General features: G+C 37.7%; 5 protein-coding genes and 1 pseudogene across 9 annotated transcripts; 2 read left to right on the top strand and 4 right to left on the bottom strand.

Moving 5' to 3' along the window:
• Window positions 1-34,845: 34,845 nt before the first annotated feature.
• Window positions 34,846-45,912, bottom strand: LOC149844875 (SNARE-associated protein-like protein). Its single transcript, XM_089997376.1, has 3 exons — window positions 45,587-45,912; window positions 41,728-41,892; window positions 34,846-35,185 (listed from the first exon to the last, which is right to left on the bottom strand). Exons 1-3 carry the CDS (start codon window positions 45,831-45,833, stop codon window positions 35,130-35,132), a joined length of 468 nt encoding a protein of 155 aa, XP_089853502.1. The 5' UTR covers window positions 45,834-45,912; the 3' UTR covers window positions 34,846-35,129.
• Window positions 45,913-47,311: 1,399 nt separating this feature from the next.
• LOC149844874 (subtilisin-like protease SBT2.2) lies at window positions 47,312-63,618 on the bottom strand (annotated as a pseudogene). The gene is made up of 12 exons (XR_016430414.1): window positions 63,357-63,618; window positions 62,471-62,624; window positions 60,899-61,250; window positions 55,715-55,752; window positions 55,201-55,296; window positions 55,045-55,117; window positions 50,236-50,518; window positions 49,976-50,054; window positions 49,729-49,906; window positions 49,164-49,428; window positions 48,798-49,079; window positions 47,312-47,841 (listed from the first exon to the last, which is right to left on the bottom strand). The product of XR_016430414.1 is annotated as a subtilisin-like protease SBT2.2 (transcript).
• Window positions 63,619-65,535: 1,917 nt separating this feature from the next.
• LOC149844873 (Pentatricopeptide repeat (PPR) superfamily protein) lies at window positions 65,536-68,858 on the bottom strand. 2 transcript variants are annotated; one of them, XM_089997374.1, is made up of 2 exons: window positions 68,422-68,858; window positions 65,536-67,854 (listed from the first exon to the last, which is right to left on the bottom strand). In XM_089997374.1, exon 2 carries the CDS (start codon window positions 67,540-67,542, stop codon window positions 65,872-65,874), a length of 1,671 nt encoding a protein of 556 aa, XP_089853500.1. In that variant the 5' UTR covers window positions 67,543-67,854; window positions 68,422-68,858; the 3' UTR covers window positions 65,536-65,871. The 2 variants fall into 2 exon arrangements, with proteins under 2 accessions (XP_089853500.1, XP_089853501.1); XM_089997375.1 differs by lacking the exon at window positions 68,422-68,858 and having other exon boundaries at window positions 66,184-66,295; window positions 66,391-68,267.
• An 8,385-nt stretch (window positions 68,859-77,243) lies between these two features.
• Window positions 77,244-125,240, bottom strand: LOC149844872 (uncharacterized). Of its 2 annotated transcripts, none has more exons than XM_089995333.1 (17): window positions 125,082-125,240; window positions 124,509-124,644; window positions 124,246-124,431; window positions 117,585-117,770; window positions 116,518-116,935; window positions 116,213-116,331; window positions 85,808-85,885; window positions 85,528-85,671; window positions 85,291-85,335; window positions 84,637-84,803; window positions 83,374-83,452; window positions 83,169-83,254; window positions 81,338-81,467; window positions 81,056-81,188; window positions 78,688-78,851; window positions 78,391-78,586; window positions 77,244-77,863 (listed from the first exon to the last, which is right to left on the bottom strand). In XM_089995333.1, the coding sequence occupies exons 2-17, from the start codon at window positions 124,626-124,628 to the stop codon at window positions 77,658-77,660; spliced, it is 2,457 nt and encodes an 818-aa protein (XP_089851459.1). In that variant the 5' UTR covers window positions 124,629-124,644; window positions 125,082-125,240; the 3' UTR covers window positions 77,244-77,657. The 2 variants fall into 2 exon arrangements, with proteins under 2 accessions (XP_089851459.1, XP_089851460.1); XM_089995334.1 differs by having other exon boundaries at window positions 77,508-77,863; window positions 78,688-78,815; window positions 125,082-125,203.
• Window positions 125,241-129,142: 3,902 nt separating this feature from the next.
• On the top strand, window positions 129,143-131,182 carry LOC149844871 (membrane-associated protein VIPP1, chloroplastic-like). 2 transcript variants are annotated; one of them, XM_089997372.1, is made up of 5 exons: window positions 129,143-129,304; window positions 129,397-129,479; window positions 129,873-129,937; window positions 130,036-130,110; window positions 130,945-131,182. In XM_089997372.1, exons 2-5 carry the CDS (start codon window positions 129,419-129,421, stop codon window positions 130,969-130,971), a joined length of 228 nt encoding a protein of 75 aa, XP_089853498.1. In that variant the 5' UTR covers window positions 129,143-129,304; window positions 129,397-129,418; the 3' UTR covers window positions 130,972-131,182. The 2 variants fall into 2 exon arrangements, with proteins under 2 accessions (XP_089853498.1, XP_089853499.1); XM_089997373.1 differs by having other exon boundaries at window positions 130,507-131,182.
• Window positions 131,183-139,758: 8,576 nt separating this feature from the next.
• Window positions 139,759-141,518, top strand: LOC149844870 (protein NEN1-like). Its single transcript, XM_089997370.1, has one exon. The coding sequence runs from the start codon at window positions 139,902-139,904 to the stop codon at window positions 141,279-141,281; it is 1,380 nt and encodes a 459-aa protein (XP_089853496.1). The 5' UTR covers window positions 139,759-139,901; the 3' UTR covers window positions 141,282-141,518.
• Window positions 141,519-144,179: the final 2,661 nt, after the last annotated feature.

Genomic DNA, 144,179 nt, shown 5'->3' with positions numbered 1-144,179 from the left:
ATCTCCCCTTCTTCCCTCAGCGAACCTGTCGGTGACCCACCACCTATTCCTCCGGCTCTGGCAACTTGACCGAAGTCCACCAACGACCACGCCGGTGAGCTCGTCTCCTGTATCCTCGCACCTCCCCCTTGTCCCTCTTTCCAACCTGTTGGCAGGGGACCCGCCCCCTGCCGCTGGTATTTTCTGGCAGGAGGGCGGAGCCCCCCTACCCTTGTTTAAGCAGCAGCGGCAGGGGGATCCACCCCCCCTGCCGTTGTGTCTGATCGGCCGGTAGGAGGCGGAGCCCCCCTGTCGCTGGTATTTTTCGGCAGGGGGGCAGAGCCCCCCTGCCCTTGTTTAAGCAACAACGGTAGGGGGATCCACCCCCCTGTCATTGTGTTTGCTCGACTAGCATGGGGCAGAGCCCCCCTACCGCTAGAATTTTCCGGCAGGGGGGTGGAGCCCCCTGCCCTTGTTTAAGCAACAACAGTAGGGGGATCCGCCCCCCCTGCCGTTGTGTTTGCTCGGTCGGCAGGGGGCCCCGCACCCCTGCCGCTGGTACTTTTTGGTAGGGGGATCTGCCCCCTGCCCTTGTTTAAGCAACAACGGTAGGGGGATCCGCCCCCCTGCCATTGTGTTTGCTCGGTCGGCATGGGGGCCCTCACCCCTGCCGTTGGTACTTTTCGGCAAGGGGCTCTGCCCCCTGCCCTTGTTTAAGCAATAGCGTCAGGGGGATCCCCCCCCCCTGTTGTTGTGTTTGCTCCGCCGACAAGGACCCCCGCTCCCATGCCACTGGTACTTTCCGACAGGGGGCTCCGTCTATTTTCTTTTGCTTCTCCCTATGTCTTTGTCTTTGACCGGTAAGAGTAATGTGCATTGCAGGTGCGTAACAGAGCAAAATGTGCGATGCTTAATGCTAAGCATCGTATGCGACTTAAAATGGTATGCGAAAAGAAACAAGCAAAATGCAAATCGGGTAAATATCCATGGTGAGTAAGTAATGCAAGCACATCACAGGTTATTTAATTTCTTGGATGCAACATTTTTCTGTTCATACACTCACTTAGTTGTGGATATCTAGGACTGCTTTGATGGAGTTTGGAGATCATGCTGAACATGATTTTAATGTATGAAAATAGAAGTATTCTTATTTTTGGAGGTCGGATTTCATACTAGTCATGGTAGTAGTTTGCGGGATATTGGAGTGTGTTTGCTGCAGGTACATATTTGACATTATTTTGATATGAATGATTTGAATGTATTGCAATGTTTGATGTGACTGTATCCATGCTTGTATGAAGTTATTTTCAATTTGATTATGCTTTTTATGTGAAATTGTATCATGAAAATATGTTTCAAATGAATGTATCGTGTTATGAATGAGTTTGCACATGAAAATGGATGATAAGTTATCAATGCTTCAAACATGCTTCAAATGAATAGTTTTGCACATAAAAATATTAAGTTATCAATGCATGCATCATAGTTCTTGTGATTGAATAACATCGTATATATATATATATATATATATATATATATATATATATATATATATATATATATATATAAAATGTGTGTGTGTGTGTGATATATATCAAATCATTACATCCACCATGAATGCATGATAAATTAGATATTTTCTTCATCATAGCATTCTTATTATTCTCTTTTAACTAGTTAGGATAATATCCGTAACATCATAGGACAAAATGGCTGTAAACCATGAATGAATGTACCGTAGGATAGTTGACAATGAGGTATCGCTTGAATATATGGATGGTGTTGACAATTTTTTTGAATTTGCAATCACAAGTGTCAGTACAGTGGATCTCACAGGTCAGATCAAGTGCCCCTGCATGATGTTTAAGAACAATCAATTTGTAAAACCTCATGGCATTAGACATCACCTATACAGGAAGGGTTTTATAAGTGATTATCAGAATTGAACGCTTCATGGTGAAGGATTTTAGAATAATTTTGACACACGAGTGGATGTGGTGCACAATAATTCATATGTGGATTTGATATTTTATGTCACATGACCAAAACTGGGTTCTTCTATGAGTCCAAATGATGTACCAACTGGGGTAGAGGAAGAAGCAGCAAACGTTGCAAGTAGTAGATTTTATGATTTACTTAGAGATGCCGATGAGCCACTTTGGAATGGTTGCGAGAGTCACACTATCTTGTTTGCAGTTCTTCAACTAATGAATTTGAAGTCCGAGTATAATTTAATCCAATCATGTTTTGATCGTCTGTGCTCTATTGTGAAGAGTATGTTGCCCAAAGATGAGAAATTGCCACAAAATTTTGTATCATGCGAAGGTTATGGTCAACACTTTAGGTATGGGGTATCAAAAGATAGATGTTTATCCAAATCACTGTATGTTGTATTTCAAAGATCAAGAAAATAGCAGATCATGTCCGTCATGTGGGCATCCTCAGTTCAAGCCAAAGACAAGGGGCAATAGTAGCACGAGATAAAAAAAAGTGTCATACAAGTCGCTCTGCTACTTCCCTCTCACCCCTAAATTACAATGATTATATATGTCTCTGAGGCCAGCTACACACATAAGATGTCATGCAAATAAAGTTCGACATGATGAAGATAAGATCACGCTTCCTGTTGGTGCGGAAGCTTGCAAGCAATTTGATCGTACTCATCAGACCTTCTCAATGGAAGTGAGAAATGTTAAGCTCAGTTTATGTATAGATCGATTTAATCCATTTGGGGGTAGATCAACCTCATACTCGTGGTGGTCAGTATTTGTCACCCCATACAACCTTCCTCTAAGCTTGTGTATGAAGCGTCAAAATCTTTTCTTGTCTCTATTGATCTCTGACCCAACGTCTCTGAGCCAAAATCTTGATGTATATTTAAGGTCATTGATTGATGAACTGAAAATACTGTGGAATAACGGTGTTCTTACGTACGATGATCATAAAAAACAAAACTTCAATATGAAAGTTGTTGTTTTATAGACAATTAGTGACTTCCCTGCATATGGTATGTTATCTGGTTAGAGCACACATGGGAGGTTGGCATGTCCGTACTGCATGGAGGATACAAAATCTTTTAGATTGACGCATGGAAGGAAGTCGTATTGGTTTGATTGTTACCGTCGATTTCTACCCAGCGACCATTCCTTTCGACGATAAAGGAATGTGTTCAAAGCAGGCATAACAGAAATAGAAAGTCCACCTACACGGTTGTCTGGTATAGAGATTTTAAGATGATTGTGATACTTTCCATATGGATTAACAGATGCCCGTAGTGCGAGGCCCTTCCTTGGATTTAGGAAAGATCACAATTAGACAAAGAAATCTATATTTTAGGAACTACCATATTGGCCGACCTTATTGATACAACATAATTTGAATGTGATGCATATGGAGAAAAATGTGTTTGATAATGTGTTCAATACGGTAATGAATGTCAAAAGGAAAACGAAGGATAATCTGAAGGCCCATATGGATTTAAAAATAATATGTAAAAGACCAGAATTGAAACTCAAAGTGTATAATGGCAAAGTACTGAAACCAAAGGCAAGGTACGTACTTGAACCAGATCAAGTAAAGCAGGTATGCCAGTGGTTGAGACTGTTGAGATTTCCAGATGGATATGTCTCTAACATTGCTTGGGCTGTGAAGATAGATGAGAAAAAATTATATGGGTTGAAGAGCCATGATTGCCATGTTATCATGCAATGATTGATTCCCCTAGCATTGCATGATGTGTTAAACAAACCTATATGGGGAGTATTATCCGAGTTGAGTTGATTTTTTAAAATATTGTGTGCATCGGAAGTTATAGTAATTGATATAAATAATCTAGAGGATTCTGTCGTCACTACTATTTGTCAGCTAGAGAAGATATTTTCTCCAGTATTTTTCAACGTTATGGAACATGTGATCATACACTTGCCATAAAAACTTAGGGTTGATGGTCCTGTACAATATCGATGGATGTATCTATTTGAAAGGTAATCTTTTTTTATATTTTTCTCTCTAATGCTATTGAAAATTTATTGTATTACGAAATGTATATTGTTGACAGATGCATGTTTGACCTAAAAAAAAAAGGTTTGGAATAAAGTAAGAGTGGAAGGTTCAATTTGTGAGGCGTACACTTTAGAAGAAATTTCAAATTTCTTATCCATGTACTTTGAGCCTCACATTCCAACACGTTACACTTTCTCACCTCGTAATGATGATGGAGAACAAGTTATTGTGGCTGACAAACTATCGATATTTAAATCACTTGAAAATGCCTTTGGCAGTTGCCAATCAAGACTCTTGAAAGATCAAGAGCAAGACACAACACAAATCTATATATTTTTTAATTGCTTTGAAATCAACTCCTACATCAAGTAAGTATACATAATTTGTTACACTAAGTTCTCTACGTACATGGTTCGGTAATATAATTATTTGTTAAGTGCAGACGATTTGATCTGGAGTTGCGAAGAGAACTTCCCCATCTCACTGATTCAGAATTACAAAAAGAACGTGAAAATAAGTTTGTGGCATGGTTGAAAGAGTTGGTAAGGATGATGACATGCATTCTTTCCATGTAAACAACAATATGTTACTTAATTGGTCGTGTTTACAATCATTGTTTGTGCTTGTAGGTTCACCATGGTGATGTTAATGACCAAGGAATATGTGATTTACAAAATGGTTTGACCAAAGTTGTGCAATGTTAAAACGGATACATCGTAAATGGTTATCAATTCCATACAAAAGACTACGGTGTAAACAAGTCAACGAAGAATAGTGATGTGTGTGTCAAGAGTAGCAGTTACGATGAAAATGAACTTGACTACTACGGTGTTATTGAAGAAATAATAAAGTTGATTTACTTAGGCTTAAATAACAGGGTAACTTTATTCAAGTGTCATTGGTTTGATCCTACAACAACAAGAGTCGACAAAGCTTCAGGCATTGTGGAGGTGAATCATAAATCAAGGTTTAGAATATATGAATCATTCATATTAGCATCGCAAGCTCAACAAGTTTACTATACTTCATATCTAAATATAAGGAAGTCAGATAAAAATAAATGGTGGGTGGTTTGCAAGGTGAAGTCTAAACTATACCCCGAGTATGATCAATTATAGAAAGACAAGATTGTTGAAGAGGATGATTACTATCAATCAGATGATATGTATAACTTTTCTTATGGTCACGATGTCACACATGGTCTGCATTTCACATCTCCATTATCCGATGACACACGTATGAAAGAATGTGATCCAAATGATATACTAAGTGGATGAGCGCCCAATAAAGAATACGACAAAGAGGATGAGAAAGAAGAAGAAGAATATGAAAGTCAAAAAAGTGATGAGGAAGCATACTCGAGCTAGTAAAATACATCTTGTAATACATACCATATCACTTTCTCATATGCTCTTATTTTTGTAGTTCGGAGACCATGCTTGTAATGGTAGTAGTTAGCAGGATATTTGAGTGTGTTTGCTACAGGTATATGTTTGACATTGATGTGATATAAATGATTTGAATGTATTGTCATGTTTGATGTGACTGTATCCATACTTGCATGAAGTTATTTTTTATTTTATTATGTATCCATAGAATTTTATATCATGTAACTGATCCAAATAACATTTTTATTTGTTAGAATATGGTTTGTGGAGGTAACAGTGGTCGAGGACCAAATGGAGGTTGTGAGACATCATTAGGTAGATGTCTTTGTGTTATATTTAAATATAGGCATTCATTATATTTTTGCTTATATGTTGATATAAAAATTGTTACTTGTTAATCGTCTTTATAGGATCTCAGCTCAGTGATAGCCAGTCTCAGCCTTCGTCTTCACGTAATGCTTCGATATGTATATGATTTAAATAATTATATACTTGATTAGTTTAAATATGCATTGTGTGAATTTCTAACTCATTGATCTGTAGGTGATGTTTCGCCTACACATGACCCACCTACACCAGCTACTCATACACATCATGAGACAACTCCAGATGCAGGGTCTTCTCAGTCTGACACACGACAACTCATTCAAATAGTGTATATCGATAGTCGACCGTAAGTATTTCATTGTCACTTGTCCAATACTTATCTTATAAATAGTGTATATCGACAGTCGATTGTTAATGTGTATCAATTCATGTGCTTCGAGCCACAAGAAGTAATACGAGAAATTAGGAAGTCACTACTTCAACATCTTCTAAGATCGGTCACTCAATGAAAAGAGTACCCGAAGGAGGTGTTGGACAAATTATTGTCCTCGTTCATGGTATGCAATCGTATATTATAACTAATGTGTTTCATATTTAATTTTTTGTTATAGTCATGTGTGTTAACTTTCTTAAAGTATTTGTAGGCTTCACATCACTTCACGACTGCGAACAAGGAGAAGGACGCGAGGGTAGTATGACAGAAGGTGACTGTCAATCGATTTGCTGACATGCTATACAATATGAAGACTGCAACAATAAAAGCAGGTGGTCGGATAGATGATCCACTGCAGTGGAAGGGTCATGGCCCTTCTACTATCATGAGAGATTATTAGGAGAAAATGTGCAATAAGTGGGTGAGTAATGAATTTCAAAACCGCTCAGCAAAGGCTGCACAAAACTGAGCGAAGATGTCTGATGCCCATCTACACACAGGTGGATCTAGGACTTTTGAGAGCCACCAGAAGAAAATGGTAACTCATTAATATATATTGTCAAATTTATAAGTATTTCTGCATACTTTTTAATTGATTTTTTATCCTTTAACCTTGCAGAAAAATGAAGCATTGTGCCTTACAAAGATGTGTTTGTTGAAACACATAAACATAAGAGCATGAGAGAGTTTGTACTAGAGAAGGCGAGAGTGACATCGGTATGTATTTATTGTATTAATAAACATTGTATTATATAAGTTACTATGAATTACATTATCATAAATATTGTAATTCTTAATTATTAATTCATATTGTAATCATTACTTTGTAGAAGTCATACGAGTAGCAGATGGTATAGCGATATGGCGATGACTCCACTCAGCATCCACCTTTTGATCATGCAGTATGGGTGATTGCAACCGGTGAACCCAAAAAGGGTCGTGTGTTTGGGTTTGAGAGTAACATGAACACCACACCAGTCGTTGTCTCCTGCAGCCAGAGTTCTCCCGCCAGCATCAACTCCCACCGTCCGATTGACCCTGCTATGTCTTAGGATGGTGTCTGTCAGCATCTTGAAGATAAAATGCGTGAATTTTTATATGAAGCCATTCCCAACCTTGTCCATAATGAGTTGTACAATTTTTTTCGGGATAGAAAAACTTTGTCTGCATTTAACATGAGCTCTGGTGCCCATCAGGTATAAAGATTCATGTAATTTTTTTCATGTCGTTAGATTTCAAGCTAGTATATGCATGATTGAATACATATATGCATGATTGAATCGCTATGAATTTTATTTGACACCTTTAGAACACATATATGCATAATTGAATCACTATACAATTTTTATGACACCCATATAACACATATACGCATGATTGAATCACTATGATTTTTTTTTGACAAGCTTACAACACATATAAGCATGATTTCATCACTATAAAAAATTTTGTCTGCCTTATAACACATATATGCATGATTGAATCACCTTAGAACACATACAAGATCACTATGACAACTTTAGAACACATATGGGCATGATATTAGCATATATGAAAGTTTTTTGACTGCCTTATAACACTTATATGCATGATTGAATCAATATGAAAGTTTTTTGACAACCTCAAAACACATATATGCATGATTGAATAACTATGAAAGTTTTTTTACTATATTAGAACACATATGAGCATGATTGAATCACTATGAAAGTTTTTTGACAACCTTAGAACACATATGAGCATGATATTAACATATATGAAAGTTTTTTTACTGCCTTATAACACATATATGCATGATTGAATCAATATGAAAGTTTTTTGACAACCTTAGAACACATATGCATGATTGAATCACTATGAAAGTTTTTTGATAACCTTAGAACACATATAAGCATGATTTCATCACTATGAAATTGTTTTATTGCCTTAGAACACATATATGCATGATTGAATCACTATGAAATTTTTTTACTGCCTTAGAACACATATATGCAAGATTGAATACTATGAAAGTTTTTTGACAACCTTAGAACACATATAAGCATGATTTCATCACTATGAAAGTTTTTTGACTGCCTTATAACACATATGCATGATTGTGATACATAACACATTTATTTGACATGCTTATAAGCATTATATGCATGCATGAATCACTGTGACATTTTTTTGACAACCTTAGAACACATATTTGCATGATTGAATCACTATAATTTTTTTTTGTCAGTCTTAGAACACATATTTGAATTATGTTATTGTCCTTCACTTTATTGCTAGTCTATGTGCCATTTAGCCATTTACTTTGATTGCATTAGATTAGGTGCATTGCATATAACTTATTTTATTATATTTTGTTTATCAATACTAATATTTTGGTTCTCTTGTAGGATGCTGGAGATGATCAACGTAGAGGAGCTGATGGAGGCATGGATGGAGGGGCAGATCGAGACAATGAAGAGGATGATGCTTCGAATTTTGGTGAGGATTGGATTCATGTGTTTAATTTGTTTCACGTACTTGTAACTAATTAGAACTTAGCAAAAACTGTACTGGGTTGTTAAATTTGTTTAACTTATAACTTGTATTAAATTTGTTTCACCTGCTTTGTATATGTATTTTTTATGTGTACTTTATTTTTTATACACAGGTTATATAAATTGTATAACGAGAAATTTTTATCGATATTCATATTTCAAAAAAATTATTTTTTTTTTAAAATTTGTGATGGATTAGCGACGGATATTATCCACCGTCAATTTAAATCAGTCGATGTTTTGCTATAGAATTTAATCCCTCACTAAATTGGGGATGGACATTAGCAACAAATACGTATTTGTTGTTAAATTTTAGTGATGGAATATATTCCTTCGCAAAACCAAATCAGTCCTTATTTAGCAATGGACATGATCCATCGCTAATTAGTGATAGATAAATTCAATCGCATTTTAGCTACTAGGATTATGCGATGCACGCTTTTCGTCGCTAATCCATCGCTAAACACGTTAGCGACGGATAGTGTGTGTCGCTAATCCACATTTTTCTTGTAGTGAAAATCCTTTCCTCCATTTTTTTTGTTTCATTTTTGTTATTTTGTTGTTGCAAGGTTAATTATGCTTTTTCCCTTTCTTTTTCAGTGTTTCATGTTACCGATCAGAAGGACAACAATGTCTTGAATGGAGAGGTCATCATCAGAATTAATCAGGTTATTTTTATAGTCTCCCTTGGTTTAGGAAAAATAATTTACTATGCTTTGTCGATGCATTTTTAGTTTTGTTATTACAACTCATAGTTTTCCTTTTTATTAGTTTTGGAGGGGATATCTAACGCCACAAAATTTTAACTTGAAAATATGTGATTTTTTTAATGCAATGCCTTATCTATAACATTGCTCCAACCGGACTAAGCACTAGCAATGCCATAGATAAGGCCTTTCATAAAAAAAGTGTATTTTCGACTTAAAATTTTAAGGTGTTACATACTTGGTATCAAAGCGAGGATATGTTTTTTGGTTCATGACCATCCAACACTCGAGCATTGCTAAGTATATTCCATCTTAATTGTTTGATATGTTTGTTGTGCTATTACTTTATGAAAACTTTTGTGTGCATATGAGAACCTAGAGAAAATTGTAGTGGACATTACATAATAGGCATAACTATAAGACATAGAAACTTATAATGATTTTGTTTAGATAGATGACATGGTTGACTCTAGTGCAACCCATTCGTGCAATATATAATGATTTTATACAAACAACATTGACATTTACGTATTATTTATATATATTCACAGTTTGATATGATCTGTAAATGATATGTTCTAAATGAATTTAGATATGTTCTGTAAATTCTGAGCAGTTTTGTTTTTGTATTATGAGTTCTGTAAATTCATAGTTGCATGAATTTGAATTTGGTATGATCTATGATTTATAACTGTTACACATTTGATTTTGTAATTTCACACTTCACAGTTTTTAATATCCAATCACAGTGTTGATAATATGTTCTTTATATATGTTCTATAAATATATTGAATGTTCTATAAATTTCGAGCAGTGCTCTGCATTCTAAGTTTTGATTCTAAAAAAATGAAGTTCATAATAAATTTATGCAAAAAAGTGAAATCCACAACAAATTTATGCAAAATCAAAAAGTCTGTAACAAAATACATGTGAAAATAAGAAGTTTGCAAACAAATATATGCAAAATTAGGAAGTTCACAAACAAATATATGTGAATTGAACAAGTCCAACCCGTATGCTCCCATTTTTAATAAGATTCCAGCTAGAAGCATACATGTACTGTAATGCACCTCTCCATGGGTATCTGGCAACCATGTATGTAAAGGTATGATCGGTGATTTGATAGCATAAGCAATAAGGAAGCCAAAATAAAATATTATTTCCAATGCCACGGGATACGATTGATTAGCTAATGTTTCAAAATTTAATTTTGGTTCATTGGAACCATATAAACCCATACCTAGAACTCCCATTAAGAGAAAAATGGAACCTTCTGCAGTGTACAAAATGAACTTTGTAGCTGAGTACAGACGTTTCTTTCCTCCCCACATGGATAGAAGTAGGTAAACAAGAATTAACTCTAACTCCCACATGATGAAAAAAAGTAAAAGATCTCGAGAAGAAAATAATCCTATTTGACCACTGTACATTGCTAACATCAGGAAATGGAACAATCGCGAATTTCGGGTAACTGGCCGAGCCGCTGAAGTAGCTAAAGTAGTGATAAATCCTGTCAATAAAATAGGTCCTATGGAAAGTCCGTCGATTCCGAGTCTCCAGTGAAAATCAAAAAGATTTATCCAGTTAAAATCTTCTTCCAATTGGATTAATGGATCGTCCAATTGAAAATGATAGCAGAATACGTAGGTCGTTAGAAGGAGTTCAAATAAGCAGATACAGATAGTATACCATCGAACTACCTTATTTCCTCTATGAGGGAGAAGGGCAATTAAGGAACCAGCAGATATGGGCAAAACAACAATGATTGTTAACCAATAAAAATCACTCGTAGTAAAGACAAAATATACTTAGATTTGACCAGAAAAACCCACGCTCGGATTTTCTCGAGTACGGGTTTTTGTCGATAAAGAGGAATCAAATGGATTCAAGGGGATTTTTTTGTAACGTATTAATAAGCTAGACCCATGCTACGGGTTGTCTCATGCCATAAATAAACCCGTATATATATGTTGTTATGGACTTGTTCTATTCACATATATTTTGTTTGCGGACTTTCTAATTTCACATATATTTGTTTGTGGACTTCTTGTTTTCGCATATATTTTGTTGCAGACTTCTTGATTTCACATAAATTTATTGCAGACTTTATTTTTTCACATAAATTTGTTGCAGGTTTCTTTTACTCAAAATACAGAACATTGCTCAGAATTTACAAAACATTCAACATATTTATAGAACATATCATTAAAACCGTGAATGAATATTAAAAACTATGCAGTGCAAAATTACAAAATCAAATGTAAATTCATATAGAACATTTAATATATTTAAATTAAATTATAGATCATATTAAATTTAAATCCATGCAAAATCAACTATAAAATTTACTGACTGTATTCTAATATTGAATTCATACAAATTACAGTTCTTCATTATCAATTTTGTTAAAAAATTAGGAATTAGCACTAAACCCTTGAAGCATTTACTCGATGTATATAATCATGTCAGTTACAATTCCTTATGCGTAAATTATGTACCAAACATAGACATAGTATTAGATGAGCAAAGTATGCTTGCTGACATTGTTTATCTCGACCTTTGGGGGGTTCTCTCTTGGTCAATATATAATCTCCTTTGGAGCAGATTCAGCTAGTCATACGAGGTATTAAAATACATAGCATAATAAACCCTCGAATGGTCTAAGTCTATTTTTACGTTTTCATCTTGTGAGTACCTACAAGTAGGATAATATTGAAACAAAGACCTTATATTTTCATTGTTAATTAGAATGAAAAAATACTCTATTGATATAAATCAACAAATCGTATAATGACATGTTTTATAACATTTATTGATGTATATCATATAATTAAATGCATGATTGTTCATCATATATGTATTCTTTACAAATATGTGACGTTATTGTACCTACCTGAATGTAGTTTGACCCCTTATCATTTTAGGTGATGAATATAATGTTGTTACAGAAAATGAAAAGATTTTATGGACCAGTCACGAAACCACGTTCTATTCATTTTTGTTTCCTAGATGTGTTTGATGTTTAGAGATATTGCTTGTTATGTTAAACCATTTTCAATTTAGTTTTGTTTTGAAGTTATGTTCGGAATGAATCATCTTTGAAATTCCGCCTTCTCTATTTCAAAATCTATGCGTGTGATATTAAACCCAGACCCAAAAAGACTGAGATCTATTCCTTATTGTCGTGTATTTCTTTGTAACTCGCTCAAGATTGTTAACTTAGATCTTTTGAACAATTTTCCATTATACTATCGATTTAGCTCTGAAAAGTTATCCATTACAAAAAAATTTAAATTTTTCTTAATTTTTTCAAGTTAAAAATTTTTGGGCGTTACAATAACTTAGTATGCATTGACTTCATTTATGGAGGTAGACTGTTGTATCAAACAGGTGATAGACACGCTATATATAAGAAGAAAGTGTCCACTTGTGGTTATGCTGCAAGGAGAGCAGATCCAGTGATCGGGCACAATAGCTTGTTCTATTGTTGATGACATGGGACATACTGTGTTGATTGGCTGCTGCTTCTCAAGATTTCATCTTCCCTGAGATGTCTCTTTTACCATGTATTTGCAACTCCTTTCTTATTGTTGGGCGTCATGTTATTATCATATCCAATAATAGGAAATGGGTGGCACTTTGAACTCGGCCGGAACTGGGAACTTTCGATTCTTATAGCCCATCCTGAACTTGCTCTGAAGGTTTTCATGTGTTGAAGTGAGAAAGGTTGATCCTCATTTAGCCTTGGTTCATATTTTGTTTAAGACTTTTAGAGAAAAACATTAATTTGTATTGGAAACATAAAACCTCTGGATTGGCTTCCTGTATTGTAAAAGTTCAGGCTTAGCTGGGACGTTTTTGCAAGCAAGGACAAAAAAAAAACAGAATTTTATAGTGATTTTGTCGACGTGACCTACGTCCACTGTTTGGCATTTTTCTCTCTCTTTTCGGACTTACACGACAGAGAGGAAGGGTTCTCCGAAAAAAATTACAATATACAGTACTCCCTACACACAAGAAGTTCATATCCAGATTGGACTCTTACTAATTACAAACTTGTTTTAATATAGCCTGAATGAGACTCTTCCTCTCTACAATCTTGGTCTCCTTGTGAGGCTGGTCTCCTTGAAGGAGACGACTACCAAGATGAGGACTCTCTGTTCCAATGTGTAGGGCATCCTGTGGTGAGTCCACTTTAACGTGTAGACCAACCAGGAGGGGGACTATTGCTGAATCTGAATCTGGACTCATCTTCACATGTATAGGAAGATCTCCTGTATTGGTTCATTGATTTGTTTAATCAATGGTCGGGCGATGTTCTGTGTTTTATGTTTTACACAAAATCGCTGCCCTCATAGTGATATTTTGTGTCTGTTTTTTACACAGAAAATCATTACATGAGTACGTAATTTTCTGTGTCTTGTGCAGCCTCAATGCTTTGTAGAGTACTGGACCACCTAACCACGCCTCACAAGTGAGTCCAGAGTAGCTGGTAACTGGATGGATTTTGTCCTTTACCTTGAGTGAGATCAACGTATTAACGGTGTCCTCCTTCGGGCTGGCAGGAGACATGCATGAAATGTTGTGACCATAGAGCATGTTCGAAAGCTTCAGGTTCCAGTCAGATTGGACCAGCCTTTTCACCTTATGTTCTTCCAAGTCTAAGCTAGGGTCAGCACAAAATTGATTGGGTGTTTGATTCACTGGACAAATGCCACCCAGATGCGTTTGTCCAGAACACAAGAGTTGGGCCCCTCGGGGTCGGACTCTCCTATGTGCCGTGTGGGCCCACAAGGACATGTTTTGTCCCATGCAGGGCTGCATTTAAAATGTGGGACAGCCCTGCACAGGGACTGCAATGTACATACCGGATCAGATTTAAAAGCATCCCACACAAAATGTACTGCTGAACCTCACCAGGCGATCGACATCTATGTGAGAACTCTGGGGGCCAACCTGTTCATGACCTGTTCAGTGGGTCCGAGTAAGTAGTAACAAGTGTGGCCTGCTGAGGGGCAGTTTTTTATGTGCAATGTGATGCCTAGTCGAACAAGAACCAATTAGATGTTGCCACGTAATCCATGCAAAGCAGTAAGCCACCTCTAAGCTAAAACTTTAAAACATAGTTACAAACTCTCCCCCACGATAAATTTTTTTTTTCTTGCAAAAATCTTGGTATGGTTACGAATAATAAAATGAGAAACAATAAAAGCATGTGAACATTTTATTCAAAGGTTAAAATTAAATTATAAAGTCATGAAAGCGTCAAGACAAAATTGCGATAATTTGGTGATATCAGGAAAATAGGTATTTTTGAAAATATCACGATAGAGTCTATATTTTCATTGCCTGTTAAAAACCTTTCAAACATATCGTAAGATTTTCAAGATCTGCCACAATCTTGGGCGATGTTTAGAAACCTGGACCTTTTCATTTACTGGGGCAAGATCTGCAGTTGAAGTTCAGGATCGAATCTTCCCAGCAAATATACCAAGATTCTGATTTGGGCATGCCTAATAATGGACCATGTGTATCATGATGCAAATCCGAAATGAGCATATAAAGTGTTCTCTCGCTGAACATTGGCTGGGCCAAGTAAAAACACTCTATCGACTACACATTGGCAAAACCCTTCATGTCCCCACTGCCATACTAGTTACGGGCTAAAAGCTAAGCCCCCTATGACATGCCTTAGTGTATCCCAACACCCCGGAACAGCTTTAAAAACACAGTGAAAATCGAGCTAATAGTCGCTCGTCAAGTGTGCAGGCGCAATTGCATAAGCACATGCGCATACAAATCACATAAAGAGAGCATAGAAAAAGGCAAAAAAGCAAACTTCTATTAGCAAATTAACGAGTATAAAAAGACCTCAAAATCACCTTGTATTTAAGGGTTCTTGGGCCAAAAGTCATTATATGCACTTAAAGAAAGCAAGTGAGGTAATGACATCAAGCAACAAAAGTAAAAAGCTTGGCGGTCTGGAATACACTCCTCCGCCTAAATTGGTGTCATCATCGACGACAATCGTGAGTGGTACTCCTTCACAAGTTGAAGGTGCTTCTACATGTTGGCTTCCTAAATAACTTTATTCTCAGGTATACCTTTCCACTACACCAAGTACTTCACTTCAAGATAATTGTTGTAGTGGTTGATGATGACTTCTGGCCCTCTATCTGGATACTGACTGTTGGAGGCATGCGTTGAGGGGAAAAGGGCACACTAAGATATGTTCCATTGTGGATCCTTTTCATCTTCATCTAACAGCTTCAGGTTGGATACACTACAACAAAGCAGTAGATTAGCGACGATCACATTCCGTCGCTAATCCGTCGCTAATCCGTCGCTAACATGGTTAGCGACGGATTAGCGACAACGAGGCGACAGTATGCTTACGTCGCGAATATTTCGACGCTAACCGTCGCTAATTGCGATGGAATAACGAGCGCTATATTCTGTCGCCAATCCACCGGTACTAAACGGCGACCACGACTTGGCGACGGATTTAATTCCGTCGCTAAGCCGTCGCTAGATTAATATGTATAGCGACGGAATCATCCGTCGCTAATCCGTCGCAAACACGAAAAAAAATCAAAAAATTTTATTTAAAAATTTATATTTCCTGTACAATTTCTATTTCCTGTACAATTTATATTTCCTGTAAATAAAAAACAAACCACACAAAAAAATTCATATAACAAGTATCTACAATAATTAATCATTCCACCTTAAAATTAAGAAGTTTAATTATTTACAATTCAACAATTACATTTAGGAAAAATAAAAAAAATAGAACTTCTTCAACACAGTCCTCTAATCATCGCCAAGATTTTGTGCGTCTTCTTGTTCATTGTCTTTATCTGTCCCTTCAGCTCCACTATCCTGATTATCGCTAGCAGCCTACACAAGAAAAGAACAGTCAGTATTGATAAACAAAATATAATGAAATAAATTACACACTATATGTGATTCTATCATGTGCTCATGTGTGATCTAAGGCAATAAAAAAACTCTATATGTGATTCTATCATGCTCATATGTGTGCTAAGGCAGTCAAAAAATTGAATATGTGATTATAGCATGTTCATATGTGTTCTAAGGCATCTAAAAAAACTCTATATGTGATTCTACCATGCTCAGATGTGCTTTAAGGCAGACAAAAAACTATATATGTGATTCGATCATGCTCGTATGTGTGCTAAGGCAGTAAAAAAATTGAATATGTGAATATAGCATGCTCATATGTGCTCTAAGGCAGGCAAAGCAAAAAATTTTATATGTGATTCTATCATAAATGATATATAACATGTTCATATGTGTTCTAAGACAGTTAAAAAACTCTATATGTTATTATAGCATGCTCATATGTGTGCTAAGGCAGTCAAAAAACAGAATATGTGATTATAATATACTCATATGTGTTCTTAGGCAGTCAAAAAACAGAATATGTGATTATAGCATGCTCATATGTGTTCTAATGCAGTCAAAAAAACTTTATATGTGATTCTATCATGCTCATATGTGCTCTAAGGCAGACAAAAAGTTAAATATATATGTGATTCTATCATGCTCATATGTGTGCTAAGGCAGTCAAAAAATTGAATATGTGATTATAGCATGTTCATATGTGTTCTAAGGCATATAAAAAAACTCTATATGTGATTCTACCATGCTCAGATGTGCTTTAAGACAGGCAAAAAACTATATATGTGATTCGATCATGCTCGTATGTGTGCTAAGGCAGTAAAAAAATTGAATATGTGAATATAGCATGCTCATATGTGCTCTAAGGCAGGCAAAGCAACTTTATATGTGATTCTATCATGCTCATATGTGTGCTAAGGCAGTAAAAAAATTGAATATGTGATTATAGCATGTTCATATGTGTTCTAAGGCATCTAGAAAAACTCTATATGTGATTCTACCATGCTCAGATGTGCTTTAAGACAGTTAAAAACTATATATGTGATTATACCTGAGAGGGACCTAGAATCGAAGATCCCCTATCCTGAACAGCGGCCTTGATCTCATTTCGGAGAAAGGGGGCGACGGTGTATTGGAAGTAGTTATTCAGTGATTCATTAATGATCTCGCGTACATCATCACCGGAAAGAATAGTCGGCTGCTTGGAGCTTATGTCGGCGCAAGAAGTCGGTGAGCCGTAACTGGAAGAACCAATAACTGGTGAAGTGTTCATATTACTCCCAAACCCGAACACGCGACCTTTTTTGGGTTCACCTGCTGCAGTCACCCATGCTGTAGGATCAAATGATGGATGCTGAGTAGCGTCTTCGCCATATCGCTCTACCATCTGTTGCTCATATGCCTCCTACAAAATAATGTTTAAAGTATTCATTAATAATTAATGATAACATTATGATAACTTGCATATATATTGCAATGATTATTAATAGAATTAATACATACCGTTGTCGTTCTCGCCTTCTCTGATACGAAGACTCCCGTGGTCTTCCATTTATGTGTTTCTACAAACACATCCTTATATGGTACACTGCCTCCTTTTTCTGCTTCCTGCGAAGTTAAATGACAAAAGATTTAGTACACAAGTTTGCAACAATACTTATAAAATTAATATTATATATTGATGAGTTACCATTTTCTTTAGGTGGCTCCCAAATGTCTTAGATCCACCTGTGTGTAGATGGGCTTCGGGCATCTTCGATCGATTTTGTGAAGCCTTCGCAGAGCGATTTTTAAATGCATCTCCCGCCCACTTATCGCACATTTCATCCCAGTAATCTCTCCTGATAGTAATAGGACCATGGCCCTTCCACAGTAATGGATCATCTACTACGCCAGATGCTTTTTTTGCTGCAGTCTTCATAGTGTGCAGCATGTCTGCAAATCGATTGGCAGCCACCTTCTGCCACACCTTCCTTGCATCATTTTCTTCCATCGTAGTTGCAAAGCGATTCGAAGCCTATAAATATTTTCAGAAAGTTAGTAGACATTGCTTAAATAAATTAAATATGAAACACATTAACTATGAGGAATAACTATATACCATGAATGAGGACCACAATCTGTCTAGCACCTCCTTTGGGTACTCTTTTCATTGAGCAACTGGTCCTGGTAGATGTTGAAGAAGTGAATTCCTAATCTCCCGTACTATTTCTTGTGGCTCAAACCTTGTGTTGCACATGAATTGTTACACAGTAAATATCAATATAAAATATTTAAAAGATATGCAATAATTGAAAACAAAATACTTACGGTCGATTATCGATATACACTATTCGAATGAGTCTTCTTGTGCCAGCCTGAGAAGACCCTGTTTCCTGTGTTGGCTGTTGACTTGTGCGATCAACTGGTGTAGGTAGGTCGTGTACAGGCGCAACATCATCTGTAAAAAAATACATTAGAAATTCTCAGAATGTGCATTTGAACTAATCAAGCATCTAATTAGTTATATGATATACCTATCACAGGAGCCCGTGAAGATGAAGGTTGAGCCTGGCTACTACTGGATGAGCGACCACTATAACCTCCACGAACCATATTCTAACAAATAACATATGTCATACAATACATTCAAATAATTCACATCAAGTATTACAATGCATTCAAGTCATTCACATCAAGCATTGCAATGCATTCAAATAATTCAAATCATTGACATCAAGTATTGCACTAATTCAAATCATTCGTTAATTGCATAAATTATAATACATTCAGATAATTGAAATCATTCACATCAAGTATTACAATGCATTCGAATCATTCGTATCAAGTATTACAATACATTCAAATAAAATTTTTAATCATTCACACCAAGTATTGCAATACAACTCACATCAAGTATTACAATGCATTTAAATAGAGGTTTGTAGTATAAGATTTTGCTCACTAGCTTGAGAATTCTTCCTCGTCACTAGTTTGACTTTCTTCTTCTTCTTCTTCTTCTTCTTCTTCATTGTTTGCCCATCCACTTGGTACATCATTTGGATCGCATTCCTCTATGAATGTTTCATCAGCCAATGGAGATATGACATGCATATCATGCGCAACATCGTGACCATAAGCGAAGTCACAGACATCATCTGATTGATAGTAATCACTGTCTTCAGCTAACTCATCTTCCTGTAACTGATCATACTCGGGGTATAGTTTGGATTTCACCTTGCAAACTGCCCACCATTCATTTCTATCTGACTTTTTTATACTCAGATATGAAGTATAATAAACTTGTTGAGCTTGCAAGGCTAATATGAATGGTTCATATGTTCCAAACCTGGATTTATGATTCACCTCCACAATGCCTGAAGCTTTGTCGAGTCTTGTTGCAGTTGGATCAAACCAATGACACTTGAATACCGTAACCCTGTTATTCATGCCTAAGTAAGTCAACTCCATTATTTCCTCTATAACACCGTAGTAATCATGTTCATTTTCACCGTAGCTGCTACCCTTGACACACACGCCACTATTTATCGTTGATTTGTTTATACCGTAGTCTTTTGTATAGAATCGATAACCATTTACGATATACCCGTTGTAGCATTGCACAACTTTGGTCGGACCATTTTCTAAATCACATATTCCTTGATCTTTAACATCACCATTGCGAACCTACGCACAAACATAAACAATGATTGTGATCACGATCAATTAAGTAACTTAGTGTTGTTTATAAGTACAAAATTTATGTTAGCTTCTTTACCAACTGTTTCAACCACTCCACAAACTTAGTTTCACGTTCTTTTTGTACTTCTGCATCAGTGAGATCTGAAACTTCGTTTCGCAACTCCAGATCAAATCGTCTGCAAACCACAAATACTTATATTACCGAGTCATGTATCCACATATAGAACATAAAAGGATTTATAATTGAGTTGCATATACATATACTTACTCGATGTATGGGTCGATCGCTGAGCAATTAAAAAGAATATAGATGTGTGCTGCATCTTGCTCTCGATCTGTCAATAGCCTTGATCGGCAACTACCAAATGCATGCCCAAGTGGTTGAAATATCGACAGCTTGTCAGCTACAGTTACTTGTTCTCCATCATCGTTACGGGGCGGGCATGTGTAACGTGTTGGAATATGAGGTTCAAAGTACATAGATGAGAAATTTGAAATCTCTTCTAAAGTGTACGCCTCACAAATAGAGCCTTCTACTCTTGCTTTATTACAAACCTTTTTTTTTAGGTCGAACATGCATCTGACAAGAATATATATTTCAAATTTTAAATATCTGTCATTAAAGAGACAAATATAAAAAAACATATACCTTTCAAATGGGTACATCCATCGATATTGCACAGGGCCACCAACCCTTAGTTCATATGGCAGATGTATGATCAAATGTTCCATAACATCGAAAAATGCTGGCGGAAATATCTTTTCTAACAGACAAACAGTGGTGATGACAGAGTCCTCGAGATTCTTTACATCTGATACAATGACCTCCGATGCGCACAATGTTCTGAAAAATTCGCTCAACTCAGACAATACCCCCATATAGGTTTGTCTAACATATCATGGAATGCTAGGGGTATCAATCGTTGCATAAAGATATGACAATCATGGCTCTTCAACCCATATAACTGTCCATCGTCAATCTTCACAGCCCGAGCAATATTAGAGACATATCCATCTGGAAATCTCAGTTGTCTCAACCATTGACATACATGTTTTATTTGATCAGGTCCGAGCACGTACTTCGCCTTTGGTTTCAGTACTTTGCCATTATACTCTTTGAGTTCCAATTCTGGTCTTTTACATATTAATTTTAAATCCATACGGGCCTTCGGATTATCCTTCGTTTTTCCTTTAATATTCATTATTGTATTGAACATATTATCAAACACATTTTTCTCTACATGCATCACATCCAAATTATGTCGTATCAATAGGGTCGGCCAATACGGTAGTTCCCAAAAAATAGATTTTTTCGTCCAATTATGTTCCTTCCCAAATCCACGGAAGGGTGTAGGACTGCGGGCATCTGTTAATACATCTGGAAAGTATCACAATCTTCTTAAAATCTCTATGCCAGACAATCTTGAGGATGGACCTTCCGTTTCAGTGGTGCCTGCTGTAAATGCATTCTTTTGACGTCGGAACGGATGATCGCTGGGTAGAAATCGACGATGGCAATCAAACCAGCAAGGCTTCCTTCCATGCCTCAATCTAAAAGCTTTGGAATCCTCCATGCAGTACGGACAAGCCAACCTCCCATGTGTGCTCCAACCAGATAACATACCATATGCAGGGAAGTCACTGATTGTCCATAGAACAACGACCTTCATGTTGAAATTTTATTTTTTGTGGGCATCATACGTGGTAACACCGTCATCCCACAGTACTTTTAATTCATCAATCAATGGCCTTAGATATACATCAAGATTTTGGCCAGGTGAGGTCGGACCAGGGATCAACAGAGACAAGAAAAGATTTGGACGTTTCATACACAAGCTTGGTGGAAGGTTGTATGGAGTTACAAATACTGGCCAGCATGAGTATGGAGTTGATCTACCCCCAAATGGATTAAATCCATCTGTACATAGACCGAGTCTAACATTTCGCACTTCCATTGCGAAGTTCTGATGAGTACGATCAAAGTGCTTCCAAGCTTCAGCGTCAACAGGATGCGTGATCTTGTTTTCATCGTGTCGAACTTTATTTGCATGCCATCTCATGTGTTTAGCTGTCTTTGAAGACATATACAATCGCTGCAATCTAGGAGTGATAGAAAAGTAGCGGAGCGACTTGTATGAAACTTCCTTTGATCTCGTGCTACCATTGCCTCTTGTCTTTGGCTTGAACCGAGGATGCCCATATGACGGGCATGATATGTCGTTTTCCTGCTCCTTGAAATACAACATGCAGTGATTTGGACAAGCATCAATCTTCTTGTAACCCATACCTAGAGCGTTGACCATAACTTTCGCACGATAGAAATTTTGTGGCAATTTCTCATCTTTAGGCAACATACTCTTCACAATCATGCACAAACGGTCAAAACATGATTGACTCAAATTATACTCGGACTTCAAATTCATTAGTTGAAGAACTGCAGACAAGATAGTGTGACTCTCACAACCGTTCCAAAGTGGCTCATCAGCATCTTTAAGTAAATCATAAAATCTACTAGCTGCATCGTTTGGTGATTCTTCATCTACGGCAGTTCTTACATCACTAGAACTCATAGCAGAACCCAGTTCTGTTCCTGCAGCATCAAATATCAAATTCGTATATGGATTATCGTGCACCACATTCACCCGTGCATCAAAATCGTTTCTAAATTCTTCTCCATAAAACGTCCAGTTCTGATAATCACTCACAAAACCCTTCCTGTATAGGTGATGTCTAACGCCATGAGGTTCTACAAATCGATTATTCTTACAAATCTTGCAGGGACACCTAATCCGACCTGTGGGATCTACCGTACTGACACTCGCTGTTGCAAATTCAATAAAACTATCGACACCATCCATATATTCATGCGATAACTCATTGTCCACTATCCTACGGTACATCCATTCACGGTTTGCAGTCATTCTGTCGTATGATGTTACGAATAGTATCCTAACGAATTAAGAAAAAAACAATCAGAATGCTACGATGAAGAAAATATCAAATTTATCATGCAATATACTATGTCAAACAATAACAAGAATTTTGATGCATGCATTGATAACTTAATATTTTCATGTGCAAACTATTAATGACGCAATACAATCATTTGAAGCATGCTTTTATTATAAAATTTCACATGGAAGTCAAAATCAAATTGAAAGTAACTACATGCAAGCATGGATACAATTACATCAAACATTGCAATACATCATAATCATTCATATCAAATAAATGACAAACATGTACCTGCAACAAACACACTTCAATATCTCACTAACTACTACCATGCTTAGCATGGACTCCGTACTCCAAAAATAAGAACACTTCCATATTTCTACATTAAAATCATGCTCAACATGATCTCCGAACTCCAACAAAGCAGTCCTAGATATCAACAACTAAGTGAGTGTGTGAACAATAAAGTGCTGCATTCAATAAATTAAATAATATGTGATACGTTTGCATCACTTACTCACCACGGGTATTTACCCGATTTGCATTGTTTTTGTCATTTACTTACCACAGGTGGCCGAGCACGAGTTGGTTCCGTTGAAAAATCTGCACAAAAACAAAACAAATTAAGTAACAAACTAACTAATCATGAAACAAGATGAAACACTAACTAAAAAAATTAAAACAAATTAAAACAACTCTAACTAATTGAAAGAAGAGAAAAGAAAAATAGTATATATGTTAAGCCAAATCTAACTAGAAGATGCTAATATTTCAAATAGTCTATTATATTTTAGCAGTGTGGTTCTTCATAACTACAGTGTGGTTCTTCATGTAACATAATTTTGCAGGCAACAGGACTTAATGCAAATGAAGAGATCAATGGAATTAGTCATTTAAGCAGTTACATAACTTACATTCTTTTTTCCCATAAATAGAAGTTAAAAACCAACTGGGCCGTTGTAGCTGAACAGAAAGCACTTCTAAATATATGCCCAATCTGTGGAGTTGATTTTTTGGTAATAGAAGAAAAAAAAAGACTTCCTTACATCAAAAAAGAAGAACACCAATTAGCGAAAGAGAAAACCAATAGAGCTCGGTGAGCCCAGGTGAACCTTCATGTTCCTAAATGCAACTGCTTGTTTGTTACACATCGGTTTCTCCTCATCTGGACAATGTGCTGAAGTGTGATACAATTTACACTTCCAGCATAAACTAAAGAGCAGGCCTCTAAGAAACACAATGGATCATCAAGTTGCTTGGCATACTAGATACTCCATTTATTGAAGAAAGAAGCCAAATACAAGGTGAGAGAAGCTCAACAAACGCTAGGAGTTAGTCAAATTATATGTGCAAAATCTTGTCAACTTTTGTGACTCCGGATGAGTCAAGGAGTCTGATATGGGAAGTAACATAATTCAAGGACAAATTACTCTAAGAGCATTCTGCTAGATCAAGCGAAAAAACCTCACAATTTCAAAACCAAAGGGAAATTTGTGTCTATGTTCAATGGATCGCACCTGTCAAGACAAAATGTTTTGAACAACAAAGACGCAATTTAAAAGCTCACTGCAAATCTAATGTACAACTTTTCCAAGCTAACTAAGATTATCGATTGAAATTAAGTAAAGCATGATCTGTGTTAGAATTCAGAAACCCGCTGACTCTTTACAATGGCTACCATGGGATCAGATTAAGCAATTACTATGCCACAACGTCCTCATTAATAAATAATAAGAAGAAGATACGACCAAAAGATGTTAAATTTTAAGTATTGAAAAAAAAACTTTTGAATAAAAAGACAATGGGCAACAGAAAAAAAAAACACATTTTCAACCATTTACGTGAATTTCAATACTAACGAATGACGCTTTTGATGTTAAATTTCAACAAAAAAATGAAGGAAAATAAAATGGGAAAACATTGATCCAGAGTATTCTATAGATGAATAAGATACAAAAGAGAACAAAATCCAAATTTGAAAATCAAATCAGTCCCGAAATCGTACGCAAAAAACGATCATCGGTAAAGCGCTAACAAAAGAGCGCCTAGAGCACGAATCGTAGAATTATACACAACAATGAGCGAGAAAAATCAGGAATCTGAGCTCGAAACACAAATCTCATGGACAAGTGAAAACGAAAACAGAGTCCTGAACACGCATCGCCGAATTATACACGATAACGATCTACAACAAGCATAAATCCGAGCACTAAACGCAGATTCCACCAAATCTTCCACAAAAAGCCTGAAATCTAAGCCGAAACCACGAGATCTGAGCAATCTAGATAAAAAAACATGGGAAAGCCCCGACAGCAGAGAGGGGGAGACCTGGAGCAAAGCTCGGGGGCCACTAGGTCGCCGGAACTCAGAGCGGAGGCGAAGAGGTGGCTGCAGGGAGGATCGTCGGTCGTCGGCGGCTGAGGACGCCGGTTGCGAGTCGCCGGCGAAGGGGAGACAACACCTCCCGGCAGCAGCCACAGGGAGGAACAGCAGGGAGGAGGAAGAGGTCGGCGGCGGGTCGCCGGTGCTCGGGGTCCCTGGCGCAGCCGCTAGCCAAGCAGGGAGGTCGGCAGCGAGGATCGTCGGCGAGGCGGCGGCGGCCGGACGGTGGCGAGAGCCGACGGGCGGCGGGAGGGAGAGGGCGGCGGGCGGGAGCAATACAGCGAAACAGGAAAAAGAGAAAGAGGGATGGGATTAGGGATTTACGCGACATTTAGCGACGGAAAAATTCTGTCGCTAAGCCGTCGCTAAATCAAAATACCAAAATACAAAAAACGCGACGGAATATATTCTGTCGCTACGCCGTCGCTAATTAGCGACGGATTAGCGACGACAGAGTTCCCTCTCTAAATCCATCGCTAAAATGGTATTCTTGTAATAAAAAGTAGCGACAAACAATTTAGTCGCTAATCCGTCGCTAAGTAGCGACAGATTAGTGATAAAATTTGTTTCCTCGCTAATCCGTCGCAAATTAGCGACAGATTCTATCTCTAGCTAATCTGTCGCTAATTAGCGACGGATTTTTTCCGTCGCTAATTAACAATTTTCTTGTAGTGATACATGAAAGACTAGATGCACTTGTAAATCTGCTGGCAAATCCAACTTGTACGCCAAGTTTTCAATACACTTTGTGATGGTGAAAAGGTGACCTCAAAATATAGCAGCGCGCTCGGGGAAGAGCTTCACTAACACCTTATCTCCTGTGTGAAACTCTGCTGGTCAGCATTTCTCATTCACTTATTTCTTCATGTGTTTCGCCGCCTTGTTTAGATAAACCTTCGCTAACTCTGCCTCGTTCTACCAGTTTTTGACAAACTCGTATGCATATAGTAACCTCCCATGTCCTCGCATAGCAAGAGAATGTATAGTTTGCAAATGCTATCCTATTGCAACTTCAAACGGACTGCGATCGAATGACTTACTCTTTTGGAGGTTATAGTAGAATTGAGCAACATCAAGCAAGTCGACTCAATCTCTCTGGTTGTCACTCACAAAATGCTAAAGATACTCCTTCAACATGTCATTGATTTGCTCTATCTACCCATCAGTCTGGGAAAGAAAACTGGCGTTGAAATGCAAGTTTGTCCGCATCAATCGAAATACCTCACGTTAAAACTTTCTAGTGAAGTAAACATCACGATCACTGACAATGCTCTTTGGGATTTTTCAATATTTTATCATATTTTGCACGAACAACCTGGCAGTGTCAACGACTAAGCAAGTGGCAAGGGCATGTACGAAGATAGCATACTTAAAAAAACTTGTCCACAATCATAAGAATTGAACTGCAACCTTGTGCCTTCGGCATATTGACAATGAAATCCATGGTGATGCACTCCCACTGGCGGTCTGACACATGTAATGACTTCAATAATCCTTTCAATCTCTAGTTGATGGTTTTATCTTGCCAACAGATCAAGCAAGTCTGCACATAGGCATCTACATCATCATGCATTTGCGGCCAATAATATGCATGCTCCAATAACGCCAACGTCCTCTGCTGCCATGGGTGACCAGCCCAGCGTGTGTCATGACACTCCTGTATCAAGCACCTTCGCAGAGTACCCCATTGCAGGATATACAGACGATCTCCAGTGGTGCGGAGCAAATCATCTTCAAGCCAGAATCTCTGGGTCTTTCCTCTCTTTGCCAGTGTGATAATCTGTTGAGCCATCAGATCATTCTTCAATGCTTCTCGAACTTGTTCGAGAAGATCACTCGTTGGTTGGCTATTGTTGCCTTTCCCCTCATGCAGCGCTGCGAGTTTCGCCTTCCGACTCAAGGCATCTACAACTATATTGGTCGTGTCAGGCTTATACTCAAGGACCATGTCAAATTCTGCAAAGAATTTCTACCAACGAACTTGCTTCGGACTCAGTTTCTTCTAAGTCAAGAAATAACTTTTTGTCACATTATCAGTGCACACAACGAATTGCGACCCTAAAAGGTAGTACCTCTACACGAGAAGGCAATGAATGATTGCTAACATCTCCTACTCATGCATAGTATAGTGTCGCTTGACATCCTTCAGCTTGCAACTCTCAAAGGTAATGAGATGACCTTTCTGCAATAACACCCCTCCAACTGTGAAATCAGACGAGTTAGTCTGCACTTCGAACGACTTCTGACTGTCAGGCAACTTTAGCACACGCTCCTTAGTAAATACATGCTTTAGATTCTCAAAAGTTTTATGTCAAGAATCAAACCACACCCAAAGTTTGTCGTTCTTCAGCATATCAATGAGTGGGACAATGAACAAAGAATATTCCTGAATGAATCGCCAATGATAGTTGGCAAGCCCCAAGAAAAAATGCAACTCGAGCACTTTGGTAGGCAACTCCCACTCTTGAATTGCCCTGACCTTCTGGTGATCCATCCTTAGCATGCCTCCTCCCACAATATGAACAAAAAAAATGCACTTCCTTATGGACGAATATATAATGCCCCAAATTTTTTAATTGTAGTCAATCATTTTTCAGAGTTAAAACGATAGTTTCAGAGGAATAGCAATTCGAAAAGTCCAAGTTAGCAAACCCTGGGCAGGTTACAAGCAAAATTTTTAGCAAACATATTGGGTCCCTAAATGTCTCAGATTTGGGCTTACATTTCCACACAATCATTCAAAACCATAATATTCAAATAATAATTTGGATATAAACAATTTTATATAAAAGTTCTTATATAAAATGTCAAAATGCCCTCAAGAGTGAACAACAGAGAGAATAAATTCTTGAGATCGTCGCGGCATCACACTATCGCCTGCAACAGTAGTCTACTAGTCACCTGGATCCCATAAAACAGATGATACTCATGAAATCTTAGTAGGTACAATGATGTTACACAATTGTACAAAATTAATAAAAGTATTTATCATGTTTTAAAATATATTATTGCAGACAATTGGACAAACCACAAATTTATATAAATGGGGTATCTTTTTATTTCAAATAAGCAGTGTGTGCATCATATCTTTGTTTCGATAATTACCTATCTGTGGGTATTCACAGGATGAAATCTTAAAAACAACTGAGACCATTCGGGGGTTTATTATTTTATGTAAATTGATAACCTAAATGATTAATTGAGTCTGATGCAAAAGGAACAATATAGTAACAAAGAGAAAATTCCTCAAACGTAGGAATAAATGGGGAATACATCATAACTTCTTCAGAAGTTGTGGGATCTACCACCAAGGATAATAATTGGTAGCCCTATCCTCTAACTTCGATGATTGGGGATGCTGAGTCATTGTTACTCGAGGAGCATAGTTGTTAACAACATTGTCCATCAGAGCTTGAACCACCTATCCTCTCTTAATAGAACTTGAGGTTGAATGAGGTTATCAGGTCTCCTTTTATTAAAGCAACACATTCAACATGCTTTGGTCTTTTAAACTTAATCCAGCATCTTGCCTGTGAAGGCGATCTCAGTATTTGCATGTGATTTTCTTTCTGTAATATTGTGCATTGTTTCAAAAATGGGTTTGTCATATACCTCTATTCATTTATCGATATACGAGCATCTCTCACATATCTAATAGTACTAATGTGATGAGAATCAACCCGGTTTTCAGAAAGAAAACCAACCGAGAAATCTAGAAATTCATGATTTAACGAACCTCAGGAAGATGGTATATCTGGATCATTCTCAGATGCAAAACTAAAAGACTTGACGTAAATACGACCGAAGTCTCGCGTTGGTCTATCCAAAGAGTAGACTCAATTGTGAATATTTGAATCATGAGAGTCCCATCTTTTTAAGGTTCAAACTTGGTAGGAGCAGTGTTTCAAAGAGCACTCTAATATTCAGAGGGTGTCTGATGCATACAAACGTAGGATCTTTGATGCATGAGAGCATGAGAGTCCTATTTTATTTATAGAATAGGCAGTGCATGTGGATGTCGAATATCTCGCGCATGCAGACATAAAACACTTATTTTATTTTGCGAAACATTGGAGGCATGCAGACTTAGAGTCTCATATATAACCTTTTTGAAATTGAATCAAAGCAATACACAAAATTACGAACTTTAAATAGATGCTCGCGTAATTTAAAGTAAGCAGAAGTATGCAAAATTGTATACTCTAAATAAATGTGTGCATAATTTAAATAAAGTATGAGTATCACAAAATTGCATACTCTAAGTAAATTGTACTTTATATATGTATATATTTAAACATATAACAAAGCAATGTCTGCCAACAAGCCATCATAAATAAAGTGGAAGTACGCAAAATTGGATACTTAAAATAAGTATATGCATAATTTAAATAAGCAGGAGCATGCGAAACTCTGCACTCTGAATAAATATATACATATATATATAATTATGCATATAAAGTATCGTTTGTCAAAAAGCTATCGTAAATAAAGCAGAAATATGCAAAAATGCATAATTAAAATAAAGCTAAAGTACACAAAACTGCATACTTGAAGTAAATGCCTATATATATATATATATTTGGCATAAATATAAATACATATATTAGAGGCGTTCAACCACCATCATTGCATGATTTTTTTCCTACCTCAAAAATAGTCCAAAATTTCTATGATTCTGAGCGGAGGTGCCAGCTTGCTCGTGCCTTGATATTAATGTCAAAGATACAAAATTTTGTAAATCGCACCAATTTAAAGCACTCAAAAGATTTTATTGAACTGCATAAAAAATGAGGGTTATAAATCAATCTCTGGCGAAAAGAGGCGACTATCGCATCGTCGGGGTTGAACCCAAACTTTGATAGAGCCACGTGGATCGAGCCAGGCCCACCAAGGCTAAACTCGAGTTCGCTTGGTTTTAGAGAGGACCAAGATGGATCGGTCTTTTTAACGAGACCGAGCCCAACTCGGTTTTAGACGAGCTTAACTCATCTGCCATGCAAGAGGCAACTAGTTACTGCCTTTAACCAAGTCAGGCTCATTTTGACCAAACTGAGTCAGACTTAGATCTTGGAGGAACCGAGATGGGATCAACAAAACAAAAAAGGGGAGAGGAGAATAAAGCCATGACCGAGTCGAGCTTAATTTCTTTTTAAAACAAGGATCGAGCTGAGCTCAATTTTAGCCAGGCTCAACTGTGATGCTGAAGAAAAGCAAAGAGGCAAGGGGGGTTCCAAAGCGGCCCAAGTGATGCCATGGCTGCTCTGCCATGGGCAAAGGCCCATGCCTACCTCAGGTGGCGGCAGGGTGACGAGAACCCGAGCCCAACTTGGATTAACCCCGATAAGGTACAATCGTCAGGGTGGCAAAAAATGCAGAGCAAGGGAGGGAAGGGTGTTGCCCTTCCTCGACCAGCAACAATAGCTCCAGCTACTATTATGGTGGCTACTGTGGGCAAACACACAAAAAAAAAAGAAGGAAGAGGAGGGTGACATCAGCCAGCCCCTCCGGCCGCCTACCCTGGTGGCAACCTGCAATTGTTTTTTTAGAAAAGCAAAGGAGGAAGAACTAGTAGGGAGGAGCTCACTTGGGCAGCACCGACGATGGTGGCAAATCACTGGTGGTGGTGGCGTAAGAAGGTGGGGAGAGACTAAGAGGGAGGGGTGAGGGTTGAGAGAGTGATTGGGAGGTAAAGAGAGATGGTGTGTGTGTGTGTGTGGTGGTGGTGATGGGGGGGGGGGGGCGGGTTATAACCCCCCCCCCCCCCCCCTACCCTGTGAAGTCAGTTTAGTTATATGGGTTGAGTTTGGGTTGGATCCAACCCCAACCCCAAACCCATGGTATTTTAAAAAGGGTGGGTTAAGTTAATTGGATCCAGGTTGGATTCAATTAGATCCAACCAATTTTAAGAGAGGGGGGTTGGTTATGGGATTGGATTGGGTTGGGTCCATTTAGACCCAACTCAATCCTATATACATTGTTCACATACATAATGTGTTTTAGAATTGGATTTGGATTCCAAAAATCCGCATCCATTTCGAACCTTATTTTAAGGTAGAGTGCATTGGATCAAGATTTGATTGGATCCAACTCCAATTCAATACAAAATGTGTTGTGTTCTTTGTTGTGTTGGGCTCGAATGGGCCCAATGCTTGATTGAATCACTATAAATATTTTTTGATAGCCTTAGAACACATATCTGTTTGATTTATTCTCTAAGAAATATTTTTGAGAGCCTTAGAACACATATATGCGTGATTGATTCACTATGATTTTTTTTTGACAACCTTAAAACACATATATGCATGATTGAATCATAATGACATTTTTTTGACAACCTTAGAACACATGTATGCATGATTGAATCACAAATTTTTTTTTTCAGCCTTAGAACACATATCTGCATGATTGAATCACTATGAAATTTATTTGACAGCCTTAGAAGACATATATGCATGATTGAACCACTATGAAAGTTTTTTGATAACCTTGGGTTTCATGGGGGTTGATCTTCATGGATCTTCCATTAAAATCCAGATCCAAAAGTGTTTAAAAAACTTGTATCAGTCTAATAACTTGATAATCATTCAAAAGTTCATCGATTATTAATTAACTTTTGATGAATTTCTCATAAAAATATCAAGAATAATCCCTCGTCATTTCTGGAAAAATCTAAAAATTTCACAGACTTTACAAAATAAACACGTATCCTGCTTCATGTACTGCTCATTATCCTTCAGAGTCTAGAACATAATATGAATGTGTTGAACATGATCCTCCATAGAGTTGTTGTACACCACTATATCGTTTAAGTAATATGCAGGTAGAATATCTTATTCATCAGTATAGAGAAGGTCGCAGGCGCATTCGTCAAACCAAATGGTATAACAAGGAACTTGAATGCCCCATACCGTGACACACAGGTTGTGTTGGCATCATCTCCTTCGACAATTCTAACCTGCCAATAACCTGATCACATATCCAACTTTAAGAAGAGACAAGTCTTACCCAACTTATCAAATAAGTCTACGATCAATGAAAGCATATACTTATTCTTCATATTCAATTTATTCAATGCTCGGTAGTCCACTCAAAAGCGCTTCAACCCATCATGCTTCGCCTAAAATAACACAGGCACTCCATAGGGGAAAGCATATCAGGTCATGCTGAACATGAGCATTTTTTCTCAAGTTGACATCGTGGCCATCCAATTTGCATTTTAAAAAGCTCAAAAGTCAACAAAACCATGTGGCATTCATCCAAAATGCAAATAGACGGCCACAATGTCGGCATGAGCAAAAACGCTCATGTTCAACATGACCTGATCTGCTTTCTCCACAGGGTGCTTTGAATGGTCGAATAATCCCGGCTTCCAACATGCCATCCAACTACTTCTGCAACTCTGCTAACTTGGCAGTCACCATGTGACATGGTGTTATCATGGACGGCCATACACTTGGCACTAGTTCAATCTCGTGATCTACCTCTGTCGACAGAGGTAACGTACTCGGCAATTAGGCAGGCATAACATCACTGAACTACTTCATCACTTGTGCTAAGGCCACTGAGACATCAACAATGTTCTCGTCTTTATCAATCTCGTGGATCGCCACGAGGAAGGTCTCATCCCCTCTCTTGAGACCCTTCTTTAACTGGAGCGCAAACACTAAGCGCTCGCAAAGCTTCACCACAGACAGTGTGGCAATCATGTAGGGCTACTTCTCATACTAAAAACTGACAACATTCAGATGAGGCATCAACATACCCTTGTTGCTTCGAAGGAACTCCATCCCAATGATGACCATGAAATCATTCATCAGAGCTACAGAAAATGTGGCCCTTTTAGACCAACTCAGGATTCTCATGAGTCCATCCTGAACAAACCCATAGATAGGCTTGGCTTCGGAGTTGATCACCTTCATCTGACTCTCTTTCTTTTTCCATTATAGCCTAAATCGTTTCGCCTCTTCAAAGAGAAATGAAGTTGTGCATAGCACCTGTGTCAACCAAGGTCTTGGTGAGTCTCTCATTCAGAAGGACTTCCAAGTACATCAACTCTTTACTCATAAGTGATCTGGCAACTGGTGTCACCTTTACCGTATTCATCTGCATTTATCCAATAGGCGGTTTGATGGCAGCACGCCCATCTTCACCTTAGATGGCGTTCGCAGCTCTGGGCTCGTGGTTATCTCCATTTCCTTGACCACAATTCATGTTAGGACAATTGTGTGCCCAGTGATCATCGTGGCATGTATGGCAGTAACTACGATGATAATCTTACCTTCGATGGTGATTATTCCTCTGTTGGTTGTTGTTCATGTTAGCCATGATTTTGTTAGTTATCTCCTTGATAGTTTCCATTACCAACATTATTTCTTAGATTATTCCTCTAATTGTTGTTGTTATGGTTATTCCCAAATTATCTTTTCTAAAATGTCATATTGTGTTTATCAATCTCAACAAGCTTCTCGACAACAGCAAGTGTCGCAGCAAGAGTTAGAGGGTCCTGCCAGTTGAGCTTCGTAACAACCCACCCCTTCAATCCATTCATTAAGTGAAACAATTGGTCAGTGTCACCCATGTCATCAATGTCTAACATCATAGAAGTGAATGCCTTAACATAATCATGAATTAACCATGTTTGTTTCAAGGTCAACATCTTATTGCAGGTTATTCTATCTTCATTTTTGGGCAAAGAATAGCCGTGTAGTTCTCTCTTGAGGTCCTTCCACGAATCTACTATGACAAGCCCACGTTCAATATTACCTCAGTGGCGTCTTCACCAAAGCATAACATCATCTGCAAGGTACATCGTTGCGGTGTGCAAGGTATCTACACCTTCCACTAGGGGTGGCAAAACCTGACACGACCCACCAACCCGCCTCTTAGGCGGGTTCGGGTTTGGCTTAAACTAACCCGTTTAATAAATGGGTCGACCCGCCTAACCCGTTTATTAAACGGGTCGAATTCGTGTTAGGGGTATGCCAACCCGCCAACCCGGCTGCCCGTTTAATAAACGAGTTAGGCGGGCGGGTCAACCCGTTTACCCAAACCCGACCCGCCAACCCGTTTACCCAAACCCGACCCATCCGCCAACCTGTTTACCCGACCCAACCCGTTTATTAAACGGGTCGGTGGGTCGTGTCGGGTTACCCATTTAATAAACGGATCGAGTTCATGTTTGCCACAGCCGACCCGTTTATTAAATGGGTCGGGTTCGGGTTGAGGTATGTTGACCCGAAAACCCGCCGGGTCGACCCGCCACCCCGACCCGATTTCCACCCCTACCTTCCACAATACCTCTATCTTCAAGGTATTGGCCCATCAAGTAAATCAAGTTATCGAGATCTCTTGAGTTTTGAGTACCCTTATACTTTGCAGGCTCAAGCAACTTGATACGCGGCCTATCCACATGTGTCGCAGCTCGATCAGCTGGGGCAATCCTCAACTTTCACTTCAACTGGTCATTCTTTTATCAAACAACATCCATTTCAGCAACCATGATGATGAACCTTTCTAGCAGGTCATTAAACTTAGTAACAATATTCTCCATAGAGTCTTCGAATTTGGTAGCAAGACTTTTCACATAGTCCTCAGTATTGATCTCTTAATCAAGCATCCCAAAAGCAGTATTTGTATCGTTAACCAACTTCTCCATGTTGATCACAATATCCATCAACTTGACGACATTGCGCACGAGAGCTGCCACACGGTCATCAGCCATGCACTCGTCTTTGGGAGGAACCTAACTACTCAAAGGAATAAGCTTCTTTGGCAGCATTGTCAATCCCAACGTCAACAAAGCTCTGGTACCAATTTGTCACTGGCTAAAAGTGAAGGCTCTGTGACCCTGATGTACCCCAACACCGGAATGACCTTTCAAGTGCATAACAAAAATCAAGTTAATCGTCACTTGTCAAATACACAGGCACAATAGCACAAGCACATGCATACAATCATATAAAGAGAGTTGGGAGGTAAGAGAACATAGAAGAAGGCAAGAAAACAAAGACATATATTGGCAAGATAACGAGTACAGAGGGACCCTGAAATCACCTTATACCCAGAGGTTCTTAAGCCAAAAGTCATTACATGCACTTAAAGAAAGCAAAACAGGTAACTACACGAAGCAACAAAAGTAAAAAGCTTGTGGTTTGAACCAGTAGCTATATACTAGCAATGTCAACAGGTAGGCTATGACCTGATTCTGACTAGTACTGGATTCAATAGGATCCAGGTTTGGTAACAAAATAGGAGTTACTATTAAGAACTCGTGTCAGACCCATTGGGTCTGATTAGTATTCGGAGCAGGTTATGAAATGATTATGAATTTCATACCACCCCCAGGTTCAACTGGAGTTCCTATTAAGATCCGCATTTTTCAGAAAAGAAAGAATAAAATATATTTTACAGGGTGTGGTTTTTCCTGCGGTAGGTCTGGCTGAGCCCTGGTCTGGACCTAGTACTAGCACCAGAGTCGGATCCAGGTCTGGACCCACTGAGGTCTGGTGAAGTCCGACCCTTTGGCACCTCCACTGTACAGTGGTAGAAAGTAAATACATCCCTAAGCTGCGCCGCTTTTTCTTGGAAGCAAAATTGGATTGGTATCCTGATCTATCTCAGCCAAACCGTATCCCAATCCACTTAGATATCTAATCAGTCTAACCAGTTGACTGTTCCAATCCCACTTCCTCTTGAATGGATCATCTCTCTTATTTAAACTGAAAAGAAAAGGTAAAAGAGCAGATACACCTTACAAATTTTATTTTAATGGCTAAACGAGTTACTTGCATCAACAACCATAGAAGATGAATCATCAAGAGACTTGTTCAATCATCCCTTCTAATATTAATAATAATCCTAAGTCTTCCATGATGACTCACAGAAATGACAATTTCTAATGGACAGAGTCTACTTTAAGAAAAAGGACGGACAGGGTCTAACATCACAAGGGAGGCTCTTCTGTTCTCCTTCCTATATAATCCTTTGATCTCTTCACTGTAATTCATCAAAGCAAGAGTTGAAACAATAATTCCTAGCTCAACCTGTTCACCATAGTTGCTTCCCTGACTTTCAAGATGCATTCACCTAAGCTGGTCTCTCTTGCCTTGGCTCTATTTGCCACTCTTTCATTGCAATCCACTACCAAATGCAACAGCAGACCCTCTTCTCAGCATGTGTCCAGGCTCATCAAACTGTACCACTATCAGCTTATTCAGCTTCAATCTCCAACGTGTTCTGATCTCTCTCTACACAAAAACTCCATTCACTGGATTCAGCAAGAGCGCAGCCGGAAAGCATTCAGAGCGTGTAAACGGCCTTGCTCTTTGCAGGGGCGATGTTTCAGGCGACGATTGCCGGATTTGTATGAAAGATGCTGCTATGACTATCCAGCAGCGTTGTCCAAATCAAAAGAAGGGAATTATATGGTACGACAATTGTATGTTACGCTACTCAGACTTGGAATTCTTTGGTGTCATCAACTATGATAACAAGTTCTTCATGTGCAACACACAGAACGTGAGCTACCAGGAAGTGTTCAACAAGCAATTGGGGGAACTAATGTCTGATCTGTCAAAAGGAACCTCAACCAGTCCCTCATACTTCGCTGCCAGCACCATTAAATTTGGAGAAGCATCAAAGATTTATGGGCTAGCTCAATGCAGTAGAGATCTGCCTAGCGAAGATTGTAAGAGCTGTCTTGATAGCGCAATTGCTGGCATTCCTAGCTACTGTGGTGGGAAACAAGGAGGAAGGGTTGTTACTGGAAGTTGTAATGTTAGATATGAGATCTATCCATTCTTCAAGGAATAAGGTTATTGTGGAAGCTTGGATTTTATAGAAAAAAGGGTTATAATAAAAAGTATATCAACAAAATAAAGAAAGAATTTCTTCACTAGAAGCATTTATTGATAGAAATTTTAGTCTTGTGGGATTGCTGTACTGTGTAAAGTTTATGTTAATATTGGATTCATGTGTCATCGTCATAATTCAAAATTATTTGGCCAAAAATACTTATTCTGTTTGGCAGTGCTTCCCTGTCATGCATATTACAAAGCATATCTGCTGTTTTTTCTAAATCGATTTTAATGGTGATATTGGTATCGGGAACATGGGATTGAGTCAAGTCAAGAGGAAGTGAATTTCGTGTCCCAAAATAAAGATGAACTGATGAGTAGCCCAACCACCAAAGACTTAAAGGTGGTGCAAGTGGGAATTCATCCAGGACCAAGACCAACCTGGTTTTTGCAAATTAGGATCGAGAAACATCTGCATCATTAGATGGCTGCATTGTTCATAAAATGATAAGAATCAAAGCAAATATTATTTCAAATGATTTAGCAAGACTAAGGAATCTTAGAATTTGACAGATCAGATGATATAAAGTAATTGAGAGGACAACCTTTGCACATTCTCAATGATTTCAGAGGAACAACAATGCCACAACCACAAACACTCTGGAACAAACGGCTTGATGATGTTCCTTCCCCTATTCCTCAATCTGAGGAATCAATTGTATTTCCTAGGGATCATTAGTGGCAGCAGCAAATGCAAGTAATAAATACATCGTCACATTTACAATGAACCGTTAGTTGGATCTATTTTGGTGGGATCTGAATCATTTGCAGATGACTCATTCTTCACACCTGAAAAACCATTAGGTTCCTTGGATCAGTAAACGAGATTTATCCTAAAGCAAGGTCCAATTTTTGTTTCCTTCTCCTAATGCCTGATAATTCATTATGGCCAAAGAAAATCATTAAAGGTAGCTCCATGGTAAAGACCTTAACCTTTTTATCCTTTCAACTTAAGAAGATACATTTCACCTTCAATTAACACCTTACGTTATCAGGATCTGGAAAAGATAACACTAAAGAAGCAATAGGCTACATGAAGCTTTTGAAGCAGAATTTTTCTTTACCAATTTGTTAGCTAAGAACAGAATATTGAAAGAAAGGTTAAAAAAATTCTGGGGCTTATTTGAAAACCTGATCATTTGCCAATACATGCTAACAAAATAGAATTTGCCATTTCCTAGACTACTTAAAGCAGAGTTGCAGTCGGGGAAGCGGGAGCGGGAAGCAATTTGGGAAGCGGAAGTGAGAAGCGAGGCACTTCCAAAATTTTAGAAAGCGGGAAGCGCAGGACGCCTTAGAATCGAACCAGGAATCGTCTTGGAAGTGAGAAGAAAAGCGACCTACGAAGTGAGGGAGAAGCGAAAAAAGAGAAAAAAAAAAAAGAAAAACAAGAAAGAAAAAACAAAAAAAAGAAGGGGATGTGAGCTTCCCAATTTTTTTTGGCACTTCCCTTCACGTTTTGGAAACGCCACATTTCGCACTTCCGAAGTGCGCTTCCCCAAGTCCTATGGTGCTTCCGGTAACTCTGACTTAAAGTACCATTCACTATGGGCCAGTTGGTTTCATGGGAAAGGCAGTCATTTTCATGTAAAAATGGCTGCCTTTCCCACTAGCATAAACAAACAGCAAAGCTCATACGAAATGGCTTCCCACCAGAAGTGGGCAAGACATTTTGTACGAAAAGGGTCATGTGGTGGTTTTTTCGAACTGTGTGTCCCTTTCACAGAAAGGGGATTCCCTCCCCTCTCATGTAACAAACAAGCCCTAAATGCAAGTCTCAGGCATTTAATATTTTCGTTGTAGTTCTTGGGTAACTCAGCACCACCATCTCTATATATTGTACTCATCCATTTCTTGTTTAACACCAATTCCTTTTGTTGGTGCCAACAATAAAAGAATTAAAAATTAATATAAAATAAAGTGCCAAGTCTGAGGTCAGATACGCCAGCCAAAACACAAGTTGTTTACTGTAAGTATAAAGGAGGCAAAACGAACAGATAGGTAATAAAATTATAAATGAGTCTTATGTTGTTAAATAAAAACATAAAAGCAAGGAACAGCAACTACCTAAGAAAATTGTGAATCGTGAAGCATGGATTGTTAGTGAAGCACTATGGAAATGTTTAGGAAGAGAAAGTGGAAGCAACATGAAAATGAATGTGGAAGCAGCGTGGAACGGAAAGAAGTAACATAGAAATGCTAGAGAAAAGATATACAAAGAGAAATAGTACTAAAGAAGCTTAAAGAAAAAAATAAGGGAAAAAAGAGAAAAGATATATCATTTCAACATGCTCAAGCAAAAAAATTAACTTGTTTACTAGCTCAGTATATGGACGATTAAACAAAAGCAAAGGATTAAATAAGTAAATACCACAAAATCAGAATACCTGTACAAGAGATAAAGAAAGAAAACAAGATTATTCGAATCCAGGTTTCTGTTTGACTATGGCCTATATATTTGATATACATGCACAGTAAGCTATTCCAAAGGCTCACCAGGTTGTCTGAGTGCAAAATGGGTCATGTTGTTGACCAGCTTAATACTTGTTCTGAATCCTATGTTATTTGGATACTAAAACCCAGTTAAGTCTAGCCTAGCCAATTGGATATGGAGTCAATTGATCAAATCCATCCCAATTCAGTCGGGTTTAGTCTAGGGATGTCTCCTGATCAACATTTATTTTTTGCAATAACAAGATCTCTTCCAATTCACACGGGTCTTGAGAGGGAAACTGTTTTGACTCTAAAGGCCCCTTTTACTCAGGGCAAAGAGATGGGAAAAGGCTGGGCTGGCAGGTGTTGGCCCCAACTTTTCTCACCTACTTCCCTTTTCCAAGTCATTTTTGAGTCACACCCAAAGTTACCAGACTAGGAATCGGAAGTGGGAAACAAAACGAGAAGCAAAAGAGAGAGATTTTAAAATTTATAAGAAGCGGGAAGCGAGGAATCAATTTAAAAGTGAAATAGGAATAAAAGAGGAAGTGATGTGGAATCAAAATTCAAATAAAAGGAAAAAGAATTAAAAACTAAAATAAAAATAATTATTCTTAAATTTTGTGATTTTGTAGTGTAAGAATTAAATCTCTCAAAATCTAAAAATGATGGTTGTCAATTTAAAGAAAGCACATGAGAAGTAAGCAGGAAGTGTGAAATGAAGCACATGAAAAACATGAAGCATGAGAAAAGCGTGTAGGAATCATGTAGAAAAGCAGGGAAGAAACGTGTGGGAAGCATAGGAGAAGCATGGAAGAATCGAGATTCCTATCAAGTTTTGGAAGTGAGGAGTTTCAAGCTTCCAAAGTAAGTTTTGGGGAAGAATGCCCCCCACCTATCTATGAAGCTTCCGGTAACTCTGGTCACACCTCCCCTTGTGTGAAAATCCATTCTCATCCCACCTCCATGCTGGTTACGATGAGGGCCCCATGGAATGGAAAGGGCAGTCCTTTCCCTTGCATGAAACAAATGTACCCTAAATAACCATAGTCAAGGTCTAGCCAAGTAACTCCTCAGTAACCTTTAATTTGGAACTATAAAGAACAAAAATGAGAAAGACAAAAGGGAGCTGCTGGTTGCACAGCTGGATAGGTCATATTCCCCACTATAAGCATGCTTGCCATCGTTCTTATTAATATACAAGAACAAATGGATCTCACGTGCATGAGTATTACATCAGAGATCCACCCTTGGACACAAAAGTCAAGAAGTATTTTAAACAACCAACATAAATGCAATCGAAGATGACTAACCATTTTCAAATAAAAATTTGCATCATCAATGCAAAAAGAAGGCAACAGCAATCCTCATTATAATTTCATTAAAATGATAAGAATACAATGACAGGAATGATGCTGCTGAAAGCTAGCCCTAAAGCCTTAACTCCATCCTACAGATGATTGTATAGTGATACCCTAGTTCACTTAGACCTTCATCATGTTGATGTGAGCAAGAGGGATCCCTATATTGCTTCGGGTTAAGGATCCTATGTGAGAAGAGAGAGAGAGAGAGAGAGAGAGAGAGAGAGAGTTGCAAAGGCTGCTGCTTCTGCCCATGCCATGCTGGAAATCCTGAAAGAGATAGGGAGATCCTTGCCAGAAATTTGACCCAGAAGAAAGAGCACGAGTCTGGACCTTGGAGACTTTGGACAACAGGCGAGAAAAGGGATGCAGCAATGGCGACTCAAAGGGAAAGAAGAGGGTTCAGAGGACATTAAGATCTCTGCGACAAAGGGCAGAAAATTCTAAATACCCAAAATGCTTTTTTATTGGTAAGTCTAGTCATTTCCCCTTCTTTCAAAGAAGCGTGTGAAATCATATACTTCTGAAGCCCGTTTCCTAGGAACCATGCCTCCTAGTCTATTTAAATGCTTTTGGTAGCAGTGGTCAAGACAACCACAAAAACCAAAACAATGACAAACAAAGCTAGAGCAATGAATTTTGATAAAATAAAACCTAGAAATACAAAAATATTATTTTGAGATAATTTGACATGATTCCCATGAGAAAAGGTTATCCATCATTTGATAAAATAGACAATTCTGGCCCTGGGTTCGGCCATCAATACCTTGTGAAGAGCCGACAGAAAGCAACCGGTCAATGTTATCGATGCGTCGCTGTATTGACTTTAAAATTGTATTCAGTGATGAGACCCTCTTACAAAGTCCGGAAATCTTGGCTGCGTGCTGCATAATAAATGGCACGGGAGCATCTTCTAAGAGCTGATCTAATTCTGCAAGAAATATAGGACACAATTAAAAGTGAAAAGAAAAAACGAAATTCCAGTAACCAAATCTTAATCTAAGGAATCACATACATTTCAATCTGCAGTCTACATACACCCATGTTGGCAATGACAATGATAACAATAACTATGACCATGACATCGATGTTGACAATGATTCTCATGACTACATAAGAGAATAGAGTTTATAACCCTTAAAAGACATACAACTATGAGAATGATATCAATTCACATACACGCAACCATAATATGACAATATGAAGGGACCATCATATGTTTAAAAATTCAGTAAAACAAATGAGTGTAACAAGAGATTTAGTGAGGCCAAAAGAGAAACATGACTATCGATATGAAAAGGAATGAAAAAGCAAGCAATGCTTTTTCAGAAAATAGTGAAAAACAGGCACATGAAAGAAATGGAGTAACTTTTGAAAAATAGGGGGAAATATTAAGGAACATGAGAAACTTCATAGATAATTCTTATACATTGACTAAATTTTGGTAAGATGAGATCTAAATTTGAAGGAATGGCTTTTTTTATTTTTTTCCCGATAAGGAATGCCTTTTCAAATATCTAACTTGATAATATGACAATGAAAAGGAAAATGAAGAAAAAGAAAGCAAAATTCACTTTGTCAGACAGTAAATACAGAAAAAAAAAAATAAAACAATAAACACAGCAAGAGAAATAAACAAAAATAAAGCAGCAAAAAAAGTCAAATTAGTATAAGGAATGCCTTGTTAAATATCTGATTCTACAACAGAAGGGAACTAAGAAGGAAATCACAGAGAGAAAAAGAAAAAAAATTAACCACCTGATCCTGCCTAGAAAGAAAAATAAAGAACAAAATAGAAAAAAGAAATAAATGCAGGGACAAAAAAGAAAGCAACAAACTGCAAACTTCATGAAAATTTTACACGGAACAGGAGCTCATGAAGATGAAGATGATATCTGGAAAAGGAGTACAAAATCAAACCAATATGCAGAAATCCAAGGCCAATCAGATAAGGTCATCCAACAGGCAAACCCAAACCAAAGGTGCATGGTTGAAAAGGCAACTTCCAACCAAGATAAGATAATCATGGAAAATCAAACTCTAGAAGAAGAAAATATATGACTATACTTAACCAAAAGGCCTTTTGTAAGTTAGTAACAGATAGGTGCTCTCCTGAAACACGTAACCCAATTAGCACAGCCCACCTGAGTCATTCAGCAGCATAATGCAAAGAATACCCTATCACAAAGGCTTACCAGTTAACCAACACTCCTGATTTGCTGTAAAACAGTGTCCACCCCTCAATCTAAGTTTCATAACTCATTGATTTGGAATATATTTGGAGAAAAGAGAAACAAGTACAATAATGCCCTGTTTGGAATCTCGGCGTCCATGGTAGCTAAGGAAGGAAGTATGGAATCCACAAATCCAGTGGATTTGGTACTTCCCACTTGCTTGTTTGGGAGCACCATCAAAATTCTGGCTTACCAAATCCATTTTGAAGTTGTTTGGGAGGATGTGTGGATTTCATAATTGCTTCTTCAGATATCGGTTTCCAAACAGATATGAGAATACAGTATTTGCTTTTTTTGAGGGGTTAAGACTCAGACCAATGTTGTCAGTATCGGCATGCGCCCTGAATCGTTTGGCCAACTATTCAGGTGAATCGGCCAAAACCGAATCTCAAGTGAATAGTTCTGAATCGGCTAAAAAATAATTAAAAAATATTTTGTCAATCAGAACGTGACACGTGTTAAAATCACTAAAATAATATTAAAAAAATATTTTTAAGCAACACATCAAATCGGTTGTGCCAACTATTCAGGTTATTATCGTATTGATTTTCTGCCGATACAGGCCGATAATGACAACATTGACTCAGACATAAAACAGCGTCGGGCCAGACATAAATTCACAGCCGAGAATTGCGGTTTTGAACTTTTTGTCGCTATGCTTTGCAGTGGTTTTAAGAAGGAAACGTGGGACTCGTTCTGGGGCAAAGCTGATATCTAAAAAGGACAAATTTTCTATTTGTTTTCTCCCACACCAGATTCAACGTTTCTCTGCTTTGGACGTAGTCTGGGCTGAACCAACACGTAGTCTGGGCTGAACTAAAGAGGGGTGGGTGGAATTTGCTTTTGATGAGCAGCTGCAATCTCGGTAGAAAGACAAAGAGAAGTGAAACTGATGTTGTGTATGGCTCTTCTTTCCTTCGGAAGGCTCTTTCTCATCGTATTTGCAGCTGTCACTCAAGCCTTCTCTCTTGCCAAAGCCTTGCTTCACCACCACCATCGGCTGCGGAGCACCATTCTGCAGAGGACGGTGAGAAGAGGAGCAGCAGCATACATGGGCCCTTCGCTTCCCTCCTCAGGAACCGCTCCGTCATCCGATTCCGCGGCCCCGACACCGTCAAGTTCCTTCTGGGCCTCCTCACCAACGATGTTTGCCGCTTCACCAAGCCCCCCCAGGAAAGAGCTCGCCTCTATCCCCACTCCCAACCAGCCCTTACATTCGACTCCACCCATCTACTCCTCCATCCTTACCTCCCGCGGGTGCTTCCTTTACGACTTCTTCCTCTGTCGCCCGCCTTCCCCAGAGCAGATGCTGGATCACACTGGTGCTGGCCATGGCCCAGCCACCCCTGAGATAACCATGTTTGCGGATGTTGATTCCCAATGCTAGGACGAGATCTTGGAGTTGGGTGTGTGGAAATAGGGAAGGAAGCAGGGAGTTATTGTGGGAGATGGGGATGGCGTCGGAAGAAGAGGAAAGCACTGTTGACGTGGGTGTTGTCGACTACCACCTATCCATGGTGGTAGTCAAATCGTGGAACTGGCTTTGGTTTTTTCTATGCCAGTTCCACAATTCGACTCCTTTCTCTCATCCCAAACAGAGGGTTTCGGTGTGGAGATCCCAAACAGGAAAGAGCATCCCAGTCCTAAGAAGGCCAATACTTTTTCAAAATCATTCTTAGATGAGATAGCATCATGTAATTCACCAATTTTCAGTAAGTTTCGCAACAACAAACAATTCATCTCTAAATGACACAATTCTAAATGTAGATAACCAACATTTATTCCATTATGAAAGCAGATCACCAAGATTGATCCCTTTATTGGTGCAAGTAAACCCAGTAACTTAACCTTCAATAGGCTTGAACTCGTACAATAATCAAATCACAACTACATCGGTCTTCAGTAAGCATTTTGAGACTGTTATTGAACACCACTACCATCACGACAGCCTCACTGACACCCAAAAGAGAAATCAATCAACCATTTCTAACAATTAACACAAAATCGACAACCATAAAGTTAGAAAGGCTTCATATCCCCAATTACATGTAAGCAATTCAAAGTATATTCATTGTTCCTCATAAGAAACTCTAACTATCCACGTCTCCTTCTGACTAATAATACTAGAATTAAAATTACCAAAATGTTATCATTCCTAAAACCAAATGAGGGAAAAGTGAAGCCATTCAATCAACCTAACAACAGACAAGGAAACTTTAAGAAAACTGAGCAAAGAGATTCAAAACCCTAAATTGCGGAACCAAATCGCAGAAAAACCCCCAATCGCATAAACCCGAGTAAAGGGAAATCTCAAAAGGCGAAACGAAACAGGAATGGGGTCGGACGAAAACACGCCAAAGAAAAGGAGAAGGATCGAAAGCAGAAAAATACCTCGAGTGAGCCTATCCATGCTCATAGACAGCTGGTCCTGGCTCCGCCCCACCCTCTCCGACCGATCTTCGAAAACCCTAATTAGGGCTTCCAGCATCGACGAGATCCCTCTCCCCAACACCTCGGCACTTTCTCCGACCGCCTCCGTACCCGGGATGCTTCCGGGGATGGCCGTATTTTCGGATTCCGTCCACGATTTTCCGGCATCGTCGGCGTGTAGGGTTTCTGAGGAAGGATTTGCGTCCATGGTGGGCAGAGTTTTCCATGGCAGAATCCCTTGGAATATTTGAATTTGCAAGGAAATAAAAAAATAAAAATAAAAATAAAAAAGTGAAAACACCATTATTTTTTCTATGATCAATCATCAGGGTGAAAATGGGTCGGGTCTGACAAGACCCAAATCCGAAATGATAAAAACGGCTTCAGTTTTCGGTTCTGGATATGAAAATTATTTTAGACTCGTATGGTGTGTCAGGTAAGAGTTTAGTGGGTTGGGTCTTTACCGGTTCCTGTATGAATTGAGTTAGGAAATAAATGCTCAGGTCCGTATCGGTTGGGTAGCAATTGGTTAAGATCTACACTAGTTTTGAATTTGGGTTGGGGTTAATATGTTGGCCTCCACCAACCCATGGCTCTATAACAATCAGGTAAGATCTAACCAGTTCAATCCGTCGCTTCAGATTGGAGACTTTTGAGTCCAAACTTCAAAGTGATGTTTGGACCCATAAGATTGGTTTTTAAAATAAGATCCGAAGGAGTGTCCAGATTGGATTCCGATTTTACTGTTCTGATCACTTTTTAGGTTGGACTTGTGTTTGTATTTGGATCTGATCCAATCAGTTTGCACATTTTACATGTAAAAGGTAAAAACCTTGATTTATGTATTCTTTTAACGGATCCTTTGGATCCAAATGCAATTTTATGTCTTTGGATCCAGGCCCAGACCAGATAACACTACAAAAGTCACACTTGGATTCAGATCATGCAGGACCCAGCCCATATCAGATCCGTTTGCAGCCCTAGGTTAGATAAAAATAAAATCAAATGAAGCCAAGCTGCATACAGAGCTTTGTTTGGACAAAGATGATGGCGGTCGTAACCGGGAGCGGTGATCTGTCAAATCACTTTAAGAAAGTGATTTGACATTTTCACCGTCCATTGCTTCATCCCACAAGAACCTCATGGTCCTTGTGTACATTGTCGACGGTGAGGATGCCAAATCACTTTTCTAAAAGTCATTTGGCAGATCACTTGATTTGCTCCAGTCGTGACCACAGCTAAAATTGGTTTTGCCTTTTTCTTTTCTCATCATGTTTGCACCTAAGCCATCCCCGCAGCTACACTCTGACTGAGCAAAATGCACATTCTGATCTGAATCTAAAAGTAATCGGACCGAGCAATTCACATTCTGATCTGAATCTAAAAATAATCTGATCGAACAATGAGCATTCTGATCTCATCTCAAGGTCCACATCTGGAAATAACATGTCATGCTTGGATCAGATATCCGACCGAACCCGAGGTCCACCACTAATCACAAGGGGCAGGTTCAGTCCATCATAGATCAACTTCCCTATAAAACAACACCAATAACAATAGCAAAGATGATAAAAAAGACAATGATGATCATTCAATTATTATGAAGAGAACAGTCAATTAGCTTCTTTGTTTTTTTTTTTGGATTAGATGTCAATTAGAATTATTGACAAAGAAATTGGTGTCTACAGTTACCAAAACATATGCTTGATTCTTTACAACAAAACTTACAAAGGAAAATCGCCATCAAACAAAACAACAAAAATACATGTATCAGGAAATGAGAATAAAAAAAGCTACTCAGACATCTATTTTCATGCAGCAACTTTAGAAATCACAGAAATTGGGATGTTCAACAAATGTCCACAACTTCCACAAATTGCAATTTTTCCGAAGCTTGCAGATGTGCTGTTGATGGTGGCATTCATAAACACTGCCAAATTCTGTCTCTGTCCACTTGCTATGGAAAAATGAGTTGGAATTATAGTGACTAATACTCCAAAAGGAGCAGTGCAACTGATTCTAAGTTTCATCACCCGCAATATTTGTCACCATTCTGTGAACAGCTATAGAATGATACAGTTTGGCTACTGTAATAGAAGGTAAGTTGAGGTCTGTTGCAGCAATAGTGCTAGGCCCACAAGCTTGGCTTGGGTAGTTCAGCGCAACTGGGCTGGATCCATTGATACCACAGAGAAAAGAGAAGAAATCATCATAGCCTGGAAAGACATGAACCGACATAAAAGAGGGAAGCTGGTTAATGTTATCATCCTTCAATGAACATCAAAAGAAAAAGCTCATAAAACACAGTTTGCCAAGAAATGACCACAATTAGATCTCTAACCATTGTTTGTAACAGAAGGCATTTAATGAAAACCAACATTTGGATGCATTAAATCTATTTCACCAAAATTATGAGATAAACAACACTAGCCTCCTTTATTACTTCCTGAGTCGTACAGTTGAATCAGGGAATAATCCATCTACTGGGAAATCAAATAGGAGCCACCAGGATTGGCTAGGTCTTCAAGATTTCTCATTGACTAGCAAAGAATCGCAATGTACTTGTTTAACTGATGAAAATCTGTTTAGTGGACTATGAGAAATTTCTGTGCATCAGTATAAACTTTGGTCACATAATAAACTTTTCAAAACTACAGTTGTAATTTGTAAATGAAACAAGTTAAACCCACTAATAGTAATTTTTGAGTTTTGAAAAAAGAAAAAGAGGCAAGCCCATAACCAAACTCCTCATGCACTCGAGCTTCAGTTTGCTCTGATAGCCATGGTACAGCTTGGAGAAACTGAGCTTAAGTGAAGCCAAGCCACTGAGCTTGAACATGTGACCTTTTAAAAGCAAATCCAAGAGTATATTAATACATCAACAATAATTTCCTTAGATAATTGTGCAGAAACTACACACACATAAACATATATATGTTTGTGCAAAATATATATACAATTACGCAAACCACACAAATTTCTTTAATTGGCTGGGCCAAAACCCATGCAAGCTCACGCTTAACTTGTTTAATATATAACCTCAAGATTGGTCTTCAACTTGGCTGACCGAGCTCCATAAACAATCTTTCAAGCATGCACATCTACAACTATGGACATGCCAGAAGAAAAACTATCAACAGTTTCACATTGGCAAATATGACGAGAAGCTTACTGGCATCAAAGATCAGACCAGGATCCAAAGCAGCAGTCACATTGACAAAGCCGCTGCCCATATCAAAAGGTGTAGCTGGAGACTGGCTTAAATCCGGATTGCTGTATGCACGTTGTGCCATTATTGGACCCCCTTGCTTGTCATATAGGGAGGCAGTAGTGGAGAGTGCAGAAGCGATGGCTGAAGGACTAAATCTAGGAAACTTCTGCTTGATGAGAGCAGCAAGCCCTGCAACGTGAGGTGCTGCCATGCTTGTGCCTGATATCATTGCAAACCTTTCACCTAATTTAATAAAATGATCGAATGAAGTTAAGGCAAACCACTCCAAATTAAAAATTTCTGATGGCTAAATTACATGGATGATACCTTCAAATTCTACTGAATCAGTCCCTGAAGGACTCCATGCAGCCCAGATGAAACTACCAGGGGCTATTAAGTTGGGTTTCATGAAATCTGCATCATCAAGAAACGCGTTTTCTGGGTCTGGCCCTCTTGCAGAATAGTACAAAACTTTTGGTGCTGAGTTGTTGTAAGACAGTCCCCGTGAAATTCTAGCAATGCCTCCAAAATGGACAATCGTATCTTATGATGTATTTCTCACTAATGAATCATTGTAATATTGGAGGAGAATCTGCACATAAGCAGCTGTTACCAAAGCAGACACATGAAATCCAACTAAGATGAGAAGCCAGAGAATATTAGAACATATACAGAATGAGAAAGCATAAATCCAATTTTCAGACACAGGTTAGTATGCGATTCAAAGTCCAACCACTATATGATGGGCAAAACATATCAAACAAAGAAACCATTTTTATTAAACAGAATAAGAAATCAGGCAGTATGGAAACAAACAGTTATAGAGTCACAGCCAATCCTGATAGTGCTTGTGATTTATGTGTGTGTGTGTGTGTGAGAGAGAGAGAGAGACCTTTGAATTATCTGAAGAAGGAATTATCAAGCCGGGAATCTTCATTGGCATTTGATTTATCTGAAACCTGATAATAAAAGGATCTACTAAGAAAACCACCCCTGCTGCATTGAGATTCACAGCTGTATTCAGAGCCTGTTTAATAGAGGAGAGTCCTAGCAAAAAGTGAATTGAATAACTGCAAATCAAAATGTTTCCTTGAACCAACTCCTTCAATTGACCAGGATCTTGGCATTCACCCAAATACATATTCTTTGAATCTACAGTTTCATTCACCGCACGAATTGCTGATATCAGAGAGTACATTTTGTTTTTACCCGTCCCAGCTGCAGATGAGATAGAGAAGTTAACCTTTTGATGTATGATATCAGCAAAATGGGCCCATTTATTCTCACAATTTCTTTTTGCCTATGGTGGAAATGCATCTTTGTATGATAAAAATACTGACAGAAACAGGAAAAATGCAGGTTTCATGACATTAAATGTTAACTATGCAGCTCAACTTACGTGCAAGCCCAATCCCCGGGATGGTCACATCATTGCCAAGTATAATTGAAATAGAATAAGTTCTATCATCAGCTGCAGCACCTACTGTGAAGATCCAAGGACTGAAGGAAGAAATGCTTTTGAATGAAGGTCCAGTATTTCCAGCTGCCTGGACAACAAAGATGCCATCCTTTACAGCTGAGAGAAGTGCCATATCTAGTCGATTGAAAAAAGTTGCAATCCCAGGAGGACGTCTGTTTGGAGTGATAGATAAGCTGATTATATCCACTCCATCTTGAGCTGCCTACAAACAGAAATATGTTACCATTCTGGATGGTGAATTAACACTAAGGAATATCTGTAACCCTTACATTGATAGAAAAAGTGCAATCATGTAAATCTCACTACACACATTATCTGAAATCATGGGGGCGTACATGAGTGGAGCCAAGCCCAAACCTAGGCTGCTCAAGCTTGGCTTGGTAATGAAAGTACCAGGCACTAGTTTTGCTCATGCAACTTTGTTCTAGCAAGTGTTGGCAAACATGAATCAATACAATGAAATAATAATCTACGTACATAATTTATTGTATCATGTGCTCGAACCAGCAACTAGTCATAGCAAATAATAGGTGCAATGATGCAACAGCCAGAGAATATCCATAGAACTGCTCTTGATGGCCCAGCAACTAGGGGGTTCAACGGGTCTGGTTTACCCAGATCCGACCCGGACCAAACCCTATAGGGTCCAGGTATGGTGACAAATAAGAAGACCCGATTAAGATCTGGGTCTGGACCAGAAGGTCCGATTAATACATGGACCAGGGTATATAGTTTGTGAAATTTATACCAGACCCGGGCCCGACCCAAATTCTGATTAAGACCCGCAAATTTTTTATGTAAAAATGATAAAAAAATATTATTTTACCGGGTATGGTCCGGGTCTGGTTCATGTAGTTCTTATCAGGTCTGGGTATGGTTTCTCTTATAGTAGACCCAATTAGACCCGGGTCTGGACCCGATACCATACCCAAAAATCTGGTCCAAGTCTGTTTCCACCTAGGTCTGAATCAAACCCGACCCATTGACACCCCTACCAGCAACCCACCCAACAATTTTATATTGATCACTCAAAGCCTGCTAAGACTCATAACATTCTTTAGCAGCCCAAATTTTAGAATTCGAATTCATGAAACCTTTATAACGTCCACATTTTCATGCATCAGGGGAGGTTACATGATTTTCTAAAAATGTGTATCACGTTGGGTTGCGAGTCATGACCTCTCTTATTCTTAGGCTGCCAACATTTTTCTGAGTTGTATATCATAAATATAAAATATGGATGCAATGTTTCAGAATATTTTTAAAAACAATAACACTTATGGAAAGAAAAGCTGCATGTTTGAATTTATAATTGCTTTCTCCCTCTCTTCACCATGTCACAGAGACATGCACTTCTTAATTTGTATCCTAAGTTACATGACAGGACACAAGATGGAATTATGATAAAAGATTCACCATGACAGTCAAACCCATGTCCAACCTAGTCAACAGCAATCAACCTGTATCAGGCAAGATCAAAACCAAACCAAATATTATTCTTGCCCTATTTCCTATCTATTTTATTTTAAATTTCAACAATATAAAAGGGTAATTTACATAAAGCCACCTACAGTATGCTCAAATTACATTTAACCATTTATGGTTTTGAAAATTTAAAAATAGCTGCTAACCTTTTATATGATACCCCTCACAACCATTTTCACTTCACCTCATCAACTTAACAACCATGTTACCAGTCCTAGTTAATAGATAACAATGACAAAATTACCCCTGTTTTTCTTTATAGATACTTAAGATACCTGATACATACACTGCATGTTCTCTCTCTCTCTCAACATCCTCCTATTCTTTCCAACAAATATGATTTTTGCACACGACACTATCTCTCTTCGTCTCTCTAAGATGAAAGGAAACAAAAAAAACTGGTTATTGACATTTATAAACAATGTTTGAACAAAGTAAATATAATCCAACATTGTTTTTTGTAGCCATTTTCATTTTTGTCCCTAATATCTTCCACCAGTCTTGGTGCACTATAATGACTTCCACACCAAACTTGTGATAGGGAAAGAACCTAGCAAGCTCTTATACATGCTTGACCCATGAAATAGAATCAATGCTATTAAAATTCCTAAGAGAAATAGATAAACTTTCATTGATGTTGCATATACGAATTGCAGCAGAAGTCATGAGGTTGTTTAAGAATAATAGCTTTAGATAAGGCCTGTTATATATCAATGAAATAAAAGCTGCATCATGATGCAAACTTCCATGAGAAAAAAATAGGGCAGAAGCAATAGAACTTGGTATAGCTCAAAGACTACACCTGCTAACTCTGTAGTTAAAGTCCCGCCTAGGCTACCTAAGCATAGGTCTATTTCCTAGAAGCACCTAGGTGCCTAGGTAAGTATCTTGTTGGGAGAGGGGGCACCAAGGTTGGTATTTTACATTTGCTTTTTTATAATGTTTAAAATATTACAATCATGTTTTTTATTGTATATTTTGAAATGCTTAAGTTTTTTAGTATTTTTCTAAACAGATATGATTTTTATATTTTTATTTAAAATAATTTTGTTCTTTTGTGGGTGTTTAGGTGATAGCTACACAAGGATTTGTTTAGATGGTTTTGTATGTTAGAAATCTAATTATGTTTTAATTGTCTAGCTTTGTTCATGAATCATTTTTTGACGTTGGGGTTGTTTAGCTTCATAAACTGTGTTGAATATGTATTTTCTATTATTTCTAAGAATTTATCGTAATCTTTTTTAACTTTTCTCTTTTTGGCCCCGACTAGGCCAACTAGTCCCGCCTGGGCACCGACTAGGCCTTTTAGGGGAGTGGCGCCTAGGTGCCAGCTAGCACTTTTGACTACTTAGACTACTAACTGAAGTACTATGATTGACAATCGCAAATGCATAATTGGTACAAACCTGCCAACTGTGTGAGGGCATGTGGTTTTGAACTATGTGTTTTAGTGACAATATATGCCCTATGATGTTTTAGGTGTTGTCAATGTGTGTGAACCTGTATTTTTTTATTTTCATAATCTTATGTGTGTTTCTTTTGATGACCTGGGTTTTTTTACTTCAAAAGGTAAACCTATGCCTGAGGATTTTGGAGTTTTACCTAGCTATATATAGATCACTAGATAATATCATTTTCACAAGATTCATGTATCCACTTCTCATGCACATATGGTAATGATATCTTTGTAATTATTTATTCTAGTCAGCTTTTCTAAGCTCGACATCTACCCTCTGACAACTTATTCCCTAGAAAAAAGTTTCCAGCATAAAAATTCTAGAGTCACATGAATAGCTTGATATATGTATCTTCATTCTATGAAACTGAAACAAACAATACAAGGAGACATTTAGTGTTACCTGCATAGGACTTCAAGTAGAAGAATTAACTTTGAGACATTAGCTATCAGGATTGATTCACATGTCAGCTTAGAGAAGCTTGGTTCTTCAATGGCCAATGAACTAGGATAACTTCCAATTTCATCTATGAAAGGAACCTAAACCTCTATATGTGAAAAAGGAACAAGCAAGGTCATCAATATGATTTACTTTTTTCAATAAACATGAATATGATTTACTTACCATCAAGTCCCTAGATATGCAAAATCCCTCTCACAAAGCAAATTATGAAATGCTCATGATAAACATGTAGAGAGTGGCCTACCCTCCTCTCCGGATGCCAAAGTTCCTTAAGAAATCATTCCCCCAAATTAAAATATCAAGCTTTTGAAGAACCGGTTTGGAACTTTGCATAAATAAAATATCCTTTTTTTCAATTTTTCTGGATGCCACCTATTTTTTATTGTTGGATCACCAAAATGTGATTCAATGTATGTTGGAACCTACTTTTTTCATACCTGGTTCCAGTTATAGCCAGTATACATGCACTACTTTTTTCCATTCAATACAGATTATGCCTTCTAGTCTACATGGATTTGATGATTCATTGTTTTCAAGGTGAATCGGATCTTATTATACCAACCATGACAATGCAATTCCTAATATTAATCACAGTTGTGATCGATTTTATGTCACAGACGATGTGGAAACAAATCTGACTGCAGTCGCAAAAGGTTCTGGGTTGGACGAAGAAATATCATATTTGGTAAAAGATAACTGGTTATCGTAGATGAAAGACCAACCACTGAAAAAGACTGACCATGGCAGCACATGAATTTTGAACCAACAGATTGATATAGCAACAATTATGTAACCAATTAGCCAATATGACCTAAACATTTATAAAACTATAGATGCAGGTTTAGGTTGGATGACATTACAATCAAGCAAGTTTTGGGATTATTTGTTCATGCATCAGAATTTATCATGAGCATGAAAAGCGATTAGCAAACTAAGAATACCATTATATTGCTTGAAAATCCATTTGATAATAACAGTAGGGACATCTGAAAATAATCAACATCACCTTAGCTTTATATTATTTTTACACACTACTTCCTCTCATTATATTGTTTGAAAATCCATTTGATAACAGTAAGGACATCTGAAACTAATCAACATCACCTTAGCTTTATATTATTTTTACACACTACTTCCTTCCATATTATAAGCCATGTTCTCCACCCAACTTGGAGCACCTAAAATTCAAAGGACTACATCTAGAAACTTTCAAGTGAACAGACACATTCAATTGATGAAACGAATCAACCAAACAAAGGTGGAGACACTGCCATAGTGAAAATCACATAAAAAATGGTCAGTAACAGTAAATTTTGCCACAGACCTGATCTATGGCAGCAACCACATCTGCAACAAAGCCGCCAAAGCTCTTGTAAAGAGCCTTGTACACAGCAATGCTGCAATAGAAGAATGGATATTTGTCATCCCTTGCAAAAAAATGATTAGCTAATCACAACCAAAAAGCAATGTGATTAATTACTGTGCACGAGGCGCCATGCCGCTTGCATCCCCGAAATGATGGCCTGATACAATCACAGGAATCCCATGGTTCCCAGCTGCAATGGAGGCTGTGTGACTGCACATAAAAGAGAAACAATTAGGTTCCTCTCTATAAGGAACTAAATATAGAAGAAAAAACATCTCATAATTGCAAATGGAAAGAAAAAAATAATGAATTAGTACTTAAAACTGCATAAGTAATACTTATTCCATCTTTGGACAAAACTACCAAGTTTTATTTTTATGTTTAATCATAAAGGAAACAATTACAATATAAGATTATAGATAGCATCTATAAAAAGATATATTGACATGGAGATTGACAAAAGAACAACAGATCTGCAGATGAAAATCAAATTAAAATCTTTATAAATATTCACATAAAATTACCAAAAAGGGTTTATTTTCCAGGAATTTATCTTAATCACAGTGATGCATATGGGCTTCAGAATCCAAAATTTTCATTTTCATAAAGGGAAGACAACAAAACTCACGTTCCATGACCCATCTCCATCAAAAGGTGAAGCATGATCTTGTAATGAAATGGTGGTCTTCAACAAATGCACAAATAACTCACAAACAAGTGTCTATTGGAGACACTACAAGCATGACCCTTGAAAGGGTATAAAAGGAAGAACACTTGAAAAATAAATAATACTTTATTCATGAACAAAATGCTTAAGAAGCATGGTTATTTACATTGAAGGGGTTCACCCCTATATATACAAAAAAGTGGAAGAGAGATGAGAGCTCATTTTGAGCTCTCCTAGTCCAACGTCTCTTATTATAGCTGTTGGACTACAGTCCAACAGCATTTATTATAGCTGTTGGACTACAGTCCAACAGCTATTTGCACAGTCAAGTTCCAACAGGAACTTGACTGGATCAAATATCTAGTTTCTATTGAACTAGATGCTAAAAAAGAAAATAAAGAAAAATAGAAAAAGAAAATAATAAAAGAAAATATAATAATATTAAATAATATATATATATATATATTACAGTTTACATTTTAACACTCCCCCTCAAACTTACGGTACAATGAGCGAAAGTTTGTCTAAGAGGAAGTGAAATCTGGGAGCAGCGAGAGGCTTGGTGAAGAAGTCTGCTAATTGATATTCTGATGTAACATATGGCAGATCAATGGTTCCATGTAAGTATTTCTCTCTAACATAGTGATAGTCCATCTCAATGTGTTTAGTGCGCTCATGGAATGTCCGGTTGCTTGCAATGTAGATCGCACTTTTGTTGTCACAACACATCTTTGAAGCTTGCGTTGCTTTAGCTCCCATATCCGCTAACAATCGTCTAAGCCAAACAACCTCCATAGTGGTGGTTGTCATGGCTCTGTATTCAGCTTCGGTGGAGGAAAGAGAGACTTTCTGCTGCTTCTTGCACCTCCACGAAATTAAAGCTTCACCTAGGAACACACAAAAACCAGTAGTTGAATGTCTATTATTGGGATCACCTCCCCAGTCAGCATCAGTATATGCAATTAAATTTAATGAAGATGAAGTAGACAATAAGAGTCCTCGTGAAAGAGAGGATTTTAAGTATCTAATAATGCGCAAAATTGCTCCCATATGCACGGAGGTGGGAGCATGCTGAAACTGACTGGCTATATGAACCACATGAGTTATATCTGGCTTAGTAATGGAAAGATAAGAAAGAGCTCCAACAAGCTGTCTATAAGGAGTAGGATCATCAAGAAGTTCTCCATCATCAATTTTCATTTTAACATTGACAACTTCTGGAGTGTCTACTTTCTTATCATCTGTAATTCCAGACCTGGAAACGATATCAAGAGCAAATTTAGATTGAGATATCAAATACCCCCGAGGGGAATAAGCAACTTCAATGCCTAAAAAATATCTTAATAAACCTAATTCAGTCATTTCAAAGTGAGTTTTAAGAAGAGATTTGATATTTGCAACTCCCTGTTTGTCGCCTCTGGTGATGATCATATCGTCCACATAGAGAAGAAGAATAATGATGCCTGCATCAGATTTCTTAACAAACAAAGTAGTGTCAGTTAAACAAGGTTGAAAACCAATATCAAGCATAACATGACTAAATCAGTCATAAGAGGCTTTTGGAGCATGTTTAAGACCATAAAGAGCTTTTTCTAGACGAAGAGCTTTACCCTTAGGGATACTAATACCAGGTGGGGCTTCCATGTATACTTCTTCAACGAGATTCTCATTCAGGAAAACATTTTTGACATCTAATTGAAAGATAGACCATGTTCTAATGGAGGCCAAAGCTATTAAAGTTCTAACAGTGGTCATACGTGCCACATGAGCAAATGTTTCTTCATAATCGATGTCATACTCTTGGGCATATCCTTTTGCTACTAAACGGGCCTTATATCTTTCCAGGGTCCCATCACTTTTGGTTTTGACTTTGTATACCCACCTACAGCCTATAGGTTTCTTACCTGGAGGGATATCTTGGATCGTCCAAGTATTGGTCTTTTCTAGTGCATCCAATTCTATTTTCATGGCTTCTATCCATTCTATATGATTTTTTGCTTGAGAATAGGATGATGGTTCAACATATGATTGTATTAATGTAATGGCGGCCCTATACGTGGGTGAAAAAGATTCATAAGACACAATTTTTTCTGGAGGTCTAGAGATTCTAGACGTTCTTCTAGGTGAGACTTCAGAGTATTTTTGTAATGCATATGGAAGATTTTGCTTTCTACGTCTTGAATATTGTAGACTAACATCCCTATGGATTTGCTCTTAATTATCATCATTTTCAACAACAATAGGACTTTGATCATTGTCAAGGTCACATCCAACATCACATTCATTGGATTTTGAAGTTGGATCAATTAAAAACGAGTATTCAGTGGCATCCTTGGATTTTTCAAATTCAAAGAAGCTTTCTTTTTCCAAAAAAGATACATTTCTTGACACATATAATTTGTCATTTTGAAAATCGAAACACCTGTAGCCTTTTTTATTATCAGCATATCCTAAAAAGGCACATGGGATTGCACGAGGAGAGAGTTTGTCATTTTTGTTGGTGAAAACAAAACATTTGCATCCAAAAACTCTTAATCTAAAATAATCTGGAGTTAAATTAACAAGTTTTTCTATTGGAGTTGTATTCTTTAATGAGGAAGATGGCATCCTATTAATGAGGTAGGTGGCAGTTAGGACCACTTCAGCCCAAAAACTTTTTGAAACTTGATTTGCAATTAACAATGTCCTAGTAGTTTCCATAATGTGTTGATGTTTGCGTTCGGCTAGGCCATTCTGCTGTGGAGTGTGTGGACATGATCTTTGATGTGTAATACCATGTAAATTGAGAGTCTTTAAATTCGTTGGACATAAACTCTCCCCCCTGAATAAGTGCGAAAAACGGAAATATCATTTTGAAATTTATTTTTAACCATTTTATGAAATATTTGAAAGTTAGCAAAGACATCAGATTTATATTTAAGAAAATAAATCCAAGTATGTCTAGAAAAGTCATCAACAAAAATGACATAATTGCCAAGTCTTTTGTGCCATAAATCCAATTCTAATTTCTGAATATTATAACAAAATGCATTCTTGGGTAATTCCAAAAAGTCCATGTAATAGAGTCCTCTTTCTCTATGGCCTTCCCCAATCAGCTTCCCTGACTGGCGATCTTGTACCCAACAAGCATGAGAAGAGAAGGATATATTACATCCATAATCAGATATTTGCAAGACAGATAAGAGATTCAAATTAAGTTTAGGGATATATCTAACTTCTGGGATAAAAAAAAAATTTGATTTTTGAAGATTTTCAAAACATCCTATTCCTTTTACTTCAAGAGATGTGCCATCAGCTGTAAAAACCTTTGACACACTTGAGTTATTTTTAAGACATTCAGATAGACTATTAACATTTGGGGTCATGTGAAAAGAAGCACCAGAATCTAAAAGCCAAGGAAAGTTACCTGGACCGGAGAAAGATGCAACTGCCGCTCCAGTTGAGGCTTCGGTTGAGGAGGATACCCCTTTGAGAAGAGGTTGAAGGATTTCCATCAGTTGAGCCATAGACACAGGTACAGCTTGATCTTTTGACTCAGATTTAACAGATGCAACTCTTTTTTCTTCTCTTCTTTTTAACTTTGGACATTGAGGCCTATAGTGCCCCGGTTCATGACAATGATGACAAATAACTTTTCTTTTATCAAAGTCGTCGTTTTGCCTTCCAAAATGAAGCGGCTTGTAAGTACGAGTATGATTCCCCGGTCTAGATACAGCTAAAACTGAGTCATCGTCAACTTTTGGAGTACTTTTTCTAAGTCTATTTTCTTCCATAGTGAGCTCTTCTATAGTATTAACAATAGAAGGAATTTTTCTATGATGTAATAGGGCCGATTTGGTGGATTCAAACTCCGGCCTTAGACCATTCACAAATTGATAGAAATGTTCCATATCGAGTTGCTTTTGGCGAAGCTCGATATCTTCGGCACAATGTCATTTGGTCTCAAGAAGAGCCAACTCTTCCCAAAGTTCAGACAACTCATTATAATATTCTCGAATAGTTTTATCTTTTTGAGTCATTGTCTGAACTTTGTCTTGTAAATTGCATACATGTGCAATATCTTTAAGGGAATACATGTTTTTGAGGTATTCCCAAGCCATATCGGCATGCTCAAACTTAGCTAGACTAGAGCATTTTTTAATGTCTATGTTATAGATGAGCCATGACATAATTTTTGCATGCCCTATCCTCCACTCTTTCCATTTCTTTTCATAAGTGGCTAACGCCTTACTCTTCTCTTCTTCCGTTAGAGGAACCTCTTTATCACCATCTTTCTTGGTAAGAGATAGTTTAGGTTCCAAATCGGAACCATCCACTATACCCCATAAACCTTTTCCCCAAATGTGGTGCTTCATAATCGAAGCCCACATTACATAGTTAGTATCATTTAGCTTCATAGGAATGATGGTGATCTTATCATTGTCATCCATCTTTTACAAGGGTAGGAGAGGAATAAATAGGAGGAGAGAGAGAAAAAAAAAATAAAAAGAAAAGAAAAAGAGTAGACAAGGGAATAAGAGAGGATACAAAACCAAAATTTTTTGTAGCACAAGTTCGCCTTTCTTCAAACAAATCTTCTTGAGCCAAGAACAAGGTGATGAAACACCGTTTGTAAATGTGGCACAAAAATCGAGGCAGAAGCACTTCAAGATCTAAGGATTTCGTAGCTCTGATACCATGTAATGAAATGGTGGTCTTCAACAAATGCACGAATAACTCACAAACAAGTGTCTATTGGAGACACTACAAGCATGACCCTTGAAAGGGTATAAAAGGAAGAACACTTGAAAAATAAATAATACTTTATTCATGAACAAAATGCTTAAGAAGCATGGTTATTTACATTGAAGGGGTTCACCCCTATATATACAAAAAAGTGGAAGAGAGAGGAGAGCTCATTTTGAGCTCTCCAAAAGAGACGTTGGACTGTAGTCCAACGTCTCTTATTATAGTTGTTGGACTACAGTCCAACAGCTATTTGCACAGTCAAGTTCCAACAGGAACTTGACTGGATCAAATATCTAGTTTCTATTGAACTAGATGCTAAAAAAGAAAATAAAGAAAAATAGAAAAAGAAAATAATAAAAGAAAATATAATAATATTAAATAATATATATATATATATATTACAGTTTACATTTTAACATTGAGTAGCATTAAAAATCCCCCTAGTAATAGCAGAAGCAGCAAAGTGGCGAGCTCCAATGAGTTTGCGGTTGCAAGAACCAGATGGAAAATCCTTGGTAACTTCACAAACACCTGAAAATTGTGGTGGAACTGGATATACGTTGTCATCAGCAAAACTTGGGTGTGTGGGATCAATCCCTGTATCAATAAAACCAATCACTACCCCTTCTCCTGCAACCTTTGGCCCACCTTCAACAGCCCAAGCTCCATCAGGTAGGCCTAAAAATCGAGGAGTATGTGTGGTTGCAGTTCTGACAGAGAAATCAGGAGCCATATTTGCAACTTCTTTTCTATTTGCAAGCTTCTTTGCCTACAAAACATACAAAAATGATCCAAATTAAAAGCTCAGGTAAGACAGATAATCGATGTTGAACTTGTTTATCAACAACCACAGTTGGTGGCCACTGGTAGCCACTCAATCGACTCTGTGTAAGTTTCTGAATTCAATTAGCATCCTGAAAGGACTCTGGTACTGGAGTCTGGATTCCTAGAGTACCAGCAACTGAGGAAAAAAAGGGCATCAACATCAAGCTATCAAAGAACTATTAGTAAAAGCAATCAACACCAGTAACAGGTATGAAGCAGCACTGTGGGGCCAGTCCACTCTCCTTGGGTTTACCACTGTAGGGTGGGACCAGTTAGGGCTTCATCCTGGTGGGTTCCTTGTCAAAAAAAAAAAAAAGAAAAAAAAAAGACGAACCAACACAACCAAAAGGGTGCTGCTCTTCTCAAATTATTCATGGACTTCATGTAAGCTTCTGAAGTCTATTAGCAAAACTGACATGACTCTGGTACCGGAGTCTGGACTTCTAGAGTACCAGCAACTGAACAAGAAAAAAAGACATTGATATGAAGCTATCAAATAACTACAAAGACCAACCAACACTTTGAATTGATGTGATCAAAAGAACAATAGTTAAACCTTTGAATGTAAAGTTGCACCATTACCACAATCAGAGTCTTTAGAAGAACACAAAATTTAACCTGGACAAACTATGGTTTGAATTTAAAACTCAGAAAAATCATTCCATCCATAGCTAAAAGCTGACCAAACTATGAATTTTTGCCATCACCAACCAGCACCTAAACCATTATTGAATGCAGTTGCAAGATTGCCACAATCACAGGCTTATGCATAACGCAAATTGTAACCCAGGCAAAACAGTGGTTTAAATTTAAAAATCAGAAGAATCTTCAGGAAAATGTTGAAAACCTAACCCCTCACAAAGTAAATGAAGAAAGACCCAGATTATCAAGGATATTTCAATTATCAAATAAAAACCACTTTTTACATATAAAAAAAACATGTAACACTGAAAAATGAAGGGGAAAAAATGGAAAATGAGCTATAGCTGTGTTACATAGAGAACTCAACTCTTAAGCACATAGAAGAACAATGAGGCGGAGGTCAGAATATAGAAAAAACATGAAACCTAACCACGACCACGTGCAATAACAGCATGGAGACTGCAAAAGCAACTATTAAACGGAAAGCAGAAAATCTGTCAAAGCCCTATAAACAGAGACTACCTGCTGTGGGGATACAAGAACTGCAAATCCATTTATCAAGTAATGGTAACTATAAAGCTTCTGATAACTCTCTCGTTTGAAAGTCCTCTTCAGGAGAGAATCGTGAAACCGAATTAGAGAAGGACCATAATGTGGATCAGGCCTTGAACAATTACTGATAAAGAAAGAAAGGAAACAATTCAAGTACAGCTTAAAAGAAGGATTGCAGTTTAAGCCACAGTATTATGCTAGTAATCTGTAAAAAAAGAGTATCGAACCAAAACCAAATAAATTATAGCCCTACAGGTTTGTAAACTGCCCAAACCAGTGTTCCAATTAAATACGTTTCAGAGATATAAAAAAAATGAATACAAAAGGGTTTTCAACCTTCCAATATATCCCAACCATTTGAAAACCTTATATATCCTTAGAAACAGTTACCAATTGAAACAGTAGTAAATTTATTTCCAAAATATAAGCCGAAAAACTTCCCCATAGAACAGAAAAAAATGTGGCCATCAAACGAACTAGTTGCCTATCTCTGCAAGCAGAAAGTAGTAACAGCAAAAACCTTCAAACTTAAAATGAGAAAATTATAGTCATAACTAATGGAAGATTTCAAGTAAAAATTTTATATATATGTGAAAAAATCCATACAGAAGTAACCGAGAGAGAGGGATGATGATGATGCATATGACGGAAGCATTCAAACGAAAATTCAATAAACCATATTCCAAGAAAAAACAATCTTAATAGAAGACATAAGCAACAAAACAAACAAAAACACATCAAAACAAAAAAAATGATGGTGGTGGTGAAATTTTTTCTACAAGACACTATACAAATCGTCTCATTTGCGAAACTAGAGATCCCGTCCCCAAAAACTAAAGAGTGAAAAAAGACTAACCGTCGAGTCTGTAATCTGGTTAATTTGGTTGCTTCGACATTACTAAAATCATTACTAGTACTCCTCAAACCAGACAAATAGTGAAGAGTAGACAACTTCTTTAGTGTCACAATATACACCATGGACGTCTCATTCTGACCCAGAACCACCGAACAAAACCCCAAACAGAGAGCCACCAATAAATGAACCCCCAAACCAAAACACTTCCTTCTAGTCATGCACTCCATCGATGAGCCCTCAGGAAAACCGCAAAAGGAAACCCAACAAGCTTCCACCTTTACTCTTCTATGGATCCCGACTTTTCTATTCAATTAATGTGAGAGAAGAAGGAAGGCCATTTAGTGGGTAGAGAAGAAGGGAGTTACTCTTTCCCTCCATTAGCGAGTAAGGAAGAGGGTGATGCTTTACTGTGAGGACGAGATGGAAAATTGGAGTGTTGCATCGTCTCAAAAGAAAAAAAATAACGTCTCAAAAACACTTTGAGTGTTGCATAAAGGGCATATAAGTGAACGTTGGTGTCCTTGGTCTTGAGATGGAAATCTCAGAGAGGTTAGGATAAAGGTTCACCCTGGAGGGTACGGATCCAGTGATACAGAGACAAAGTAAAACTGGTGCATATATATAGAAAGAGAGAGATCTGTATTAGGGAACAAGTTTTCCAGAATGCAAGGTACAAAACACCTGTTTTGTACCTTAGGAAGACATTCCTGCATGTGAGCAATGCACGTTTTGGCATCACGCATGCATGCAAGCATGTGAATTCATGTGCCATAGGGAATGAGGGTCTGAGAAAGAAAGTGAAAGGGTCGCAGAGTCTTTATTTTTCTAATTGTGGAGGTGGGTAGTAGTTGGATTCCCAAAGTTCTTAATCAATATTAGAGAGCGAACGAGAGAGAGCATGGAATTGGTTTTTATCTGTGTTGACTTTGTTGGAAATAAATTGGATGAACGGTTTGGAACCACGCGATATTCTTGCACATTGCTCGAGCATATATGTATGAGCAATATTTGCATCATACCAAGCATTCGGTCTCTTCCCCTTCTTTTTGTCTTCTTCACTATCATTGCACTCTCTTCCCCTCCTTTCTGATCTTTATTTCTTTACCATCATTGCACCATATATATTGCTTAATGGCCAACATTTGATGAAATCAACAGTGGTAATGGACTCGTGATAACCAGTGCTTTTATTTTATAACTTTCTACAGTTTATAACTAAAGCAAATCTCGAAGAGTGCTTGTGATTTCACATGATACTTAATCCTCCCCTTCTTTTTAGGAATCAAAAAGTGTGCCCTCTCTCTCTCTCTCTCTCTCTCTCTCTCTCTCTCTCTCTCTCTCTCTAGTGGGAAAATTCTACTTTATTAGCTTCCTAGTGGATCAAATTTATTAGATAGAATTTGGTCAAATGATTACAAAAGCTCAAGGTGATTAGATGTCACCATGTAGTGCTCTCAATGGATCGGATCTGGGATCAGGTAAATGACTGGCAATGGTCCAAGTTATTTGATCAGATCCAAATACGCCAGGTTTGGGAGAAAAAGTCCAGATCCAACTGTATTAGGTTGTTGGCTTGGACTCGGATTAGGAGCCCAACGAGCATTTTTAAGTATGATAGTATGACCCTCAATTAGATTTTTTTTCACAAAAAAACAAGGATTCCCAATTAGATTTGTACCTGGAATAGTTGAATAACAGCGACCTACAACCCTAGAAGTAACCTTCCCAATGCATCTAACTAGTATTTTGAGGAAAAGAAAAAGTAATTAATCCAGTTCAGCTAACTAAACTACCCAACTTTATCCAAAAATTAGTGTTTCCTGTTATGGTTGACAACTTTCACCCTTTGTTACCATAATGAGAGAGGAAAACAGATTTTGCAGACAAATCTCAGAGGGGAGATGTTTGGGACATCCCACACCATTTCCCCAATACCTAACTCCACCAGCGCCAAAGCAGAGTGTCAGTTTACAAGCCAAAAGCCTCAATATTGTTAGTTGCAACTATCTCTATTCTGTTATGCTCTACCGACATAATCATTTGATATGTTGTTGCTACTTGGTCTTGCTTTCCTTGATCTTGCTCTTCACTTTTTTTTATTCATTATCACTATATTCAGACATTACTTTGGAAAGGTAATCCCTGGGAAAAATTATGCCAAGTGCAAGAAAAGGTTGCGACCAAAACAAAAAAATCAAACGATTTATGTTCATCTCAATCAAATATAAAGACTGCTGTCTAAATCCCACAAGATTTCAAGTGGTCTTCCAAAGGACAAATATCTTATTTACAGTGGGTTCAGTGGAAGTAACACCTGAAGAAGGTCAAGTTAGTCAAGAGATGAAATGGGTGCAGGTATTGCAGATGAAACTCCCACATTCTGAATCTGAAGTGCTTCAGCATTATTCAGAAAATTGTGAATTGAAGTGCTTCCTTCATTTCAGTGGCTTTCTGATGACCATCATCACATGTCATCAGAATCTAACATGATACTGAGTTCCATTTTGATCCATTCCTACTCCAAATCATACTGCATCATTAGTCTCTCCAGAGTGTTTTGACTCAAAACTTTCCTAAAATATAATTCCTTTAGAACCTCTGATGCTAATTCATTTTCATCTTCATGAGCAAGGCCTTCTACAAGAATGGTGTATGTAGTTTCATTAGGCACATACCCTTTCTCAATCATGATCTTGAGTACATCCACAGACATATCCGTCCTCTGCGCTTTGCATAAGCCAAGTATGAGAGCATTATAGTTCTCAATCTCAGGTCTGTAATTGTACTCTTCCATGATAGTAAAAATCTCCATGGCTTCGGCCAACATGTTCTCCAAACATAAGCCCCTTATCAGGGACGATATCGTGTATGAATCAGGAGTAAAACCACTCTTTGTCATCTCATGTAGAAGCTGAAATGCAGGTAATGTGTTCCCTTTTCTGCACAAACAGGTTACAACATTCTTATAAAATTCATGATTCGAAGAACTCTGCCTTTTGACCAGTAATTGTATAATGGAGAATGCTTCTTTTACCTTCCCCACCTCACAAAGAACAGCAAGTGCATTATAGGTCCCATCATTAGGGTAACAATGTCTAGACATCATCTGATCAAGGAACTTAATCACAAGTTCCAACTTGCCCTGCCTACAGAAGCTTGAAATTATCGGGTTATAGCTCGCTGCATTTGGCTTGATCTTATTCCTACTCATCTCTTCCAAAATCCCAATTGCCTGGTCCGTTCGTCCATGAAGAGAAAGTGAGCCGATCAAAATATTATACGTGACCAAACTTGGAGTGCAGTCCCTACTGCCCATCTCAGACAGCAACTCTTCTGCTTCTTCCCATCGACCATCAAAGAACAAGCTTCTCAACAAGATGTTGTATGTGACTACATTTGGTTTGAACCCCTTCGACGGCAATCCCCTAAAGAATTCAATGGCTTCATCCAATCTGCCTTGTTTGCAAAACCCAGTTACCAAAACATTGTAAGTCACAAGATTAGGCTTGCCACCCTTGCTCGTAATCTCATCCAAGAGCTTTAGAGCCTCATCTATGCCTCTCTCCTTGTATGCAGCCTCCAGTAAGATTGAGTAAGTAAAGGCATTTGGTGTAAGACCCTTGTGCATCAACTTATCTAGGAACTGAAGACTTTGCTGCAGGTTGGAATGCATGCACAGGCCCTTAACAAGAGAGTTGTATGTAATTGTGTTAGGGGGGCAACCATGCTCATCCATTTTCTCCACCAACTGCATGGCATACCCAACATTGCCCTTCTTGCACAACTGGTTAACAAGAAAGGTGTATGAGGCTACATCAGGAACGTTGCCCGAATCGACCATCATCTCCAAGACCCTGATTGCTTTCCTAATCTTCTTGGATTTGCAGAGGTCATACAAGAGCTCAGTGCACTGAGGGGCATCTGGGGTATGTCCCCTTTCAAACATGTATTCCAAGTAAAGGAAGGCATCATTGAGCCTGATTTCCTTTGCCCTTGGGTCACTTTTCCCGTTTCTCCAATTGGGCAGTGTGAAAACATCCTTCTCTTGGGAAGGAACAAAGACGCTGTTCACTGCCAAAACCCTGGAGAAACACTTGTGGCGTATATGGGCATAGCCATTTTTTCTACTGGTACTAATAGATGGGATGTTTGGGAATGAAGAGATGGACTGAAAAAGAGCTACCATGACTAAAGATCTCCAACCAAGTTCCTCTCAAAGAAACACAGAAGCAGAAACTGATTTATGGGTCATGCTAAAAGTGTTGAAAATGAACAGTTTGTAAGATGAACTTGATTTGGGCTTAGGTGAATTTAGTAGAAAATAGAGAAAAGAACAGATTTCAGTGAGATTCTTGACCTGGGTTTTGTTATGGTGAGCCGCAGCAAGACAGAAATGTGAAATCCTGAAGCAGAGCAAAATGAATCTGAGATTGTTAGACGTGGCTTTTCTGTGGGTCGGTCGAAGTTCGCAGGAACTTGAGTACAAAGAATACAATCACTGCAAGAGAAACCAAAGAAGAGGCACCGAGTTTAGAGGAACGTACATAGTTTCTTTGTAGAGGAAAAAAGTGGTGCAATCACAGTGCCACATAGGCTCATCCAATTTGAGCGGTCAGCCACTGAATATAAAAGCATTCCTTTTCCATTATCCAAAAACAAATAAAAAACATCTTTTCGCTTTCTCCCTTAGTGACCGTGGCTGGCTTCCCATATTTTAGCATCACTTCCCCCAAATTACATATCTTACGATCAATTTCAAATAGGAACACCTATTTTACCTTAAATTCTAAATACGGACCCATCCATCCAAAACGCTCAAACATAGGACATGCTCTGTTTTTCCTAATCACTTTTATATAAGAACCATGAAAGCCGTCTCATTATTGGCATCATGAGAGTCTGACCTAGGGCACGTTTGGAAGTGAGAAAGATTCTCATAGAAAGAAAAATTTTTGCTTAAGAGAAGTTTTGATATGATGATTTTTCTAAAATAATTTTTTTTAACCTTAGGGAGTCGCTCCTCCCTCCCGACCGCGATTACTCAGTCGGCATGCCGAGAGGTTACCTGGTGGTGTACGCCAGGTGGGAGCTTTGACGGTTCATGATCCCGATGTCGTTCCTACGGGAGGTGAAGTTCCAGGCGATGTTGTCGCGGGCGGAGGATGAGTTCAGGCACGAGCACAAGAGTAGCCTAACGCTCTCCTGCGAGATGAAGGAGTTCGAGGATCTGGTGGCGCTCATCGCCAAGAGGGAGCAGAGCTCAACCTCGATAAGTGCTCCTCCCTCGTCTGCCTCCTCATCACCGCTCCTTCCTTCCAACGGTGCAAGACATTTTCTTGTCATCCACGTAAGTAGTTTGGTGGAGGAGGGGGCCAAGACGATGGAGGAACGGGGGAGGCATAGGGTGACCTAGCAGGCATAGGAGGACTGGGCGACAGAGAAGAGGAGCAGTGGTGGAGGTGTAGAGGATGAGGAGGAGCTCGTCAGGGGTGGTAGGTGATGGTGGTGGTGAGATGAATGGTGGGGAGTGGACCTATCATGTTCTCCTGGTAGGAAACATTCCTCCCCCCCCCCCCCCCCTAAAAGAATGTTTTCTATCTAAGAGTGGACTTTTTAGAAAAACTCTTTTAGAGAAAAAGACTATTGTTTGAAAGGGTAAAAAAATCGTAAGAATTTAATTTTCTATCTTTTATCATTTTTTTTATATCTTTCTCACTTATAAACATGCCCTTAGGCTTTCTTTGGGTGTGGGGATATGTCCATGAATATAATACGACCTTATAAAAATTACCCAAATATTGGAACCTTTTTTAACTAAATACTTCCAACGTAGGTTCAAAAATATAGTACAACCTTCTCAAATCATGTTTGTGAATGTCACCCAAAATTTATGAACCTCCTTTAACTAAATACTTTGACATACATCCACAAATATAGTAGACCTTCACCAATCATGTTTGTGAATATTCCCAAAATTTATGAACTTTTTTTAACTAAACACTCTCGACGTACATTTACATATATAGTATGACCTTCGCAAATCATTCTCAATGTCATTTTTTGAATGTTATTACCTTTGCATGTTTTTTTATTCATATATAAAGTCATTGCAGTTATTTTTTATTTTATTTTTTTATCGTTAGAACCCTAACCCTTTTTTTTAGAACCCTAATCCTTTTCTCTCTCCCTTTTGCGACGATTCTGTAAAATTCATGCTGCAGCATTCTGACGAGGTTATTAACTTCCCTATCTTTCGATCAACTCTAGTAACTTAGGTTGAAAGATGTGTTCCATATGTTTTTTTGCATGCTTAAGTTTTTTTTTTGTAGATATATATATTTAATAGCCTTGCAATATTTGTGTTTGGTTATTGACATGAATGATTTATGTTTGTTTGTTTGTGTTTTATTTAATACTTGACACCAGATTGTACATTTAGGGTTGACTATGTTTAAGGGAGTAACCTGTATCATCAAATGCTTTATGTGTTTGATGATACGTTGGACGTACACATGTAGTTGATCGTGCGCATGCATCAATAATGAAAAGAAATTTTAGCAATGGTCGTGAACTTCCGCTAATGCCCATTTTTTTACAAACATCAACAATGGCATCATTTGATACTCGTTCGAGGAAAACCCATTCGGCCTTATAGGTTTTCCATGTTCAGGGTTGTTTTATATATACATATATGTTGGTTTTGTAGTATTTATGTTTGGTTGTGAATGATTTGCGTTTGTTTGCTTGCCTTTTATTTAATATTTGATTATTTTGTTTTGGAGTAATGGAGTTATGATGAACTATGTACATGCATTCAATTAGTATACTGGGGTTGGGGTTAACTGTGCACAAGCATTCAATAAGGGTAATAGGGTTATGTTTGAAGTAGTTGGTTTTCAGAGTAGTTATTGTAGGTTATTGTATTAATTGAATGTATGCAGGCTATATGGATGACCTTTTCTTACATGCTATTTTCATTTGATAAATGATATGTTGTGTGGTTGATGTAGGTAGCTAATGATAACCTCAGAAAGAGCTAAAGTATACTACGGTTTCATTGATTACCCTCATTGAAGATATATAATAGTGTAAAAAATAGTTGATTTAAAAAATTTATGGCTTTGATGTCTCATAAAACCACATATAATGAAAAGTTATTGAGCCTCTGATATAGTTATTCTTCAAACGTAAGAAGTCATGATGACATAAATAAGTACAAGTTGTTGGACATTGTAGTTTATGTTTGATATATAGGTGTGATGATGAACGCATTATCTTTATGGATAATCATGAAATTTGAAAATGTAGGAATGATGCGTATATGGAAGCAAATAAAGAGATAAACACGATGGCCCTTGAGTTAGCTTATGCATTCGAACAACCAATTAGTGGTAGCACTCATCATGTATTTAGTGGATAATTGAAATGATGATAATGACTATGAAATGATAAAAATAATGATCATGCGACAAATAATGGCGAATGCAAATGATGCACAACTGACAATTAAAAAGTCAAACCTTTGGTGTGTTGTATAAGCTATACGAGCATTGATTGGACAGTAGAATTATTTTTTATTTTTATACTAATGAGAAGTGGTTGAATAGGTTCTCGTTCAATGAATTTTCATACAATGAAGAGCAATTAAAAATCATTGAAGTGGAGGCATCTCAAATGATTGACAAGTTGTGTGACAAAAAATTTAATGACCGAAAATATTTTCAGTGGCTAACTACAAGCTCAAATGACGAAGACATTGTTGACGGTCAAAGATTTAATGATCTACAACATTTTCATGAGTTTTTTAAATATCATTGTTGACGAAGACATTGTTGACAAAGACATTGTTGATGGTCTAAAGGTCCTTCCAATGGATATGTGCTCCTCCTATATCCAAATATGTAAGGATCAATACACAAATTAATATATAAATATAACAAAATTATATTTTCATATGAATCAAATCAAATTAATGAATCAACATTTGTATATTCAACAAAACCAATATGCTAGCAAAGTTTTTTTTTTTCATGTTTCACTTGACTCAATGTTGCATACAAGTGTGCAAGTAAAGCTTCTCCCCATGCATATTCATTGACATGATCAAGGTCTTTCACTAGTTTCACATATGATGCATGAATCAACTTCCCACTAGTGTCAATGAATATATTGGTGCCAAAGAAATAGAGTAAGAATGCCCTCAACTCCTTATTTATCCTAATACCGGCCCTCCCTCCAACGCAGGGTATCTTTCCCTTCATTCTTCTCGCCTTGTTGTCATATGTCTTTTTCAATTATGACAACTTCAACCTTTCACTTTTGAATGCATCATCAGGTGCATTCAATAAAATTCAATATTGATAATTAAAATCTCTAAACCAACGTGCATTCACTAGCTTCCTATGGCACTTCAATATTGTGATATGTGCCACATATTTCAAGGTGATGGTCATCTCAAAATTGAAGAACTAAAACCTGTTTATTTTCCGGATTCCACAACTACACCATAAAATCTATGAGACTATGACTAATATTCCATAGTGAGACCTTTAAAAATCGTTAGAAGTGAATTCGATCAAATCACTCATTCGCATCCTTTAATAGTATTAAGAACTACTCGTGTGTTTGAAACCAGTAGAACCGATGCATATACCTTATTAGATCATCTGCTCTTTGTGATTGCGGATCCTACTATCATAATAGAATTTGCATAAAATCAATCATGTATCAGAATTTAATTATTATATATAACACTCAAGTTGATTTATTTTAGTAGCCCGGTTACAACTGCACACAATAATAGATAATCGATCTACTATTGCATTGAATATATGATCATGAATAAAAATATTCAAACTAGTTATCTTACAAACATGCTTCACAAACACACACATATCATAATTTAATTATTGAATTGCAATATTCAAATTGGTTATCTTACAAATATTATTCTCATATACATATCATAATTTAATCATTAAATTACATTATTCAAACAAGTTATTTTACAAGCATGCTTCACAAACACACACACATACACACACATATCACAATTTAATTATTGAGGTGCAATATTTAAATTGGTTATCTTACAAATATGTTTCACACACATATCAAAATTTAATTATTAAATTACATTATTTAAACTAGTTATGTACAAACAAGCTTAACAAACACACACGCATATCATAATTTAATCATGGAATTGTAATATTTAAATTGGTTATCTTACAAATATGTTTTATACGCATATCATAATTCAATTATTGAATTACAATATTTAAACTAGTTATCTTATAAATAAGCTTCACACACATACACATCACAATTTAATCATTGAATTGAAAGATTCAAATTGATTATCTTATAAATATGTTTCACACACACATATATTACAATTTAATCATTGAATTGCATTATCTAAATCGGTTATCTTACAAACACACATATCATAATTTAATCATTGAATTATAATATTCAAACCAGTATTATAAATATGTTTCACACACACATATCACAATTTAATCATTGAATTGCATTATCTAAATTAGTTATCTTATAAACATGATTCACAAACACACACGCATCACAATTTAATTATTGAATTGCAATATTCAAACTAGTTATCTTACAAACACGCTTCACACACACTCCCATATCACAATCTGATCATTGAATTATAATATTTAAACTAGTTATCTTGCAAACATTCTTTACACACACACACACATATATATATATATATGACAACTTAATCAATATTTGAATGTAGCATTGAAATTGATTGCAAACATCTTAGAAACATATTGCATACACTAACAAATTAAGGAAGTACATGTTCATGAACACTAGACCTTCTTTGCCGCAATGACCTCTTCATCATATCATGCACTTTCTCCTCCACCTAGTCCTTATTTGCCCTTTCCACCTCAGCCCTCTGAGGATCCTTCTCCGCTCTGTCCACCTTAACCTCCTTCTTTTGTTGAGGATCCTCCTCTACCCTCTCAACGAAAATGCCCTCACTCTCCATCTCACTCGTTGACTCCTCCATTTGATGAGGTTTCTTCTCTTTTCTCTCATCAGCCTCTTCGTTTGCTAGAGAAAAATCTTCTCTCTTCTTCACAGTCTCCTCCACCTCAGCCTGTAAACTCTCCAATTATTGAGGTTCTTCATCCACCATTTTCCCACTCGTCGTATCCAAATTTTTCCTCTCTATCTCACCGCTGCAGGTGACTACATCTCATGCTTCCTCCAACTGAGTACGGATGTTAGCAACTATTGAAGACTCGAATATCAATGGCTCCTTGCACTTCTTCACCACTAATTGCTCTCCCTCCATAGATGCTTCCTGAATGAGAGACAAGATTTTGGATACTAACAAATCAACCTTTTGTGCAACAACTTTTCTTAATGCCACTGAATATGTTTGTTGTTTCTTATTTGAATGCAACATTCTCTGCTTCTACAAATTAATGTTGTCTTTTTCATGGAATATGTTGGGCACCCAGATGTTTGGCCACATAGCAGGTTCCTTTTCTATTCACGTGTCAAACATTTTTTGTACTCCATTATAGGATGGATCACTTAGTATATAATTTTTTTGTTGCTCTTGCTTTATTCTTTCAATAAGTGTTATTTGTCTCCATGATAGTCTCTTTATAACTAAAAAAAATGAATAATTTTCTACAAAAATAAATTTGATGATAGAGGTAAACAAGTAGGTAAAGTAGAAACAAAATAGGTTATTTCACATGAAACTGAAATACAAGAAACAAATGTCATATTCTATTGAAAATGCAAAAGTAATTTGAAAATCATGCAAGTGTTTTTTAGTCATCTTTATAGTACAAGATGATCAATAAATAAATAACCAAATTCCAGGATAAAGGCATACCAAATTAAGAAAAAAAAAAGCGAGCAAAAGCGATACAAGAAAATGACTTTAACAAAAAAATAGAATATACTATTGAACATGCAAAGATAACTTGAGAACCATGCAATTGTTTCAAAAAATAACTGATTCTTGTCGTTGATTCAATATTTAGAGAGAGTGAAACATGTTCTTGCCAAAATATTTTATCGTCGATGATTGCTTAATTCCCAAAAAGTTGTTGATGATATGTCATCATGTGACAAAGATAAAGCAATTACGCCAAAGATTCACCAAAAATAGTCACTGAAAACTCTTCGAAAAATATTGCCGAGAGAAATAGGTTGGAGTCCATAAAAACCTTAAATTTATGTGAAAATAGCCTTCAAATACAAAGCCTTGCATATGATTTAATGAGCGTATGGAGCTTCACACCTTTTGAGAACATTCACAAAAATTATTTATGAAGGTCGTATAATATGTGCAAACTTAAGTATTTAGTGAAAGGAGGTTCACAGAAACATTCACAAACATAATTTGCGAAGGTTGTACTATATTTGCGGACGCACGTCAAGTGTTTAGTTAAAGAAGGTTTGCAGAGTTTTGGGGCATTCACAAACATGATTTGCAATGATCATACTATATTTGTGGACATACGTTGAGAGCGTTTAGTTAAAGGATGTTCGTAGATTTTGGAGATATTCACAAACATGATTTGTGAATGTTGTATTATATTTGCGAACGTATGTCAAGAGTATTTAGTTAAAAGATGTTTATACATTTTGGATGACATTCGCAAACATGATTTACAAAAGTCATACTATATTTGCAAGTATAAGTTAGGAGCATTTAGGTAAAAGAGGTTCACACATTTTGGGTGACATTCATAAACATGATTTGCGAAGTTCATACCATATTTGCAAATGTACGTCGGGAGTATTTAGTTAAAAGAAGGTTCACACATTTTGGGTGACATTTATAAACGTGATTTGTGAAGGTCATACTATATTTGCGAACATACATTAATATTATTTAGTTAAATGAGGTTCACATGTTTTGGGTGACATTTTCAAACATGATTTATGAAGGTTGTACTATATTTGCATACGTACGTCAGAAGTGTTTAGTTAAAAGAGGTTCACACATTTTGAGTGACATTCACAAAAATGATTTGTGATCATCATACCATATTTGTAGAAAAGCAAAACATCCTAAAAAAAGTTGAGAATCAAAGATTTTGGATATGAAAAGGATTTCAGCAAATTGTGAGGTATTTCATAAAATGCACCATTTTGCAAGGACAGTAAGATCATTATTAGTAGTTCAAAATAACCCATCTCCACTCCCAACACGGCTCTTCTTTTCCCAAAACAGATATCCCAAGCACCTGTGGAGGTAGTTGCTATGTATTAAATCCTCGTTAATACTATCTCCCCTCTCATCTCCGGCTCCCAACATGCTTTAGCTGCCTCGGTCTTTGGATCCTATAGGGCATTTATAATGCTGCTTTAGACTGCAATGTAAGTTGCAAATTACTTTTGATACCTGGCTATCCAACCCAAACCTGAATCTGAAATTCCAGATACGGGCATAAAAATGCTGATCAGATTTTAATCCGAATTTTTCGAACATGATCCGAATATATTTTTTGTTGGATGACCAACCCTACCTACTTCATATGTATTTTTCTGCATATTTGAATATACGACAACCATATGGGTTGGTCTGGGCTCCCATTTGCTTGACCCACTGCAAACCGAACCTGGCTCTACGTTATCTGCGCAAATGGACAACGTACTGGGTCAGATACCCGGCCTGTTGTCAGCCCTTGTCACTGCATGATCATACAGTTTTAGCTGGCGACCCATCGTCATGTCTGGTCAGAGTGGTTCCCTTATGTGCTCCTTTATCCAGCCATGTATAATCTTTATAAGCTTTATCCAATTGGGATGTGCTGAGAGGGAACCTTTTTTTTCTTCTTTTAGAGTGTTATCCAACTGGGATGTCAATACCCAGATTTGGAAACAAATGAAGAAAGCCTTTAATGAACCCAGATCTGACTCTCAGTTAGCTGATCGGATCCTGAATTCGATCAAACATATTCAAGTCAATCAGATATCAGATCCAAATCCATACCTTATGGGGTTTTTTTTTTTTTAACAGAGAGCTGGGGTTAGGCAGACCCCTACCAGTAATACAACCATACCATTTGGGGTTTGAACTTGCAACGTCTCCGTTAGAGTTCCTAATTGGAAAATGCAAGAGCAAACTCATTCCGCAGGAACCGCCCCATCAGAACTTGCAGCTATTTGAAATTACGGCAATAGGCTACTATGAAATAACAGTGATCTTCTTTAAACAAAAAGTTCTCGAAAGAGAAAGCAACACATACGATCACTTCCAGGTCGTTTAAAGATGAAGCCAGCAACAATGTGCGGACACATCTATAAATCCATTGGGAACACCAAAAATTATCGTGAAGTCTTTGCCAACTATTGGTTTTAAGAGGATCAGGTGCAATATGATTGCACAAAAAATTGTGCATTAAGTACCCGATCGCCATCCATCAGGTTTTGGGCCCCACACCTGACAGGCCCTGTCTCCAAGATGGAAGGTGATCAGGTGCTTAATGTATAAATATTTGTGCAATCATATTGCACCTGATCTTTTCACCATGGGTACCATTCCCTGAACTCCATTTTAAAATGGAACCAGCGGTCAGCATCACCAAATCTGCTTTACCGCAGCCCATGCCTATCAGAGATGGATTTGAGAGAGTATGCTACCAATGCATGTTAGATGAACCAACCATCTGAATAGACCATCTTGACAAGAAACAATCCCAGAATGAACTGTGGGTTCCTATTTACAGTTAATGGAAAGAGTAATGAATGCACGAGTTATCAATCATACATGAGATGATCCATTTAAACTTCTTAAAATCACTTTTCACTGAATTTTTCCTGCTTGTTGGAAGGCCCCACGAAAAACAAATCACAACCAATGTACAAAGTTCAGAAATAAATACTCGATAAAAAAATAAAAATCAGTAATCGGAAACCACAGTTTTCTTCAATGCAAAATTTTACACAAGTACATCAAGGCAAAATCAGGTCATTTACTGATAATACACTCAGCTCCAAAAGACCCTCATATGAAACGATATTTTCAGCAGAACCATGCCCCTGTTCATTTTCTTAATTGGCTATTGATTATTCAGTTTCATCCCACTGCCAAGAAAGCCGTCATCGTCTTTCATTGCTAAAGCAATGGACATACGGTTGATCCAAGCTGATAGCCAACATTGAGAAATATATGCTCCCGCATCCAAGGAACCCTGCTGGTATTTCATTGAATTGTCCATTTGGGCAACTAATGCCTCATGCATTCAACGCATTTGCTCTAACTCGCTGCCAATGAGTTTGCAATCATTAGCACTGAAGGTTTGTTCTTCTCTCCAAGAGGGTTGCCAAGAATTCTGAGCATAATTTTGGAAGAGGTGGTAAAATATGCGAAGGTCCATCAAACACAGACTCCCAAGGTTTACCAGAAGGCATGTATGGGATAGTGGGCAAGCTCTTTGTTTCAGTGTTAACAGATGGAAGCTTTCCATAGATAGACTCATATCCAAGTGCACCTGGACAGAAAGCAACATCAGTAGCCATCTTATTTCAAGCACAATCATTTACTTTTTCATGCACAGGCAGGGGACTTAAACACCGTGTGTATATCTGTGTGCCTGTGCATTTGTTCGTGTGCACGTGTTACCAGTCAAACATAGTAAGTTTCAAACACATTAACTTTTAAATAATCATAATTGCTATCATTATTGTATTAACATTTTCTAACATTGTTCTGCATTATCAACCTCAACATTGAGGGCAAAGGATATGGTTTTAACATGACAGGCTTTAGGAATTTCTTGTTTTATTCTCCTCCTGTGTTAATATATCCTACTTGCTTTAGACATCCAATTTGCACAATGGTACAAATGTAGGAATTTTGGACTTACAAACTGGAGATCACAAAAAAAGAATTACAAGACAAATACAATCAGAGGATCATGCAAATTATAAAAAGAAAAGATGCCAGCACACAACCTTAATGTAACAATAATCATGGAAACCAGATTGATAAATGAACAAAACACGCGTGAATTAGTACCATTTTCTTCTTGGGCAGTGAATTGCTGTGAAGGTTTAGTGGCAATCTGGTCTTCTTTGCTATAGGGATCAAAAATGACGTATTCATGGTCACCATTAATATATGTGAGAAGTGCTCCTGATGAATTAACCTCTGAACTCTCCTCATTCTGAGCCAATGGATGTGTTGACACAAATGCAAGTCCACCTCCTTTTGCCTGGTTTATGTTAAAGAAGATAGATAAATTTACTTGACTGAAAAATAAAAGCAAGTAACAATGTTATATTGTACAAAAATCCTCATTTTAACATATTATACCTTGTTGACAGACCATGTAGCAACAGGAATTGGATCTTCAGTGCTGAATAGCAAAATGAGTCCATCTCTGCCAGACAAACTTTCAACAGGTGCCGTATTTTGAGAAACATTGGGAACAAGGACTAGAACTGCAAATTGTGAAATCTCCATATTACATGCTACAGCTGTAAGAAGTGCATGTTAGAGACGTGATAATGAAACCATCACTGGGAAAAAAAAGAGTGAGCTGGGTCACTATATATAGCTCCTAAACAGTCTTTATCTCCTAAACTGTCCTAAAAAGCTTCAAAGGGACAAAGATTCGGGTGTTTGCTTAATCCAAACTCATAGATGTATTCTATATAGTTTACATCATTACATGATAAAAAACATACATTAGATTAGGCATTTTTCATGCTTAGATGTGCATTTATAGCGATCGAAAATGGATGGCTCATATTGCACCAAAACTTGGTGAAATAGAAATCAAAGTTTCTCATCAAATCGATTTGATCCAAGCATGGCTTTTAGCGAATAAATAATGATGAATGAATCTACAGATTAGGATTAAGCAAAAATACATGCAACTACTGTTCAGGAGCTACTCTCTCTCTCTCTCTCTCTCTCTCTCTATATATATATATATATATATATATATATATATATAAAAGATCGAAAAACTGAAAGAAGATTGCAGTTTGGGTAGCAAATTAAAATATACAGTCATAAGAAAAGGTTTACTGCTCAAATCAAGTTTCGCTGCATGAGCTCGAAAGTTCAAAAACCTTTGTGAAATAACTCCAATTTTGACCTCTATAATGCTTACAGCCAGCATATAATTGCATAAAAATAACAAAAGACCCCCCCCCCCCTTAAATTGATGGTTGTAAACATATTATTTGACCGTGAATAAATGAAACAGAACGAAGTAAGCTGTAAACATGTATGCAACATTTAAGTTCATGAGTTCATGATACCAAGGAATTCATAATATGAGAGCAACTTGGACCATTTAAATGAATGGGCTTCAGTATAGGTGCCACCCAAAAGCTGGAATCAGACCAAGGTTACCGGAAGCGCCATAAGGCATGGGGAAGCACATTTCGGAAGCATGAAATGTGGCACTTCCGAAACATGCTGGGAAGTGCCAAAAAAATTGGGAAGCGTGTTTCCCCTTCTTTTTTTATTTTTGTGTTTTTGTTTTTATTTTTCTTTCTTTTTTTGCTTCCCCTCGCTTCCTAGGTCGCTTCCGAGACGATTCCTGGTTTGCTTCTAAGTTGTCCCGCGCTTTCCGCTTCTTAAAATTTTGAAAGTGCCTCACTTCCCGCTTCTGCTTCCCAGCCTGGCAACTCTGAATCAGACAGCCACCCATTTAGGGATGCAAAAAGATAGGATCTATTTAAATATAAGGGTGACCTAAACCAGATGGAGCCCAATCCCAACCAAAGCCAGCCCAAACCAGTTGGATCAAGATTCAAGTATCATCCCAGTGTCATAAAACCCAACTAGTATAAACTTTCAACCCAATCCAACCCAGCCTGAGTTATTGCCGTGGTAGCTTTAACATGAATGGAACCCAGCCCAACTCATTGCTAGCCAGCTAGGCCTAACCTCGTGCACATAACAAATGACAAATAGTTGTCCTTTAGAAAATCCAATCTGATTCTAAGCAATTAGGGGGAGAAAATAAAAAGAAAATACAACTACTCTCGTAGACGAGTTACTATAATCTGATTTCATGCTTGTATGGGATTAACTACATTTGAAGCTGAATAGAGAGCAGCACATTTGTTTGTGGATGAGAACTGGAACCATAACTGCTTATTTATTTTAATTTCCCTTGCGAGAAAGAGGTGATAGCAATAGGCAGTTTTCCTTTCAAAAGTACAGATACATTTAATAGCAACCCTTATGATGTTTAACAACAAAAGGGCCACTGTTTGGTGCAAAAGTAAAGTGCTCAAGCTGTCACTTTGGAAACTTGTGTTTCAGTCTTGAGAGTGGCTGCTTGCAAAAAACAAGCAGAAGGATAAGACTGACCCAGTATATCCCTTCTCAGCATCCCAAGCTATGGGACTGGACTTGGTAAGTCTTTTTTCTATGATGCATGACAACAAGAAATGTGCACACAGACCAAAAAAATACTCGTATGATTAAGTCAGCATATATGCCAGCATGCCCCTCCAAAAATTCTTCTGCATATATGTAGGGATACATGCACATGCAAACATATCCTAGTGAGTTTGGATCTACATATATATCCAAAAGTGATACATCTTGGATTCAAAACAGTTAGATAACCAACATAGTCCACATATTCCAAAATTTATTGCAGATGTCTATCATAATTGATACCCTCTACAAGCGACTGATAGTTTAAGATGCATACCCTCTACAAGCAACTGATACGACCAGGTCAAAGACAGTTTTGAAAGATTCCACAGAGATAGTTGAGGCTTTGAACCACGAGATATAGTCACAAAATCATCCGATTTTGGTACAAAAAGCAGTGCTGCAGTTGGCTGAACAATAAACAGATAGAAAACAGAAAATTTTAGCACATACACTTGTCTGCACATATAGAAACACAAAAACCTGCATGTGCATAAGTATCTCAGGCATATATAAGTCCTAAAAGATTACCTTAACATATATATACCCAAAAGATTACCTTAAGAGTCTCACCAATTACAGAAATGAGGGCATTTGTGTCTGGATTCCACAATGTAATGCTAGTCTCTGCAGCAACTGCCAGGACAGACCCATCCTCAGAAAATCCAGCAGCAGTCATAGGTTTCTTTCTGGATCACAGCCAGAATCATTATGTTATAAAAAACAGACAGCAAAATTCAAAGGCTAGAGTTTTACATCTGAATACTGAATCACAATGGAAATGATAGAAAAAGATAAACAATAAAGACTAAAGAGAGCAAAACTTTCCATTTTTGATATCCCAAATGAGCTAACGAAGAGAAGCCCTTAATCAAACACAGAAATTAAGGAAGACTTGTGGTGATAAGTGTCTCTGTCTCTCTGAAAATTTTTTAAGCATATGAACATAAAAAATTAAGAAGGAATGGACAAGATCTATCATAGTGAATGTTGGAATGGAATTCATTGCAACTAAGGTATTTCCATTGTTCAGGAAAAAAAAATCCTTAAAATCATTATACAACCTACTTCAAGTTTGTTGATCAAGAATCAAACCAAAAGGTTACCAAAATGTGATGCTTCTGTGTTCAGGGAAAAACATTCTTAAAAATCATTGTACAACCTACTTCAAATTTGTTTATCAAGGACCAAATTAAAGATAGTGAAGCACATATCCAGTTAGAATCAGGACTGACAAATTGGTGACAGTTTTTCACTTCAAATCAAAATGGTGCAGGTGATGCTCTCATCCATATTCCAGGTTAGAGATCTAGACCTAGTATCTTAACTATATTTAGGTCCCCTTGATTTGGGTGTAACAATTTAGTTCTTTAAAGACCACCTCATGATAATCTAAAATACCTATATTTAGTTCCATTTAATTTCAGTGTTTATCAGTTTAGTTCTTTAAGGACCATTCAACACAATCTACATCTTTTATGCATAATTTCAAAGAATTATGATTAAACTAAATTCACTTGACAAGATCACATTCAAGTGGGCTAGGGTATAATAATTGAGAGACAAGGTTATCAGTTATTTGTCCAGATTTTTAAGAGACAAATCTATGAGATAGGCGATGATTATAAAATAACAATGAAGTAGAAAACATTACAATCTATCTATTGATTCATGGAAGGAAATGTGTAAAAGTTCCAGCCCAGACATCTAACAGGGAAATTTCAGCAACTCAGAGGTGCACCGTGATCATTACAGCAACATGCCCAAATGTGTATGTCAGTGTGATTTATTTATTTATTTTGGCATCAAGAACCATGCCCACAGAAAGAATTACAAATGGTAGATTTGGACCACAAAATATGATATAAAATATATAAAGAAAAACAAACATCATTTGGGCATGTTGCATGGTGTCCGTGTCAGATACTGTGACAAGTCATGTCACTAAGATACACCCAATACTAAGTGTGTTCTGTGACATAGTATGTCAAAGTAAAAGAAAGTCCTAAGAAATAAGAATAAAAAAAATGAAGGTCAAATATTCTGCAACACTGAAAACATTTATGAGGATGTGCACTTGGAGAGACATATATCTACAACATAACATTAGCCAATGGCTAAATTCACCTTGAGGCAAAAAGGGGGGAACAAGATGAATAACAAGTGTTGAAGTGAATAAAATCTACTGCTTGGTGTTAACCATGGTAACCCCACATCTTTTGTTACTCATCATGTGGATATACACATCTTCAAATATTCCAAGATAATAGGCACCGATGAACTAAACAAGTCAAAATGGTTCGATTTTGTTGAGAATATGGTCGTAAGCAAGATCCCGGGAAGGTGCAGTCCTCAATGAACAACACCTTTTTCAGATTAAAGAAGCATACTTGTATGAACCAATGGATTGGCATTTCCACCCAGATTTCTGAAACATTTCATCATTATGGTGAACATGGCTGTTTCTAACCCAAATCTGGGAAACAAGAAAATAATCAAATATCAGTAGGCAACCCAAATAAAATAAGCATGACCAAGCCAACAAAATGTCACCCCAAATGTGCTACTACAACCAGAGACCAAACAAAGCAGTACCTTGAAGTTACCTCCATAAGAAGAGCTTACTGCCATGGAACGAGTGGGATGGAATGCAAGAGCAGAAATTTCAGCATCACTTAACAAAGAAAAAACCAAAAAAAAGAAGAAGAGTAATAACTTAGTAATGCAAAATGAAACAGTTTCAAATTATTAATACTTCCAGCATGTCCTACATACAAAATCTAGAAGTCACCATATTCTTAAATATGAAATAAGGAAGCAGGGGTTGAGTGGTAAGATATCAGAAGACAGTGAAAATATTTAGATTAAAAAATGGTTTTCAAACTAAAGCAATTACAACTATGCTTTGACTATTTGTCTTATAATCATATCTAGTATTTATGAACATTATAAGTTCAATATAATATGATAAATCATAGGAAAAACTTAAACAAAAGAGGAAGTACAGTAACTGGCATATTGAACAGACAATTAATGGAAAAGGCATTCCATGTCCCCTTATGCACTGATCAAATTGAAAACTTTACAAAAATGGCCATATCCCGATATCCGCAGCCGTGTCCATGTAACATAGACAGCCTTAAATGCAGATTAGAACTTAGACAATTCAAACATTACAATAGACAAGATACATGTGCATACTGTGTTTGTCCATGTATATCATATGCCTTCTTGTATCCAGCAGGCATTTCTGTTTTTACCAACAGTTATGGAACTATTGCCCTCCAAATAAAAAAATAGAACTTTTTCCTTCTTCCATGGACATCTCCTTACAATTTTATCAGATGCCTAGATTTCCTTATTTTCTTCATCAACAGCCAGATGAAAGATAATTAAAATGTAAAAAACAGATGAACAAGATGGATGGTTAAATGCCAAAAACCATCCAGCAAAAGGGAAAAAGGGAGAAAACAATGAGTTGCAATCAACAGATCCTTAAGTTTCTTTAACACCAACTTCTTCCCAAAATGCACATAAACAAAAGCCACTCCAAATGTCATGAGAAAGCTCAATTATGATATAATACAAACAAAATAAGGAATTCTCAGTTCTAAAAGCAGTAAAGTACAATAATGAAGATGAAAAAAGCTATACCAAATAGGAACGATGAAAAACAATGAGAACATGTATATTTTGTCAACATTAAATGAAATGATGCCAATCATGAAGAAAGAATTAAATCTAGAACATAATCTGAACTCTGGCATGTAAACAGAATAAAAAGGTAATCTGTGGAAGAAGACCACCCAGATGAAATAACGTAAAACTTTCAACTTTAGATGCATATTCTAGACTTACCCATGTGGTTCATAAATGATAGTAGACAAAGTATATTCTTCATTTCTAGCTCCACGTTCCCAAAATTTGAGGCAGATAAGACCACCAATTTCCTCTTCTGGAAGTCTAACCTCCACTGTGCCCATCACGGATGCATTTGAAGAGAGTGCAAGTAGAGGAAGAACTACCTGCAACCATCATGCACTCTTTTCGTCATAAGCCATTTGGTGACAATGTTAAAACTTAAAAGTAAGAGAAAGAGGAGAATCCTATAAAGAACAAATCTGTACAAGGAAAGGCTACAGACAACATATATTTAAGGGTTTTAGATGGAAGCAACAATTTTGCAATCTAGGTTACCCAACATAACAAGGCTATGCCTGAAATTGAAACTAAACATATAAAAGTTCTGGTTTTGTCATAATATAAAACATCTTTTTAATTTATCCATGGTATTTTTCCCTGAAAAACCAACAAGCAACCATCAGTAAATGGCAGTTCCTATTTATCCACAATCCTAAGACAATTCATACAAAGTTTCTATAATCTAGTTTGGTTACAGGTCACAGGCAAATCTAGTGTAAAGATCACACATTGATTTAACTACTCTGACATGCATAATTGTTAGGGTTTAAGTTGACTACCAATGAGAGAGACAAAGCTATGCCCTCATACCGTGATATCATCAATAGGTTGATAATTCCTTTCACAAATCTGAACCTGCAAGATTCATCAACAAAAAATTGTGTTTTATATCTGAACAAAAAATTGTCGCAATCAGATTACATCATGATAATCTCAGTCACAACTGTAATCAGATCACAGCATGGAATCCTCATTAGATTGCTAACCCATAATTATAAAATTCTCCACCAGATGAATGGAACAGATAACAGTACATCCTACACACACCTCTGACATCTCGCGATTGTAGAATAGATGGTAGAACTGTACACGATAGCTTTCAGTTAGCAGAGCAATGATACCGGTAGCAGAACTGACAGCAAACTTATTTCCCCATAAACCCTTGTAAACCTCTGGAATTGGATAAGAAAGCTGAAGACACCATATAATTAGCTAGTTTAGCATAACATGCCTGTTAATTAAAGATGTTTGTTTAGAAGGACTTCATGTGATCTCTTTAAAAAAAAAAGAGAGAAGAGAAGAGAACAATAAAGGCAAAACAAGGTACCTTAATACCAGTGATGGGCTTTAAAGTTACCATAGAAGGCATTTTGAGAAGGTGGATTTGATTATCTGCACATGAGACCTAAAAGGCACACAAGAACAAAACGACAAAATAAAATTTTCAAGAAGAACGCCTTGAGTATACCTCTGAAATCAGCAAAAGAGTATATGCACTCGGACTGAATAACTGTTTAATAATGCATCTTCATGAAAGATCTTCTATATAGAAAATATAGAAGAAATAGAGAAAAAAGATGCAAAGATATATCAATAGAGCTTGGGAAATTAAAATATGACAAACTTCACCAACTTAACATGCTATTCAAAATTCCAACTAAACAATTTTATTTTCTGAACTATATATTCCTTTTTGCATAAGATTTTACTATTTCTGGATATGGTGACCCTGCAAGGCTTGTTTCCCAATTCTCATAAGTCTCCAGACTTTCAACTCAGCATGCACATTGTACAATGCCAATTGATGGAGTATGACACTCTTTGATGGGCAACACATGACTTGAATAGAGAAAAATGAAATAACTAATATTTCTAATTACCTGAAAGGTAATTATGACAAACAATGATTTAATGCACTTAATCTATTCAGGTAAAAGTATGAACACATCTCTCTTTTCCATTTATTAAGTATCATCCTACTGCCTGAATTCATGTTCTTGAATAATTATGCAATAAAATTATAAAACTATAACATAAAACCATTGTTTAAGAACTTGCATACATTGAAAAGATTATTGCAACATTTTGACATATACATTTAGGCTCTGTTTCGGGGGCCAGATTTGAGAGGGAGATGGAGATTCACTGAATCCCCTACACCCCCAGCTGTTTGGGGTCTCATATTTTGGGAGATGGGAGGGAATTTGGCCACCCATCTCCCAATGTCAACTACATCCTGATGAGGATGTAGTTGACATCCCCTTCCAACACTCTATCATTTCCCTCCCAACATCGGCTCCCAACTAGACCCTTAAGGGAAGAGATTTAGTTACTGATCTTTAAAGAATGTCTTCATGAAAATGAGGTCTTTTAAGAATGCAACGTTATGTACAAGACCAATAATCCATAGTAGAATATAAGTTCCTTCAAACATGTTGCAAGATATGTTAACATTGCAGCTAATTTTGACTGCTCCTCAGATATTATAGGATCTCAAAGGATGTTGACCTATCTCTGTGGCTCCTCTCCTAGGCTATTTGGTGATTTTCATAGCATCCCCCATGAATATGATTAAATAAGCCAGCACAAACCTGACGAGAGGTAAGAAGCGATAGATTTCACTAGGATTTGTCACACATGAAAGAGGGATAAAAGAGAAAGAAGGAGCTGCGGCTGTCACAATTTCCAATAATGAAATCGTGACCTAAAACATGTATATATAACCTTTGTTTACAGTATGGGTCCAGTCTGATATATTATCCAGACCCGGAATACAAAATAACAAATACAAGTAAAGAATGCATAGACAAATGGATTTTTTCACCCTCCCTCAAGTTGATCATGGTGTTGAACCATGAACAACTTGCCTTTAAGCGTCCAAAAATGATCATTGGTCAAGCCTTTTATGAATATGTCTGCAACTTGTCTTTTAGTGTTAACGAATTCGGGCTCGATCTCCTTTTTTTCAATCTTTTGTCTCAAAAAATGTTGATATATCTCAATGTGCTTGGCACGACTGTGATGAACCAGATTGAATGACATGTTGAGAGCACTTTGATTGTCGCACAGCAAGACAGACCGAGATATCACTTCTCCCACTTCAGTTACCAAATGTCTGACCCATGTGACTTCAGTAGTAGTGGCAGTCATAGATTTGTACTCAGTCTTGCTCCAGGATACTAAATTTCTTCCAATAAAGATGCAATATCCTGATGTAGACCTTCGTTCATCTGGATCTCCTGCCCAGTCTGCATCACAATATACAGTATTCTCACGCATGTCCTTGCCAGATGGTTTTGGAGAATATATCAATTCATCTCCAATTGTTCCTTTCAGATATCTGAGTATCCTTTTAACATCCTCCATATGCCCAGTACGTGGTTCATGCATGAACTGGGACACCTAATTGTCTGAATAAACAATATCAGGTCGAGTGAATGTGAGATACTGTAACATCCCTATTAGACTGTGGTACCTGGTGGGATCCTCACACAAGTCTCTATCATGAGCGCTCAGTTTTTGGTGAAGAATACTTGGAGTCCCTAGAGGTTTACAATCCTTCATACCTGTTTTGGTTAGAACGCCCATCATATACTTGTGTTGGGTGAGAGTCAACCCATCAGCTCGGCTATCAACTTCAACTCCAAGAAAATAACTCAGGGCACCAAGGTCTTTCATTTTGAATCTCTGACTCAGTAGTTTCTTGACTTCTTTGATATGATCCTCAGAGTTTCCTGTGAGGACAATGTCATCAACATAAATTAGCAATAAGGTGATCACATTTTGCCCTCTAAAGATAAACAATGAGTGATCTAGTAGGGAGTGAGCAAAACCATGCTTTTGAATCTCAAGAGAGAAGCTATCAAACCAAGAGCGAGATGCTTGCTTTAAGAAATAGATAGCCCTTTTTAGTTTGCATACATTTGTCTTACAATCTTCCTCATAGTATCCAGGTGGTTGTTCCATGTAAACTTCCTCCTTCAAATCTTCATGCAAAAATGCGTTCTTAACATCAAGCTGACTAAGTGTCCATTCATGTTCAACAGCTAAGAAAATAATGATTTGAATCGTTCTTATTCTCACCACTGGACTAAAGGTCTCATCATAGTCTTGTCCTGCTTCTTGTGTGAAACCCTTTGCCACGAGTCTTGCCTTGTATCGTTCAATGGTCCCATCTGGTTTATACTTTATTTTGTAGACCCATTTTCATCCTACCACATTTCTGTCAGGCAGTCTGAGAACAATCTCCCAGGTTCCACATTCATGCAAGGCTTGCATCTCATCATTCATGGCTTCTACCCATTTCTTAGAAGTGGCTGCCTGGTAGTACATAATAGGTTCATCCTCCCTGTTGAGAGCAGTCAAAAAGAGTTGAAAATCCATGGAGAAATTGTTGTAGCTGACCCACCTATCAATAGGATGGCGTATGCGAGTGGATCTCCTGACGTCAAGGGTGTGTGAGGAGGTAGGTGCAGCCTCTTGAGCCCGATTTAGGAGTCCTGAAGCATCTGTTCTTTGTCTAGTGTAGGAAATGCCCTTATACCTTCCCGATTCCAATGGTGGTGCTGCTTCACAATTATGTGATTCCGATGTACCAATGATCGTGGGACTCTTCTTCGTGTTGCACACAGTCCGAATGACATTCTTCATTCGAACTATCAAGGAGCTCTGAATTCAACCAAGGGTAATAAACTTCATCTGAGGAACATGACATGTCACCTGTGCCAATTTTATGATCGAAGTTCAGCTCGTCAAAAACAATATTTCTCGAGATTTTAATGTGTCTGCTAATGGGATCATAACATCTGTATCCTTTGTAGTCATCCGCATATTCCACAAATCTACACTTTTGAGCCTTATCCTGAAACTTGTTTCTCAATGACTGATCAATATGCACATAACAAACCCATCCAAAAACACGCAAGTCATGATAATCAGGATGAATTCCAAAAAGGCAATGATAAGGAAACTTGTTTTCTAAGACAACCATGGGCAATCTATTTATCACATGTACAGCAGAATGAAAGGCTCTTGTCCAAATATTAGTGAAAAGATGACTGTCATGAAGCATACTCATCGCACTTTCAACAATATGCCTATGTTTGCGCTCAGCAATCCCATTCTGTTGTGGCGTGTGTGGGCAGGACACTCTTCTTCCTATCCCATTATTTTAAAAAAAGAAAGATGTGAACTCCCCTCCACCATTACATTGGAAAAATTGAATGGACTCAGAGAATTGATTTTTTACTAAGGATAAGAAGTTCTGAAACAAAAGGAAAGCTTCAGACTTATTTTTCATGAAGTATATCCAGGTGTATCGAGAGTAACTGTCAACAAAAATTAGATAGTACTTGCTTCCAGATCTAGAGATGACCGGAGCAAGCCCCCATACATCAGAACATATTATCTCAAAAGGCTTTGAAGCTCGCTTATTAATGGAACGAAAAGGTAATACATGACTCTTGCATAAAAGACAACTAGAACACTTTTGACTTCTCTCTTCCACATTGAGACTTTCTTTTGGAATGAGATTATTAAAAACAAGTTTCTCAATAAAATGACTCCCACAATGCCCTAAACAACTATGTCATAGAGAAGGCTTATTACATTCAGAAATACTAAAAGCATTTTCAAAAAGACATAACTCTAATGGAGACTTCAAATCCGGGTGAGTAGGACAGGCAGAATGACATGAATCTTCTTGAAAGACATACATATTACCTTGTCTCTTTCCTTCAGCGAATGTTTCCCTTGTACGAAAGTCCTTGACCTGCACAGAGAAGGGAGTAAATTCGATTGAAGCATGATTATCATCAACAAGTTTAGAAACAAAGACAATATTTTTCTTGATATTGGGAGCATGAATGATATTGGAGAGTTCAAGAGTAGAATGTGACATGGGGATGATAGACTTTCCAATGTGAGTAAGAGGGTGGTAAGATCCATCTTCAGTGACAATCTTACTTTTTCCAAATAGAAAATAGGTTTGAAAAGTTTACCTGCATCACCGGTCACGTGAGTTGCTGCCCCAGAGGCAACGAACCAAGTTCTTTGTTCATTCTGCTTTAGATTCAATCCTGACAAGGCGGATAGTAACAATTCTTTAATCTCTCCACTATATTTGGTGTTGCTGGACTTCCTTTTGGATGTTGCCTGATGAAACTTTCCTTTATTTTCAGGGTTATGCCAACAATTCGCCTTGATATGCCCCTTTTTGTTGCAAAAGAAGCATGTGGTAATGGGTCTTGATCCCTGAGTAACGGTGGGAGTGGAAAGTAATCCACGTCCCTCGTGTCCATTTTGCCTTTGTCCTCCTCGCCCTCATCCTCAACCATAAGTCATTCCTATGGCAAAGACCTCTTGGATATTCGTACGAGTGTGATTATCCTCAAAATAGTCTCTCAGAGTCATTTCATACTAGATTAATTTAGCCCGGAGCTCATCAAAGGTGGGAAGAGCAGGCAAACACAGTAAGGAGGTAACAATCATGTTATATTCTGATCTCAATCCACTCAAGGTTTGTTGCATCATATCACTGTCGCTCACTACACATCCTATAACCGCACGTTGATCTGTGATAGTCTTCATCTTGTTTAGATACTCCATGATAGTCATAGAGTCTTTTCTCAATAGTTGAAATTCTCTCTTGAGAAAAAACATTCTTGCCTGAGAAACTTGTAAATAGGTCTGAACCAGTCTCTCCCAAAGTTGCATGGTTGTGCAATTGTCAAGAATTGCAATAAGTACCTCTTAAGAGAGTGTAGAGGTAATGTACGCGACCACTGATCTTTCTTTATCCAGTTGAGATATTCTGCATTTTTGACATACACAATTGAGATTGCCCATTTATCATCCTTCTCTTCTCGTGCAACAAATTCCAATGGAGCTGAAGCGGTTCCATCCAGATGGCCTAAGAGACCTTGACTCCTTATAAAAGGAATGATCTGTCTTTTCCAAATCAAGAAGTTTGAGGTGGACAATTTTTCAGAAACAAGCTGATTGAGAAAACTCGAAGAGAGACCAGATTGGGAAGAATGGGAGGAGTCCATAGCTTAAAGTTAATAAGGTGTTCACAAGATGCACAGTCTACTGCTTAAGAAACTTGTTGGTCATCCCTTCTTGCCTCTTTTTTTTTGTGATAAATGCAGGAAAGGGAGCAGAACAGCTCAAGCTGAACAGATTTTATAAATCGCAGATGGGAACTATGTTGGTTCAAGAACAAAGGATTTCGTGAATATGGAATTTGACAACAGGTGTATTTCATGCACAACGATTTGCAAACACGACGATTTACAGGCATAACGATTTATAGGCACAGCGATTTGTGGACACAGCGATTTATAGGCACAACGATTTGTAGACACAGCGATTTGTAGGCACACCGATTTGTAGACAACGATTTGTAGGCACAACGATTTGCGTGATTCAGTAATCAAGAAATATGGTATTCCAAATCTAATACTGATGAATGATCAGATCTGATTGTTTCAGACAAGGTTTGACAGAAATAGGAATTGCGAAACCAAGAATATTCATGATCAGATCTGAGTATTTCAGATCTGACAGAATGAGGAAGTGTGAGACGGAGAATATGCACGATCAAGAAAATTTGGGATCTGACGCAAGGATTGAATATTTCAGATCTGACGTATATACACGATCAGATCTGAATATTCAATACAAACCGTGAGACGAGAATAGAAAGAAGAACCGAAGTGTTTCAGGTCTAATGCAGATTCACGTCAAATCTGAATATTCAGGCACAAAGAATAGTAGAGGAGTAAATGAAAGAAGGAAGAAGAAGATGGAAGAAAAGTGTGGAAGAAGAAAACCTCTTGATTGGATGCAGGTCGATCTCTCAGGTCAGACCTTCTGGAAGCAACTTCGAAGCCCTAGATGGATCTCTGCTTTGATACCATGATAGATTTCACTAGGATCTGTCACACATGAAAGAGAGATGAAAGAGAAAGGAGTTGCGGCTATCACGATTTTCAATAATGAAATCGTGACCTAAAACATGTATATATATCCTTTGTTTATAGTATGGGTTGGGTCTGATATATTATCTAGACCCGGAATACAAAATAACAAATACAAGTAAAGAATACATAGACAAATAGACTTTTTCAAGAAGATGATGTTGTAGGATAGTGATGTACGTTATTCAATATTGTTAAAATCGGTCACTAGGTGAATCGGTTTCTTAAAAAAACTAAGAATCAAATTGAATCGAATCAACAACATTTTACCATCAGATGACAAGTTATTAAAGAGAATCATCATTGGGCTGATTCGGCCAATTCAGGCTGATTCAGACCAATTTTAACAATATTGATGTTATTGTTGAACCTTCACAGCATGACTCTGAACAGGACAGAAAATAATAAACATATTAAATCATCAATTCCAAATTATACCTATCCATACCATATGAGTGAAAATTTCATTCATGAAGGCAAGAGATTGCTTAACCAAATACGTAGGTGTTGGAATTTAGGAGTTAATGAAGAAAATAATATAGCAATCAATGAGAGATTGCAATCTAACTTTCTAAGTATACTGGTGATACAGATGAGTGCCTATGTCACATGGGTGCGGGTGCGGGGATTCGGCACTTCCAAAAAACCTGAGTGCGGGGGTGCGGCAGGGGCAAAAATGTAAAATATATATATATATATATATTTATATATATATATCATGTATAGTTTATATGTATGAATGTATGGTAGCTGTTAAGGTCCATGACATTTATGCCCAACTTACTTTTTACCATTTTTTTATCTTATATGGTTGTCCCCAAAGATGAAAGTGATGAGTTGTGGAGCCTGATTCATTGTTTTTGCCCTTGCAGGAAGGGGGGTCCAGAGGGGGGGGGGCCCTAGCGGGGGGTTATAGGGGGGCAGCGCCCCCCCCCCCCCAAAGAATTTTTTTTAAATTCCACAGCCCATTTCATAGGGCAAAAAAAAATTAAAAAAAAAAATCCAAAAAAAATGGACAAAAATGACCCTGGGTGCGGTCAACGCACCCAGGGTCGGGTTGACCGCACCCAGTGCCGCACCCGCGTCGGGTCGCGTCGACGCGAATGCGGCACCCTGCTAGCCGAATCCCTGTGACATAGATGAGTGCAATGGCTTTGAAAGTGTAGGTTTTGATAGGGTATTCAACTTAAAAATTCATCAAATAATGGCATGAGAATCATTGGTGCTAAAATCCTAGGCAATGATATAAGCAATGGGATGGGTGTGGCAGTGGCATAAAAGATATTATTAAATTGTGCCATCAAGGTTTAAACTACAATTAGACACTAATTTTACAGTATGCTTATTTGGGAAGCCCTTTTGTCTCATACTCCATCCCAGGGCGTCCATAGATAAGAGATATTTTATCCGAGATAAAATGTCATACATCATGGTGGTGCAACTATATTTTCTGGAAATTGTTCGCATTTTGAGATTTGTCCCTCTGCAAAGGTTCGTCCTTGTTTGATTTGCAACAAGGAAAATGTGGGCCCATCGTTTTTGTGGGGCAGAAGTTTTGCACATAACTTTTTATCCCAGTGCATTTGAATACACCCTTAAGTTTGAAGATGTTGAAAGTTGTGGCTGTAATGCCGAGAAAATCACTGAAAACATAGAGTAGCTTATTCTACAACTATTTATATGTGATAAAGAAGTATCAAGAGTGACACCTCTAATGTGAAGCAAAAGCAATGCACTATTAAGATAAGATGCACATGTTGAGCAAAAATACAGGAATTATAAAAAAGAAACCACAAATGAGATTTGAGGAGATGGAGTAAAGGCCACAAATGGAACCATACGTTATACACTAGAACTGTAGTCATAAAGCAGCACAAATCAATTGATGTATTAAAAAAGGTTATAGTAAAAACATTTCAAATAATGGTGATCGTGGCCATGACGGTAAGGAAATGTGATTTTTCCTTTCATTGATGAACAAGCTAACAAAGAATAGTTACAACGAGCATGTAAAAAACAACAGCATGGATTAGATCAATAGCGTTCACAAACACTATTCTTCTTGATCATTTTAAAAAGAGAAAGGATAAGAATCCAGGATTTTATTTCACATCTGAAATAGATAGCATTATCTTTCACAAACAAGACTTGTACATGCACTTAATGACCACACAATTTCAAGAAAAGGAAAAAGAAAAGCAAAATGAAGGGACATGTATACCATAAACCACTTCATCTATCATAAATTTTTTGAAGTTTCCAGCTCTTTATTTTATCAAAACGAACAGATTGCACATTTTCTGATGTGGGGTTAAAACTCTAAATTCCTATACGCAATAAGTAAATACCACAGGTTAATGGAAAACCATTTTCACCATGACTGTGGGACTAAAAGTTTGTGCAGACTGCAGAGTGGAACATAGGAAAAAATGAGTTTGTTTATAGAAAATTAAATTGTAACTTTGAGTATTGAAAACTCAAGAAAAAAAAATTCTGTGTTGTGTGTGTGTAGGGGTGGCAAAACCTGACACGACCCGCCAACCCGCCTCTTAGGCGGGTTCGGGTTTGGCTTAAACTAACCCGTTTAATAAACGGGTCGATCGGCCTAACCCGTTTATTAAATGGGTCGGATTCGTGTTAGGGGTATGCCAACCTGCCAACCCGGCTGACCCGTTTAATAAACGGGTTAGGCGGGCGGGTCAACTCATTTACCCGACCCGCCAACCCATTTACCCGACCCGCCTGCTAACCCGTTTACCCGACCCAACCCGTTTATTAAACGGGTTGGCGGGTCGTGTCAGGTTACCCGTTTAATAAACGGGTCAAGTTCGTGTTTGCCACAGCCGTAAACGGGTCGGGTTCGGGTTGAGGTATGCTGACCCGCCAACCCGCCGAGTCGACCCGCCAACCCGACCCGATTGCCACCCCTACGTGTGTGTTGTTGGGGTGGGGTTCTCTAAGTGTGAACATGTCTATGACTTGCACAGAGATTGAGAGTTCGTATTTAGAAGATTTTGGGTTGACATAGCACTTTAGCTCTAGATAGGAAAATTGAAAAATAGCTCATAAAGCCAACCCATGTAGCTGAGACAATGCTATATATATATGAGAGAGAGAGAGTAATGGAAAGTTTGTTTCTATTTTTTCTAAAATCTGACCGTACAAATGTGTTCTACATGCTTTATTTTATGGGAATCGACTTTTAGATCGTCTGATTCCAACACCAAGTTAGGTTTTTATAAGATTCAAAAATCAACCGTCTATAATTTAAAAAATATTCAATGCTTAAAAATCGTCTTTTTCCTCTAACAAACATGATCCAAGTGTGATTTCCTAGCAAATTGATCATGCAGAACACATTTGCAGGGTCAGCTTTTTGAAAAACAACCTGAAAACTCCTATCCACTGGTGGTAGGCACAAAAAGCGTCAGGCACCTCTCTCTCTCTCTCTCTATCTATCTATCTCTCTCTCTCTATCTATCTATCTCTCTCTCTCTCTCTCTCTCTCTCTCTCTCTATATATATATATATATATATATATATATATATATAGATAGATAGATAGATAGAGAGAGAGAGAGAAATGAAAACCTACCATATAGCAAACGTACCAACCCTACCCACTAAGAATTTTTTCAGTGTTTTTTCAAAATTCTGACCTTACAAATGTGTTCGCACGATTGATTTACTAGAAATTCACACTTTGATCATGCATTTTGGATGGAAAAAATGGTATTTGAAGCCTCAAAAATTTATGAAAATTATAAACCATAGATTTTTTAACCTTATAAAAACCTAACCATGCATCGGAATCAAATGTTAATTTCTAGTTAATCAATCATGCTCAACACATCTGTAAGGTCAGAATTTCGAAAAAACACTGAAAATTGATGGGTAGGTGAGAAAGCTAAAGTGATAGAACCTTGGGGATATAAGATTTTGTATACAGGAATAAATAGGAATAGGAATGGAGTAGGGATTGTTATGAGTCGTCAGTTTATAGATAATGTAGTTGAGGTCCGTAGGAAGGGTGATAGAATTTTACTTATTAAATTAGTATTAGGTACGGATATTATTAATATTATTAGTGTTTATGCACCTCAAGTAGGTTTAGATGATTCCATTAAGCATCAATTTTGGGAAGATTTAGATGGAGTAGTACAAGAGACATCTTATGGAGAAAAGCTTTTCATCGGCGGTGACCTTAATGGACATGTAGGCATTAGTAGGGATGGATTTGAGAATATCCATGGAGGCTATGGTATAGGAGAAAGAAATGAAAGTGGAGAAAGAATTTTAGATTTTTGTTTGTCCTATGATATGATCTTAGCAAACACTTGGTTTAGGAAGAGGGAGTCTCACCTAGTAACATTTAAAAGTGGGGTTAATACGAGTCAGATAGATTTTTTCCTACTTAGAAAGAGAGATAGGGGTTGTTGCATCGATTGTAAGGTTATACCAGGAGAAAGTGTAGCTACACAACATAGAGTCTTAACTTTAGATCTTAGAATTAGACAATGCCGCAAAAGGGATAGACATAGGATAGATCCTAGAATTAAGTGGTGGGCACTGAAAGGAGCTAAACAAGGAATGTTTGTAGAGCAGGTAGTTAAGGAAGTTGATTGGTGTCTCGAGGAGGATTCAGAATCAATGTGGAATAAGATAGCGGGTGGTATGAGAAAAGTAGCTAAGGAGGTATTGGGTGAGTCTAAAGGCGGTGCACCACTAGGTAAGGATACATCATGGTGGAACGAGGATGTCAAATTAGCTATTAAGGTTAAAAGAGAGTGTTATAGAAATCTAAGTAAGAGTCGTGATAATGAGAATTTGGAGAAGTATATGATAGCAAAGAAGGAAGCTAAAAAAGTTGTTCGAAACGCGAGGGCTAAGGTATATAAGGAGGTTTATGACAAGTTGGATACCAAAGAAGGCGAGAAGGATATTTATAGGCTTGCAAAGATGAGAGATAGGAAATCGAAGGATTTGGGTATGGTTAGATGTATCAAAGATGAAACGCAAAGGGTTTTAGTCAAAGATGAGGAGATTAAGGAGAGATGGAAAGATTATTTTGATAAGCTATTTAATGATAGTCATGCTCAAGATCTTGGAGACTTCTCCATTCCTTTTCATGAGATAAATCGTGACTTCATGCGCAAGATTCAAAAGAAAGAAATTGCAGAGGCTTTGAAGAAAATGAAATCAAGAAGGGCAGTTGGCCCAGATGGTATACCTATCGAGGCTTGGAAATGCTTGGGAGAGAAAGGTTTAGAATGGTTGACAAATCTTTTTAACTTGATTTGGCGAACAAATAAGATGCCTAATGAGTGGAGGAAGAGTACTTTGGTGCCTTTATATAAGAATAAGGGTGATATACAAGATTGCACAAACTATCGTGGTATAAAACTCATGAGTCATACTATGAAACTTTGGGAGAGGGTGATTGAGTCTAGGTTGAGGAAGGTTGTCATGATATCGGAGAATCAATTTGGTTTTATGCCTGGAAGATCAACTATGGAAGCTATACATCTTCTTAGACAACTTATTGAAAGATATAGAGAGAGGAACAAAGATTTGCATATGGTTTTTATTGATTTAGAGAAGGCATACGATAGAGTACCTAGGGACGTTCTCTGGTGGACAATGATGAAGAAAGGTGTTTCTCTCAAGTACATTAGTATAATTAAAGATATGTATGAAGGAGTAGTAACCAATGTCCGCACTTGTGGAGGGGTGACAACCAATTTTCCGATAACGGTTGGGTTACATCAAGGATCTGCTTTAAGCCCTTTCCTATTTGCGATAGTGATGGATGAGCTTACGAGATCAATTCAAGAAAATGTACCGTGGTGTATGTTGTTTGCTGATGATATTGTTTTGATTGATGAGTCTAGAGCTGGGGTTAATGCTAAGTTAGAATTATGGAGACAGACATTGGAAGCTAGAGGTTTTAAGTTGAGTAAGAGTAAGACTGAATATATGGAATGTCGGTTTAGTAAGCAACGAAGTAGTGATGGGAGTGTAGTGAAGCTTGGTGAGCAAGATATACCGGTGAATGATTATTTCAAATATTTGGGATCCATCATTCAAAAGTATGGAGAAATTGATGGAGATGTAAATCATAGGATAAAGGTTGGGTGGATGAAATGGAAAAGTGCTACTGGAGTGCTGTGCGATCGTAGAATGCCATTGCGGTTGAAGGGAAAGTTTTATAGAACGACTATTAGACCCACTTTACTATATGGTACGGAATGTTGGGCTGCCAAGAGACATCATATTCAAAAAATGAGTGTAGCTGAGATGCGGATGCTTAGATGGATGTGTGGAAATACAATAAAAGATAAGATTCGGAACGAAGAGATACGTAAGAAGGTAGGTGTTGCACCGATTGAAAATAAGATGCGAGAGAATCGTTTACGGTGGTTTGGACATATTCGACAAAGGCCTAATGATGCTCCAGTTAGAAGGTTGGAGAAATGGGAAAATATATTAGTTAAAAGAGGTCGGGGTAGGCCTAGGAAGACTTGGATGGAGATGATAGGAAAGGATATGAATGCTTTGAACCTCACCGAGGACATGGCGTTGGATAGAAATGATTGGAGGAAAAGGATTCATGTGGAAGACCCAAAATGAATTTCTTTTTTGGTTCATATCGCTGACCCCAATTGTTTTGGGATGAAGGCGTAGTTGTTGTTGTTGTTGTACTGAAAATTGATGGTCCCAAGCAATTTGTACCATCTAGTAGAGATGCGGTCAGGTAGCTTCCCACTACTATATATATACGAGAAACCCTTGCCGACGTGAGGAAAACCCCAGGTGGGGCCCCACGACCACCTTGCCTCACATGGCGCACCTTTGAAAGCTACGGACACACTCGTGCACCAATGGGGTTTGATCTGGCGCCTTCATCTCAGCACCCTCACAACCACCCCACTGGCCACGTGGGCGACCCCCATAGTGGTGGTGGTGTGTGTGTGTATATGTGGGCGCTTCTATGGTGGTCTTGCCACCATAGCTTATGGTTGTACACACTTGATTTACATAGATCTAAGCTCCAAAAGCAAAATTCAACCATTGGATCATGTTTACCATATTCTATTTATTATTTTCATGTGTTAAAGTTGACTCAAATATAATGTTTTATATCATTTTTAAACTACCCTTATTTTCATGAATTATGAGCCATTGATTTTCTCCATCTCAAAAATAGAATCTTATAGCGAATTAAATATGACAAAACCTTCTAATATTGTAAATAAAACAAACTAAACACATCTATATGGTTAGATTTTCCATTTGATGGCTAGATTTATGCAAACAAGAGCATGTACCATCGTATGGTATCATGATACAGAACCTGAGTTACCGAAAGCGCCTAGGAAAAAGGGGAAGCGCGAAACGTCGTGCTTCCGAAGCGTGAGGGGAAGCGTCCCCCTTTTTTGGGTTTCCTTTTTATGGGAAACGCGCTTCCCATTTATGGGAAGCGCGCTTCCCCCTCGCTTCCCCATTTTTTTCATTTTTTCGCTTCCCCCTCGCTTCCGATTCGCTTCCTAGGTCGCTTCCGTTTTGCTTCCTAGGTCGCTTCCGAGACGGTTCAGAATTTTCTTCTAAGTGGTCCCACGCTTCCCCGCTTCCTAAATTTTTGAAAGTACCTCGCTTCCCGCTCCCGCTTCCTCGACTAGTAACTCTGTACAGAACCACCACATGTTTAGATATATATACATATATACATATATATATATACATACATATGAGAACTGAACATATTAGGCCCCCTTTTTTTGTTAGGTCTCGTCAGGCCCCATAGTGTGAAGTGTTTTATAATAGATCTAAATTGTTAGATGTGTTTATCATGCTCAATTTAGTAGGAATTGACTCTTGGATCATGTTTTTTCGACGAAAAAATGTATTTTTATAAGACAGGAAAATTGTATGCCTTTATAGCCATTGATTTTTGGATCACCGGAAAAACCTTTATACAAGTCAAATTCCGGAGATCCAAAAGCCAGTTCCCACTAAACAAAACCTATATATCACATCTATGGTGTTAGATGTGAGAAAAAATACTAAAACTATGATTTTTTAATGAGCCTAACGAGACCTAACGAGAAAAGGGGCCTAACGAGAAAAGGGGCAATTTTCCCCAAACATAAAAGGAAAGGGTTTTGTAAGTTTGCTACCCAGCTCCGGCCACCACCGACGCACGCCACCCAGCACCGGCCACCATCGTCGCACGCCACCCAACATCGACCACCATCGTCGCATGCCACCCAACATCGGCCACCATCGTCGCTAGTCTCTCTCTCTCTCTCTCTCTCAACACTCCCAAACCCTTAGCCCCACCCCCATCGTCGGCCACCACTGTCGCACGCCACCTAGCACCGGCCACCACCGACGACCACGAGCCCTCGCCTTCTCTCAGCCTCTAGCGAGTGTTGTCAGCGACCCAGCCTCTGCAAGGAGCTTTGGTGCAGTCGGCGACCTAGTCTTTCCCTCAGCGACACTTCACAATAGGGCCCCTGACACCGACCACTAGGTGGAAGCAAGCCTCCTGTAGCACGGCCAAATCGAACGGAAGAACTTGAGTGATGATTTATTTTCCGTCTATACTGGGGCCTGGCAGATCAGAAAGAGGCCTCTTCCTTCACGATTGGGGCTTTTTTTGCACGGTGGTTTCCGACCTCTTCCATCACGATTGGAGCTTTTCCTGCACGGTGGTTTCCGGTCTCTTCCCTCACGATTGGGGCTTTTCTTGCACGGTGGTTTCCGGCCTCTTCCCTCACGATTGGGGCATTTTCCTGCACGGTGGTTTCTTTCTATGTTTTTTTTTTTCCAGGAAACACCTACGACTGTTCGTCGAAGAACGCTACACGATCTTCGGTTTCCAAGCACTGTTGAGGCCCCCAGGTATGCTTTCCTCACACAAATAGGATCTATCTGATTTGATCACTGGTTTTTATTGTGCTGCATTTCAGTTTTGGTTATGATTCATCACCAAGGGTTTTTTTTTGGTGTAAATCTCTTTTTTTCTCTTTATGTTCGGTCCCAAGCCCTAATAAAGGAGGAGGGTTGCGGTAGGCCAGTGACAGCCAGCATAAAAACTTAGTCACACCATTTTTTAATATGAACCAATATGAGAATTTTGTTAGGGCGTTCCCTACTGAGCGACGCGTTGTACTCTATAGGCCTGGAGGCAGTGATAAATGGCCAAGGGTTGCTAGGTCATCACCCAGGAGCAACGGATCACACCGGCACCCGTGTGTGGTGTCAAATAGGCAAGGGTCCCCTCACTTTGTTGGACGGGTGAAGGTAAAGATGATAGTTCAAGACCAGAAAATTAGGTTATCCACTTAGAAAATAGTGTCTTTAACTGGTAAGTTGGTAGAGTTAGTAGATGTTATGTGTAGGAGAAAGATTGATATTTTATGTTTACAAGAGACCAAATGGGTAGGTGAGAAGGCAAAAGTGATAGACCCTTGGGGATATAAGATTTGGTATACAGGAATAAATAGGAATAGGAATGAAGTAGGGATTGTTATTAGTCGTGAGTTTATAGATAATGTAGTTGAGATCCGTAGGAAGGGTGATAGGATTTTACTTATTAAATTGGTATTAGATACGGATATTATTAATATTATTAGTGTTTATGCACCTCAAGTAGGTTTAGATGTTTTCATCAAGCGTCAATTTTGGGAAGATTTAGACGAAGTAGTACAAGGGATATCTCATGGAGAAAAGATTTTCATCGGCGGTGACCTTAATGGGCATGTAGGCATTAATAGGGATGAATTTGAGAGTATCCATGGAGGCTATGGTATAAGAGAAAGAAACGAAAGTGGAGAAAGGATTTTAGATTTTGGTTTGTCCTATGATATGATCTTAGCAAACACTTGGTTTAGGAAGAGGGAGTCTCACCTAGTAACATTTAAAAGTGGGGTTAATACGAGTCAGATAGATTTTTTCCTACTTAAAAAGAGAGATAAGGGTTGTTCCATCGATTGTAAGGTTATACCGGGAGAAAGTGTAGCTACACAACATAGAGTCTTAATTTTAGATCTTAGAATTAGAAAATGCCGCAAAAGGGATAGACATAAGATAAATCCTAGAATTAAGTGGTGGGCACTGAAATGAGCTAAACAAGGAATGTTTGTAGAGCAGGTAGTTAAGGAAGTTGATTGGTGTCTCGATGAGGATTCAGAATCAATGTGGAATATGATAGCGTGTTGCATGAGAAAGGTGGCTAAGGAGGTATTGGGTGAGTCTAAAGGCGGTCCACCGCTACGTAAGGATACATCATGGTGGAACGAGGATGTCAAATTAGCTATTAAGGTTAAAAGAGTGTTATAGAAATCTAAGTAAAAGTCGTGATAATGAGAATTTGGAAAAGTATATGATAGAAAAGAAGAAAGCTAAGAAAGTAGTTTGAAACGTGAAGGATAAGGTATATCAGGAGGTTTATGACAAGTTGGATACCAAAGAGAGCGAGAAGGATATTTATAGGCTTGCAAAGATGAGAGATAGGAAATCGAGGGATCTGGGTATGATTAGATGCATCAAAGATGAAACTCAAAGGGTTTTAGTCAAAGATGAGGAGATTAAGGAGAGATGGAAAGATTATTTTGAAAAGCTTTTTAATAGAAGTCATGCTCAGGATCTTGGAGACTTCTTCATTCCTTTTCATGAGATGAATCGTGACTTCATGCGCAAGATTCAAAAAAAAGAAATTGCAGAGGCTTTAAAGAAAATGAAATCAAGAAAGGCAGTTGGACCAGATAGTATACCTATCAAGGCTTGGAAATACTTGGGTGAGAGTGGTTTAGAATGGTTGACAAATCTTTTTAACAAGATTTGGCGGACAAATAAGATGCCTAACGAGTGGAGGAAGAGTACTTTGGTGCCTCTATATAAGAATAAGGGTAACATACAAGATTGCACAAACTATCGTGGTATAAAACTCATTAGTCATACTATGAAACTTTGGGAGAGGGTAATTGAGCATAGGTTGAGGAAGGTTGTCATGATATCGGAGAATCAATTTGGTTTTATGCCTGGAAGATCAACTATGGAAGCTATACATCTTCTTAGACAAATTATAGAGAGAGGAATAAAGATTTGCATATGGTTTTTATTGATTTAGAAAAGGCATACGATAGAGTACCTAGGGATGTTCTCTGGTGGACAATGATGAAGAAAGGTGTTTCTCTCAAGTACATTAGTATAATTAAAGATATGTATGAAAGAGTAGTAACCAATGTCCGCACTTGTGGAGGGGTGACAACCAATTTTCCTATAACGGTTGGGTTACATCAAGGATCTGTTTTAAGCCCTTTCCTATTTGCTATAGTGATGGATGAGCTTACGAGATCAATTCAAGAAAATGTGTTGTGGTGTATGTTGTTTGCTGATGATATTGTTTTGATTGATGAGTCTAGAGCTGGGGCTAATGCTAAGTTAGAATTATGAAGACAGACATTGAAAGGAAGAGGTTTTACGTTGAGTAAGAGTAAGACAAAATATATGGAATGTCGGTTTAGTAAGCAACGCAGTAGTGATGAGAGTGTAGTGAAGCTTGGCGAGCAAGAAATATCAGTGGATGACTATTTCAAATATTTGGGATCTATCATTCAAAAGGATGAAGAAATTGATGGAGATGTAAACCATAGGATAAAGGTTGGGTGGATGAAATGGAAAAGTGCAACTAGAGTGTTGTGCGATCGTAGAATGCCATTGCGGTTGAAGGGAAAGTTTTATAGGACGACAATTAGGCCCGCTTTACTATATAGTACGGAATGTTGGGCTGTAAAGAGACATCATATTCAGAAAATGAGTGTAGCTGAGATGTGTATGCTTCGATGAATGTGTGGAAATACAATAAAAGATAAGATTCGAAACGAGGAGATACGTAAGAAGGTAGGTGTTGCGTCCATTGAAAATAAGATGAGAGAAAATCGTTTACGGTGGTTTGGGCATATTCGGCGAAGACCTAATGATGCTCCAGTTAGAAGGATGGAGAAATGGCAAAATATATTAGTTAAAAGAGGTCGGGGTAGGCCTAAGAAGACTTGGATGGAGATGATAGGAAAGGATATGAATGCTTTGAACCTCACCGAGGACATGGCGTTGGATAGAAATGATTGGAGGAGAAGAATTCATGTGGAGGACCCAGAATGATTTTCTTTTTTGGTTCATATCGCTGACCCCAATTGTTTTGGGATGAAGGCGTAGTTGTTGTTGTATATATATATATATATATATATATATATATATATATATATATATATATATATATATATACCTACTGTGGAAGATGCACAAACTTCAAAGTGATCAAACCCTGCTTCTCTACCAATAAAAAAACAAATTTTCAAATGTTTAGATTATACGTGCTTTTTGTATTAAATTTCTCCTCCATTTAAACGTGTCTGGTCTCTCAACTCACGTGTGATTTCTGCCTATCTCTCTCTCTCTCTATGAAGCACTGGAGACATTATTTTGCCTCCCCTTCTCTTTGCCACCCCTCACCCACCCCCATTTTGGCTCTTCATCACTCAATCTCTCAAGTATGCATTTAGTTGTCACCACTTCTAAAATATTTGCATTTTTATTTTCCAATATGAAATTTTGCGTTGGAAAATGGTGAAGAATTAATGGTTTTTTCATGAAATCAAAGCTACTCTCTCTCTCTCTCTTGTTAGGTTTTTAGTTTGTTTGTTTGATGGACACAAATTATCTCATTTAAAGCATCTCCTTTTTTTTTATTAGGCCGGTTCGTGGGTACAGGGAAAAACAGGAGCTATAGGAAAGTGGGGGGCAATTGGAGGGAGAGGTTGAAACCCATTCTCTTTGCATTGTTTATCCCTCTAAGGGCCATTACATGCTTTTCTAGGGGTTCTCCTTTTTTGTTGTGGTTTACCATGAACTTAATGGTTTTGCATTGTATTGATGGTGTGGTGTTGTAGCTGTTGCAAGTTGTATGATACTACACTGTCAATGTCATGAGCGCTTGTGCTTTCTTGAAAGATGCCATGTGCAGCCTAAAGGTAACCTTTCATCCTTTGATTCCATCAAGTTTTGCTTATTGAATAAGGAAATTGTTTTCCTATTGGATGGTTAGGAACTATGTCACAGGGATTCGGCCAGACAGGTGCCGCACCCGCGTCGACGTGATGCAATGCGGGTGGGGGTGCGGGTGCGGCACCCGGTGTGGTCAACCCGACCCTGGGTGCGGTCAACGCACCCAGGGTCATTTTGGTCCATTTTTTGGCATCCGTCGGGAGGAGGGACCACAACTTGTCGATGTTGACGATGTGGCAGTAGAACTTGTTCCTGAGCTTGTGGTAGTGCATACCGACCTTGCCGAAGTACCCAGGGTGGCACTTGTCGAAGATGATCCGGTGGTGATGCAGGCCTCCGGGGTGCTTTCGGTGCTTCCCGATCCGTCCGTGCCCGGTGCTCACGTGACCCCTCTTCTTGCGATTCTTCTTGAACCGAGTGGTCATCTTCTCCCGACGACTGCGAGGATAAAGGGAAGAGATGAAGAAGAGGAGCAACGGCGATTAGGGTTTTTAAGCATTTGGGGAAGCGGGTATCTCCTTTTATCGTGGCTAAGGAGATGAGAAATTACCGAAACAGACAATTCTCATTCAGAATTGGCAGATGAGCCCCTGTGGGATGGGAGTTCGAATGAACCGGATTCGGGTGGACTTCTTATCCGAATCCGACCCATTATTCAAGGATTTGGATCCTAAATTAAGATCCAAATTTACTTTCAGGATTACATGTTTGGATATTGGAATCTTCTGAATTCTCATTTGAATTTAAGATTGTTACTTACTTACTCTTGAACTTTATTTGGATCAAGATCCGATCCAGTTAGTCTTTTTTACATTCAAAAACTTAGTTTCCAATTTTTCTATTGGATCCAGTATGATCATTCAAAATTCAGATCTGGATCTGAAGTGACTACATTGGAACTAGTTTGGACCCAAAATCAAATTCGGACCTGCTGCACAATCCAGCCCGTATCATACCCATTTGAGCCACTAATTGGAGAACTTCGACTCGGATCCTGTATCCAATATGGAACCAGCGCCCAAGACTTCTTGGTCTCTTCTTAAGTTAAATAGGAAGGAATATGGATCAGGTGAATGGAATTTGAATCCGTTTTGTTTCACTGAATGGTATCCCCAATATGGACCCGCGCCGGGGGAAACCCCGTCTCTCTCTCTCTCTCTCTCTCTCTCTCTCTCTCTCTCTCTCTCTCTATATATATATATATATATATATATATATATATATATATATATATATATATATAGCCGCACCCCCGCACCCAAGGTTTTTGAAAGTGCCGCACCCATGTGACATAGGTTAGGAAGCTCAGAGCAGCGAGAACCCCCATTAAACCATTTAGTGAAGAGCCCTTTTGTTAATCTTCTTTTGTTTTGTTGGGAGTTGACAATTGCATCTATCTGGGATGCACATAGAGGTAATTTCATGATGCCTTAAAAGTGCCATAATTTATTTTTGTGGTACAAATCCCTACTTTACGTAAAATTTTAGTTGAACCTCATTATCTAAGATATTCCCCCTTTCTTTTTCTAAATGGAATATTGCATTGAATATGTATTATGGTTTCCAGTATGGGGTGAATATGCCCTATGTGGATTCATGATCATGCACTATCTTGCTTCTACTTGAAAGTCTTAACATTTACAAAAGCATCTCTGTGGATGTCATCTTAATGGACAATCAGTGACTACTAATCATGGACCGTTATGGTGATTTGAGGGGGAAGGACGAGGCATATGGAAATGCTGAGAAATAATACCCATCCTATAAAATGATATGGAAATGAATCTTTCAAGTTTTGGTGGTGCATTTGGATATGCTAACAAATAATTTTAAAAAAAAATCTCTAGCAGACCTTAAAAACATTTTGCTAATAAGCCTTACTAGGACTATTGGCAATTAGATAGCGCCCACTATGTTCCCTGCTGGTCTGCACATAGCTAATGTATGTATGTATTATTGAAGAAGATTTATGTAATTATATATTGGATAAATATTTTGCTTTAATATTCAGTATGATGAGCATTTCACTTGGTTAGGATAACATGGCACAGAGCAGGCTTGATAATAATGATCCTATGTAACACGGACTCTTCTAACAGGGCACCGCACCCGCATTGCACCCTCACCCAAGCGGGTGAGGCACTTGGACACAGCTTCCTTTGCGTCAGGTGAAGTCAACCACACTGAGGTCCATTTCTGTCTCAAAGTAAATTCAGTTAACCCTAACCAAGTCCAGTTTTATCTATATATATACATAAATGCACACATACACGCATTGTTAACTTAAAATTATTAAAAATTATATATATACCCTCCCCGCACCCAGTTTTTTTTAAAGTGCCACATCGGCACCCGTATCCGCACCCGCACCCGCACCTATGTGACATAGTAGTGATCCTAATTTGTGTTCCTCATCTTGCCTCTCCCTCCTTTTATCACGCATCTATTCTTCCTTTCTCTGTATTCTTTTTTTTTCCAAAATTTCGCTTTGTCTCCCTCTTTGTCACTTGACAATTCTAACTACTTTCTTTGAAGCTCATCTTTTCATAAGATCCAGTGGTCTGTGAGCACAGATGACTTATTATTCCAAATTAGTAAAGGAAAATTTGTGCTCTGGCCACTGTGAAGATGGTTAACATCTGTTTGCTTTTGTTGATGGTAGCTAGTAACAATTATCTAAAAATGTATATTTTCCTAGCATCTTATGTGTACAATTTTTCATCCTTCCGTTTGATTTTTATGTTGCTTTTCATCCTCTTTTAAACTTTCATCAAGCTTGGGATTCTAATCTTGACATTGAGCTTCCATCATCAAGCTTGGGTCTCTATTTTTAATATTTGTGACTAAAATCAGATTCACTATAAGGAATCACAATGGTAGTTTCATTTCAGCCGGATGGATTGTAAGTCGTCTTTTAGATGGCACAAAAGAATTCAGATGGTGAAGAGAGATTGTTCAATCATTATGAGATGATTACAAGGTGGCAACTAAATCATCCAGAAGTGAATATGTGTAGGCGGTTCAGGCTGCTTTAGAAGGAAATGTGAAAGCAGGATGATGCAAAACCACCAATACGATACGTATAGACTTTGTTTCTTTATCTTTATTATGTTGTTAATTCATTTAGTGAGTAGAGAAAAGCAATATGCACATCCCCTTTGTTTCTTTATCTTTGTTATGTGTATGCAAGCCAGTATCTAATTTGTGGTATACTAATCTTCATCATTGTGTAACACTGCTGCCAGTATCATGTTAGACAAGACTCTTTTGGGATAGAAAATGTTTTCTTTTCACTTTTTCCGAGTGGTAGGCCCTGAGAAAATTTTCTAGCTAATTTTGAGTGTTCAATTGAGAAATAACCTCTTGGTGTTTGGTTAGGAAATAATCCTTCAAGACTTGGTTAACTTTGTATGCAGTACACAAACGAAGTTTTCAGGTTCTTCCAAATCTAAGGCTTTCTTAAGCCTTGACAAATCTCCAAGTCAATGTTCCTAAAACATTAGGTAGCAAAGCATGCCAAGTCAATTGACGTGCAGCATGGGTGCTGAATAATATGGAAAGAAATATATATCCACATATGCTCATGAAGCCTGTCATCCTTGCAACTTACCTAACACAATCACAGAGGTACAGCATAAAGCCTATAGAATCACCCCTGGAATTTTTCTATCTCATATTTGAATTTGCTGTTAATGCTGAAATTATCTGAAAAATCCTTGCTTTCTTATATTTGAATCTAATGTTTTTTTCCACATGAAGTTATTGTAACAGTATCTTCAAGAAGATACTATGATCAAGACCTTAATATTCTTGATGATAAACATGTGCACACATGCACAATAAGAACTCTTAGAACACTTGTGCACAAAAGCACAACCCACTAAATCTCACAAATGCTCAAAGGCATAAAAAGAATAAAAAACACTTTATTAATCACTTGAGCTTTTGACCCAAAGCCATGAAGAATACAATAGAGGGAGGCCCTTTATATAGGGCAAAGGAAGACCCTTGGAGGGGCTCCCACATAGTCGTTGGAGGGGCCCAATGACTAGTGGTGGGCCCCCCAAGGTACTTGAGTACATTGAAAAGAAAAAAAGAAAATGGGAAAAATAAAGAAAAGAAAAAAGGAAATTACAAAAAGCATATTCAAGAATTGAATATGCGTAAAATGTGTGAAAAGACAAAACTACCCCTACGGCTAATGATAAATAAACATATATTTTATATACATATATTATATATATGTATATGTATTACCTTATATATAATATATATTGGATTACAAGATTCAATTACATAATTTAACACCTCCCCCCCCCCTCAAACTTAGGGCAAGATGACCGAAAGTTTGCCAAGGAGAAAATTGAACCGCGGAGCACACAAAGCTTTGGTGAAGAAATCTGCCAACTGATATTCTGAAGTTACATATGGAAGATCTATAATTCCTTTCAGATACGCTTCCCGAACATAGTGACAGTCCATCTCAATGTGTTTAGTCCGCTCATGAAAAGTATAATTTTTGGCAATGTATATTGCACTCATGTCATCACAACATAGTTTGGTGGGCCCTTCTATTGTGACCCTCATGTCTTCTAAAAGTTGATGAATCCATACAATTTCTATGGTAGTAGTCGTCATGGCACAATATTTAGCTTCTGTTGAGAATAGAGACATTTTTTGTTGCTTCTTACATCTCCATGAGATCAGCGAGTCTCCTAAAAACATACAAAAACCAGTGGTCGAATGACGGTTATTTAGGTCACCTCCCTAGTCAGAGTCAAAAGTCAGTATAAGCAAATAATTTTAATTCAGAAGAAGAGGATAAGAATATTTCCTTGTTTAGTGTACCATTTATGTATCTCACAATCTGCAAGATGGCACTCATGTGAACTGATGTTGGTGCATGTTGGAACTGACTTGCAGTATGAACTGCATAAGAAATATCTGGTCTAGTAATACTCGGATACATCAATGATCCCACAAGCTGCTTGTAGTGGGTGGGATCGAAAAGAGGAATGTCATCATCAATCTTCATTTTAGCTCCTACTATAGCAGGAGTTTCACAAACTTTATCATCCGTAATACCTGACCTGTCAATAACCTCAGATGCAAGCTTAGTTTGAGACAAAAAATACCCTCTATGAGAGTATGTCACTTCAATACCTAAAAAATAGGTTAGAAATTCTAAATCAGACATTTCAAATCTAACCTTTAAAATTGATTTTATGCTTTTAACCCTTTTAGTATCACTTTCGATTATTAGCATATCATCTACATACAAAAGCAAAATGACAATCCCTGCATTAGTTTTTTTAACGAACAAAGCGGTGTCAGTGAAACAGGATGAAAATCCATTTTCTAACATTACGGAGTTAAACCTATCATACCAAGCCTTTGGGGCTTTTTTTAAACCATAAAGTGATTTTCGAAGGCGAAGCACTTTCCCTTTGAGAGTCTTCATTCCTGGTGGAACATCAATATATACCTCTTCATTTAAATCGCCATTTAGGAAGACATTTTTAACATCCATTTGAAAGGTGTTCCATTTGTTGATTGAGGCAACGGTGATAAGGCATCGGACAGTAACCATTCGAGCAACAGGGGCAAACGTTTTTTCATAGTCAATCATGTATTCTTGACTATATCCCTTTGCAACTAACAGAACTTTATATCTCTCAAGAGATGAGGCATCGAACAGTAACCATTCGAGCCACAGGGGTAAACGTTTCTTCATAGTCAATCTCGTATTCTTGACTATATCCCTTTGCAACTAACCGAGCTTTATATCTCTCAAGAGATCCATCGCTCTTAGTTTTTACCTTAAATACCTATCTGCACTCTATTGCTTTCTTACCCTTAGGAAGAACTTGAATTTCTCAGGTTTTTGCTTTGTTGAGAGCTGAAAGCTCACATTCCATTGCTTTCAGCCACTCATCATTCTTTTTGGCTTCTTCGAAGTTCTTGGGTTCTACATAGAAATGAATGGCGCTAAGACAAGCTCTATGTTTAGGAGTAAAAGAATCATATGAGATGAATCTAGAAGGCATCTTTCTATTTCTCTCAGTTCTTCGTAGATTTTCAACATTTGTTGAATTGGAACCACTAGGTTCACTGTATTTTTCAATCGCACTCCTAAAACTGTTTTTGTCTCTATGGGTATATGTTATAGGGTTTCTTGATGCCCCTTCATCACTGTATTGGGAGATAGGAGGATGGAAGGGAATATCTTCTTCGTCTTCTTTATCATTGGCCTCATCAGGAGTGAGTTCATCATCACTATCATCATTATGAGCTAATAATTCAAATAAAAATGAGTAATCCATGCTTTCTTTAAAAGGTTCACATATTTCAAAACCATTAACATTTTTCAAAAAACTCACATTTCTGAAAACATATAATTTATTATTCTTAATATCATAACAATGAAACCCTTTTTGGGTTTCGAAATATACAAAAAAGGTGCATGCAGGCAATGGCTTTCAATGAAAGCTTGTCGTTTTTGTCAGTAAGAACAAAACATTTGCAACCGAAAATTCTCAACCAACTATAGTCGGGTTCTTTGGTATACAACATTTCAAAAGGCGAGATATTGTTCAAGCTTTTCGAAGGTAGTCGATTTATTAGATTAAAAGATGCTAAAGCAACTTCATCCCAAAAACCTTTTGGAATGTTTTGAGAAATAAGTAGAGTTCGAGTTGTCTCTATTATGTGTCTATGCTTTCTTTCGGCTAATCCATTTTGTTGAGGGGTTTTCGGACAAGATCTTTGGTGAAGAATATCATGACTTTCAAGATAATTTTTGAATTCACTTAAAAGGTATTCTCCACCAGAGTCAGTTCTAAAAAATTTTAGATCCCCATTGAATTGATTTTTAATCATCATATGATAGATTTTAAACGTCGAAAAAACTTCATATTTGTGTTTAAGAAAATAAATCCAACAATACCTTATGTAGTCATCAACAAAAAATGACATAATATGCAAAACCTCCTTTTGACAAAACAGGTGTCGGTCCCCATACATCCGAATGAACAATTTCAAAAGGTCTTGTTGTAAACATAGATCTTTGACAAAAAGGTAATTTTTTCATTTTCCTAAGTATACAATCGTTACAATTTAAATCACTTTTACATAAACTTTTAACAAAAGGTAAATGAAATTTTTTTACAATATTTGGATGTCCAGGTCTCTTATGTCACACATTAATATATTTTTGTTAGACAACATTACAAAATGGGTTCTTTGGAATTTGAAGAGAATCGACGTAGTAAAGATCGCTCTTCATAGAGCCTTCCCCAATCAACCTCACGGACCGACGATCCTATATCCAACATTTGTTAGATGAAAATTTTATCACACCCATGATCCGAGAGTTGAGAAACCGAAAGTAAATTTAAGTTTAATTTAGGTATAAATCTAACTTTTGGAATAAAAAACCCTTGTTTTTCAAAATTTTCAATTCCTTTTACTTCAAAATAGGGATGGCAGTGGGGCGGGGCGGGGGACAAGGTCTCCACCCCCGCCCGCCTCAAGATTTTATCCTCCACCCCCGCCCCGCCTCCCTGGCGGGGATGGATTTTATCCTCCACCCCCGCCTTCATCCCCGTTTCATGTCCTCCATCCCCGGTTCAAACGGGGATGAGGCGGGGCGGGGCGGGGATATTGCGGGGAAAAGTGGTCGGGGCGGGGACGAGGCGGGGCGGGGAAAAGTGCACGTCCATCCCCGCCTCCACCCCCGGATGGGGATGGATTTTAACCTTCATCCCCGCCTCCATCCCCGTTTCATACCCTTCATCCTCGGTCCAAACGGGGCGAGGCGGGACGGGGCTCCGCTTTCCCACGGTCCACTGCCATCCCTACTTTGAGTAATCGAAAAAAGAACTCATACTTGGGGTCATGTAAAATGAAGCACTCGAATCTAAAAGTCACGATGTCTTACCAGGAGGAGAAGAGGTTGACATGGCGGCTCCAGAAATATCCCCTTTGAAGAGAGGTTGAAGAGCATCCACAATTTGTTGCAATGAGAGAGCTCTATTTCAAGATGATGATCACTCTTCCTTTTGAGGTTGGGATGTGGTAGCCATGGCTAACAACTTCTTCCATTTTGGACATATTGGCTTGATGTGCCCCGGTTCCTTACAAAAGTTGCACAAAAAGCTTGCTATAATCCCTCTTTCCTTCTTGATCGCTTGAACTTTGGTTTTGATTCTTGAAATAAGGAAACTTATAGGTCCTTAAATTGCTCCCCAGTCTTGAAACGGCATTAACACCTTCATTTTCTTCATTATTGGAAGGTGTTGCTAGAACACTTGGGTTGTTCTTACTTATACCCATACATGTCTCTTCCCCACTTAGTTTAGTAATTACATCTTCAAGAGAGGAGGAAGTGAAGGCGAATAGGAGAGACGATCGGATTTGTTCAAATTCGGGCCTAAGCCCATTCAAAAAATTGAAAAAACGATCTTTTTCTAATTGCTTGTGCTTAAGCTCAATAGCCTCTCCGCTCCATTTGGGTTCACGCATGGCAAGCTCATCCCAAATGGAAGACAACTCCGCGAAATACTCTCTAATAGTCATTTTGTTTTGTTGAAGGGTCAAGGCCCTTTTTTGAAGATAGTATTTGTGGGACAAATCCCTTAAAGTGTACATTTTTTCAAGGTATTTCCACGCTTGAGAAGCTTTCTTAAACTTTATAATGTTGGCATTGATTCTTGTTTCCACGGACGAGAAAATCCATGAGAGGATTTTGAAGTTCCTCATCTTCCATTCTTCATGTTTTTTGGTATAATCTTCAAAAAAAATTATTTTTCCTTTCTCCATCAAGGTGATCTTAGGCTCCGGTTCGGGAATCGAGCCTTAGACATAGCCCCAAAGCCCTTTTCCTTTAATATGCGCCTCCATATTTTCGGCCCAAACGTGATAGTTGGAGCCATTAAGTTTAAAGCCGAGGGAGAAATGAGAGTCTTTTTCACCCATTGGAGAGGAGAAATGAGAAAAAAAGATATGTACCTCAAGAGATTTTTAGATCTTTCTTGGTGGAAGAATCTTCTAAAGTATTGGATGAACGAAAGGATCCACCCCAATCACCAAATATTTGAGGGCATATTTTTCGAGGCACCAGAAAAATGTGAGAATCCACACGATCTTTCTTTCTCCAACCTCGCTCTGATACCATGTAAAAGTATCATCAACAAGATACTATGATCAAGACCTTAATATTCTTGATGATAAACACGTGCACAAAAGCACAACCCACTAAATCTCACAAATGATCAAAGGCATAAAAAGAATAAAAAACACTTTATTAATCACTTGGGCTTTTGACCCAAAGCCATGAAGAATACAATAGAGGGAGGACCTTTATATAGGGCAAGGGAAGACCCTTGGAGGGGCTCCCACATCTCCAATGGTCACAAATGTGACCGTTGGAGGGGCCCAACGACTAGTGGTGGGCCCCCCAAGGTACTTGAGTACATTGAAAAGAAAAAAAAAATGGGAAAAATAAAGAAAAGAAAAAAGGAAATTACAAAAAGTCTTGAATATGCGTAAAATGTGTGAAAAGACATAACTACCCCTACGGCTACAACAACAACAACAACAACAACTACGCCTTCATCCCAAAACAATTGGGGTCGGCGATATGAACCAACAAAGAAAATCATTATGGGTCTTCCACATGAATCCTTCTCCTCCATTCATTTCTATCCAATGTCATGTCCTCGGTGAGGTTCAAAGCATTCATATCCTTTCTTATCACCTTCATCCATGTCTTCCTAGGCCTACCCCGACCTCTTTTAACTAATATATTTTCCCATTTCTCCATCCTTCTAACTAGAGCATCATAACTACCCCTACGGCTAATAATAAATAAATCTATATTTTGTATATATAATAGGTAGATACATATACATATATTATATATATGTATTACCTTATATATATAAAATATATATTGGATTACAAGATTCAATTACATAATTTAACAGTTATCCCATTGAACCCCAGCTCATAGTAGTTATACAGGTCAATATTGATCTCTAACAACAAAAGTATTGCATGTTTGTAAAAAAAATTAGCTAATGTTACAAGTAACAATCCTACATAACAACATATAATTTTCTTTTTCTTTCCCGCACAGGTTTTGTACTATATACATAAATACATACATACATATATATGAAAATATCTACTTAATTTATATATATATATATATATGAAAACATCTACTTAATTTCTGAACATTTTCTAGTTTTTCAGATTATTACAAATAACATTATTAGTCTTTTTTTCCACACCTTCTAGTAAGATTTCTTGCTTTGAAATTAGTTATCATATTTCTGAGAAAGAAATATAGTACTCCAAAGTAATTCCCTGGTGTGTGCATTAGTGTCCATGAACATGTGCATGTGACGCCCCAACATATCTCCGATCTATATGTGCAGCAATGTACAACTTATGTTGCAGCTCAAATTCTCCAAACAAACCCTTTTGCTTGAAAAAACAACTTATTATACTATCTTCAAGAGTTATAAGAGAAACACACATCAGAAATGATCTCTACATATGTTTAAAAGATTTTATGTCAGTTTCTAATTACACAGAACTCGGTGCAAGAGAAGAAAACAAGAATTCCAAAGATCAATTAACAGTAACACAAAGCAAGTATCAAGCGAAAAGCTTACAGACGAAAGACCAGGATCTGGGGACTCCACAAAATAGAGAAGTTGGGATCCAATACGTGGAAGAAAATTCTTCTTCTCCGTATCCAACTGCCAACAAACAAGAACTCCTTCCTTTCCACCTACAAGATATATAAGAAAATAAGCAATGATATTCTTTTATTTTGTACTCTTAATTTAACCACTTATGGTGAGCCATCAAAGAGTAAGTAGAAGAACCCAAATAACAGGATCTATTAACCAAATATTTGATGATCTTATATAATATTCAACAGGACAAGAATAGCCTGAATCAAAGGTTTCTCCACCTGAGAATAGATACGCCCCATCAGAGGAAAATGAAAGAAGTTTCACTTCAGTTGGATGCCAATGCCATGTTGAACAAGAGTCAGCATCATCATTGTCTCTCACACCAGGCCCTTGGTCCTCAACATTTGTCATACTCTTATTCAGAGAATGTCTATTGACTCTATTCTGAGAAAAAGTTCTATTTCCAAACCCTCTCCAAATCAAAATTCTTCCTGTGATATCACCACCAGCAACAATCCTCTCACTTGGGTGAAATGCCAGAACTGTCAATTTTTTGGTATGGTGTAGTTTTATCTTCCTGACCTCGTTTTGATTGAAATCTTTCACGGGAACATTCCATACAAGAAGTTTGTTCACATTGCACATGCCAAAGAAATCACCAGAGCTGCTAACAACCAAAGATTCAGCGTTTGACGTCTACAAGATGAGAAGCATGTGTCAAACAATTTGAGGAAACATAACCGGTACAAGTTTACTTGAAATAAAAATGACAGTCAACAAGAAGACGAAAAATATCAAACAATGCGGTGAACACCCAGACCTAACCTGACTTAGCTTGGGTCAGGTCAGCCCATTGGATTTCAGGTTTAATGGGGTATTTCAGTCCTATTCAGAATATTCTAGACATCCATTAAAAGATCATTTACTTCTAATCCAACTAGTCATGGTAATAAAGGCACTCACATTGAGCTGAAGAATTCAGCTGAATGCAATGCAGAAGCAAGACACCCTAAAATTGAAAGGAAGAAACCTTTGTCACACAGTTGAAGCCTCAAAACCAAGAAAAGCACATTTTCACACATAAGATTTTTCCTGTGGCACTCTTAGAAGTCAAAACTCTAAGGCAGGCCATTTTTTGATAATTTTGTTTAATGGAACCACTCTGAAAGTTTAACGTAGTAAAATCTTTTATTACCAATTTACCATCTCCTTGTAAAGTTTTGGCTTTTTCCTTTTGTCAGAAAATCCTACACCACACATGCACACAGACACACACAGGTACAACACGTGCATGAGCACACCAACACAAAAAATGAGAAACAAAGGCACATGGAAATAAGCCAACCTCAGTTAAGAGACCTCTAAGTAGAACTGATTTTGTCAAGTTAACCAGATGAACTTGCCCGCTTGTTACTTTCTGCTGCCCACTACCATTGCTTAAAAGATCTGGACTTTCAACAGAAACAATAGCATATAAGTTTGATAACTTATTACTGCTATCTATATTTGAACTTGATGTCTTTGGAATAACCTGAAAGAACAAGACTTTCATAATCAGTTATAACTGTGATTGCTTTCAAAGGTAGAACTTCAAATAGAGTTTGAAAGACAAGCACCAGAAGTGAACTGAATACCAAGTCAAAATCCATCCAGCAATAAAGGCAACTCTTAGTAACACAAATGACTTAGCAACTTCAGGGTATCAAGTGTGATTATCAGGCACATTGTACTTTCCACACCAAAAGAAATGTAAAAGGGCAAAAATCTAATAAACCTAAAATGGGTCCCACTAACATAATTCAAACAGTGCACTGATTGAGTCTTGCAGACTCAGCACATGGATATCAGCAATGAGATCTCTAAAATAAGTTGTTCACTCAGCGAAAAACATTGAGAAAATTTGTACAGTTTTTCAAAAACATTCACAAAATGAAAGACTGATTGTTCCTCTTTAAAAAAATATGGAAAATTGTTATGATGTCAGAGTATATTGGTTTTATCTTGGTATGAAAGCTTTCCTAAATGTTTTTGATGAACAAAGGTCAAAGCAACGGTTCTCAGATTGGTTCTAATAAAGAAATTTTATTGGCAGCATTGGTAGGGCTGAGTTTCAAACAGAATGAGCAAGGAGTATAGTATATTGATTCGGGTGCAACAAACCATGTCACTGGTGATGTGGGTAAGTTCTCTAAATTGGTTTCATATTTTGGTAGAAACAATATTATTACTAGAGACGGTAATCGTCACCCCACAACTCATTCTGGAAATGTGTCTATTTCCTTTCCATTCAGTTGCATGATGTCTTTTGTGCTTCCAACATTAAAAAGAATATTGTGTTTGTGTCTAAACTTGTTGATGATACTAATTCTTACGTTGAATTCACTCTCTGCTGTGTATGTCAAGGACATTCGAACGAAGAAGACGCTCATTATGTACATCTTTAAGGAAGATCCTCTTGTTGCCCATGCTCAGTTGAAATCAAATTTGAAGCTCGTATCGTCCTCTTCTGCAAGCATTTTTAGTTTGTCCAAGTTTAATAAGCCAGATATTTGGCACAATCGATTAGGTCATTGTAGTCGTGATTTTTTTAAGAGATTGATTTTCAGTAATTTGTTGCCTAAGACTGTTTAAGTCAATAAACTGATGATCACATTTGTCCTAGTTGTCGAGTTTGCAACAGTCATGTTCTTCCTTTTAATTCTTATAATAAAAAAGTTTCAAAACCAATTGACTTATTTATTCTGATGTTTAAAGCCCTGCTCCATGTTCTTTTTCTAGCAACCAATATTATGTTATCTTCATTGATGATTATTCTTGTTACACTTGGATCTTTTTCATGAAATGTAAATCGAAAGTGTTTGGTTTGTTCAATAAATTTTATGTTTATGTTCGGAATCAATTCTCTTCCAATACTCTTAATTTTTAGACTAATGGGGTGGTGAATATTCATCTAAAGAATTTATTGATTTTCTGCAAAATTGTAGGATCAATTGTAGAGTTTCATGCCCACATGCACCCCAGTAAAGTGAAATTGCTGAAAGAAAGCATTGACATTGTTGAAAGTGCTATATCCATGATACATGCTAGTGATAGTTCTATCAAACTTTGGATAGAGGCCTTTCACACAACGGTTCATGTTATAAACAGGTTGCCCACGAAAGTCCTCCAAAACAAGTCCCCATATTTTACTTTATTTGGATGTCACCGAATTATGGTGATTTATGTTCTTTTGGATGCATTTGCTATGTACATGTTGATAGATCGCAGCAAAAAAACAAATTTTAAAATAAGGCATGTATTTACAAATTTGTCGGCTATGCTAATAATTATAAAGGTTTCAGATGTTATCATATTAAAACAGGGAAGATCAAGAACTCAAGAAATGTTGTTTTTTATGAAGTCAATTTTTCAGGGAACACATAGATCTTCATCGCAAGACAACAAAATGCTTGAAGTTTATTAACCTGGGTTAAGTGCACATCTTTTTCCATGCGTGAATGATTGAGCAGCAGATCAAGAAGATGGCTCACCATTGTAGCCGTACATGATAAGGTGGTGAAAGACACCTCACATGCTGAATTTAATGTGCAAAACGAGACAAATAATGTGCAAAGTAATGATGGCAGGTTCAAAGAGGGATGTGTTTATTCAAGAATAAGCAAAGATGACGTCACTCATGGAGAGAACATCATGCATTTGCCCATGCAGGCCGGTGACAACAATCAGCCAAATTCCTTAAGAAGATCGGCTAGAGTGAGGCACTCGATTGAGAGATGGGTGAGCTACGAAAAATTTAGTGTTGATTTTCAAGCCTTTTTTACTCAAATTGAAAGACAAGAAGAACCTAAAACGTTCTAACAAGCTGTGAAATCCAATAGGTGAATTAAAGCTATGAATGAGGAAATAGAGGCTTTACATGAGTGTTGAACCTAGGAAGTAGTCAGAAGACCACATGACAAGAATATGGTTGGATAAAAATGGTTTTACAAGATGGCAACATCAAAAGGTAAAGCTGGTTGAAAAAGGATTTACACAAAAGTATAGTCAGGATTATGAAGAAACCTTTAGCCCTGTGGTGAAGATGGGGACAATACAAATTATTTTATATCTTGCAGTTGATCATGGTTGAAAATTAAGTCAACTAGATGTCAAAAATGCATTCATGCATGGAGATTTGAAGGAGAAGGCATATATGGAGCAGCCACTAGGTTATAGTGAGAATGATAACAAGTGTAAATTAAAAAGAAAATTTATGGCTTTAAACAAGCTTCATGTTCTTGGTTTGAGAGCTTCTCCTTGGAGATTCAAAGGTATGTATTTTATCGCTCTCCATTGGATTATTCGCTATTTATCTACAAAGGAGATGACTTCATTGCCTTGCTTCTCATATATGTCAATAACATAATTATCACCAGCAATCTTGATCAGTACATTAATGAAGTTAAGGAGTTATTGAGTAGAAAATTTAAAATGAAAAACCTTGGTGTATTGAGGTACTTTCTTGGGGTTAAGGTAGATAGGAACAAAGTCACCAGAAGCACATGGGGAAGCACGCTTCCCCGAAGCACGAAACATGCTGGGAAGTGCAGAAAAAAAATGAGAAGTGTGCTTCCCATTTAGGGGAAGCTCGCTTCCCCCTTTTTTTCATTTTTTTTTTCTCTTTTTTCACTTCCCCCTCGCTTCCGGTTCACTTCCGAGACGATTCCTGGTTTGCTTCTAAGTCATCCCACGCTTCCCGCTTCCTAAAATTTTGAAAGTGCCTCGCTTCCCGCTTCCTTGGCTGGCAACTTTGGATAGGAAGCATGACAGCCTTATACTGACCCAACACAAATATACAATGGATCTACTCACTAAAACAAGAATGAAGGATTGCAAACCCATGTTGACCCCTACTCCAATCCATCAAAGCTTTAATGTGAATGATGGAGAAATATATGAAGATCCAACCCAGTCCAGAAGTATAGTTGGTATGTGTCACTCCGCCTGATATATTTTTGTTGTTAATCAAGTGTCACAATTTATGTGAGCCTATAACCAGGCATATGGAGGTAGTAAAAAGGATTTTTAGATATTTGAAGAGGTCCATAGGAGATGGTTTGATGTATAGAAAAGGATCAAGTGGAGAAGATGTTTTAAACATTTTGGCTTATTCATATGTAGATTGGGCAAAAGACACAAATGAGAGAAGGTCAGTGTTAGGGTATTGTGTTTTTATTGGTGGAAATCTAGTGTCTTAGAGCAACAAGAAGCAAAAAGCAATAGCTAGAAAGGTTGAATACAGATCAATGGTTGTCGTGACAGCTGAAACGACATAGATTAGACATTTGTTGAATGACTTAAGTGAAGTCATTTCTAAATCTATGTTGTTATGTGACAATCAATGAGTGATCAAAATATCCTTTTATCCTATTCATCATGGAAAGACAAAACACATAGAGATAGATCAACACTTTATTAAAAGGAAGATTGAGGACCAAGAGTTAGAAGCAAGATTTGTTGGGACAAAAAATTAGATTGTTGACCTGTTCACAAAAGGGCTGACCAGACAAAGATTCTGGTTTTTTAAGAGCAAGTTGTTCATGGTAAAAGACCATGTACAACTTGAGGGAGGCTATTCAGACGTGATGAGCTAAAATCCGGATTGGATCGTGGATCCAAGAACCAGTCTCACAGTGTTATCATATTACACTTATTGTCTATGTCACATGGGTGCGGGTGCGGGTGCGGGTGCGACACGGGTGCGGCGCAATTTCAAAAATTTTGGACACGGGGACTCGGCTATATATATATATATATATATTAATATATATATATATATATATATATAAGACTCGGTCAAAGTTGTGCCCATTAGGGGACAGGTGATGAGTTGTGAAGGCATTCTGTACACTTTCTTCATACAGGAATAATTCACTTTTGGGCACTTTCTTCATACACTGTAATAATTCACTTTCTTCATACAGGAAAAAACCACAAAAACTTGAGTTGTGCCCATTCTGTACTTAAAACTTGAAAGTGTACAGGTTTTTTAGTTGTGATGGGTTTTTTTCCTTACAGCTGTAGCCCAGAAAATTTCAAAAAAAAAAATTCAAAAAAAAAAAAATCCAAAAAATGGACCAAAATGACCCTGGGTGCGTTGACCACACCCAGGGTCGGGTTGACCGAGTCCGAGCCGCACCCGTGTCCGCACCCGTGTCGGTGCGTGTCGACGCGGGTGCGGCGACCTTGGAGCCGAGTCCGTGTGACATAGCTTATTGTCTGGTTACCTTATTACCCCTTCCTGTATAGTTTTTTCTTTATTTGTTTATAGGGGTATTTGTGTCATGTAAAAGATATTTGCTTAATCTAAATGGGAAAAGGAATAGGGCAAGACATATATTGGGGATCATGCAAGATTCAGCCCCTCTATGTTGTGTCTTTCCTTCTCTTCTTGCAGTGAGTTCTGGTATGATCCATGATTTATCACACACACATGTACACATGCAAATTTCCATTTTTTGTATGAAATTAACTCTCAAAGTTTTGACATTTTTTAATCACCAAAATATTCACAAAACTTACTAATGGACCTAATGACTATAGTAGAAGGCTACCCCATGCATTGCACTATGATACCTTCTACAGGCGAACTTTAGTCAACCTCTTACCTTAAAGTAAACAACCAAAACCACATCAAAGTCTACATTTCATTGGGTACAAAATTATCCATGAACCAAACAAGTCCATTCAGCTAATCGAAACTTGCTCTCTGTAGGTAAGAAAGACACCTGAAAACTTATACTCTCACATGAAAAGTGATAAACTGCATCTAAATCATCTACCTTGATAACACTCTACTTAGCATGCATGCACATATACACATACAAAGACATCCACATGTCATATATATATATATATATATATATATATATATAGAGAGAGAGAGAGAGAGCAATAGGTAGCTGTGCAATCCATAGGAGTGCAACTCGAGTGGAGGTTTGTTGGGCGTCCATCGCAGGAGTGATGGACGCTCAGCATTTTTCCTGCAAAAAATGCTGAAACACCGTCAAAAACGCGCAAAACAGCCTTTAGTGGCGGTTCTCGACCGCCGCTAAAGGCCCCAGTTCCGCTGGGACCTTGCTAAAAAGGGTTTTTATTAATGCCAGGCGCATCCTGGGACCTTTAAAGGTGGTCCAGAACTGCCACTTAAGTTCAAAAAAACGTAAAAACAAGCTTTTGCATGTTTTTTGCACCGTTTTCGTGTGGTGGCCGTCCATCAGGCACGATGATGGACGGCCAGCATCATTCCACTGTAGCTGCGCACCTAAGGATTGCGTAGCTATGAATTTTTCTATATATATATATATATGTGTGTGTGTGTTACCATCCTAATATTCAAGTGATGCCTATAACAAAATTTAAATGAGGGTTCCTTTCTCTCCCTTCTACCACACCACGTCACTTACCAATCACTACTTTAACCTCATCTAGGACTTCAAGAGCTTTAAGCACATGCAAGAAATGTGGATCCATTTAGTTAAAAATTAAAACAAAGACCATCTTCACCCTTTCAATTTGAAAAAAGATTATCACACTCCACATCTTCATATATGTTAATGCACACATCTATGGACAAAATTTAGCAGAGAAAACTGGATATTTTCTCATATGTATTTGTTGTCATTTATTGAAGAACTAGAGACCCAGTAAAAAAAAATTAGATTAGTTGGCACAGTTAAAATAGAATACATGGACATTCTGCTAAGGTATACATTCCTTTACGTGCAGATATATGTGTCATTTGACGAAGAACTAGAGATCCACTACAAGAAATCAGTTTTAAATCGGCTGGCACAATTACAGTAGAATACATGGACAAGAATTCAGTATACAAATGACACGGTTGAATCAGCATTTCTTATAGTTAGGAATGTCACAGTAAAATCAGGACATTAATGGTCATTACATTGAGGTAGAAAACTGAACAAAAGAAAATGGGGGAGATGTAGCACAAAAACCACACTCACCATGGAGAAGATCGGAAGCCGAACATCCACCGTCTTAATCAATTCTGCCGACGCAAAGTCCCAATATCTCACAGTACCATCCAAAGACGATGTCCAGCAGTTGCATAAAAGCTTACTTGCAAGACCAGCAACTCGTACAACAATTACAGAAGTAACTGGCGCTGTATGACCTTCCAACTCTGATATCTGTAACCAAGAGTTCACGGACTGAGAAGACCATATTACAACATAACCGAAGATTAAGTGGGGGTATGAAAGATTACCAGCAAGCTTGTGGAGGTGCTGAAGATTGAAACAGTATTCCCCGTACAGACAAACAATTTCTTTCCATCATTAGAGAAAGCCGGAGGCCGAGACACCAAATTCTTTCCTCCGGTCATCATGTTTGTCAATATATTTCTAAATCAAACAATGCATAGAAGAAAGAGAAAGTGAAGGTTAGCGTCATATAGCGCACCAATGACATAGGAACATAGAATAGAGGTTCTGAACTAACAAGAATATTTAACTAAAAGCCTCAATCTAAGCGTACACTTTCACCAATCTTAACTACACGAAAAACTGGAGGCTACCATTATTCAAACCGAGTAATTAAATTAACTAATATGCTTTTCTATGTGAAATATTTTGTTGGTATCCTGAAAATGCTAAATATATCAGACCTACAAAGGATCTCTATATGGTAGCTCGAATTTCGTTAAGGAATTTCATATAACACGTGGTGTGCCCAATATGGAGAACGCAAATACTCATGAAACATGTAGAGAAATAGAGCAAAAGGGTGAGTATGAAAAATCGACACCAACAAAAAGAAAAAAGGCGAAAAAAAGACTAACCTTGATCAGTATGAGCAGGGAGAAAGTCCGAGATGAGAAGAGAAGGCGGGTGAGATGAGGAAAGTCAAGGTGGAGAGAGAGAGAGGGTTTTAGGGGAGGCAGGCGGATGGGGAGAGCGGCGGACCACGGATGCTGCTTACAAATTCTTAAAAAAAAAAATATATATTTACGACGAGGAACCCTTGCCAAACCGGGTGGGGCGTAAAACTAAAATTTCACTCACGCCCTTCAAACAATGTTGTTAAAATCGGTTCACTAGGTGAATCGGTTTCTTAAAAAAAATAAAAAATCGAATCGTTTGTGAATCAGTACATTTAAAATTTAATTTTTATTAAAAACTCGAAAAATAAATAAATAAACATAAAAAATATAAAAAATAAGAAAATAAAATTTTTAAATAAATGCAAAAATTAACAAAACAATAAATGCCAATATTCACCCAAAAGCAAGCTGTGCAAGGCATCATAGAGTTCACTATCTTCAGCCACAATAAGCCATTTTGGATCATAATGCTGGTGATGTTTATGATGATGAATATGGTGGGTGGTGGAGTCTATTGAAAATAATCATAACAAAGATAGATGTGCGTGACAAAAAAGCTCAACCAAGTCTGGAATTTCAAACAAACTGTCCACGCAGTTCTCACCCCATCTAAGTCAAAATAGAATGCATACGGTTGCAGCTTTATCATAGTTACAGATGGCCATGAAGATTAGATGGAATACAATTATATAAATACACGAACTTATGGCCAGTGGGACATGGTTTATTCTGTCCCCAGTTCAGCGAGCTTTTTCCAATAAATGAACCACAAAGAGAGGGACGGTGGCCGGAAAGGGCTGCCAAGGGCAATAGGCGGCCTTTCTGGCCAGAGAGAGAGAGAAAGCGGCCATAAATGCAAAGTAAAAAAGATAAAATAATTACTAATAAATTATACTAATTCACCACATTAAAAGTTCAAATTAAATCTCTAATCCTAAAAGCTTTATAAATTATGTATTTATGCTAATTGATAAAAAAAAATCCAATATTCTAACAGAAGTCAAATTAAGCAATATTCATGAATTTATGCCTAATGATAATTAGAAAAAAAACACAAAAAATCCTAAAATCACAACTAGAAATTTATGTCATTCTAAAAAAAAATCAAAATCTTAATTCCTACAAATGTTATTTGATAAAAAAACATAATATTTTAACCAAAATCAAATCATGTAATATTCATATATTCATGCCTAATAGTAATTTAAAAAACAAAAAAACTAAAACTATAATTAAAGATTTATGTTATTCTAGAAAAATCAAATCAAAACCCTAGTTTTTATAAATATCACAATTATGCATTTACGCTAATTGATAAGAGGGTTCATAATATTTTAACCAAAATAAAATCATGCAATATTCATAGATTCATGCCTAATGGTAATTAGAAAAAACACACATAAAAGCATTAAATCCAACAAACATAAAAAATTATGCATTTGTGCTAATTAATAAAAAGCTTTAATATTCTAACCAAATTCAATCGCATAATACTCATCAATTTATGCTTAATGGTAATTTGAAAACATATAAAAAAAACTTTGAACCACAAACTAACCGTTTATGTCATCATTTATCCGCCCTAGACTTGCAACCAGGAGCATAGTCACATTGGGGCCATGGTGGGCATGTGCCCACCGTGACCTGAAATTTCCCAATAGGGGTTGTAATCATGATGGGCAGTGCCCACCCTAACCCATATGGTGGGTAGCTGGTGCCCACCCTGACTTTATGTAAAGTCGGGTCGGGTCAGGGTGGGCACCCTAGACCCAACCCATAACCTTGCTCGAACTCAGCACTGAGCTTATCATCTGTTGAGCCGAGCCTTAACTCATTACGAGCCGATCATGAGTTGGCTTGTTATATATATATATATACATTATATATACAATGAGCCAGTACGAGTCAAGCACAATTTGTCATGGCTCATTTATCTAAATGAGCTAGCTCATAGCTCGGCTCAACAAGCTCAATTTCTGAGCCTAGCCAAGCTTCTCATGAGCCAAGTTGAGCCTTGGTTGAGTCCGAGTTATGATTTTAAGTTGTGTCTTATTATTATTGTTATTATTTTTATTTTTACTCAAAGAAACTACTCCAGTCAGAGAGACCTAGCTGCATTGTCTCAGTTTGCCTATAACACTTAAGATTTCTCGATAATTTTCTAAAAAATAAAAATATAATTTATGTTTCAATTCTTGTCAAAATTTTATTTTGGATAATTGCAATTTTAGTATTTGGATCCTGAAGTGGACCTTGAATATTGTAATTAGGACTCATGGTGGGATGCCGATTAGATATAGATCCACTTGGAATAAGAGTCCAAGATAAGGACTCAAGCCAAGTCAAGGTCCAACCCAAGGTAAGATGTCTTCACCTTCCTTTCTCTCCTACTTTAACTTATTAGTCCTAAATTGTTTCTTTAATTGATTAAGAGTTCTAATTAGTTAAGTTGTATAAATGGTTTTCTTATTAAATTAGAAATATTAATTAATTAGGATTCATAAATTGTTCTTTACACTACAAGAAAAACCTCGATTAGCGACGGAAATTTTGCGACGAATTTTTTTCGTCGCAAATTTACGATGAACTAGTGAGAGAATAATATCCGTCGCTGACCTTCGAAATATTTGCGACATTATCAACAAAAAAAATGTCCGTCGTTACTTAGCGACGGATTGGCGACAAAAACTTTCTGTCCAAGAACCATTACAATTTAGCGACGAATAAGCCGAGAAGTATTTCATGGCAAAATCCATCGCTAATTAGTCGTCGCTAATTTTCAATTAAATTAGAGCGCTAAATTCTCCCTCTCTCTTTCTCTCTCTCGTTACAGAGTTGCTTAGGGCGTTTCGCCTCCCTCCTCCCCCAGGTCGACTCCGTCGGCGCCCGTGTCATCTCCGGCGACGACCCCTCCGCCGGCGGCGGCACCAAGCCGGGCGGCTTCCTCGCCCACCTCGCTTGTAGATTTAACAGGATCGGGTGTGTGAGAGGAGAAACGTGGAGAAGGAGGATTTGGGGGAGTGATTAACGGCCTGCGCTGTTGCTTAGGGCGTTTCGCCTCCCTCCTCCCCCAGGTCGACTCCGTCGGCGTCCGTGTCATCTCCGGCGACGACGACGGCGATGACCCCTCCGCCGGCGGCGGCACCAAGCCGGGCGGCTTCCTCGCCCACCTCGCTTGTAGATTTAACAGGATCGGGTGTGTGAGAGAAGAAACGAGGAGAAGGAGGATTTGGGGAAGTGATTAACGGCCTGCGCTGGTTCCCTCTCTATCCGTCGACTTGCTCGTCGACAATATACTGTATAAGGAGGATTTGGGGAACTGCGCTTGTTCGATATGCCTCAGCACCGTCACCATAGACCTCGCCGGAATGGATCCTGCAGAAGACCCATCGTCGCCCCTCCACCTGTCGTACCCAAATCGCCCACAGGTGCGGAGGAGGGAAGCCGAAGCGTGCGGGCGAGGGAAGTGGGACGCGCTCCCGTCCCTCTATAAATAGGACCCCCCGTTCGACCAGCTTTGGTTGAGGGATTACGTTAAGGGCTTCATCCTCTGCGTCTTCTTTGTTTGCCTTTCTTTTTTTCTCTTTCTTCTTTCCCAACGGCGATCAGGTACTCTCTTTCTCTCTCAGGGTTTTTACTATGGTTAGGGTTTCTTTCGTCTCAATTTCATGTAGATTTCGTGTATTTTTTGCTGGAGTGGTTGCCCTTAGGGTTCGTGTGGAATCTGGAAATTGGGGTTAGGGTTTGGTTCTGTTTGTTATTGTGAAGAGCGCCACCTGTTGATCAACTTTTGGAGCTGCTTTTTTTTGTTAACATCATGGTAGAAAAAATGCTTCACAGGCAGGGGTTACAGGCTTTTGCATGGGTGGTGCGCTGTCCATTGCAAGTGTTGCTTTGGTTCCAGAAGTTGATGCTGTTGTGGCATTCTATGGTGTTCCTTCTTCAGAGCTTGCAGATCCCTCATTGGTTAAAGCCCCATGTCCAAGTACATTTTGGAGAGCTCGATAATTTTGTTGGCTTCTCAGATGTTACAGTATGATCCTTTTTGTCGAGACTCTTTCCACAACTGTGGCATTTGCTTCTCTTGAATTATATTTTGATCTTTGATAGCTTCTGGAGAGCAAGATACAAGAAGCCAAATCAAAGAAAGATACTCTCAAAGCATGGGCACAGTTTGCAAAGTTTGTCCTTCTCATGTCTTTTCTTTTTTTCATTTTACTTGAAATTCTAAGAATTTTCTCTAGAATTGAACTTTGTATCATGTACCTATTAGGACTGCAACAAAAGTGAGTGAGATGTTGGGTAATATCGATACCAGTAGTGCACTTTCTATGTTTGAGAAGATGGAAGAAAAGGGTAGGGAGATTTTATTCCCTATAATGTTTTCTTTTCTATTGTTGAGCTGAAAATGAAAATATTTTACATGGGTTGAGCCAGAGATTACACTTAATGATTTTTTCTGTTGTGATATGTTTAAAATATAATGGAATCTCACTGTATTTCCACTTGATTTGGTCCAAGCTATGATCCTTTATGAATTTGATAACCAGCCTGAATTGGATTTCCTGTTGTATTATTCCCTGTTGGAGTTGGTTTAAGTTCTCAAAGGTCCACATCACAAGGAGGCTAGTGATCTAAAACTCTAAAATTCCAAAGGATATGTAAACTAGTATATCAAAATTTCAGAAGCATTTAACCTGCTTTTTAATGTCAATGAAATAATTTGCTTCTCAATGTTCTCATTTACAGTGCTGGCAATGGAGTCACAGGCAGAGGCCCTTAATCAGTTGTCCACTGATGATCTTGAAGGGAAGGTAATGATGAATCTTTTACAATGATAAATTGTAGTTTAATATGTCACTGGCTGCCCTAGTATTATCTGTTTATTTGGATATTTCTCTGTTCTTTGCAGTTTGCCTTATTAGAGAGTTCATCTGTTGATGATGATCTTGCAAGTTTGAAAAAGGAATTGTTAGGAAGCTCTATGGTATGTATTGTCGATGCTCATCATAGAATGATTTATTCTTCTGGTTCCTTTTTATGATTCCATATTGGATTCTGCAGTTAGTTCACACATTGGTAAAAGCTAGCTCTTGATCATCTTAGCTATTGTTTAATTGATTTGACTTCTGTTGTGAATCCCAAGTTGATTTGATTTGGCTACATCTTGGGAGCCACTAAGATCCCCTACCAGATTGGTTGTTTCCAGATGGAATGGTTTCTTTCAGTTCTTCAAAACCACAATCTTTTTTTGACCCTTTCACCTTTTCAGCATCAGAATCTAGACAAATATTAGAATTTTTAGATGGGGGTAATTTCTTTAGAAACCTCATTATACCAAGTTGAATTTTGGCATCTGAGCTTTTCTGACCGAAACATTCAGGTGCAAGACTATCTGATGGACCCAAGTTAGTATACTTAATAACAGCATTTTGAACATCAGTTTCAACATGGCAAAAACTGATGCGAGAGAACCCTTCACTTAATTTTGGCATTTCCTGCTTTTGGAGCATTCGATTCACAACTGCTGCAGCCTTTCCTCCTTGCAAACCTCCTTAATGTTCAGTACGCTTTACTGACCGTGCAATGCAAAGTTACATTTTCATCTATTTTGTTCATTTCAAAAGAGGTCCAGGCACCCGTTACATTTTCATCTATTTTGTCATTATGATTTTTATGCATTCAATGAAATGATGGTTAAAAATTCATAAGTTCTTTGTATGCTTGAGATATTTAAGATGTGCTACAAGGATCTCATGCTTTCTCTTGAATTCTCTTAATACACATGAGTGCAGTAAAGTCAATGATGAGTGGTTTGCAGATGAGGATAAAGTTCGCAAAGCTGTAGGCTTGCTGGAGAAGCCAGTTGTTGAGATAATGCCTGACTTCTTCATGAACAGATTGGTCCAAATGTGTCAATATCTGCAAATGCTCGTATTGGAGCTGGTGCAAGACTTAGCAGTTGTATCATTCTAGATGATGTTGAAGTCCAAGTTGGCTTTAATGCTGTAACAGAGAGTGCATTAATTATCTATATGTACAAATTGATAATATTGCAATGCTTGTTATATCAACAGGAACATGCTTTGGTTATTCATGCCATCGTAGGTTGGAAGTCATCTATAGGAAGATGGTCACGAGTTCAGGTAAATTTTTGCTTCCCTTTTCCTCTGATCAATAATACCAATTTCTGCGACCTTTTTCCCTTCTCTTTTTCCTTTTTTTTTTGTCTCCCAGACATCTAAACTGCCTTAGCTTCTACAGAAAATATTCTGAAGTTATTGAATGACTCGTGTTAGTTAAAGTAAGACCACCTAATTAACCATGTCATATGATCTTGAAGTAGGGATTTCTAGATGTTAGCTGTAAAAATTCGATTAGTTAATTCAGTTAAGGTCATTGAATAGAGTGGAAGAGGCAGGGGGGCTGGTCTGTATGCAACCTGACGTCATATTTGGGTTTGTCATCTTTTGCTATATCGGACACACGATCCTTCAGCTAAGTGCTAATTTTAGGAATAAGTTGATCCTCTTTTATGTTCTCATGCTTCGTCTTCTATTCCTTGTTTATTGTTTGAAACTTGCATTTGAGGCCTATTAAAGAGCCATTATGTCATTGCAACCCCTGATCTAAGCATATAACTTGAAACAATGGTTTTACTGCACACAAATCATGAATAAATAACATACTAAAAAATGGAAAAAATGATATGCGGGTATTTCACTAATATGATTTAACAACTTTGTTTATGATTACCAGAGTTACCGAAAGCGCCATAGAGAGTGGGGAAGCGCCATATGATTACCAGGTATTTCACTAATATATATATTTTTATATTTTTTAACATTAGCGACATATTAGTGACAGAAATATCTGTCGCTAATCCGTCACCAATTACACTCAGTTGATGGGTTGCGACGAATTTAAAGTCATCGCTAATTTAGCGACGGTAATAATCTATCGCTAAGCCGTCGCTAATTAGTGACGGATTGACGACAAATAAATTCTGCCGCAATTTAGCGACTAAGAATATGCGACGAATAACGTCCGTCTCTAATACATGTTTTTCTTGTAGTGTTAATTAATTAAAAATCCAAATTAGCTAGGTTGCTTAATTGTTTTTTTGTTCAATTAAAGGACATCTTGAGAATGGTTATTTAGAGAAGAGCTTTCTTCCCTCTCCCACACACATCTCTCTCTCTCTCTCTCTCTTTTCTTCTTCTTCTTTCTCCTCTCTTATGCCTCTCTCTGAGAAAAATTCCATATTGATGCCTGGGTGGGTGTGGTTGCATCTCCATTGAGTGTGGAGTTGTTGGAAGAAGCCGACCAACGAAGACAATTTCAAGAAGAGGTGTTCATATTTTTTGGTTGATTCTTGAAAAGTTATATTTTATTATGTATATTTCGATCTGATTAGTCCGAAAGATAAATTTATTTCTCTCAAATCGTAGTCCCATAAATCTTGAAATTTTGTGAAAATATTACGTATATATTTAAGGAGTCACAGATCAAATCCTAGAGTCGGATGAATTGTGGATTGCGATACATGCCCTCAGTAAGTTGGCACATAAATTTTGTCTTGATAGTGAGTCTGTAGAGACAATATTTTTGTAAAAATCATATCTCCTAAAATACTCAAGATCTGTCTAAAATTTTAAAGTGTTAGTCTAGATATGAAAGAACACAGCTAAAATTTGAGAGGTTGACTCCTCTCGGGTTGAAAACAAAAATTCGTAGAAGATAGTCCAAAATTTGTAATTTTATTAAACATGTTCTATCAAATAACAAAAACAATGTGTTTCGAGATTTTTAGCTCTTAACTGGAATCAAATTAAATTATGGATTTTTGTGGGCTTGAATCTAACATATGAAAACAACCACATTAAAAATCACATTTAATTTTTTCTAGATGATTTATAATTGATTTTGCTTGGAAGAGACAAAATTGGGCATGTCTATTTTGTGATCAGAAAATAGTCTCTGTTTCAAAAATTTTATTTTTTTGTCTATAATGAGTTAAGGTCTAGTTTTTTAGGGTATGTATTTAACATGTGTAAGAACCTTCAATTAAAATCTCAGAGTCTAAATCCTTATGTATGATTTATGTCAGAATTTATAATGACAAGCAAATTTTTATATTATTAGTCCCAAGTTAGGAGATTTTTTTATTGAATGCATGAGATGGTCCCGGAAGTGAACCAAATGTATATGTGATGGTTCCAGAAGTGAACCAAATAGATATGTAACATACTCATGAATAGTATGCTGGCATATTGAGGTAGTGTGCTTGTTCAATCCTTTATGAAGATCCTTTGAATATGAAGATTTAAATTTTGTAATGATGTTATAATGTACAACATAATATTATAATGTGTAGCATGAAATTATAATATAAAACATAAAGTATGACATGTGGTGTCATAGTGCAAGATGTCATGAAAAATATGCATGCACACATGAATGCTCATAAGAACATGAATAAGTAAATAGTTTAAAGAAACTAATGTGGTGTCATAAGTGCACGAAGTTATTAAAAACATGCATGAATATCATAAAAACATGAGTGAGTAATTGGTTTAAGGGTACCAAGGGCATACTAAATGGGTTATCTACATGAATGTGCTCATAAATTGTCTAACTGCTATGAGTGGGCGGTATGATGCTATTGTCATGAAAGGCAATGTGGAAAGTATCCTTGAAAGGTACTTGTGCTTTTTGGCTATGGAAGGTTGAATGGTAAATGACACATGAATAAAAGTGGATTGACCTATTGCCCCAAATAAAGCGAACCCATAACTCATTTAGACTGAGTCTACCTTAAAGAGAATAGATGATACACACTTTGATAGACCACGTTATAAATCTGCAAGAGCGAGAATACTCATTTGGTTCTTAGTTCTCGAAAGTTAGAGAGCATACTACCAATATTATCCTAGGTGGTATATCAAAGTCTTCTACAAAAGTTTGTTAGGATATTCTATTTGTATTGCCACTGGTGGGGTTTCTCTTAATCATGAACTACCCACAGTGGATCTGTTTTAGTAAATCACTCAGAAAATTAAAATACATATGGCATAATAAACACTCTAGTGGTCTCTTTTGATTCAAGACTTGTCTTGTGAGTACCCACAAAAATGCTAAGCAAGAGAATTAATGCATTAGAATTGATTTGGTTCACTTTTTGATGAACTTGTATTGAAATCATGCACTTGATGATTAAAATGCTTAATCATTGATATGTTATTGTTTTGTAATATGTTGTATGAATTTACTTGTTTTAGTTGTCCATCTAAATGCATTATGATTGTTATGTTGAATTGTATATCACTACAAGTATGAGGGTCAATGCGACGATGAAAGGTGTTGTTATTGCTCTCTTTGACACCATTATAGACCTATAAGGGTGACAAAAAGTGGTTGTCTAATTTTGGTCTCTGTTGAGAATTAACGACGACAATTATAAGTTGTCATTAAAGGATACATCCCAATAACGGTGATTTAGCCTATAATGATGATGACCCTATAATGGCGACTAGCCTTTAACTGTGACTTTATAGTCACCTATATAGGAGATAACGATGAGGATTAAATTCTGTTATAGCCTATAATGGAAAGCATGAAGTCATCGTTATATGCTACAACGACAACCTCATAGTCACTATTATAAGCTATGATGGTTTAAGACCTATAACAATGACACAAGAATATCATCGTGAAAGCCTATAACGACAACCTAATAGTCGTTGTTATAAGCTATAATGGGATTTAAGACCTATAACAATAACACAGAAATGCCGCCGTTATAGGCCTTAAACCTACAAAAATAATTTTTTATATTAGTTTTATTTTTTATTTTTTGCAAAAAATTGCATATGAAGCAATAACAATGAAAAAATTCAACAATAATAATACAAATGGAATCACTCAAACAATAACAATTCAACATTACATTTAACAAAATTCAAACAATAACAATGCAACAAAATTCAACAATAATAATGCAAATAAAATCATTCAAACAATACATTCAACAAGATTCAAACAATAACAATGCAAATGAAATCACTCAAATAATAATAATTCAAACATTACATTTAACAAAATTTAAACAATAACAATGCAAATAGTATTACTCAAACAATTACAATTACATAGTCAAATGAAAGTATATGATAGCTTTTAATATTCATTAGCACAAACAAAAGTTCAAGTTGCCCAATCATTGATATGATTGGCCAAAATATCTCTTATCACTGGCCTAATGGGATCACTCAATAGTGAATTAATCAATCAATCAACTTTATGTGCCAACGAACTAATCCTACTTTTCTCTACTTTCTTGTCATAAAAAAATAAAACATGTTAGTACCTATGACAACTATTAAGAACATTATGCTCAAAATCAAACACACCAAAATATTATCTACTTGCTATACATTAATAATAATTTAAGATATACCAACAAAGCACTTGATAGAGGCTTACCTTATAGTCGAAGTTGAACATGCCATGAGAGAAATGTGTCTCATTTACCAACTACTGAACAATGCCACAAAAAATAAATAAATAAATAAGAGTATTTCAAAAAACCAGTTTTATTCTCAAATTAGGTAACATTATTTCACACTTAATTATTTCTCGAAAAGACAAGCAGCTTAACATGATGGTAAATATAAATATGAAAGTACATTTGATTTAGCATATTTCATTTAGCGCAGACCCATTACTCTCTCTCTCTCTCTCTATATATATATATATATATCAAACATTTAGACTGCAACTTGTGCATAATCCAGGCACAACTCTGAATGTAGAAACCTTACATGAGCAACTACAGATGACGCCCTGGTATCAGGGAATACTACTGTAATTAATATGCTCATATCCATTATCTTGAACAAGCATGAGTTGATAGGAGATCGCCTGAGTATGAATTGTGACATATCAAATTTTCATTATCAAACCCACCATCGTAAGCATTCAAGACATAATTTTCCTAGTCCTTAGCAAATAATAAAATTGCTCATCCAAATCACACAATCATACAACACAAAGCAATGGTCAAAAAATCTGGACAACTATGAATCACACAATGTAGGCCAAATCCAAGATCAAGATCCTATATCTGAAGCGAAACACCAAAGAAATACCATAAACGGCATCCCACCTGCACGATTAAAGAACTCCCACATCTGAAATAACTAAGATGGTTCTACCTTTGTCATTTTTGGGTTCCTTTATCAAGCAAAATAATACAATCATGCAAGAAGAAGCTTTGTCTCAAGAATATCATTTCTTTGAATCCAAAAGTAGCAACCACATCACCAAGAAGGAATTATGCATCATCTTCACATTTCAACCCATCTCCTCCCGACTCAAAGAAGAGTAAGTTTTAACCTCACTATGACAAAAGTAGCTTTGGAAGTCAACATTTACAATTTTTTCACGAACATTACCTATAATGAACCATGTAACAACTAACCTTCGCAAGAGAGCACGAAAAAGCTTACTAAATTCTACAGATGCTATCGATCAACTATAGCACAAAAAGCACGTGATACAAGGAAAACCCCAATCTGCCAAAATAACCCTAGCTCACGAAACCAAGCGAAGAAAACTCAAAAGAGAGAGTACTAAATTCTTGGGTATCACAAAGGCAATCGACCATCTAAAGAACATATTCACACGACAATCGACAGGGCCCAACCCAATCGAGGTTGGGTTCGACAACGAGGGAAGAAGAAGAGAGAGAGAGAGATAGACCTTCGAGAGAGGGACTAGGGTCTGGCGACATCAGTTGAGCAAGGAGGAGAGAGACCTGGGTCCAACAGTGTCACCCTAGTATGGAGGAGAGAGGTCAGAGAAAGAGAGAGAGAGCAAAAAAAAAAAAAATCAATAGAGTCCATCGAACCCTAATTATAGACTCAATAACGACATTTTCATCGTTAAAGTGTCATCACTATTGACCCTAATCCTTGTATATATATTTAACAACCACACATGTCACCATTAATGATACATCTATAACAGTGATGTTGTAATATCGTCGTTATTGATCAATAGCGATGATATTTAATAGCCGTTAAATATTATCATCAAAAGTGTTTTATCGTAAGATTTAACAGCCACATATGTCACCGTTAAAGATAATATATAACAATGATATTTATTAATCGTCGTTAGAGACATATATTTAACAACTGTATATAAAGTTGCCATTACAGATATATTTATAATGACGATATATAAAGTCATCGTTATTGTGGCAATTAAACTCCAGCAATAGTGGCAACTTTTTGTGTCACCACTATTGACCTTCATCCTTATAGTGTATGTTATGCAAGGATATATGATTCTTTGTATACTTGGTTTGTACTCACATGCAATGCTATAGTGTTTTTATTGCGACTCGACTGACCCCTATATCATAAACATATAAGTAAAGAGTAAATGAGATGGAGCGATGATGAGATGCTACAGGCTCTTCCAAGAACCAACTATTTTAGATTAGGGATTTGTTTTGGAAAATAGTGTATGATTATCAAAGTTTGTTATTTCTTTTTAACAATGTTGCGGGTCTTAGAGTCCAACATTTACAAATAGTTCATTTGTTTGATGAATGATTTAATTTGGTTCATAAATTGAAATGTCTCATTTTCATCTTGGATTTTAGATTCTTGATTAAACCTAATTCATGATTTGAAGCTGCTGAGTCCAATTCAGACAATGAACTCAGTCCTATGTTGAGTTAGAGTACTTGTGACGCATCCAAAATTCTAACCTAAACCAAAATGAATAACTTCACTATATTCTAAAGAGTTAAAAAATGAAAAGTTTTTAAAAATATTTTCAGGTTAAAATTTTAGAGGGTTACACTGCTGTTCTATGATCTTTGTCCATGTCAACGTGGGCTTACCCCTCAACCCCAGGGAGTAGCTAAGCTTCAGCTTATGCAGAGTGGTGATGCCCATGAGATTTGAAGCTAGACTGTTTGTCAAATGATCTATGCCCCAATACCATTATGACACACCCCTTGGGTCTATTATTATTATTATTAACCTACTAAATCGATTCGACCCCCAAATCAATTGATTTGAGCTGATTCTACCGATTCTGCCCAAAATCAGTCGGTTTTGGAGGAAGGTCGAATTGGCTACTGTAGAAGATCATTAGAGGGCCGATTCGGATTCAAACCGACTTTAACAACATCGCTTCAAACAACACGGTTTTCTCTCAGGTGCCCTTAAAACTTTAGCTATAGTAGGATTGTCAAACATACAAGTATCGACGATAAATTGAAAACATAAGCCGGAATATTGATTAATTTAAAATTGTGTATTTTTGTGCAATGTAACACTTTTTTTAGTTATTATGCACTTATTATGATTTCATCATGTGTGACACTTGTTGATTTCGTAATATTTTTGCAAGGAAATTTTTCAAAACGGATGCCAACTTTTTTAGCATAACTGGAAAATATACCTAATGTTGAAAAAGAGTCACAATCCATCGACATCTCCTCCATCGTTCACACAAGGCATATATTCCTCCGTACCTGATCTGCTTCGGAAAAGGGGCCAGCATCAGCGCATAATATATATTATGATACTTAAATTGGATTTGGATATTTGTCACATTCAGGCTGCATTGGATACACCGGACAAATGATGCATGGGCAGAACGCACGCCGTTTGTCCGTTACTGACCTGGTGTGTCCCACGTATCTAACACACCCTCAAACTTGGTCTAGATTTGGATGCAAGACGGTAAACAAAATCTGAATTTGAATGCTCATAAGATCCTCTTTTTTTCTACTTAATCCCAGTAAAACGGATTCCAGAATCTGTCAGATATCCAACCCATACTTGAAAAATTGACATCCCTGCCTAAGCACAGTTAGTGCTGCAAATCGATTGAGTTTGGTTGCACTTCTGATCCGAATTGGGCTGTTTATTTCCAGATATGGATGTTTAAAATAAGATCCAAATGCAAAATTGGATCGGATTGGTATGCCAGATTACTTTTTAATTTGGAATCAGTGCTTTTGTGTAAGATCCATGTTCCATTCATATCAAATTGGATCGCTTTGTTATTTTTCATATACAAAACTTGTTTCGTTCTTCTTTTAATGGATCACAAGTATTGCAAATTACATTTCGGGTCCTGATTCAATCCTACTTCAACATATCTCTTTTCGGCCATCTAGGATTTGGATCCGTTGAATGTGATTGGGATTCAGATTTGGATCCGTTGCATGTAATTTGGATCAAGTATGGCGGCCAGCCATATCCAACCCGTTGTCATCCCTAACCAAAATCACGATCAATCTGGATTTGGATGCAGATCCAAGGGCGCACAAGCCACGTCTTTTCCGGTTATTTATAATATTTCAATGAAAAAAAACGTAATACATATTTTTTTATGAAAAAGGGGAAAAAAAATAGTCGGGGGTGAATTGGTCAAATGAACAAAAGAAGAGGAAGAGAAGTTTAAGTACCCCAACCCTGTGGGATTGACATGGAAGAAACCACTGGGGCTTTTCTGCAGCTTCCACCTGTTGTAGGAGAATGAGAGTCACAATCCATCCACATCTCCTCCTATCGTTCACACAAGGCATATATTCCTCCGTCCCCGTAAACGCACAGCGCCTTACTCTGCAAACAATCCCTTCCTTTCTGCCTCTCCTTGCCATTATCATCCTTCAAATTTAATCATCTTCTCCCCCTTCCTCCTTCAATCTCAAAAACGATAAGGCGTGAAAAGAGAGAGAGAGAGGCCATGGAAGATCGCACAGAGATTGTGTTCTTTGATGTAGAAACAAGCGTGCCCATCCGAAGCGGGCAAAAGTTCGAGCTCTTGGAGTTCGGGGCGATCCTGGTGTGCCCTAGGAAGCTGGTGGAGCTGCAGAGCTACTCCACGCTGGTGAGCCCCCCCGACCTCTCCTGCGTCTCTCCCGCCTCCGTCCGATGCAATGGCATCACGAGGGAAGCGCTCTCCACCGCTCCCACCTTCCACCAGATCGCAGACTGCGTCTACGACCTGCTCCACGGGCGGGTGTGGGCGGGGCACAACATCTTGAGGTTCGACTGCTCTCGAATTCGCGAGGCTTTTGGGGTTCTTGGTCGTCCTGCTCCTCAACCCAAGGGAATCATCGATTCCCTGAGGCTCTTGACGCAGAGGTTCGGAAGGAGGGCGGGAAACATGAAGATGGCCACTCTGGCCTCTTATTTTGGGCTCGGCCAGCAGAAACACAGGAGCTTGGATGACGTCCGGTTGAACCTGGAAGTTATCAAGTACTGTTCAACCGTCTTGTTCTTGGAGTCGAGTCTCCCTGACGTTCTGAGAATACCCTCCTCTAATGATGAAATTTCATGCCCTAAAGAGGCAGGCCCGAGCTCTGCTGTAGCATCATCAAGTGCCAACGCAAATCCTTTTGACTTATCCAGGTTGATTGGTGCAATGAAAACAGATACCGCCCAAACAGGTTCATTGGAAATGCCCTTCAACATATCTCCTACTACCTCTGAGGGCTGTAGCAGTACTTGTGCTGACTTCCTGCAATCACATGAAGTTTCCTTGCTTTCTTTGAATGCATCCCTTGTTCCCTTCATTCCGGGGTGTCAGAAGATAGCCCTGCTGCACAACGGGGTCCCCTTGCAAATTTATGGTCTGAATCTGAAAGTTCGCTTTGGTGTGAATTCAAAATTTTTCGACCATGCTGGACGGCCACGGTTGAGTATCGTGGTGGAGCCATCGTCGGCGTTGTGTGAGATTCTAGACAGATGCGATCAACTTGCTCGGCAATTATCCGCGGATGCTGGTAGCGACTCGGAGTGGAGAGCCGTTGTGATCAGGAAGAGTGGATTCGCTAACTCGGCCCCTAACATTCGTTTGCACATTCCCATCGCAGCAAATGGAGAGAATGTTGCCTACTCAACGGAAATATACCAGCGAAGTCCTGCAGGAAAAACAGAGAAACTAGTTTTCTCGAAAATAGGTGTTTCTGAACTGGAGTTGGTGTTCTTCCCTGGGGTTGTTGTGGATGCCTGCTTCTGCTTGGACGTGTATGACTATCAGCAGAATGCTGGTATCCGGCTAGTAGCAAACAGGTTGTTCCTGCACCCCCACACCACCATCGATGCATACACAAATGGGTGAAATGGCACGATTTGCATAACATCTATAGTTAGTTGGATTAATAAATTTGGATGTATGCTAACTAGGAGCAAGATGACTTGAATTGTATCTCATTATGTACCGGTAGGGGGTCTGCCTAACCCAAGCTTGCTAATAAAAAAAATTTGATTGCTGTTAGAAATTTATTGAATGTAATTGCCTCTTTGTTCTCTGTATAAGAAATGAAGCCCAGGATGCATTCTGAACTATTTATATGGTGACCTGCACTGCAAGTGATTGGAATTTCGAGTAACCCATGTTTCACCCTTGTTCAAAACAAGTGAATTAGACGTACCCACTGACCCAAGGAACACAACAAGATCCCAACCTTTGACATGAAGAATCTGGACGGCTAGGCTCAATCCACATAAAGGTGAAAATGTGGACCGATCTTAGCCGTTGATTGGACGGCTATGATTGAATGTAAGATGGCATCCATCCTAAGTCAAATGATGGGATCCGTACTCCAAGGAACATGGTTAAAGAACTGTCATAAGGTACTGGGTGAGCCATCAGTTTTTTGTTTGAATTAAAATCTTTTACTACCAGATTGAAAGACTTACGTCCGACAAAACGTCGTGAGTGATCACCTCAAAGATAAGCAGAGAAAAAAACAGCAAAAGCGGAGTGAAAAACTGAAAAACAAAAGATAAAGCGACATTTCCCTCGCTAAAGGGCAGGCTGGCTGTTGCTGATTCTTTCAGTGGTGGACCAGTTTTGTGGCTAAGCATTCCATCGACTAAAACATCTACTGACGAAATATGTTTGTCGCAAGTGCCTTGTAGCGACACTATGGCCCTCAATAAAAAGTCCTTTTTTAGCGACAGACATAGTCGTCGCTGAAAGTCCTCAAGAACAAATATTTTGAGCTTTAGAGGCCATCACTAAAACTAATTTGTAGATAAAATTAAATATATAAATGTAGGATATATTCATATATATATTAATAATATGAATATATTATATTCAGAGATATAATATATTAATATTATATCATTAGTTACTTTAATTAAATGCTGATTATCATGAGTTGAAACAACCAACAGCCTGCTGACTGCAAAGAAAAAAAGAAATTTGATATATTATACTGTTATTCCAATACACCAACTAGACCAACCAATCCACAGCTAAAGAATTAAAATTAATTAGTTTAGTTACTTTAATTAGATGCTCTGATAAGGGGGCTTCTTTGTTGTTGTATTTCCAATGCTATTAAGGTATAAGCCAATTGCCGAAGGCTTTGGGTATGCTGTGGAAGAACTATTACTTTGGACACATCTCTCAGTTTTTCCAGCAAGGGACTGAGGGTCTTGTGCGGGCAAGATGTATGCTGGGAGCAGTTGACAGTTGATTGGTTGTAAAATTCCCACACTAATCAGCATGTGATCAGCTTGTATCATAACCAATAACAGTTTCTGGTGCATTTTCCATCGCATCAGTGACCACACTTGGAAGGTTACATGAGTTGCAGCTGCTTTGCATACTCTTCCTAAAGGCATCCACAGCCTCAACGTCAAGGCAGTGCCTAGATATGCCACACTGGTGCTGTGCACACTGTACAGATAATCAGTCCCACTATATCAATACACGAGTGTTGATCTTGCACTTCCAAATAATATAAACTAACATTAAAAAAATACCAAAAATCAATTACACTAACATAAGTACATATTAAGTTGCCAAAGTTGAAAAAATATAACTGCATCAATCTTCATGAATAACATAAAGGAAAATTGCATTCAGCCTGTTCAAGAAATGCTTCCCTTCCGATCCAACTGCCCATCCTCACAAATGACCCCTTCTCAATGTAAAAGGAAGGTCCATGCGTTTCTTCCCCTTTTGAGTATGTAATGCAATAGACTTCACTTAACCTAGCATGCTTTGACACTGGTCATCAAACTTAGTGCAGCAAGCAAGGTCAAGAAAAAATTAACCTAGAATGCATCTACAAACAGTAGCAGTTAAGCTTCAAAAGGTCCACAGGCTGTATTAATTGGAACCGAGGTTGATATCACATCAATAAATAAATACAAATACATACAGTGGATGTAAGAATAAAATACTAAGAAAAACAAACAAATAATAAGCTGGAGAAACATTAGAAGATCAAAGCAATCTAATTAACCAACACGAACTGACATGAAATGAAACCAGCTGGATTTGCAAAGGAAGGGCACTTAGGAACTATGCATGTGGCAAAAACAAAAAGTCAAGTTCAAACAGAAGGCCAGTTGGCAAAGGTGGAGATACTTGAGACCAATTACAGAGCAATGCAATCAGCAATAACGAATTTAATGAAATTCAGAAGCTTTCAAAAGTAAAATTCAAATTCTGCTCGTGCATAAGAAAATCCAGACCCACTTCCAACCAGAAAAACTTGACAAGCAACAAACTCTGAAATATTGAAAACTTTGAGAAGAAAACGGGAATGAGAATCATACCTCAAGCTCTAAGTATTAGAAACTCATGGAAGCAACATCAGATTCCTTCTCATAATGGAGAAAATCCAAGGAAACAATGCTAAACATAACAGATCAACCGAAGAAAAGAGCCAAAACCCTAACCATCACTTCACCCTAAGCAAACCAAGCACCAAGAACCTGAATCCCTAGAATGAGAAACCTCCCCGAAGCTAGAAAAAGGTAAAATTGAAACAGAATCAGATAAAAGTAAAGAATAACATCATTAGCAAACCAACCTCAGATCCATAGCTGTGGAAGTCTGTTTTATGGAAAAATTCAGGATGACTACTTGTAGAAAGTCTAGCCTCTGAATCTCTGATTTCTGCACAAAAAATAACTAAATCAAGAAAGACAAAACAGAGATCAAAAGCTAAATCAGGCACCGAAAAATCAAATGGTCGCAATGACAGCACCTCCT

This window comes from Nuphar pumila, chromosome 2 (assembly GCF_984573655.1).
Source record: "Nuphar pumila chromosome 2, dmNupPumi1.hap1.1, whole genome shotgun sequence".
Lineage (NCBI taxonomy): Eukaryota > Viridiplantae > Streptophyta > Magnoliopsida > Nymphaeales > Nymphaeaceae > Nuphar > Nuphar pumila.
The sequence above is the reverse complement of the archived record's forward strand: the minus strand, read 5'-3'. Positions and strand labels throughout refer to the sequence as shown.

Excerpts from the sequence above, each read along its gene's own strand:
- LOC149844871 (XM_089997373.1), top strand. The coding sequence starts at position 129,419 with ATGTTGGGTAATATCGATACCAGTAGTGCACTTTCTATGTTTGAGAAG. Across the intron at positions 129,938-130,035 it reads CTGATGATCTTGAAGGGAAG|TTTGCCTTATTAGAGAGTTC; the intron begins GTAATGATGAAT and ends TGTTCTTTGCAG. Across the intron at positions 130,111-130,506 it reads AATTGTTAGGAAGCTCTATG|GTGCAAGACTATCTGATGGA; the intron begins GTATGTATTGTC and ends CGAAACATTCAG.
- LOC149844870 (XM_089997370.1), top strand. The coding sequence starts at position 139,902 with ATGGAAGATCGCACAGAGATTGTGTTCTTTGATGTAGAAACAAGCGTG.
- LOC149844872 (XM_089995333.1), bottom strand. The coding sequence starts at position 124,628 with ATGATGACCGGAGGAAAGAATTTGGTGTCTCGGCCTCCGGCTTTCTCT. Across the intron at positions 117,771-124,245 it reads GGCTTCCGATCTTCTCCATG|GTTATTCCAAAGACATCAAG; the intron begins GTGAGTGTGGTT and ends TTGTTCTTTCAG. Across the intron at positions 85,336-85,527 it reads ACAATCGCGAGATGTCAGAG|GTTCAGATTTGTGAAAGGAA; the intron begins GTGTGTGTAGGA and ends TGAATCTTGCAG.
- LOC149844873 (XM_089997374.1), bottom strand. The coding sequence starts at position 67,542 with ATGGTAGCTCTTTTTCAGTCCATCTCTTCATTCCCAAACATCCCATCT.
- LOC149844875 (XM_089997376.1), bottom strand. The coding sequence starts at position 45,833 with ATGGACGCAAATCCTTCCTCAGAAACCCTACACGCCGACGATGCCGGA. Across the intron at positions 41,893-45,586 it reads CATGGATAGGCTCACTCGAG|AATTAGATCAGCTCTTAGAA; the intron begins GTATTTTTCTGC and ends TATTTCTTGCAG. Across the intron at positions 35,186-41,727 it reads TTCTGTCGGCTCTTCACAAG|GTCATTCCGGTGTTGGGGTA; the intron begins GTATTGATGGCC and ends TGCACTTGAAAG.